Source organism: Periplaneta americana, chromosome 2 (genome assembly GCF_040183065.1).
Source record: "Periplaneta americana isolate PAMFEO1 chromosome 2, P.americana_PAMFEO1_priV1, whole genome shotgun sequence".
Taxonomy (NCBI): domain Eukaryota; kingdom Metazoa; phylum Arthropoda; class Insecta; order Blattodea; family Blattidae; genus Periplaneta; species Periplaneta americana.
The window spans coordinates 68,819,772-68,963,950 of record NC_091118.1 but is presented as its reverse complement, the minus strand read 5'-3'; positions in this window follow the sequence as shown (position 1 = coordinate 68,963,950).

Below are 144,179 nucleotides of genomic sequence, written 5' to 3'. Positions count from 1 at the left end.
AACAAGATTGCAACAACGGAGATTCAGTGATTTTAAAAATGTTGCAAATGATTTCTTACTTTTTGCGAATCCTTTGACCACAGACATAGAAGGTTAAGCCAGAAATGCAGCAAGTAGTAGCTGATTTACAGAGTCATACATACTTACAAACGCGGTGCAAAGACGTGTGTGGTTTAAATTTCTTTAAAATTCTTTCTACGGAAAAATGTGCTTCCTTTAGGTTATTTGCCGCCAATAAGGCGGCTATGTTTGGTTCCACTTATAGTTGCGAACAGTTTATTTTTTCAAAATTGAAACTTGCAAAATCAAAACAAGGATCGCGGCTGAAAGAAGACAGTTTATTCGCTACTTTGAGATTGGCTAATTGTGACATAAACTTAGAATTCTGTGACACCTTGAAAGTTATGGTACAGTAAATATGAAGTTTGTGATGGCTACACGCCACTGATGGCTACACGCCACGCGGGCCCTCAACCCTACCCACAACCATGCGACGTCACGTGTATTGCTGGTTGCATTGCCTGATGTCATCGTGAGTACTATTCTGCCGATGACTGCCATAGCGGTACTTAGCTTTATTCAAAAAACACAAATCCCCCTAAAATCGAAAGCAGTGATAATTTTGCTCAAAAGCAGTGGATATCACCCAACTGTTAATGTTTTGGTACCTACAAGACGAGAAATCGGAATATGTAAAACTATTTTCCAATTCTCTTTGGCTTCTTAGACTGGCTTACCTTGCTGATATATTTTTCGAACACTTAAACACTTTGAATAGTAGTTTGCAAAGCCAAAATGTTAATGAGACAAGGTACTCAGAATCATAAAAAAAAAAAAATTGAAAATTTTTAATGGAAATAAATTCTCTGAATCTTCCTGATCAAAAAGATATATAGTTTCATAATGTTGCTATGTGTCTAACCTACAAAAAAATAGTTTTTAATTTACGCGGGTGTCTCATTAAATCAGTAGTTCCACGCCCCTTTCAATGAAATGTGAAAGTGAAAACGTTGTCCAGGATGTAAATACCAGTAGTGATAGTGTTGTAAATTAACAGCAGTGATGTAGGCCTAAATAGTAGTGATAATATTATTGATTTGTAAGTAAGTCAGAAATTGATGTTAATTTTTAAATGCGGTTTTCTCAAAACAATATTTTGTGTATATATGCACCTATATCTCAGGAACCATTAGTCTTACAGAGCTTAAATTTTCCATGCTCATCAATACTAATATCTAGGTAATTGTCATTGTCTCAATGTAACCCATGCTGTTTATACAAATTGCACTATTCCTTTAGTTGTGTGATTATATTCATATGTATTAATTCTTTTCTTTTAAGATAGTATTTGTATACCAACATATATTTTCCTGTTTGTGGTTATATTCATATGTATTCAGTCTGTCTTTTTTATTTTATTTATCTATTATTATTATTATTATTATTATTATTATTATTATTATTATTATTATTACCCTTCACCAATGTCATTATGGGTTAAAGAGAATCCAATAATTCACCGGGTCACGAAGCCTGTATGACAGAATGATAATATAAACTTTATACGGTCCGGCGGTCATCAGCACAGTGCACTCTCGGGCTAACGTCTCTCACCAGCGGATATGACATTACACTAGCATGCATCCGTGGCTGCTGGCGGGTATGCTGTCTCCCTAACCCTTCTGCACGACGAAGCACATTTCGTTGCACTTCTTGCACTTTACCCATTTCAGCGAGTGCTGAAACCTCGCATGAACTAACTGTAGGCAGTAGAGTTGAATAAACCCGAGGGGCAAATTATAACACATTGTATTACCATATCCACTAGTTAATATCCTACACCAGCGGTTCTCAACCTATGGTATGCGTACCACTGATGGTACGTTATCCACTGATGAGTTGATACTTCAACAAAATATTAAATACAAATATGAATTAACATAAAATATAAAAACATACACCTGTTACACAGTTTCAAACAATGAAAAAGTCAAGTAAAATGATTTCAATAATGTGTGACTTCAGAATTTTTGTATTAGTGACCCGTTTTCTATTGACATCTTGCCAGAATCCTTGACTACTTCTGAGGAAGACAAGCTTTCTTTTGATGCAAGTCCGAGGCAAGTGATCAAGTGAATGGATTTAATAAACTTATGGTTGGCAGGATATTAATACTCTCTCATCACAGAAAAGCCGTAAAACTTTGTAATGTGTTCACAACTACGGTACTTACTTTTGTGAATGTGGATTTTCTTTTCTAATTTATTTTAAAAATAAATTCAGGAATACGTTGAATGTTGAACCTAATTTAAAACTCAAATGAACTCAATTGAAACGTGGCATAAAGAAGTTGTTTTGTTATACAAGCACAATCTTCACACTGAAATTTTATTTATTTGTTTGTTTGTTTGTTTGTTTGTTTGTTTGTTTGTTTATTTCAGTTACACATTCTAGCATTAGCAAGGATACTATGTGTTTGTACTGTAATTTTTTAGTAATTATTTAATCATTTACCGTTATGTAACAAATAGTATTAGGCCTATAAGTGTTTTTCTGTATATATTATAAAACACTTCATTGAATAAATTCAAAGGACTGTTTCTTAATTAAATGCTCCTAAATCAGTCAACCAATTATGGTATTGGAGCATAGAAATGAAAATTATGACACCGTGGACCGACACATGACGGTTTTCAATAATAAATTTAGTTAGTGGTACAGCTAATATCCTAAATTAAAATTAGTGGTACGTTATTAGAAAAAGTTGAGAACCGCTGTCCTAGACTAGGCCTATAGACAAAATCTGTTATTGTATACATGTCAGTTACAAATGTTTAATCACAAAGACTTCATACTCACCAACGTTTTATGGTGATTATTGAGTGTAAAATGTTCAAAAGAAGATGTCTTTTGCATCCCATATTTACTTTGTTCTGGTCCACTACACTGCGGTTACGTACCCCGAGGGCTCTCGGTGTACGGACCATCAGGTTCACCAGCGTAACTGGGCGTGAATGGCACACAGAAAAAGCCTCCAAAACTGTTCCAGTAATTCCATTTACGTTTCTTTGTTACTTATTCACTCAGATCATTAAATAGTGCAAGCAAATATTTTACACACAACCGACAGTTAATATGGTTTTAAATTACAGTAGCACTAAATTCCCCCTGCGGACAAGGAAATAATAAATTTTGTCAAAATAAGCATAAATATTATAGCTACGTATACTCTATCTTACAATGATTTCGAAAAATCAAATGGAGCATTTTTATTTCCACTACTTTTAGTAAAATGTATGAGAATCCGAAGAAAATTGGTGTAGATTAGAAAGTGAGGAGGTTGTTAACTTTTTTTTAAAATTATATGTTTATTTAACGACGCTCGCAACTGCACAGGTTATATCAGCGTCGCCGGTGTCCCGGAATTTTATCCTGCAGAAGTTCTTTCATATGCCAATAATAATAATAATAATTTAGAAATCTTCTCACTATTCGTGAGCTGCCACAAGGGACAAAGAGTACTTAACCATATAAATGTTTATGCTCGACCATGCCGAAATGTAGTAATTATACACGTGGTAGCATTCCTTTAATGCATGTCATTAAAGTACACCTACTCATTAAAATACAGGTGTTTTCAGCCAATGACAACTCAGCTTACAGGTGTTCAGCCAATGACAAGTCATCTTTGTACCGTTATAAAACCGCAAGTATCGATTATTCTCGGATATGCAATCGAAAGAGAATTAGCGAAAAGTCACGGAGGCTGGAAATCCAATACTGTCGCAGACGGTTATGTTCTGTTACTATAATAATTAGCGTTAATTGTAAATAATATTCAAATTATTCAATTTGTCATCTCGTTTTTCAATGTCGAATTCAATAATCAAGGTTATACCAAGTTTAACGGGATTACATCAAGGTCAATGACATTATTGTTCCTCGAAAAAAATCAATACTTTCGCGTCTGCGCACATCTCACAATTCACGACCTAGAACAAGGTCAATTCCGATCTTGTCAGATACAAATAAAATGTATACATCTGAATAATTTCAAGTTAGAAATATGGTCGAGCATAAAAAGTCGTATGAAACTCGCCTATACTGGTAATTAAGAAACTCGTATGAAAATTATGGAACTCGCTTGCGCTCGTTTCATAAACATCCATACTCGCTTCTTGATTACTATCATTATAGGCTCGTTGCATAATGTACTAGTACAAGTTCAGTGAACCATTAATTTTGTTTTGACAATGAAACTCCTACAAGTACATAGCTGCAAATACATTTTGTGATTGGTGGAAATATACCTAGTTTTAGGGAAGTAAGTGTTACAAAAAAGTAAAGAATGCTAATGAACTTGATTTCATTTCGAATATAGGTGATGCTTCAGGAGAGCAATTGATCCTTTCAATGCAGCTAAAGTTACAATCGGAATAATAGATGTAGGTATTCCAAGCCTCTTAAACACATCTTTCATGAAGAGAGTAGCGGTACTCTTGCTCCAACCAGAAGTGCGATTACTTCAAGCTCTTCTAGCTGGTACTGTTATGAGCCTGTCGCATTTAAACACACTTAAATGCCATCGACCTGGGGCGGGATCGAACCCGGAACCTCGAGCATAGAAGGCCAGCGCTATACCTACTACGCTACCCAGGTTGTTAATTAAATTTTATATGAAACAAGTCAAAGTCAAGATAGGAGAAGAAATATCACAGCGAAGTGGCATAGGAAGAAGAGTACAGGGATGTCCTTTATCACCTACTCTCTTCAACACTTACTTGAGGGATTTAGTGAAGAACTAATTTTAGAACATGGGAGGGGTGATAGCAGGAGGAAGAAGAATAAAGTGTACAAGATTTGCTGATGATATGGCGTTGTTAGCAGAAGAGGAAGTGATACTAAGGGATATGTTACTGGAGCTAAATGCTAAACGACAGCTGTGAGCTGTATGGGATGAAGATAAATGCAAACAAGACGAAGACCAAGGTTATTGGAATAAAAATAAAGAAGGTAAACGTGCGAATACGAAATGAGATAGTAGAACAAATCGTCATTGTTCCTGCAATAACTCCTATGTGACATATTTATCGATTTTCAGATTTTTGCTCCATTAAATAACTTAAATAGTGATACAGCAAATAATAAAATCTCCTATATGTAATTATATATCTTTGTTTCGAAAATGTAAGAATTCACAGGTATAATCTGAAATATTATATAAATTATTTTTATTTTATTTTATTTTATTTTTTATGTCAAAATTAATTAATTGTTTTTATATATGTTGTGGATTAAATTTTTTCAATTATAGTTTATTTTACTGAATTCACAGTCTTCTATGTACGGCTTCCATAGAATGAATAAATGTGTTTTTCCTTCCTCCTGAAAGATTTTATATTTTGCATATAGGAATTATTGCAGGAACAACGACGAAATGCACAGCTTTAAGTACTTGGGATTACTATAAACAGTAACATGAGCTGCAACCAGAAGTTAAAAGGAGGATGGCAATGGCAAAAGAAACTTTTAATGTAACAGGGAGCATCTTATGCGGACCTCTGGGAAAAGAATTAAAGAAAAGGCTTGTGAAGTGTTTTGTGTGGAGTGTGGCATTGTATAGAGTAGAAGTATGTACATTACGACGGAGTGAAGAGAAGCGATTAAGATGCATTTGAAATGCGGATATGGAGAAGAATGGGGCATGTGAAATGGATAGACAGTATAAGAAACAAAACTATATTGGAAAGAGTGGGTGAAGAAAGAATAGTGCTGAAACTGATCAGGAAGAGAAAAATAGATTGGCTGGGTCACTGGCTGAGAAGAAACTGTATGCACTGGAAGGAATGGTGAACGGGAAAAAATTCGGAGCATTAGAAGATACCAGATGATAGACAAGTGTAAGATATATGGATCTTATGCGGAGATGAAGAGGAAGGCGAAGAATGAGATTGGAGAATGCTGAGTTTGTAGTGAAATACTTGCTCTTGGGCAGAAAACTATGAATGAATGCTCTTACTATCGCTATTGCTTGCAGGGTGAAGTGGACTCTACTTTTCTCATAATATAGTGAAAATATTCCATTCTTCTAAATTGGTCTTTCATCCCTTGAAGCACACACAATACACTGGTTTACGGCATGTCTGGATCTGAAAGTAAATTTTAATATTTGTAACAACTGATGAATGATGATGATGACACAGTGTATCGTTTCTGCCTGTAGAACAGTGTTTTATTTGATTCTTCTCAGGATGCTTTCCATGTGTAGGCTTACTGTAGAAGACTAGAATTTTTTCCAAGTTCGAATACTGTAAGCCTACATATCGATAAGTTATTATTGGAAATATTTCAGTAACACGTTTCTTCAACTTGAACTCCAACAGTTAACAACGTGTTTTCAATCAATGTTGGAATGGAATGGAAATTCAGGGGTGTGCGGTGTAATTTTTGTGTGGGTAATCTCTGAAGTTTACTTATTGACATTTCTTTTATACATATTAGTCATGACTTATGAAACTGCCAGCTTTTCTCAAAACACACACTCACACACACATATGTATATACATACAGGGTGATTCACGAGGATTTACCGTCCCTTACGGAGCTTATTTTTAGCTTCAGAAAACTAGCCAATTAAAGAAATGGCACTTCTGAATAGTTCATTCTCTATTTCTAATATTTTTATCCGTAAAACTAAAGAAAAAAGGTATTTTACTAATAACTTCAAATTAATGTAACTCGAAAAATATTGCGATTAGAACAAACGTTTATATGACTTTTTTCTCAGAATGTCTTCAGAAATAAGCTCCGTAAGTGACGGTAAGTCCTCGTGAATCACCCTGTACATATATATATATATATATATATATATATATATATATATATATATATATATATATATTTAATTTCGCACTTCCTGCAATCCACTGAGTTTTCTGATATTGGGACGCTTGAAAATGTCGAGTATATTCTTTTCCTTTGTCTTTATGAGCTGCAAAAAGCGTTGGAATTTCAGGATATGGTCGATCACTTTGTATTATGTTTAATTTTTCTTGTAAAGGATGTAGTCGAAATGTATGTTTCAATAATTGTTCGACAGGACATAACGAATCGCCCATTCTTAATCAATACCTTATTTACTGTAGTTTATACACATAAATTGTCACTCACAAAGAAACAAAATCTTCATATAACTGAAAGATCCTGAACACTTTCTCAATTGACAAACAAATCTCATGTTTCACACACACTGCCAAATTCAACACCAGTGTTGCCAACTCAGAATTCCAGTTACCGCTGCACAAGTTAAAAAAAACCGCTAAACTGTAGTTAATGCAGAACATTTATATATGAAGTGCAGAATACACTTCATTAAAAATTTTCATCTATAGGCTGAATGAAATAAAATTGATACATTAATTTGAAGTGTGTCTGCTAGAGTATGCTGCGCTTACCCCGCTTACCCTAAATGCACGCCCCTGAATGGAATGGAATTTACGAGCGGGAAGAACTAGGGCCCAGCACTGATCTATTGCACTAATCCTCAAGCTAGGCGCATTCCCAAACCCACACCGGCTGACTACGCTAAGGTTCGCTGTGTACCCAGGTTTCGAGCAGACAACCCAGCCCCCTCCGTGTGTCGCCTGTCGACGATCGGAGAATGCTATGGAGTGATGACGAAATGAGAAATGTTGACGGAATAATGTAGATGTCTAACATGGGGAAAAGGGAAGAACCCCGAGAAAAACCACAACTGCGACCTTGTCCGCCACAAATACCACTATGGATTTTTCAATGACCTGACCGGGAATCGAACCCGGGCCGCCTGGAAGTCTGAAGCCACCGCTTGGACTATGGTATGTAACTATCATCAGACCTTTTTCTTGTGACGTGCAATAATTCATCACTGTGCAGCAAAATACAACAAGAAATGGGTTGGCGTCAGACCTAGAGAATTTGAAGGCTGCATAATTGATTCACCATGAGTTTTCAGGCTCTGGTCTAGATCGTGTGCAGATCGGCAGAGCATGGTCGTCCGATGAGTCTTTATGCCAGTGTAAAAAATCTGTCAAATACTTACGTAGTCTGCCACTACCTAAAGCATTACTGTCCGTCACAGCAGAGCAAACAACAGCTTCCGTATCAAGGACATCCTGTCTTTCAATATGTGACATTTTAACATGGCCACTTTCTTTAAACGTGTTGTACCGTAGCTTTATCGACTTCTAACTCGGAGCTCTCCGACTACCATAATTAAGGCGAAAACGACGTTGAACTGATATTAGACTTTCAAATTCTCTAATTTACCTCCTTGGCTTGCAGTAAACTATCTTTGGATCAACGATTAAGAACCGGAAACACCGTTTGCTACCCCCTTCCACGACTGGAGTTCGATAATACTGGCGTAATATACAAACAAATCACTTCAGTAGGTATAAGAGAGAAGAAAAGTAGTTCATTTACGTAAACTAGGAAATATCACGCTTTTGAGTTTGATAATTTTCATTAGGTTTTTGTTTAATCAAAATACAGTACAGTATTAACAATGAGTGTTTTTACTCACGAACTGAGCTATCCATGCGGACGTATTTAATTATGAAGTGTATATTATATTGTCTACAGCACATTAGCGTACACTATAGAGAATGAAATTAAATTGAAAAATAACCGTAATATGGATATTTAAACACATTTTTCAAAATGGTGGCCGTTCATTTCGATACAGGCTTCAGTTCCAATGTGTGTAATTTCAATTACCAGTTTCGTCCTTCGTACTAGTAACTCATGTAGAAATAATTCTGTACCTACTCTATAAAAGAGTGCCTTACGTATTGTAAATTCAATCTTCACTTCTGCCCGATCCGAAAAGATAAAATTACTCAGTCATGCTATCTACTGTCCGTCCAAGTGGTGTAATTCCGGGTTAGATGGCCATAATTTTTTTAATCACTTAGAACAGGGTAACCGATTGGTAAAGAAATACGAAACAAATCAAATACGTTCCTTCTAGGTTATATTTCTCCACTACAGTGCCTCAGGGCGCATAGAATTCACTGATGTAATAAAAAGATACGTTTGAAATATAATAGGCCACTGGCCATCTCACCCAACATATGTGGGTGAGATGGCCATAGGATAAGGGATAGATGGCCATCATAATTTTTAAGTAAATTCATAACAATTTTTTGTAAAAGAATGAGGTTTTATGCACTGGACACATAAATATAGTGTCTAAGTGCATAATTATGATTGTATGAAACTTTTCAACAACTTAATTTTTTGTTTTTTCCTCTTTTAGTGAATTTTCCTTAAAACAACACAGAAATAAATTGAAACGCTTATGAACACATTATAATAATAATCCGAGGCACGACAGCCCATGAAGGACCATGATCGACCAGCCGGCTGCTGGCCTCACGTCCACATGTCGAAGCAGAGGTGGACGATCATCCAACCAAATGGCGATGATCCCCCCAGCCGTTACAGCAGGCTTTCTTAACCGGATTTCGCTACCTATTGTAGTTACCCAAGTGCATCACGATGCTGGGTGGGCACCGGTCCCATACACTGGCTCAAATTTCATGAGATAATTTCTTCCCCCATGAGGACTCGAACCAGCGCGAATTCCGTAACGCGAGTCCTAGGCAGGATGCCTTAGGCCACGACGCGGGACCTTATGAACATGTTAATGAAACAAAATCCTGAAAGGTCAAAGTAACAGTATCTTTTCCAGTTGGTTTCCGGGATAGGAAGCGTTGTCTCACAAGCAAACATTCTGATGGGAGCAAATAAAAAGTTATTTTTTTTTCTTCCGCCATATTAATAATGCCAAAAGAAGTGCTTATACAGATTTTGGCCACTCGACCGTAATTACGAGTCCATCCAGAAAGTGACTTTACCTGGGGCCGTTTACAGAAAAAAACACAATTACATGGAAAGATTTATTGAAACAGATACAGCAATTGTTGCTCTAATTGTCAACGTATCTCCCACTGGAATTGAGACATTTGTCATACCATGGATCAATTTTTGTACCATTGTGTCGTAGAAGACAGCTTCCTGGGATCGAAACCAGCGTTGGACAGCCGCCTGAACCTCTCTACCGATCCCATGATATGACAAATGTCTCATTCCGGTGTGGAATGTGTTGAAAAAATAGCTCAACAATTGCTGTGTCTGTTCAATAATTTTTTTAAATTAAATTGTGTTTTCTTTCTGTTAACGACCCCTGGCGAACTTTTTTTACGGCCCTCGTAATTGCGGTGGAGTGGCCAAAATTTGTATAAGCACTTCTTTTGACGTTATTAACATGGTGAAAAAAAAAAATAACTTTTTTATCTGCTCCCACCAGAATTCTTACTTGTCAGCCAGTCAGAGAATAGTGACAAGTTCTTCAGCAAAAATGTAAGCGAGACTATAGACATCGGTCCCTGTAAGGGAAAATCCAAGTTCCTGCATATTTAATATGGCGAACAAACCTACATCCATTGTCATTGCCTATGTGTCACTTGGTCCCATTGCACCCTTTGTAGAATTGTCTGTTTTAACTCTACTTTCCAGGGCTTTTCTTGGAATATAAAATGTAATGAAGGCTTGACGTACAGAAGTGCCATATTTAATGGCTTCAAAAGCACGGTATAAGTCATCTTCATTCCAAAGACACGTTTGCTGCCGGGCTTTGCTTTATATTTTATCGGAATCCAGAAATAACGATACTTTTAACATAATAATATTCCTCAATTGTAGGCCTATCCCGGAAAAATGCTGGCTATCTCTCCTTTTTTACGGGAGAGATGGCCATACCGCGTAATAAAAACTGGCAGCAGTGAAGAGAACAAATACAGTTAAGATAGAATGTTTAAAGATGCCTTACCTCTTTAATAATGTTTCCAGCAAATTTCCTCACAAAATGCAGTATTTCTCTATTGTTATTTCAGAAGGTGAAAAATTATTGCTTGCTCACAGACTCACGAACGGCTACAAAACGCGGAATTAATAACCTTCCGTTTTCGCAGGTGCAACAATCACTTCGTTTAATTAACATCTGGCGGCAAACCGATTTTCATTCGAAACAGATGATTAGAATAAAAATAAGAGCGGTTGGTCGTCTCACCCGCATGGCTATCTCCCCCGGAATTACCCTATGTCGTAGGATCGTAGAAAGGGGGGGGGGAAATCGCGTGACCGTTAGTTACGTAACTTGGCCCTTTTATTTAAATTATTTTAAACAGTTGTATGGGTATAATATTACGTAGACGTCCAATTCCTAACAGAAATTAATATTCTCAGAAAAGAGTTAAGACAGCCCAGCCACTAGCCTTTACAGAGGCGAATAGAAGCCGGTGGGGGAAACGGGGATGCGACGTAGGCAAATGGACGACAGTACCTGTGCGAAAATGATGCAATATTGAAAGCTCCTTCGTCACTGGAAGATGAGAACATATTTTTGGTACGTACTGTTTACTATGACCGTAATGCTGCTATGACAGTATATACGGTCTTGGATCTGTGTGGAGGACGGTTGAACTTCATTAGTAGAAGGGGTGGGAGTGAAGTACATTCAAAAACTCAGGTACAATAAAAATTGAAGTAAAAATAAAATGATGTCCCTGTATTATTTATTCGTTCAGTGCTAAGTAGTAACCTCATTTCTTTTTTTCGTAAAAAACGAATGATACAAAACTTCCGTTTTACCATCTACGTGGCCTGAAAATCAGCCTGCTAGCTTCAAGATCTAGAAGTCCTGGTTCGAAATAAATATATGGTTTATTTAACGAAGCTCGCAACTGCAGAGGTTATATCAGCGTCGCCGGTGTGCCGGAATTTTGTCCCGCAGGAGTCTTTTATATGCCAGTAAATCTACTGGCATGAGTCTGTCGCATTTAAACCCGCAACCTCGAGCATAGAAGGCCAGCGCTATAACAACTGCGCTACCGAGGACGACTTCCTGGTTCAATTTCAGGACCCAGCTCCCGGGAAATTTTCCTTGAAGAAGAAAAACTTCCTTAGTATCTAAATTCTGGAAATTTGCGTCAATGCGAGTGTGCTGGGTTATTAATTAAGCAGTCTCTAAATAATATGTATGTATGTATGTATGTATGTATGTATGTATGTATGTATGTATGTATGTATGTATGTATGTATGTATGTATGTATGTATATTTAGTAGGTTATTTTACGACGCTTTATCAACGTCTCAGGTTATTTAGCGTCTGAATCAAATGAAGGTGATAATGCCGGTGAAATGAGTCCGGGGTCCAACATCGAAAGTTACCGAGCATTTGCGCATATTGCGTTGAGGGAAAACCCCGGAAAAAACCTCAACCAGGTAACTTGTCCCGACCGAGAATGGAACCCGGGCCACCTGATTTCACGGCTAGGCGCGCTAACCGTTATTCCACAGGTGTGGACTATATATATATATATATATATATATATATATATATATATATATATACAGCTTTTACTTGGTTATTTAGCGTCGATGGAATGGGTGATAGCGTGATGCTATTTCTCGAGATGAGGCTGAGTATTCGCCTTAGATTACCTAACATTCACCTTACGTTCGAAGAAAACCTCGAAAAAAACCCAAACTGAAATCGAACCCACGCAGAGTGCAACTGGGATGAGGAGGCAAACGCGCTACCGCCTGAGCTACGCCAGTGCCTAATATCCTATATACAGAATGAACCTAAGTAGTTGTTATTCTTTCGTCAGCTGTCCGAAGACAGGTTTGAACCTCATAAGTAACACCAATAAGGCATCACTCATAAGGCAACTAGGCCAGGAGATAATGAGGTAGAGTGGCCAGTTCCTTTCCCCCTCCAATGCATACACCGCTGATTAGCTACATATTCCACTAATCAGACTTCAGATGCATATAAACAATTGTTCTTCCCCTGACATATATTGTGAAGTGAGATGTACTGCCTGATAATAGATATACATATCAACCCGTACCTCAATCAGAGATAGAACCGTAAGTAATGTTATTTATTTCAGAGGGTTATTCTTCGAGATATTTCAAACAAAAAAGTTTAGTACAATAAAATTGTGGTCTGTTTTGTTTCATTTACGAGATAAAAATTGTTTTATATGAAATATTGCATAGTGTGTTTTAGAAAGAAATTGCTTTTAATTCTCAATATGCTCTGTCAATATATTATGATAAATTATTGAAAAGATTTTAGTTTTGTCCTTTTAATGTGCAGAAATCTGTTCGCAACTAATGTAACATTGTAAAATTCCTTTGCAGAACGAAAAGTTACGTTTGTTCGGATCAAATTTCTGTATACTTAAAGGGCAAAACTGAAATTCTTTCAATCACTAATTATCATAATACACTGCTCTCTTAAAATTACTTAGCATATTATTGGGAATTTAATCAATGGCTTTCCCAAAACACGCTATGAAATGTTTCATATAAAACAATTAACTAAAGAAAACTGTATTGAGATTTTTTCTTTGAAATATCTCAAAGAATCACCCCCTGAAATTAATTACATTACTTACGGTCCAGTATGTATATCATATAGCAGGATTGTCGCTGGGCAGAAACCTGATCAGGCGTTTCGATATCACAATGTTGACAAGTAATCCATCTACGAGCTCAACCGGAAAGCACTAAGAGATGCTAGACAACAATGAAACAGCCACTGAAGCAGACTATGATATCGGTAACTGTCAACTATATGAGTCACTAAATATAATGTTATGTTTTGCGACCGTAACTTAGGTCGCATTACTTGCCACTTGCTAACCGGATGGCTACTGCTTTCAACTTCTGCTCATACTTATCAGGATTTCTGACACCACCATTTTATTCAACAATGGAAACGATTTTACTGGAAGAGCTGGAGCTCTCAGGATACTGTAGGAAAACTACATGGTTACTGAACTTAGGTCTAGACTGTATTGCACACGAATAAATGTTACCAGATTTATTAACTACTTACACAAAGTACATATAAGTTGAATTACTTACAAGGTATCTCGTTGAGTGACGCCATGCCGCTACCAAGTCTCTCGATTAACATTCCCTGAAAATCTTCACTGCCTCAACTAACCTGCAGAACCTCCTCACCAACACTTTTTATGTTTCGTTATCGGTTTCCCGCCCGGGGTACCGACCACGCCATCCACCAGGCGAGATGGGCTTAAAACCCGTTTTGATTTTACGTGCTTACAGATGTCGTTTTAATCAAACATCTCTTACATTTAATGTGATTCAATGCAATATAGCGATAAGTCGCTTTGATGAAACTACGCGTAAGAAAAGAATTCGAACAATGCGTGTTATAATTTAACCAATTAAAATTCATGCTTTGTTCTACTGGACCAATGCGATTAGTCCAGCAATGATCTGTGGCGTAAGAATACTTTTATCGTAGCCTAGATCATATATGTAACAGATAACTCCTCGCTACGTTAAAATCGGCAGCACTTTGAAGAGAACAACCGCCAGGATCGCCACCCTTCCGCCGTAAACGAACACGAGATGGCAGCACAGTCGCTAATGCAATTCAAATGGGAATTATGACGTGACTCCTTATATAACAACTAGATGGCAGCGTAGTAAACCTGACAAAAGTTGTTAACCTCAAAGCCTATAAGCCCGACATGTCTGTTACATATATGATCTAGGATCGTAGGCAGTGATTTACCACACGCGCGACAAACTCTATAACGCTGGCTAAGCATCTATTTCTTCGCAAGCTGGGTTTGCATTACGTGTCTTAACCATGTATTCCGCTGACATTGTTCCTGTTTCAAATTTAATACTCCATAGGAAATCATGCTACAGGGCGCTCTTTAGCCCTGGGGCATAACAGTTATATTCAAAATGTCAAAAACAAATTTATAAAATCTGTAAGAACACAGCCAAATCCACTGCTCAATAGCTTAGTTATTTCTCGTGTTTAAATGTCAAAATGAATTCATGATTTCTTGTAAAACACTTCACATTTGGTTTGAATGTAAATTGTATTTTTTATACTGAATCATGTACTATATTACATATACATCTTGTAAAAGGCATCGGCCCATTTTGCGTCGTGGTATTTAAATAAATTTACATTTCTATAAAAAACACGAATTTAAAAAGAACTCCTTTGTTTTTAACATCATATAAAAACTAGAGTAGACATACTTCTTGTATTACACCTGATGTATAACTTTTACAGTGATTTTATTATAACTTATGCCTTCTCATCTTATACAAGAAATGAGCCGTTGAGAGCAGAAGTGGTGTAAATAAAAAATGGTTAATGAGGGTTAAAGTAAACATTCTGTAAAATACAGCGCAAAGTAGCAATTAATATTCAATGTATTTAAACTATTAGTAGTCAGTGGATAACACGAAGGACATATTAATTGCTACTTTGCGCTGTATTTTACAGAATTTTTACTTTAAACTTCATTACCCAATTTTGACTTACACCACTTCTGCTCTGAACGGTTCAAATATTGCTAATATAAATATAAATATTAATCTAACATTTTAAGTAAATATTAAAATGAGTTCTCCCTTCTTGAATGCATTTTGCTGTGCGTTGAAAGTTAATACAGTAGCGTTAAGACTCGCCTTGGGGAATAACAAACACTCTTTGAGACAGTTTCTCAACGGTGCGAAAATACGAATAACAACACAATGTTTTCAAATAAAATAATGAATATAAGAAAACACCCACGGGAGATGAAATCCCTCTGTGAAAGTAATTTCAGATTTGCATGCTTACGAACACTGAACAGCTAAACCGAATGGACTAGATAGGCCTGCAGCTACTGTAGTTGCAAATTATGTTTCGAGATATTGCAGAGAAGTATTGCTGACTGAACCATCGATGAGGTGGATATTCATTCGTGAGTCTACAAGTATAAGGTGTTCAGATTCGAAAAAAAAAAAAAAAAAGATTAATGGGGACGTGCTACGAGATATGACGACAAGAAGAAGATATGGCAGCATTATGATGATATAGCAGTGATGAAATGATGATGTAGCTACATAGTGATGATTGCGACAAGCTGATAAAATGGCGGGGAGATAGTGATGTGGTGGCGAGATTATGTTATGGCAATAAAATAATATGGCGCGAGATGATATGATGACGAAATGATAGCGACGATATACGTGACGAAATTATATGGTGACGAGGTGATGTATAGCGAAGATAGTGACGAGGTGATGATATAGCGAAGATATATAGTGACGAGATGGTGAAATGGCAACAATATTATATGGTGACGAGGTGATGGTATGTCTACAGTATTATGTGGTGGCGAGTTATTTTGCGATGATATACAGTGACGCGGTGATGATATGGCGACGATTTAATATATGGCGACAAGTTGATGATATGACAATGATATATGGTAAAAAGGTGATAATATTGGGACAATATTATAAGGTGACGAGGTAATAATATTGTGATGGTATCATGATGAGATGATGATATGAGCCGTTCAGAGCAGAAGTGGTGTAAGTCAAAAATGGGTAATGAAGGTTAAAGTAAACATTCTGTAAAATACAGCGCAAAGTAGCAATTAATTTATTGAAACTATTAGTAGTCAGTGGATAGCACGAGGGACATATTAATTGCTACTTTGCGCTATATTTTACAGAATTTTTACTTTAAACCTCATTATCCAATTTTGACTTATACCACTTCTGCTCTGAACGGCTCATATGACGACGATATTATACAGCGATAAATTGATTATATAGTAGTGATATTATATAGTGACGAGATGATTATATGGCGACGATATTATAAGCTAACGAGGTGATGACATAGCGACGACATTATACGGTGACGAGATGATGATGTGGCGACAATGTCATAAAACATGGTGACGAGGTGTTCATGTGTCGATATTATATGGTGGCGTGGTGATGATATGGCGACTAAATTACATGGTGACTAGGTGATGATATGACGACGATATTATGTTGTTTATTGTTAGTAAAAAAACATGTACAAAAATAGTCTTAATTTTTCCCTGAAGGAGTAATGACGAGATGATGATATGGGAACTACATTATGTGTTGATGAGATGATTATATGGCAACAATATTATAAGCTAACAAGGTGATGACATAGCGACGACATTATACAGTGACGAGATGATGATGTGGCGACAATGTTATAAAACATGGTGACGAGGTGTTCATGTGTCGATATTATATGGTGGCGTGGTGATGATATGGCGACTAAATTACATGGTGACTAGGTGATGATATGACGACGATATTATGTTGTTTATTTTAGTAAAAAAACGTGTACAAAAATAGTCTTAATTCTTCCCTGAAGGAGTAATGACGAGATGATGATATGGGAACTACATTATGTGTTGATGAGATGATGATATGGCGGCGATATTATAATGTGACGAGTCTACATTCTTCAAAGGATTGGTGATGCTGGTAGTAATTATTTACAATCAATGTGGATTCCTTTATCACATTTTTAAGTGTTTTTCCTGTTCTCGTAGATTAGTTGTCTGTACATTCATGAGTTACTTTATTTTTAAGTTCAGTTGCGATTATTTAGAATTGGAATTTTTGTTTTAATCACATACAAAATCTTTTATTCGACACTCATGTAGGCACAGGTGCTCAGAAAATATATTCAAGAAAAAGGAATTAAGACAGTTTTCAGAATGAAATAGCCAATTTGATGTTAGGTATTTTAACAAGTTAATATTCTTTAAAGAAATTGAAATGATAAATTAAATATCTTTACATCATAATAGCAACATAAATAATTTGAAATTAAATTCCGCCCATTTACAAAAATACACCGGTAATCGGCGTAGCTCAGTCGGCTGAGACGTTTGCCTACTGATCCAGAGTTACGCTCGGAGGTGGGTTCGATTCCCGTTTGGGCTGATTACCTGGTTTGGTTTTCCGAGGTTTTCGCCAACTGTAAGACGAATGTCAGGTAATTTATGGCGAATCCTGTGCCTCATATCACCAAATACCATTTCGCTACCACCAATCCCATCAACGCTAAGTAACCTAATAGTTGATAGAGTTTTGTTAACAATAACCAAGTAAAAAAAAAATTCGTAACAGATTTAATCCATTATTTAAACATTGATCTTAAAACTCTTTTTAAATTGAATAGCCGCCCAGAACAAGACTGTAACCCTCGTAAGTTCACTTTTTCGTGAATAATGGTTGTTAATGATGCACTCTGTGTACTGCTTGTACTCGTCAGCACAAATGTCTGATTTGTCAACCTTGCTCTAAAAATTAAAAGTATATACAGACATGTGAAAATTATTAGACTCAAACGATAGGTTCTTGTTCTTGACCGTACTATCCGTTTCGGAAGGAACATAAATCAGGCCACCGAAGTTGATATTGAGAAGTCTATATACGAACCATGAACCTTGTTTTTGTTATCTTTCTCAAAAGTACAACGTCTCTATTAAACAATGATCTGTCACTGGTTTGCTGTTTGACAGTTGAGGTTCAATTACAAAATTCACATGGAATTATCTTAAGGAACTTCACATTCCTTTTAATTATGTAATGTCTATTCTTATAAATATTATCAAGGATTCTCTTCAAATACCACATCATCATATCTAATTCAATTAATCCACTTATATATTTGTCTTCAACAATTAACTTTCTTTTTTCTTTAATGTTTCAAATCACATTGTACTGTACATGTTTATTGTATGAATACCCTTGTGGTCACTCAAATTCTTTGAGCTGATGTCTTTAGTGAATAAAAAAAAAATATATATATGATTCAAGTAACATTTATTATACAAAACTCATTTATTACACACTGTTTGCAACAATTAATATTTAGTATGAAATCCTTCATTCTTTATTATCAATTTTATGCAGTTTGACATGCTGTTCAGATTTTAACATTGTTTCTTGATGTCTTCATCCCTGTGCCATATTTGGATAAGTCAGTGGCGGCTATTGCATATTTCTTAAGAGGAGGAAAGAAGTTAACAGCGCAAAATGACATCTTCTTAAGAAGAACATGCTACGAATTAGCCTACATGCATACATGTAAGACCAAGTAGTGTTGGGGTTGCCCTTCCCTTTTGTATAGCAATAATCTGTTCTTGTAAACTGAATTTCCTAAATTGTCCAAAATACGTGCTTTCACTTCCATTCATTGTTGAATAATTGCACAAATTAACAATTACAAGGAAATTCACAACCTCGCAGCATTTTTCACGCACACTACAGCATCATACGTGTTGGAAGAGACCAGCTACTAACTCGTAACCGGAACCGTTTTACTGAAGTGGGAATGGGAAATAATCTGTTAGGAAAGCGAGAACACTGCACCCACCCACGTGGTCCGTGTTGTCACATGTACATTTTATAAGTTCAGTATCACATGCTTTTGAAAAATGTCAGTTCTTGTAAAGTCATACTACCTTATTGTTCAAAGCTGCCGGTGGCCGATTAATTTTTTTATGTTAAAAATAATGTAGTTTGGAGTACCTACTTTCAATTTCAAATATATTTGTACAAAACTGACAACTTGGCTGTTGTTTTGTCTAATAGACAATGTATGGAAGTAAATTTCAGGGGCCAAAAGGCTCTGCTATACTAACGTAGAACTACTTCCTCTTTGTTTTATATAAATCCAACTTCAACTTTCAGATATCTTCGAAAGTTTCAAACCATGAATAGTAGCTTATATAAAGTGCAATGAATAATATATTTTGATTTATAATTTAAAAAAAAAGTTTATATGGTGTATTTCATAGCTTTGCGTTAAAACTATTTTTATTGTGCCTCCTCCTAGATGTGTTATAGTCTGGTTAAATGCAGCATCGTTAGATGGCAGCGGTAGCGAGCTTTGCTGCACGACCAGGCGGTTCCTATTTTCCGCCCATGCGCTGATTCAGAGGAGGATCTCCTCCCTATCCGTTCATTTACTTGCTTTAAAACTCTGCTTCTTTCTCTGGCCGCTACTGCGCTGTTGTTTATGTGTGTTAACTGCAGTAAAGGAGGAATGGATTGACTTTCCTCCACACAATCAATCTCGCATCTTTCTCACATTTTTCTAGCAGCATATGAGTGCGCGTCGTTTAAAATTGGATCAACCGGGGTTTTCTTATAGCTGTGAACTTAAAAATGATCGAATCTTCGTCGAATTTCAAGGCACATATTTCATTTGGTATTTACTTTCAAAAGAAGAAAAATGTGAGGAGGACGTTCCTCCCTTCCCTCCCCCGAGAAACCGCCACTGGGATAAGTGCTTCTATGAGGTCCACCTTGGTGGTAATCGTCGGTTTTTTTTTCCGATAGATCAAAGATTTTCAATTGGATTTGCGTCTGGGCTGTTACCTGGCCAGGGAAGGACGTGTACATTATTTTCAACCAGAAAATTAGTTACTTCTCTGGCTTTGTGACAGGATGCTCCATCCTGCATGAAGACACATTCACCATCAGAGAACCAGTCCCTCATTTGTGGAAAAATTCGGGCTTCTAGGACGTTTTTGTACTGATCCTGTCGCATAGAATCCTACAGAATTATTTTGTGGCCAGTAGGCCTAATTCACAATAATTATGAAAATGTAAAAAATGTGGTGCTGAGTCTAATAATTTGCACACGTCTGTAGAGTACAATGTGTTTTTCTCCATTTTTGAAGAATTTCGTATTTTCTAGTTACACCTTGTTCTGGGTGGCTATTCAATGGATGCAAGTATGAATGCATGAGAAGTTAGATATTCAAATTTGAGGATGTTTTAAAGTTAAATTATTGTGTTTGTGAATCACAGGTTACAATTTTTACAATGCTGAAGATGAAAACTTGGAAAATTAGGCATTTATAGAGGTACTGTTGTTCTCACGTAGCCACGTGTCGTAATAATGATGTCATCAAGATTGTAAAAGCAATAGTCCTTAATTTATATTTCACATTTATCGGTCTGCTTCGGTAAAGTGTAGGCGTGTTCATTATCATCACCCTCACAATTAATTTTTTCGTGTATTATTGGAAGTAATTTGCTAGTTTAAGTTATTTGTATTTGCCTTACATTACTGTTATAGTTGTGATCATATAAAAATATTTATTTCTGGAATTTGAGTTAACAAAGATGTTAAAATTCAGACTCATTACTGAATAAGACGTCTATAAATAAAGCGAGAAGAAGAAGAAGAAGAAAAAGAAGAAGAAGAATAAGAAGAAGAAAAAGAAGAAGAAGACGAAGACGAAGAAGCAGAAGAACTTATATTTCAGGCTACCACTTTACTTTTCTTCACTTTATCTTGTTTTATTTCGTTTTATCTCATTTTTCTTCCTTGATGAGTTATTCACTTTTTTATTTCTTCAATTATTTTATAGGCCTAAATTACACTTACATTTTGAAAGCATCTTACCTTAAGTGGTAAGTTCAGACGTCCTTTCTCTTTTCTTTGTTCCTCACTCTTCCATTTGAGCGGTTAGAACAACTTGAAAAATTGAGCAGACGACGAAAACAGATGACATCTTCCTTGATGTTACTGTTAATATTCCGGCTTCATGAAAAGCCGTGACAATTCATCATCCACACCTATGGAGTAACGGTTAGCGTGTCGGGCCGCGAAACCAGGTAACCTGGGTTCGAATCCCGGTCGAGGCAAGTTACCTGGTTGAGGTTTTTTTCCGGGGTTTCCCTCAATCTTTCTTTAATAATGATAAGATCAATTACGAGTCAATGGTTAACTCAAAAATAAGTTACCACCTATTAATTCAGTAGAATGTGTTTTGGGGTTTCATTCTTGGTATATTTAGCAACATAACAGTTTCCAATATTTGTAATTATGTAATACGTTTTCATTTTCTATTGTCTATGTGTAAAATTCTTGGCAATAACTCGGATGTATCAGAAACTATAGGCATTTTAAGATCGTCTTGCATCTGTATAGCTTCATATTTCTTTTTTAGTTGGTATTTAACGACGCTGTATCAACTACTAGGTTATTAGCGTCGATGAGATTGGTGATACAGAGATGAGGCCGAGGATTCGCCATAGATTACCTGTCATTCACCTTACGGCTGGAGAAAACCTCGGAAAAAGCCCAATGAGGTAATCAGCCCAAGCGGGGATCGAACCAGCGCCCGAGCGCAACTTCAGACCGGCAGGCAAGCGCAAGAAAAGTTGAATCGTGTAGATGCAGTCTTGTGTGGAAGTCATAACCTCTTTTAGTATCATAATTATTCGAACGTAAATCATGAAGTATGTGACAGATGGCGGTAGGCTATCTATGTTATAGTAGTTTCACTTTTAAGCAATAGGAAGCGTTGGTGATTTCACTATTTTTTTTCTCTGTTCTGACCGTTGCTTACGATCTCGTAAGCAACGGTTCTGACTAAGCAGATTTCAAATAAGGAATAACTGGAAAGAGTAGTTACGGTATCGCTACCGGGGTGAGGGCGAAAATGGTAGTGGGACAGTGAGTTATCTTGCTTCGAACTGGAGTTAATTTTGTCTTAGAGAGAATATGTTACTGGTATTTAGTTTTTACAAGATCATTGATTCATCGGTCTGTTTCGGTAAAGTGTAGGCGGATTTATTTATCATCCATCTTATTATTCATCTCGTGTGTTTTATCAATAATTTACTAGATATAAAGCTATTTGTAAATGCCTTAATTTACCGTTATAGTTGTGATTATGTAAATAAGTTATACTGATTTTCTGGAATATGACTTGACGAAGACATTAAAATTCGGACATTGAATGTGACTCTATAAACAAAGTGAGAAGAAGACGTACACAAGATCATGGATTAATTCCCACCGAAAGTAGTAAGTTTTCTAACCTAATCTTTAATATTTTAGTAAAATTTTAAAGTGAAGTGCTTTCCATTGATGTAAATTATGTATAATGAAATGTTTGTAGACTTCAAAATATCGTTCTGAATAATAGGAAAACTTCTTTTATAACAAAATACTCGAACATTTTCGTAGAATTCCCTAAATGCTTGTCTAGTAAAGGCGTAACATATCTTATCATGTCGTTCATGTTGGCTATAGTGAGCAATGTAAAATAGGTAATCAACGAATATTAATGTGATTTCCGAATCTGATTGTTGTTTGCAAAATATTCTCTGCAAAGACTGAACTTCCAACGTCTTGCTGTGGATTTAGTGCTGGATTTGACTTTAGTTTTTGCTCATTGCTTTCATTTCTGTTATAAACAAAGATTTCTGTTAGTCTTATGAAAATGGTCGGTTGATATTTAGGCCGTGTCTCAAAGCTACATTTCCGGCTGAAGTGAACTAGATTGTTGAATAAATAGCCGGATGTGACATCAGAACTTACAATCCAAAGCTGCGTAGTGAATAGCAATCAAGTCCGTAGCAGCTAGTAAACCAAAATGCTTGCTTGATTGTTGACTTGTGTGCTAAACAAAAATGGATACCTCATTAACAGTTGGGGGTTATGAAATCTGAGGATGCTTTGAAAATAAAATGTGAGTTCAATGTAGAATAACACGTTAAACTTGGAACATTGGCATTGTTGGTACCTGCGTTAAATTTTTTTAATATTGTAATATTTTAGGCCCTTACCTTTTCCACATTTATTTCGATTGTTGATAGCCAAACGTAATTTTCATAGATATCTTTTGAACATCTTTTTATGTTTCTTTTCTAGTGTCTCAGAAAATTACCATTCAGTTCATAAACCTGAGAATTAAGTTTCTTAAACTGTTTACTGGAAAACTGTTTATAAACAAAGAATTCGAATTTCCAAAAAATAACAGCTGATAACTCGTAATTAAACTGCATTTAGGACACTGCCTTCTTAATTTAGTGCTATACCGTAATTTCATGGCTTTGAGAAAAATAGTCTATGAAGAAGGCCATGATTCCAACATACATGTCGAAAGCTCCCTAGTGTGTAGTTTACAAGTCATCTAGTTGCTAGTCACTAGTGTGTAGTATGGACTTGAGCTTTGAGACACGGCCTTAATGTCCAATTAGTTGGCAATGAAATAAGAATTTCGTAAGCAACGTAACTAACATCGATCGAGATCAGGTGAGCATAGATAGACCAATGTATCCACAAGCGTTGTATGTAACTGCCGGGAAGTGCGTGCAGTAACGACTCACGTCGCATTGCAACTCTTGTTTCGTTTATGTAGTTTAATCTAGACTTAGCTCAATTTTTTCTTTCACGCATATATAGTCACTGATATATACATGAAACAGACTAACATGTTTAGTCTGTTCATGGTCTTGTGGATCAGCGTGAGGTTAGCAACAGTTTTTGCTACATTCTCAGAATATGTCGTTTATTGCAATATCTGCCATGGTGCTAGGAGCTAGGAGATGTCGTTACAGACTAGTGTCGTTTTTGCTCTGTTCAGATGATTAACAGATGATTAACTAACTTCCCCATTATCTGATCAAGGGCGCATTCATTCTTGAGAATCAGTGACGGTTCTGTTTATAATATTTACGACACAGATTCAAGAAATAACGTATCTAGCTTGCAAAATAAAGATAGCTTTGGAGTAATGTTCGCCGAGTATGCTTTATTAAGTTTTTTTTTTTTTTAAATTTTACTTGGTTATTTAACGAAGCTGTATTAACTACGAGGTTATTTAGCGTCTATGAGATTGGTGATGGTGAGATGATATTTAAGCGAGATGAGGCCGAGGATTCGCCATAGATTACCTGACATTTGTCTTACGGATGGGGAAAACCTCGGAAAAAACCAACCAAGTAATCAGCCCAAGCGGGAATCGAACTCGCGCCCGAGCGTAACTCCGGATCGGTAGGCAATTACCTTAGCCGACAGAGCTACACGGTGGCTGCTTTACTAATGTTTATAGGTAGCAAACTACATTGCACGATGCATTGACCTACTTTTTGTGTGAGAAATAAGGAAAATGATAATTTTCAAGGAATTAATAACAAACAAATTTGATCGATCACAACGTTTTCCTTTTTAATTTTGGAACCTACTCATGTTTTTAGAACTTAATAAAAATGTACAAATTTTTGCATTTTGTAGCATGTTAAATTTTGAGGAACCACTATCTGTTTCTTAGGCTGAATAATTAGGATTTTGATACTATTTTGAGTAACTAGTGCTGAGTTACTTATACTTGGCTTATACACCTTAAAGTGTTTAAGAGCTCTTTCTTTAGTCATACCAACATAACTTCGGTAACATTACGAAAACTAAAATTTTCACGTAGTATACACTCACGCTATACCTTTCATATACGAATCTGTGACAAGTTAGGTTAGGTTAGTCCTTTATTATGCCTTGCATATACGAATCGGTGACAGGTTAGGTTAGGTTATTTTAGTTCAGACGTTTATTACCTATACTTTGCATGTATGCTGGACAAAAGCTGAGGTTGTCAGTAATAAGGTAATGTAATGGCGGATTTCCACTTCCGAAGCCACGAGAAGTAACTCAGAGCTAGTTTCACCCAAATTTGAATACTGTCAAGGAATCGGTGTACAAGCTTGACTATATTACGACGACATAAAATATGTACATTTGACATTTAAATTGCCTAGAGTGTAGACGATCGACGTTAGTTTCTGTAAAAATTGCAATATTGTCAATATTAACACTAAGTAGTTGCGTGGGGGTCATATTGAACTCCAGTGCTATATGTACTAATGGCACAAAATAGTACGAGACTATTTAAGTGCTAAAATATATTGATGCATTGTCAATACTGAAAATATTGGTGGGATATAGGCTATTTTTGATATTGACAATATGAATTTAATTGATCTCTGTGCATCATTATTGACAATGCTGAAACTCTACGTCATCACTACCTGACGCTAGAGGCAAGTGTTGTAATCCATATGATCTGTGGAAACTTAGAATTGCCTGCCAACTGTAAACAGTGACTCACTAAACCAGTGATGTCAAAGCAAGCGCATTTTTCTAACCTTGACGTCGTGCGCGGGCATCAAGCGCTAAGTATGGGAAGAGAAAGGGTTGTGTGTATGAATAAGCAGCCTGTTGGATTAAGAAAACAGTGGTGCACAAACTTCAAACGGAACGTGAAATTTTATGTCGTTATATTTATATGGCTTCTTTCTGTTTGATATTATCTATATTGTCTGTAAAACAAATGTACTACGATAATACCAATTTCTTAATGTTGCAGTTGTGTTTTAAATGTTAGTAACATAATAAAGAGTTAAGAAGGAATATTCACATAAATTCCATAGTAGGCCTAGTACAACTATACTGTACCAAGTGAATGAAACACATCATTCATAAAGAAAGCGATATCCCAAAGAAAGAGATTGAGTATGACATGATAAGTTGGAATTGATATTGATGGTACTTTAGCCTTATAAAAGTAATCAATAAACTAATCAAAACAATATTAAGAGTAGAAAGCAAAGTTACCTAGGTGCTATATATGTTTTAAATGTAACTAATATTCCATAACAAAACTCTTATCGCATTATGCTTTTAAGGTGATATTGGTGAGCAACTTCCTATCATCAGAATATTAAATTATTTTCTCGAAATGTGCTGAAGCTATAGAGCTGACATTTTTAAACACATGGGCACGTATCTTTTGCTTGTGATGTAACAGTATTTGCTTTGTTAATTCATTTCCTTACAAACAATTTCGATGCGAATATTTTCAAAATTTTCAATACACTATCTTCAGTAATACATATTTACGGTATATTAGATTTACGAAAACATTCTGTAAGGCTACTAAATAAATAGGTCTAAGTATATCTGAAAATTTCACTTTTCTATGAAAAAAAAGTTGAGAATATATTTCTTTTGAATAAAAAAATCGAACTTGTGTAAAATGAGCATTAAAATTAAAACTTAAATTCTTATAATGCACTTATACTTTTCAGACAAATCTAAAAATTAACATGGATACAGTGTTAATAAGTTCTGTTCCCTTTATTTATTGAATCAGTGGTGGCCATCCTTGAATATAGCTCGACCAAGCGGCATAATTTTATTATACTACCTCTTTCGTCTATCTCTTTCCTTTCCGCTGTAAAGCGTTCAGGCTCTCCTGAGCTCTAAAGCGCGCGCTTGCTCTTATGGGCATCAATTGACATGACACACTAAACTAAAATCTGAACTACAGAGGGCTTAGTGTTTTAGGGGATGTCTTCAAAAGGCCGCACACTCTGCTTTTCATTGGCAAATTTTATTGCTAATACTAAAATAATAGTTACGCAAGCTTTATTTGTATCTAATATTGTTAAATTTCAGTCAGAAACAATATATCGAAGGCTAGGAAATGGTACCTTGTACGCTATCTGTAAAATTTCATATAAATAAAATAATTGTTTTAAAAATATTTTTTTTCTCAAAATAGACAAACTTTTTATAGGCCTATGTTATGCTTCTGCTTCGCAAGATATTCTACTCAAGGACAAAATATTAGATAACACTAGTCAACAAGGTTTTTGTCACAAGGGTGAAAATGGTCATTTTAGATCAATTTTTGTGTACTGATAGTAGATCTAAACTTGAAAATTTTCCATCACGCACCATTTAAGAGGAAAATTGGAAATTGTAAAAAAAAAAAAAAAAAAGAAGAAGAATGAATTTACTAAAGAACTCTGGTATCGAACTATAGACTTTATTTAAACGGTTACACAGTATATTCAAATGTTTTATAACTTATTGTCGCTCAGAATATACTAGAAGTGTATTTTAAGGAATAGGTTCTTTGAAATACATGAGTCTGCATTAATAAGGCACGTAGTGGGCGATATATATCTGTATTCTTTATGGCGCTAGACCAAGAGAAAGCACTGAGAGGGTGAGCTTTTAGAGTGAAATAGGATTAGTTGAAAATTGTTTGAGCTTGTGACAAGTTGTATCGCTTGTTTTAAGTGTTTATCTTCGCGTTCATTTACTCTTTCTCAGAATGAAAAAATCTCGTCGTGCGTGTGTAACTTCGCCGGACAGATTTTGTTACGTATGTGGAGAATTTACGGCAAAATCGCAGCCTCGGCCTTTATCAGATAAGTTGAAACAAGCATATTATTGCTATTTTGAATGTAATGTGTGTGATGAAGACAAATCATGGGCTCCCCATGTGTGCTGCATAACATGTTACTCAAAACTGATAAAATGGATGAATGGAGAAAAAAATCGAAGTATGCCGTTTGCAGTTCCAATGATCTGGCGTGAACCGACAAGCCATGCAGAAGACTGTTATTTCTGTTTAACAAAGATTAAGGGATTTTCAAAGAAAACAAGGTCTAAAATTGATTATCCTAATGTTCAATCTGCAATAAGACCTGTACCACATGTACCAAAACTCCCTATTCCTAATCCATCTTCGCAATTGGAGGAATTGGCTCTTCCAATAGAGCAAACAGAGGACTTGGCTCAACCATCAACATCCTCTGATCCGTCCTATAGTCCAGAACATTATAAAGAACCCCATTTAATTCAACAATGTGAACTGAACGACGTAATAAGAGATCTTAATCTCACTAAACAACAAGCTGAGATTTTAGGGCCTAGACTGCAACAATGGTACCTGCTAGCACCAGATACTAGAATTTCATTGTTCAGGAAGAGACATGAACAGTTTTCGAAGTATTTTATAATGAAAAATTCTATGTGAGCGTATGTAAATATAGACGGCTTAATGGAAGAACTAGGATTTCAATACATCCCAGAGGAATGGAGGTTGTTCATAGATTCTTCCAAAGCAAGTTAAAAGCAGTGTTAATGCACAATGGAAACACTAAACCATCAATTCCAGTGGCGTATTCAGTGGATATGAAGGAAACTTATACAAATTTGTCAGTGTTACCAGATGCAATCCAATATAAAACATACTGCTGCAAACTCTGCGGAGATTTGAAAATTGTCGCCTTATTGCTCGGATGAAGGGGTGCATTAACAAAATACTGTTGCTTTCTCTGTTAATGGGATAGGGGCTGAAAAACGCTATATAGTGAAAGACTGGCCTCCCAGAGAAACCTATGCCCCAGGAGAACATAACATCAAGTATGTCTCTTTAGTAAAACCGGAAAAAGTACTGCTTCCTCCTTTACATATTATCAAGCTTGGTTTAATGAAGAATTTCGTTAAAGCTATGGATAAAAATGGAGAAGCTTTTGCATATGTAAGGAATATGTTTCCGAAACTCAGTGAAGCTAAAGTGAAAGAGGGCATTTTTGTTGGCCCTAAAATTAGGAAACTCTTGAAAGATAAGAGCTTCGAAAAAAATTAAGTGTTGAGGAACTAGAAGCTTGGAATGCCTTTGGAAGTGTTTTAGTGGGTTTTTAGGTAATAATAAAGCTGACAATTACCAACAGCTTATGCAAGAACTCCTGCATAGTTACCAGAAGCTTGGTTGTCAAATGTCTTTGAAAATACATTTCCTACATTCCCATCTCGACTTTTTCCCCAAAGAACTTAGGAGCTGTAAGCGATGAAAAGGGTAAAGATTCCATCAAGATACACAGGATGGAACAACGACATCAAGGAAGGTGGGATTCTAGTATGATTGGGGACTACTGTTGGTTTTTGTTCAGAGAGGGTGACTCAAACTAAAAGAGGAAAAAATAACTCTTAAGTAACTAAATATATTTAAAAAAAATCTAGCTTGAAATCTGTATAAGGTTGTTTACTTCAGTCTAGGGCTCCTAAGTTATTTGATTTGATATTTTAATCAATTTAATTTATAAATCTTAAAAAATTATAGTTCATCTGATCCAGTATTAAATTAATAACATAAAAGCTTATTTTGAAGGAAAAAAAAAAGGAATATAATGCTATTTTTTCTTATTGTAATTATTATTTATGCAGCGTTATTATTTTTCTGTGAAATATCAGTGTATTTTGTATATAAATTTTGTATCTTAGGAATTTATTTATTATCACTGTTGTAATTACGAATTTTGAAATTCACGAAAACGTTTTTTTTAAATCAAAATACTTCCCCTTCTGTCACACAAAAATGTTACGTGTTACAGATTTTTCACTGCGATTTTCGTAATCAGCAGGGTCGATTTAGTAAAACTCAGCTGATTTCATTTCTGTGACAGACAAAAAGTTAAAATTTGTTAACTAGTGTAACTATCCAATTGTGTGATGATAATAACACTGTCGCTAATCTAAACAGTAATGTAGTTAAACTAAATTACTATTACGAACTATCACTTCTTAGCCATCGATATTATGAAAATTTTCCATTTTTTTTCTCAATCCATTAAGAGCAAATGCTGGGTAACTTTCGGCTCTGAACTTTGGACTAATTTCGCCGGCAATATCACTTCAATTTCACTCAAACACTAGACAACCATTTCAGTAGATAAAGCGTCGTAAAATAAATTTAAAAGTTGACCGAAGAACGGAATACTTTTCCGCGTGGAGCAGCATAATGGTGGCCCAAAGAGTTACGTAATGATTTCATTTGAAACTATCAGAGATCGGGTATACGTATAAGGGTACGTACACGTTGGAGCGACGATAAACGATAAAAGAAGCAGCGATGCTATATCAGGGAGAATTGAAGCATGCATTGTCACTGAGGTGTGCATATTAGAGTAACGATAAAAGCGAAGATACACGATAAAAGCGACGAAAAAGAAAAGTATCATTTTCTTCGCTTTTGTCGTTTATATGATCTTTGATTAAGATAATATTAATCTGTATAATTACCGGTGGTTGTCAATATATCCGAATATTAATCGATTTATTATTATTTCGGCATATTAAATTAATTATTGTAGATATTGGCAAATTGATCAGTTGTGTATTTATTGGTCATATGTTATGTGATCACAAGAACCAATCACAACACAACGAACTTATATTATCTTTGGGATGAGAAACTGGTTTAATTTTGTACGTATTTAACTTATATTAACCTTGAACTTAGCAGCTGATATTTCCTATATATCTTCTTTCATTAAGTGAATGCATAGAATATCTTCTACTGATAAATCAAAATGTTCGCTTCCCGCGTCCTCGTTGCTCCGATATGAACACTTGATTCTTTGATAATACTAAAGCGTCGCTAGATCGTTTCTTTTATCGTTTATCGTTGCTCCAACGTGTACGTACCCTAAGGGAGCAACGATATAGGCTACGATAAAAGAAACTATCTAGCGACGCTTTAGTCAAAGAATCAAGTGTTCATATCGGAACAACGAGGACGCAGGAAGCGAACATTTTGATTTATCAGTAGAAGATATTCTATACATCCACTGACTTAATGAAATAAGATAGGAAAATATCGGCTACTAGGTTCAAGGTTAATATAACTTAAATACGAACAAAATTTGAACCTGTTTCTCATCCCAAAGCTAGTATAAATTCATTGTGATGTGATTGGTTCTTGTGATCACATAACGTATCACGAATAAATACACAACTGATCAAATTGTCAATATCCATTGTAATTAATTTAACATGCCGAAATAATAATAAATCGATTAATATTCGGATATATTGATAACCATCGGTAATTATACAGATTAATATGATCTTAATCAGAGATCATATGAACGACAAGAGCGAAGATAATGGAATTTTTCTTTTTTGTCGCATTTATCATGTATCTTCGCTTCTATCGTTACTCCGATATGCACACCTCACTGACAATGCTTTATTACTTAATTACGTATTTGAGTGAGCTGTGGTAATATATATTTAATACGTAACAGTTCTATGTAGTGCATAATACTCCATATTGAACAATTAACAAATCAACATCTTTAGCATGACTTGTGGTTTGTAGGCCATCTCAAACCCCGAACTCCACCCCTCTGAGCGCGAGATCTTGTATACTCGGTCAGTTATTGCCGAATGTTACCAATGAAAACAATTAACAACATAGGTAATTCAGTCATAACGTCATACAATAGCAGATGAAACTATGAAGTAATGACATAATTGAAATACGACTATATGGTCTAAGGGAGTATTCGTTTTCGTTGCAAGAATAATTCGTTTAACATGTTTGTAAATTAGTCTTGAATATGTTGCACTGTTGGAAAATGTTTCTTCCTGAGATTCAAGATCCCCCACAACCAATTAGAAACTTAGGTAGGTACTTATAGTAGTGCATCCGTTATCAACACACGTTTTAAATAATATAGGGCAGTACAACACATTATTTCAAATGGCATCGTTTGGTGACAAAGCCTTCTTCCAGCTGAGAGTTTCAATCTTCAATTCTTACAAATGTATTTTATTTCAGATCCTGTTGAATCTAACATAATCTTCTTCTTCTTCTTCTTCTTCTTCCCTTCAAGTATTAGGCCAAATGGTCTGTTACGATCTCACAGTTGAATTTTCCATCCAGCGCTTCTTTGGACGACCGAGAGATTTCTTCCCGTTTGGACGATAGTGGAGCATGACTTTTGGGATTCTATCTCTATGCATGCGATGCAGATGATTTATCCAGTTGTTCTGATAATGTTTTGCGTGATTAATTACAGGTTCTAGTTGTAATTCTTCCATTACATCTTCATTGCGTTTGTGATCCCATTTCGTATATCCCGCTGTATATCTCATAAATTTCATTTCATTAGCCGTTATTCTGCTTCGTCTTTCTTCCTCAATGTCCATGCCTCACTGCCGTAACAAAGTACAGGTCTCGCCAAGGTCTTGTATAGGCGAATTCTAGTAATGCCTTTGTACTAGGGAAGGTTTCATAATGTTGTTAATTATTCCCATTGTGTTGGTGTATTTAGAAATTTTCTGTGAAATGTCTACTTCATCGAAAAAAGATAATGTGTATCCGAGATATGTGAAATAATTTACTCTTTCCAATGTTTTTGAATCTAAACATATTTTGCTAGGCACATAATACCAAGCTTAATTAATCCAACAACTCCAGAACTATTACAGTCCATGAGGATTTACTTGTCTAGTCCCTTTTAGAAAGAGAGAGAATGCTCGCCATCTCTCTCTACCCTCATTTATGATGGTCGAGACTCCTTCTAACGACCACAAGTTACTAGTGGCGGCATTCTCTTTCTCTTCAAATTCTGACTCCACTCCGCCAGAAAGTTCGTCCGTGTCCGTGTCGTCCAAATTGATTACGAACCAATAATAAATTTCCACCTACAAGTCCATTCTTCTCCCAATAAAATTTTTCAACTTTTTGTACGTGTTCATAGGCCTTCCTGCAATTTCCTTCCGTCACTTTTGCAAGAGCGCTCATTTTGAACGTGTTCCCATATTAATTCAATCGCGCTTAAGTCACAATAGTATGGTGGCTGTCTCACTATAGTAGGGGGTTTGGCCGATTTTATATATATATTTTTTTTAAAGTTCATAGAATACAGGTTTCGTGGATCGTAAATCAAATTCAACGTTATTCTTACAGAGGCAGGACTGCATTTCAGATTTCGGTGTTGATGAAATCGGTGCCTTATTGAGTTATGTTGAATGATACGGGGCATTGTCCATAATAATGCTATTGGGAGGAATGTTTGGTAATAATTGATTAATGAATCAGTTCTTAAATACAGTACTGCCCATCTCTTCGTGACAGTCTTTAGCTGACTTAGATTTGAAAGTTAGAAGCGCGTTGGGAACGAAACATATTGAACATCTGGCGTGTAAAATAATAAACCATTGCCCTTTTCCTATTGGGGTTTGAAGTGGGAAGTCAATTTCGTGGTCATCGCTTTTCCAAACTTTGCTTTTCGTATGGTTCACATTAACCCAAATTTCGTCTAGACAAATAACGGTGCGTCCAATGGCGCGTAATTTCTTCATTTTTCTTAAGAATTTAAATCTTTTTAAAATAACATCTGATTTTTCCATTAAAAATTTTCTGGTTTGAGTATTTCTGACATAACTAAATTAAATTTTCTTTTAGAATATCTTTCATACTCTATATGCTCCCAGTGAATAAGATTTCCTTAATTAACGCGCCATTTAAATTTTTCAAACTAGGCAAAAAAAAAATAAGTCTGATATAAAGAATAAATTACTCTTCTTACAGCGAAAATTGCAGTTTTTTTAGGAGTCCTTTTCGGCGTTTCTTTCCTGGAGTTCGCAGCACACTTCCACTTCCGCTTTCTATCGCTTCCTTTTGTTTTGTTTTTTTTTTTAATCCTGTTAACACCACGAGATGATATACCTGTCGCTGCAGCAGTTCTTTCGATAAAACTCGGCACAGATATTGTTTGTTTTCCGCATTTCAGTGCCTCATATTCTTCAGTAAAGAATTTATGTGCATTAATAACCATGTTCATACCGTCCGACTTCAAGGCTTTCCCGCGTTTTCCCATAGGCTATTGCCTACCATTATTATTAAATACAAGAGTACAGCACTCATTACAATATTTAAGGTAACTGTGAAACCATGCATCTCCGAAAACATTTTAATTTGTGAATTATATTATATTATATTGGCACAACAAGATACAAACTCACTTCACTATTCACAAAATACTACTAACTAATGAACTCGAACAACCCTGAGACGCCACTGAGAGATCCACTAATTGGGTTTGCAGAAGTGTGAAGGGAAAAGGGAGGAAAGGGAATTCCAAGAATTGTACAAAAGGAAACCTTTTGCCCGTCACATCTGGTGACAGTCGGTAAACAAGAACCTCAGACAATGACAGTAGAAATCACGCCAACTTAATCCTCATGCACTGTACATGGTAATAAATTGCATTCATAGTTCTAAATACAACTTTGGAAGTAATTCAGGAGCAAACGGTTTAGGACAATAAATTAATTAAGTCAATGATATTTATTTATAACAAGTGCAGCAAGCGCGCGGGTACGGCTAGTTATTAAATAAATCTAAATATCAAATCTAAATCTAAATATTAAACAATCTCTGATACGTGACTTTCCATAATCTCGTACAGCAGAAGCTATAACATAACCTAAATAATATAAACAAGATAATTGATATAAAATTTTTAATTAGGGATCATGAAATAAACACGAATGATTTTAAAAGGTACAATAATTTAAAGTACAATATTGGCAAACAAAAAAACAAATTCTAGGAAGGTTATAAAAAAAAATAAATTAATTCTAAGGAGGTGATAAAAACAAATTCTAGGGAGGTGATAAAAACAATTGCTAAGAAGGTGATAACAATTGTAAGATAAGGAGCCATGATTGGTTGAAACACATCGCTCCTTACCGTTTTATTGGTCAAAAGTAGTACGACACAGTGAAAGTAAAATAGTCACGAATAATATATTTTATTGACATCTAAATATGAATACAATTATAGAATACATATTGAAAAAAACAGTTTAGCTACTTCGCTTTACAGTTCACAAGATATACAGGGACATCATTTTATTTTTACTAACATTTCTAATATTAACCTGGCTATACCTTTGGATTAAAGATTCAAAACCGGAAACACCGTTTTCTACCCCCTTCCACTGGAGTTCGATGATACTGGCGTAAAATACAAACAAATCACTTTACTAGGTATAGGAGGGAAGAAAAGTAGTTCATCCATTTACGTAAAGTAGGAAATATCACAATTTTGAGTTTGATAATTTTCATTAGGTTTTTCTTTAATCAAAATACAGTACTGTATTAACAATAAGTGTTTTTACTCCATTCGGACGTATTCATTATGCAGTGTAGCCTACATTATACTGTCTACAGCACATTATCGTTCAATATAGAGAATGAAGTTAAATTGAAAAATAATCATAATATGGATATTTAAACACATTTTTGAAAAGTTGCCGTTAATTTCGATACAGGCTTCAGGCCTTTTTTTTTTTTTTTTTTTTTTTTTTTTTTTTTTTTTGCATATTATCGCACTATAGACTATTGTACCTAATTCCAATTACCAGTTTCGTCCTTCGTACTAGTAACTTGTGTTAAAATAATTCTGTACCTACTCTATAAAAGAGTACCTTACGTACTGTAAATTCAATCTTCACTTCTGCCCGATCCTAAAAGATAAAATTACTTAGACATGCTATCTACTGTTCGTCCAAGTGGTTTTGTCGCAGGGTCGTAGAAAGGATGGAAATCACGTGACAGTTAATTAACGAGGCCCTTTTATTTATTTTAAACAGTTGTTTAATATTACGTAGACGTCCAATTCCTAACAGAAATGAATGTTTTCAGAAAAGAGCTAAGACAGCCCAACTACTACCCTTTACAGAGGGACGAGCAGAAGCCTTTGGGGGAAACCGGGATGCGACGTAGGCAAACGGGCGACAGGGCCTGTATGAGAATATGATTCAATATATTGAAAGCGAACATATTTCTGGAACGTACTATACTCACTAACTCAGTACTGTTTGTGTTTACTATGACCATAAGGCGACTTTGACTGTATACGCTTGGTTCTGTGTGGAGAACGGTTGGAAGTTTACTAGTAGAGAGGGTTGGGAGTGAAGTACATTAAAAAACTCAGGTACAATAAAAATTGAAGTAAAAATAAAATGATGTCCCTGTATTTATTTATTTATTTATTTTTATTGCTAGTAAGTTTGAAATGAATACAAGTTAATAAATACAATGAAAGATAAACTAGCCCACTCCTGAATGAGTAAGACTCGTGGTCAGGAGGGGATTCCAATACAGACAAGAATAAAATTAAAATTGAGAGTGAATACAGATTAAATAGTGTTTAATATGTTTAAACCCAAACTATAAATCCAATGCAATTTTTTTTTAATTTTTTTTATTAATTTGGAGAGGATTCATGGTTGAAATATTATTGGAATAAAATTTAATAATCTGGGACCTTGACTCATGCTATGATAAAAAGCTGCATTGGTTTTACATTTTGGTTCAGACAAACTCAGAGAATTCATATTTTTAGTTCTATATTTATGTATGTATCTTTCAAAGTTAATAAAATTTCTATGAAAATATTTTAATAAAATAAAATAATACATTTGTTTAATGTTGAAAACTTTGAAATGTTTAAACAACAATTCAGTTGGGTAATCTTTCTGCTTTTTTAAACAAATTTTTAATACTTTTTTCTGTAGTAAAATTAACGGATAAAGGTTGGATTTATAAGTTCCACCCCAACCTATAATACCATACATAAATATAGACTGAAATAATGCTAAATAAATTGCACGTAAACAGTTAATTGACAAAATATTTCTTAGAGTAGCAAAGTAACATAATGTTTTCCGTAATTTATTACAAGTATAATGAATATGATATTCCATTTTAAACGATTATCAATAATTATACCTAAGTATTTAACCTCATTAACTTCATTAATAACTGAACAATTGCAATTTATATCGGAACAATCAGAATTATGCATTTTAATTTGTAGTATAGATGAAATTGGTTTATTACCTTTATTATTTAAAGAAAATAGGTTAACTATTGTTTTATCTTTATTAATTACAAGTGAATTTAAATCGAACCACTTTTTATTAATTTTAAGCTGAAATTTGCATTATAATAAGCATCAGTCCAAGTTTTTCCACTAAAAAGTAAAACCGTATCATTAGCATATAATTGAAGATCCACAATTTGGTGATTCCGCTGCGTGATGCAATCAGATATGCCATTTCTTCAGCCCTAATAAGTGGACATTCTCGATCAAAATTCTAAGTAGTTTCATCTCGATCTTCCGGCGACTAAGTACTTGTTAGCTGCGTAGAGAAAGGAAGTAATTCCAATCTAAAAGTGTACTTATCAACACAATATTACAGAAATATTAAAGATCAGCATGTTTAATTAATGTAAATTAACTTCCGTTTGGCGCAATGTGTCTGAGAGATTCGCTTCCCTAGTCTTTAAACATAACATCATTATTATGGCAACGAAACAGCTGTACTAATAGTAGCTTCTGAAAATCCAGGATCTTATTCGCTTGGTTCATTACGCTTATATGCATTTTAAAACTGTTTTTCTGCTTCAGGAGCAAAAATGGTTGTCGTTCGTTAATTGAAGTGCCTGAAACCGAGTCTGTACTTGGATTTTCTGTAAAACGATATGTTTTTTATTTTTTTAGAATAAACATGAAAAAAACTTCAAAACTAGCAGTTATAATTTTCTAAAAATTATTTAACGCGATAATGCAACTTATGTGACAGTATTTAATTGAAGTGCTCGGAATCCGAATGTGTTCAGAATTCTAACTTTAAAGGCCTAACAACAACGGCAATAAACAAGATTGTGCAAAAATCTATTTTATATACATCTAGTCAGACTTTGAACCACAGTGCAACACCACCATGCACAAACTGAGAACGACTGTAAAAGCTAGGTAAGTTAAAATTGTCAAAAACTTAAAAAAATAAGTAGCCTACTGTTCGGAAATTTTACCAAAGAACTGTTCACACATAATTTCTGGAAAATCATCTACTAATAAATTCTTAATATCATTCACTGTGGCGTCTGGATGTAATCTGTAGGCCTATATATGCAAATCCACTGATTTCGGCACAGTTTCAATATTTTTATTTTATTGGGTTATTTTACGACGCTGTATCAACACCTCAGGTTATTTAGCGTCTGAATGAAATAAAGGTGATAATGCCGGTGAAATGAGTCCAGGGCCCAGCACCGAAAGTTACCCAGCATTTGCTCGTATTGGGTTGAGGGAAAACCCCAGAAAAACCTCAACAACGTAACTTTCCCCGACCGGGATTCGAACCTGGGCCACCTGGTTTCGCGGCCAGACGCGCTGACCGTTACTCCACAGGTGTGGACTCAGTTTTAATATTACTTTCTTCATTATTCTCTAGAAGTCGTGGCTTTCGACGAACATGTATCCATTCACTATTTAACTGATGCCCATTTAAAAGGGTTGGATAAAAATTTATGACAACACTGCAGTCACATGGCGATGGTGCATTCGAGAGCTGCCAGCTGTGTGGACATGAACAAGGACTGTTAGATGAGTTAGTGCATCCAGCGGCGACAGTACTCTGTCAATCTACTGCAATGTGTAGAATGTTGACTTTCATAGGATAGTGCAAGCGCCCTAAGACTATATTTATGAAACCAGAGAACGTTCCCGGATCAAAATTGAAGTGGCACAGGTCGTAGTGCACAAGAATGTTTTCAGGGACTGCGTGTAGCATGTAGCGATCCAGCATTGTCATATCGCACAGTGGCACGAAGGGTTAAAGGATTCCGGGAAGGCAGGGACGCCGTTCAGGACAATCTCCGTACAGGACGACCCCACTTGGAGGACAACACAGTTAAACTCCTTGCTTCCCTGTTGGATGCTGATCGCCGATGGATTGCGCGTGAGATAGCAGCGGAAGTCGGAGTATTTCACAAAACTGTGCTTCATATTCTGCACGACATTCTGGGTTACCGGAAAATTGCAGCGCGTTGGATTCCCTATGAAATTTCCGAGGTGCAACAATGGCACCGCTATGCAGTCGCACAGATCTTGTTGGACCGGTACCAAAGGGGAGGTGACGACTTTCTGGGACAAATCGTCGCTATGGACGAAACCTGGGCTGGCTCGTACGAACCAAACTTGAAACGCCAATCAAATGAATGGAAGCATCTCGGTTCTCCTCGTCCAAAAAAAGTGCGCCCTACACAAAGTGCTGTGAAGGTGATGTTCATTGTGGCGTATGACACTGATAGGATAATACTGCAGCACGCTGTACCTCCAAGGCAGACGGCAAACGCGGACTACTACTGCAGGTTCCTGCGTCCAGCGCTCAGAAGAAAACACCAGCGAATAGGGATTATAAAAAATGGACACTGAGCGAATTTTCCTGTGTTTTGTTTCTCTGTGCGCCACCGGCTAGTTCCACTTTCAAGCGCTAGAGGTAGTGTAATCGAGCATACGCTAAGATAATAATTGAAAATAGAGTTAAGGCACAGGATCCAAAAATCGCCTACTTTTATTGCATAATCCAGTAACGCTTTGCTTCAAATAAATTCAAGTTAACAGCTTTTCCTTATTTCTTAGTGACAAACTAGTTGTAATAATAATATTTTATATTTCAGATATAATACATTATGTTATAAAATAATATAATACATTATAAAATTAAGTACCAGTATCGAATTCGTTTAATATTTGTATATAATATAATATAGGTATATGGTTTTACTTCTCGTAAGAGTTTTGTTTTTCCATTTTCAGCGCTATCAAATCATTACATATTTTAATTGTTGTTGGGCCCAACGTCTCAACTCTCATTATAAAGGAACTCTAGAGTCTAGACATTACAGTTAATGAAGGATTTATTATTCTATGGATCCAATTTATTTTATTTGAGTACATAATGTACCTAGATGTATTAATTATGTGTGTTATATTTCCGCTGTGTCGACTGCTAGCTGGTGTGATGTCAGCGCCAACTCTAGGGAGAAAGCAGAATCTGACGCTTAGCTGGCTTGAAGGTCATTGAAATCAGTCCGGCTACATCAAAGGTACCGACGACGCGAAGTGTCCATTCTTTATAATCCCTATTCGCTGACGACACTAGGTTGTACAAAACCCAATCATTCTTCATGACAATGCAGGGAGTCACACCCCTGCTGCTGTCAAGGACCTCTTGCGCCACTGGCAATGGAAGATTCTGGAACATCCACCGTACTCACTCGATATGAGTCCATGCCAAAGTGAAAGAACCACTGCGAGGGACCCGGTACAATACCAAAAATGAACTTATCCATAATATAGGGCGGTCATTACGAAACATCAACAAAGATGGACACGCTGATGGTGTACGACACCCTCCAAACATTTGACAAAAGGGTGGTAAATAAGGGGGCCACTATATTGAAGTACGTAAATGTTGTACCCCTGTGAATAAAGCCATGTCAGAAATATCTAACTGTTGCCATTACTTTTTATCCAACCTTTTGTATGTCACCTTCACATCCAGAAATACTATCAGTTTTCCTAACGGTTCTACCATTATTACTATTCAAAGATACAGGAAAATTCTTTTTAACTATTTCACTGAACTTTATCGAGATCCGCTGTTCGTTATCATTTTGCTTGTTAACTGAATCCGTTGCTCTTGATGTGCTAGGCAATATATTCTTTGGAACAAACGTGTTTACATTAGGCCAGGCCTATTTGACTTACTATTTGATTCACTGCATACCATATTACCACTAATGGTTAAATTATAGTCATTTAGAAGCACACTGGCTTTTATCACTGTCTAGTATATACAGTCGCGAAGCTCAATACGTAGTAAATATGCAAACATTAGGTAGTTACTTACCAATAGGATCGCTAATATCGCCTCATTACAGGCAATGCAAAATAGTACCGTCACAGTCTATTGTTTCTAGCACCCTCAAAACTCAAGCTTCGTGACTGTATATAGTAGACTGTGCTTTTATACAGTCAGATTTACTAGATTCTTTCAATTTAGCAATATGCTCAAGTAGGGTTATCTTGTCACTAAGAAGGGTTATTTTATCACAAAGTTCTTTGATAACATTATCCTTCTCCAGAATAATATAGTCCTTCTCTTGAATAATATAATTAAAAACATTATAGTCCACTTTTTGATACAATAATTCAAACACATCAGAGAACGATAACTGTTTATCCACTTCACAACACAAGACAGATTCATCACTAATATATTTAATATTCTTGCATGGTTAGCACAGCTATTGTGTAGAACAGATCCACATACAACACACTTGCAACCTATAACTACAGTCCAGTATATACAGTCACGAAGCTTGAGTTGTTTGAGGGTACCAGGAACAATAGACTGTGACGGTACTATTTCGCATTGTCTGTATTGAAGAGATAGTAGCGATCCTAGTGGTTAGCAACTATCTATGGATGCATATTCCCTACGTATTGAGCTTCGTGACTGTATATACTAGACTGTGCTATAACAGTCTTATTTTTACAACGTTTACAAACTTTAATTGCAGCATTATTTATCAGAATCTTCGTTTTCATTCACCATGTTCGCACGGATCAGATCAACTACAGACATGTCTGCACTCCATGCCGAGCCATTAAAAAAACACACACCCTCTAAACTAGAATACAACTATAATTTTACTAAAACCAGTGGATACCAACCAACTTCTAATATACCAGTGGCTGAAAGACGAGAAATAAGAAAAAAATACGCAAATCTATTTTCCAATCAAATTCTCTTTGGCTTTATAGACTGGCCATCCTTGCTGTAAATATTTGGAACATTTAAACACTTTTAATAGTAGTTAGCAAGGTTAAGATGTTAACATAATAACAGTCAGAGATGAAATCGGCAGATTTATAAGGAAATTTAACTTCTGGTTGACGTCACTTGACAAAAAGAAACCTGATTCATTCCAGTAGTGCATTAAAATAATCATGAAAAATGTATGATGACAGATAGCGAAATTGTTTTGCAGGCATTCAATTAAGTTTACTTACTTATTGGCTTTTAAGGAACCCGTAGGTTCATTGCCGCCCTCACATAAGCCCGCCATTGGTCCCCATCCTGAGCAAGATTAATCCAGTCTCTACCATCATATCCCACCTGCCTTAAATCCGTTTTAATATTATCTTCCCATCTACATCTCGGCCTACCCAAAGGTCTTTTTCCCTCCGGCCTCCCAACTAACACTCTATATGCATATCTGGATTCGCCCATACGTGCTACATGCCCTGCCCATCTCAAACGTCTGGATGTAATGTTCCTAATTATGTCAGGTGAAGTATACAATGCGTGCAGCTCTGCGTTGTGTAACTTTCTCCATTCATCCCTCTTATCCCCATATATTTTCCTAAGAACCTAATTCTCAAACACCCTTAATCTCTGTTCCTCTCTCAAAGTGAGAGTCCAAGTTTCACAACCATACAGAACAACCGGTAATATAACTGTTTTATAAATTCTAACTTTCAGATTTTTTGACAGAAGACTAGATGACAAAACTTTTCAACCGAATAATAACAGGCATTTCCCATATTTATTCTGCGTTTAATTTCCTCCCGAGCGTCATTTATATTTGTTACTGTTGCTCCAAGATATCTGAATTTTTCCACCTCTTCTAAGGATAAATCTCCAATTTTTATAGTTCCATTTCGAACAATATTCTGGTCACGAGACATAATCATATACTTAGTCTTTTCGGGATTTACTTCCAACACTATTGCTTTACTTCCTTCAACTAGTCAATTAAGTTTACACTATTTAAAAAACATCTTTTTGAGTATTTTCCAAAAAAACTCGAAATAATTACGGATACTGAATCCGTTTCTAGATAGTTATTTTCAATACGCTGAAATTTAAAAAAAAAAAAAAAAACGTTAAGGAAAGACTCGTCAGAATATGTATTTGATTATGGAATATTGGAACTATACTTTCTAGTAGAGCGTAGATCAGTTTTGGATCAAAAGTATGCAAGAATATCTCGAACTTGCAAAACGAGACTTACAATATTTTTATAACATTTTCAAACTCTTATTATGCAAAATAAGTTTCTCGTCTAATTACCATCAGAAATCTCCTTGGAATGGCATATTATATCGCCGTGTGTATAGAATATATTCAAATTTATGAATCTACTTTCTCACTTTCTCAAAAACAGACACATTCATTGCATTACGTAATTATATCTTACTTCATAAATAGTGAAATGTATTGTTATTCTTGTGATCAACGCCGTTAATGTTATTTTAGTTGGTTAATTAACGACGTTGTATCAACTAGGTTATTTAGCGTCGATGAGATTGGTGATAGCGAGGTGGTATTTGGCGACATGAGGCCGAGGATTCGCCATAGATTACCTGGCATTCACCTTACGGTTGGGAAAAACCTCGGAAAAAACCTAAACAGGTAATCAGCCCAAGCGGGGATAAAACCCGCGCCCGAGCGCAACTTCAGACTTGCAGGCAAGCGCCTTAACCGACTGAGCCACGCAGGTGCCTCCGTTAATGTTTCTACTCGTAAATAGAACATAAATATGTCTTAAGAAGGCATTTTTTGTTTTATTTTGTAAATGATCTCACGACCCCCCCCCCCAGCTCTTTACACGACCTCCAGAGGGTCGCAATTCACAATTTGAGAATCGCTGACTTACAGAGTGCTGCATTGGAGTTAAATCGCTCGCTTGAACTCGGTCGAGTGTCGCACCCTCGAGTGAGATACGATCGGTCGTGATACGCTCGTAATAATTAGAAGCACAGTACAAGGTCTTCTCACCGACATGTTTTATCTTGTATGGAAGGCGACAGATAAGATACACATATGTTTTGCTCACACGGTAAAAATAAGGCTTTATTTTCTGCGTTTATGAAAAACGTTTAATGGAACAGTCAATGGAACGTACCAAAACAGGAACATGAAGTTATAAATAAAATAGTATGAAAAACTGCGATATACAGTTATTATTGCTAATTAATAAATATTCAATATTTGGGTACCACATATATAATATGTTAGATCCATTAGAAACGTTTTACAAAATATTATTGCTATAGCAGCAGATTAATAACAATATTAGTACAGAGATAACGTCACAGAAAATATAATAAAACGAATAATTATGCTGAACAACTGTTACAGACGCAAAGATTGATACACTAATTATTAGAGATTATTATTATTATTATTATTATTATTATTATTATTATTATTATTATTACTACTACTACTACTAGAAAACTTGATACAGTTCTTGCATTATTGTGATAGTGTTCTCTGTTTATAATAATTACATTTACATCCAATAACATCTATCAGATGTGGAAAAAACAAAATCACTCCTGTGTGGGGGGGGGGGAATTTACCTACAACATTTATATTGCATTTTAAAACATGTTTTGTAGTTGTACTATGGAGAGGTTAGTTAAACACTGCAAAGTTTTGAAATGATAAACATCTCTGATGTTACTACACGGTTCAGCACTGTAACAAGAACGAATGTCTAACGCTCGGCTTATACCGTTCGAGGATGCATCGCTCGTGACAATTTTACCCATCATGCATGTGCGCTACCTATCGGATTATGCTATGAACTACTTGGCGCTCGAGGGAAAACGTCCGATGCAGACCTCTGCTGGCTTACATAGTTTGAATTAACACAACAGCGTAAGAACAAATAATGCCAATTGTAGTGAACAAGAAAGGTAAATCTATCGTGAACAAACCACATGCTTGGAATTCTGGTTTGGTATCTTTCAGCTGTAATAGTAAAAGCTTCAATTCTGCCACAACCTCTACTTCAAGATCGCTGAGAAGTAACAACTTTTGTGTATGGCTTACTGACGACATGCATTCAGCAGCGGTCAAGTGACAGGTAGTACACATTTCAATAAAAATGACGAAGATTATTAGAGGTAACATCAAACTGCCAAGTATACGTAAATGTATAGTGTTGTCAGTATGAACATACCTGAAATAATATATATTCAAGTATAGTGTGCATAAAATAATGACAAGTACACAAGATCCGAAAGCAAGGATGAATAATCCGAAGGCTGAATTAATTACAGCAACAATGTCATTCAGTTTGCTCTGAATCACTCTGAAGTTTCGAATATGCTGCAGAATTTCTGTTCTTGATGTCCAAAAATGTATCCTGTCGAAAGCTTTCTCTAAGTCTATTACACAAAGTTTTTTTGCTTTGTTTATCATGTTGTGATTTCCCTGGTATAGTTTCAGCAAAACTACATTGATGTGTTGATATCTCTGTCTGATGTGTAACACCAATATGATATATAATGTAGAAATTACAATCATATTAAAATAGTAAATATCCAGTATAAAGAATTTAACATTTTTGAATGTAGAGAATAACTTTAAGATAAATGGAAATTGCAGTATAGAAACAGAAACAACGAGATGTACAGTCGTGAATTTTGACCACCGTTTATACATTTTCTTTCTCTCATATTTTGTAAATAACTTTTCATCCACTTCTGAAAAGTATGAGAACAGTGTAGGAATAGTATGCCTTTTAGCTGTAGAAAATAATATGTATGTAATGACATTTGTTGAACACATGCTTGAGACGTAAATAGTTGATGAGTAATAGGTGATAGATGAATAATTTGAGTCAGATATTGTGAGAATAAGAAAATACGATAGACATATTAGCATAAAAACTATCCACACTGCAGTCCAACATATGTTAACATAAAGACGAGAACCATTATTTCTACTCCAATGATCTTCGAAAGTATAAGGTGCCAGTCCAACAGCTTTACAAGTATAGTACAAAGGTTTGAACACCTTAAACACTTGGCTTTTTCTGATTGATTCTGCCATCATGGAGGAAAATATTTTATTAACTCACAATAGGTTTGTTCCAGCAAGCATCTCAGTACGTGTTACGAATTAATACCGAATATCTTTAGACGCAAGCGATAGTTGAGTATGTTCTCAGAACTGTTTCGGAGTTTGACGTTGTTGGTGCGTTTCTTGAACTATTCTTTCACACACTCGGAGTTTCTTCCCGTTTTAAAATTATATTCACCTTCTGAACTTAATTCGTCATAAAATATATCACTATCACCTTCCAAAGAACTCATGACAGACTACTTTATTAATTTAACATGCTTAGTCTCGAAGCAGTTAACCGTAACTTCAGATTAAACCATCTGTGCATGTCAGCAGTTCAGAATTCCCTGCTCTTAATCGAGAACCAATTTCACCCGTTCAGAATCGATTCTGAACCGTGCTGAAACAAACCTTATACTTCATGTTATAAACCTCTCTTGGCGCTAATAAACAGCTATTTTAACATTATCTTTGATGGAGGTCTGGAATTTATAAACAACGTAATTATGAAATTAATTACTTGATGGGTGTATCCTCTCAATAATAATTTACCTTAATTGAAATATTGGGTATATAAACGATGCCTACTTAATGAAATATTTATCCGATATTCATTGTAATTTATGTATGGACTGTCATATTAACTAATTTAACTAATGTTTTCTCAAGAAATGTATGAAATGTATTAAACGTGTTGGAAATAGCAAGTTCGTTGCTGGTACCTAGTTTTTTTCCTGATATGCTCTCTGATGTTTGGGAAAAATATGCCCTAAGTATGGCTCATAATATTATTACATAATTTGAAGTGTCTATTTTATGTGAAGGTAGTAGTCAGTAATATGACATGTTGTGAACTGCCTTGAAACAATGTAATTTCTCTCTTCAGTTTATTGATTAAAGCTTAAACACAAAAATATTTTAAGCACATGTTTGTAGTTAGTAGGCAGCTATAATAATATTGAAATGTCGGAAATATTATTGAAGATGCCATCTATACAAAATAAGAACACATACATCCTTGACCTTTAATCAATAATGACTTGAAAATACACGAATCGCCGTAGTTTTTTAATGGTTGTGAACTTTTCATTTTTATAATAATAATAATAATAATAATAATAATAATAATAATAATAATTGCTTCATTTCAGAGTTAAGGCCGTAGGGCCTTCTCTTACACTCAACCAGGATTAAAACTTGCTTACTTAGTTCAACATACACTGAATCGGACTTAAGTAATTACATAAAGATACAATTTACATAATGATAGCTAAAGAGACAGTTAAATGAAAATTTACCTAATAAAATAAAAATAAATACAGTGGAATACATATTAATGTTGTTAGAGTCAAATGCATGAAATCAGAAGCCGATAATTCAATAATAATATGTACTCGATAAACAATAATAAACACATTGGAATACATATTGGTATTAAATTACAAGCAAGTAGAACGCACATAATTAAACCGGAAACTGACAATTGAATAAAATATACACAATAATAATAATAATAATAATAATAATAATAATGATGATGATGATGATAGTAATAATGTTGTGAAATTGTGAAATTTTAAAGGAACTAAAAACTCAACCAGTTTTATATTACATTCTTCAATATCAGCCTAATTGGAAACATAATTTGGAAAGATTGAGTAATAGTAGACTTCCAAAGGCAATTTATAATTATGTACCACATGACCAAAGATCTGTGGGTATTCCTGCTAAGAGATGGCGTGAAAATTTTATGTGAGCCTGCTAGAGTGTAAGAGAAGGCACTATGGCCTTAACTCTGCCAGTATAAATAAAGAATTATTATTATTATTATTATTATTATTATTATTATTATTATTAACGGACCTTGTGACCTAACACTTATCAGGCAGAAGAAGAAGAAGATAATGTTATGTATTTATTTACACAGCAAATGAATAAACATCCGATGACAGTGGTAAAAATTACTTCTATAATGATGATGATATTGATGATGATAATAATAATAATCATGATGATAATGGTATCCATTAATTCATAGTTTATTATGGTCTTCGTCAGTTTCTTAAGAATGAAACTAATAACCTAACCTTACAAGTTCCATAAAATCCCCACTAGTAGTTAATTTGCAATTTTAACTTGAAAACTGTTTTTAATTGTTACATAGCAACTTTTGTAACTGAGCAACTTATTAAATAGAAAAAAAAAATTGTTGCTAGGTGACAGCTCCTAACGGTCAGTGAGTCGCTTGTGGACATAGACATAATAATAGCACAGTCTAGTATATACAGTCACGAAACTCAATACGTATGGAATATGCATCCAAAGATAGTTGCTAACCACTAGGATCGCTACTATCATCTCATCACACATAATGCGAAATAGTACCGGCACAGTCTATTGTTCCTAGTACCCTCACAACTCAAGCTTCGTGATTATATACTAGACTGTGATAATAGGTTATGTTACATGTTTGACCATTGAATGAGCAAGCAGTATAAGCAGCTATTGTATGCATGGATGCGTTCGAGCAGGCGATAGTTATATCTAACAAATTCCTTTAGACAGAATTTTATATAATTTAGTTTTTCATATTTATAAACTTTTAAATAGGAATGCATAAAGTACTGACGGACAAAAATTGGGGCACCTGAATTTTACTTTGTAAAGTGTGTTTAATAGGTCACGAATATGTTTAAAATAGTGATTAATAACATTATAGTCTTACTATACAAGAAAAAAAATGAACATGACTTCATAACACCAACAATTACCAACAAGCAAAATTTTGTTCAAATCTAGATTGTGATTGTGTTGGTAATAAATTGGTGGTATGAAGTCGTAATCATTTTCGTTTTTAGTCTGTGTTACATTTATAATCTTTTCGCCGAGTTAGCCTGTCTGTGGTAGCGTGTCTGCCTCTAGGCTAGCCGGCCAGGGTTCGATTCCCAGCAGGATTTTGTAAAATTTCTACCTTGAGACTAGGAGAGATGGCGGTGCACAACTTCTAATCACTAAAATGTGCAGCAATATGCCTGAGTTAAATCCTAAATCTCTCCGCAGTGCATATGAAGAGAAGGCATATGCCACTGTTGAAAGTGATTCGTCCGTCGGATGGGGACGTTAAGCCTGTCGGCTCCCTTGGTGCTATTCGACAGAGTAGGTTATGTGCCGACACCGGGTTTCACCTTCTCCCTTCCTTACCTTCATCATCATTTCACCCATTCCCTACACTACACTTAAATGAATATTGAACATACACTCACCCTAGTACACGACGTAAGTCTTTACGGATACACATCATGCATAACTCGGCTCGTCGAAGTAGTGTGCAATTTGAAAATGGCAGAGCCATCTATCCGCAGTATGCGGAACCCGAATCAGGCCGAATCAGGCAAAGTGAAGTAGGTAGGCATTAGACACACATTTATAATCGCATAATTAAATTAATCACCATTTAAAACATAAAATTGGTGATATATTGAATACGAAGTAAAATTCAAGTGTCCCAAATTTTTTGTCCGCCAGTGTATTAAAAGTTTATCTAAATAAAATATTTTAAATTGATACATAAAGCAACCTGTGAACAGGAAAATTTGCATTACGCGGCGTTAAAGAGGTGTGCAAAATTTCATTAATTCATCTTGCGTAGTTTTTTTTAGAAAATGTTCCTTAATACTAGAAAATTGTAACTTTCTGAAAATGAAACCTAAAGTTTATGATTTTAGAGATGATTTGCGTGACACCATGGAGCTTAATAATTATTTTGGGACAATTCATAATAGAATTTCGAATTAAAATGTGTACAACCTAGTCCTTGAAGATCAGAGAATAAAATAAAATAATATATATATTTTTTTTTACAATTTTCGTTGACATCTCTCGTTAAATACTCAGTATAATAATTAAATTGAATTTCACTCCTAATATAATTGTTCACATAGTTTGAATCAACACTACAACATAGGAACAAGTCATATTAATTACAGTGAACAGAAAAGGTAAATTTAACGTAAATAAACCAAATGCTGTGAATTCCGGTTTAGTATTGTTCAGCTGAGACAGTAAAAGTTTCAGTTCTGCTATAACCTCTACTTCAAGATCGCCGAGAAGTAACAATTTCTGTGTGCGACTGACGGATTCCAAGCATTCTTCAGTCACCAAGTGACTGGAAGTACACATTTCAATGAAAATCAAGACCATAACTGCAGGATATATCACACTGCTGACCCTACGGTAATTTATCTCACCGGTGTCAATATGGACGTACTTTAAATAATATATGTTATAGTAGAGTGTACATAAAATAGACACAAATGCACACGATCCGAAAACAAGAATGAATAATCCGAAGGTTGCGTTAATTACTCCAACAATGTCGTGCAGCTTACTCTGAACTACTCTCAAGTCTCGAATATTCTGCAGATATTCTCTTCTTCGTATGCAAAATTGCATTCTATCGAAAACTTTCTCTAAATCAATTTTAGACGAATTTTTCCTTGCTCTTATATTGTTATGGTTTCCGTCGTACATTTTCAGCAGAACGAAATTTATATGTTGATATCTCCGTCTGATATGTAAAACCAACATAATAAATAATACACACGTTACAATGATAGTGATAAAATACATGTCGAGTATAAACAATCTTTCAATGACGTTAGTAAAGACTTGTAAAATAAGTGGAGATTGCAATACACAAAGTGGGACACAGAGATGCACAACTGTGAGTTTCATCCAATGTGTATACATTTTCTCTCTCTCATCTCTAGTAAATAACTTTTCGTCCACTTCTGAAAGGAGTGAAATAATTTTAGAAACCTCATGTCTTTTTGTAATAGAAGATATGTACGAAACTAAGTTCGTCACATAAACGCCTGACGCATAGGTAATTGTTAAGTAATAGTTAATAGATAAATTTATAAGGTCAGATTTTGTGAGAATAACGAAATATGACAGACATATTAGCATGGCAGCGATCCACACTGCAGTCCAGCACATGTTGACATATCTACGAAAACAATTGTTTCTATTCCATTGATCTTCTTCGAAAGTATGTACCAGTCCAACAGCTTTACAAGTGTAATACAAAGGTTTAAACACTTTGAATATATTACTTCTCCTTACAGATTTTGCCATTACGGAATAAAATGTTTTCTTGTTCCGCCACACAGCACTTCGTGAATTATTCTCTCATAAAACTGGTATACAAAGTATTCAATGCTGAATTTGACGCGAATATAGAGAATAACAACGAGATCACTATGATATTAAATGATGTACGTATCTTTTGTAATATCTGAGAACAGTTTTGTTCGTAATAATTAATTGGTGTATTGTAGGTACATAATTAATGAATGTAGTTTCATAATTCATTTAGGTGATAGTATGTCGACAATGGAAGGCGAATCTATTGTCTTTAATAGCGATGAAAATGATTGCGGATTAAGTGGGCTTGATGTTCGTAAGGAATACACATCAACACAGAGAAATTAAGTTTTCTAATTGTACACAGTGGGCAAAAAAAAGGCAAACATTTAAATGGTTATATTCCAGTAGCTAATGATTTCACTTGAAAGTTTATTTCACAGGCAAATTTCACAGTCCTTGTAGACCGGGAAAGTACTAGCTGTAATATTTATTTTTTTTTACTATTTATTAAAAAATATTATTTATTTTCTGTAAGGCAGTGCAAAATCGATCGTTTATGCCGAACTAAGCATTATGGTCTTAAGAGTTCAACAGGCCAAGCAATTTGTTGTGCTATCGTCATTCGTTTTCTTCAGTTTTGAGTTCTCATTTTGTGAATAATGGGTCGCTTAATGAACGAAGACAAGATTTTCGTTAAACATTTGCACCAATATGATAATTTATCTGCCCTTCAAATTGTAAGGAACTACGCTCAGCGAGAATGATCTGTTTCAAGTGTACAACGATTGATTAGCAAGATACGGATATGATATCCCTCCTGAGAGATTATTGCGTGAAAGATCGCATTTCTCAGATTCTCTGATGGTTTCCGCTGGAGTTTCAAACGAGATCTTAATCCTATGGACTACTTTGCATTGAGTAAACTACAAAGAGCAGTTTGCTACAAAACAAGAATTCGTAATATTGAACATTTTAGACAACGCCTTCTTGAATGTTGGGACCGGCTTGATCAAAGACAGATATCCAGTGCTATTGGACAATGGAGAAGACGCCTACATATGGTTGTGCGGGCAAATGGCGGTCACATAGACTATCATTTTTAATTTTGTTTATTTGAAAGATCATTGATTATTATTAATTTTACCAACATTCAGTTTCTGCATTTTGAAGTAATAAATTTTCTTCAAAAACCACATTTTTCGCATCATTGTGTATTGACCTCCATAAGATTTTAATTGAGCATCAAAAAACATAATAAAAAGTCCTGCTCATCTCTAAATTCTACTCTTTCCAACAGTGTATTCATTGTAAATTAATGTTATGTATTTCCGAAAATAGATTACTTCTAATTTTGTGCCCTTTTTTGGACCACTGAGTATATATTTTTTCTTTTGATATTTTTCCTTTACCATTATCACTTAAAGCCCTGTTACACACGATAGCTTTACCTCATTCTTGGCATACTCCACGCTTTATCCTGGTAAAGCGGCCCAGTATAATAGCAAAAATACTCGGAAGTAATACGCTAGTAAAATATCATACTCGTTTAATTCCCTGCGCCATAGCTGGAGAAAGAAATTGAGCACCTCCGTGGAAAAAGATTGGATGTAATATGTTGTTTAAGTGTTACATCCAACCTTATTCATTCCACGGAGGTACTCAATGAAGAAAGCGACGTCGTCTCGACGATTAAGCAATGGAGAAGATGAAATATAGAAAACACATCTTTGATATTTTGATTTATTTTTATAAGATCAAGAAAAACCCAGACAACAAAGAATATACAATAAGGACAACAGCTCTTGTCGGCATCTTTGATGCTGTTGATACTAAAATTCAGCTCAAGAAAGTCTAGTTCTCAATGAATCCAACTATGTTTCTAGTATGGGCAGAGCTAACAGTTAATTTTAGCGAGCAGCTGTTCAGTCAATCAATCAATCTATCAATTAGTTTATTTTACAGAATTACAATTGCATAATTATAGGCAATGGTCAATAAAAACAAACATTAAAATTCCAAGTTCATATGACTGTCAAAAAATTCATTAACATGATAAAAAGGATTATCTAAAAGCCATTTTCTTAACTTTAAATCTAAATAAGCCAACTGAGTGGGCATTCTTAGGCAGTCTGTCAGACATATCTAAAGAAGAGGTCGATGGCATTTAAGTGTGTTTAAATGCGACAGGCTCATGTCAGTAGATTTACTGGCATGTAAAAGAACTCCTGCGGGACAAAAATTCCGGCACAACGGCTACGCTGATATAACCTCTGCAGTTGCGAGCTTCGTTAAATAAACCATAATTAATTGTCTAAAGAAATAACATTGAACCATGTGCAGACATGTTAAACTTTCAGATGAAACTTTATGTATTAACTGTTTTACTCCTCTGTTCTACAGGGATGTGTGTCTTATTATATAGGTCTAATGAAAATTCACTTTTTCTTTTCAAAATACTTATAAAATTCCAGTGTTCATGATTTAAATGAAATATAATATTGGCGAAGAGCTTACTCTTTTATTCTGTATCTTTACATCAATTGCGTTTCGTCTTGACTCACAATATGTTGAAAAATACATAATATACCAGGGGAACATTTAATAAATAAACAATAATTCGGGGCAACCTCTTATAGTTAAAAAAAGTGTATTCACTGTATATCTGATGTACTAATTTATTGTAGATCTAACTACCTAGGTGTACAAAGTGGACCTAATAATTGAGGGGTTTCCCGGAAAAAGGGCGTATACGTCAATGTGGCGAATTGAGATATATGCAATCTAAGATTTTAAAACGCACCTGAATAAAGTGTTATACACACACGCAGCCCTGTCCTGCAGGTATGTACAGTACAATCAAAACAAAATTTCGCTACTATAATTAGCGAATTATTCACTACATTTTAAACAGTTTTCCCGAAGAAAGGCGTACAGGTCTATCCGCCTTCCTTCCGGCAAAGCCCTCAATTATCTACCTCAAGTTTTATCACATAACTTCATAATCCTTAAATCATTATGGAGTGCTGCACTTAGAGAGCAATACTTAACTGGCAACAGTTAAATTAATCCTGGTAACTTCTTTCACTTTACCGTTGGTGTAATAGGGTACGTTTGAATTGCAATATTCTTACCTCCTTCCATTGATCCCCTGATAGAGGGGAAGCGAAGGCCTGATGGCCTTATCTCTACCAGGTAAAATAAATATATACTATACTACTATTGACGTAAAAGATATATTACAGTAACACATTTGAATTAACAAATTATCTTCCATCTTTGTAAACGACTTTTTTCATTCAGTAATACAAATTTCTAACTCCTTCATAGCACAAGAGCCCTAAACCAAACCCTAATTACGTCTTATAATTTTATAAGAGTCGAACTCGGGAAATAATTCCATTACAAGGTTGAAACAATAGCATTTTTCTACGTGAAAGAGTCATTATTTGTGAAAATGTAGACATTTTTAACTCATACGCATACTAATTAATAGGGCTAGGATTTTGATGACCTATAAATCATGAAAAAATGTCCTAAAACAATGCATTTATGACCTAAAAATCTGTCAAAAAGGTCCTAAAAATTGATCTTACATAATTTGCCTTAGTAGGAAGAAAGGTTTCGTACTACTTAATATTTAGACTAGTAATTAAATTAAATTTTACATAATTTTTTCTAAGTAGTACACTTTAATTAATTATTTTATCTGATGTAGTTTCCATGTATGATCTTTCACCTCTGAGTCGGCATGTGGACGTGAGGTCAGCAGTCGGCTGGTCGGTCTTGGCCTTCATGGATTGTAGCACCAAGGATTTACTTTACTTTTAGTTTCCGTGCAGTCTACCACAAGGCCACTCTTATCTGGAATTAGCAGGTATAGAGGAGTCTATATTGAAGGGATGGTTGGACTGATCCATTACGTGGGGATGTACTACGTTAAAATGGCAATATTTGTGTAGAAAAACGATTAAAATATTATACAAAATAATGAGTATTAATGGACAAAATATGTAAAGAAAATATCAAAGGAAACAGACTTTATTTTACATTAATAACGGGGATTTATGGCCAAAATTAAATCAAAATGCCTAAAAAAATGACCGAATAAAACAAAAGATGCTCTTATGAGTTGAAACAGGCAAAAAATGCAAAAAAAAAATGCCCTAACAAATATGTCTTAAAACACTCAGTTTATCATGTAACACATAAATACTAAAGCAGCTATGTTTCTGGTTTACTAGAAAAAAAACGCAATTTCATCAAAATCCTAGCCCTACTAATTAATTATATCAGATACAAGGCTCGAACCTAGGAAATAATGCACTCACTGAGTTCAAACTATGGCATGTTAATACATGGGCAAGGGTCATTGCTCGTATAATTTTTTGTATCTTTTGAATCACTGTTTCAAAACTAGGCCCAAGAGCTAGCTCTACACCAAAGTAGCCGGGTAATTAAGTAGCAGAGGTTAGAGACATTCTGTTCAACCGATACAGTCCGAAATTTTAACATGTATATTAATTTATTCCAAAATCAATATCATTAGCCTACACAAAATATTACTGTCAATAATACTAGGTTTAAGTATAACGTTACTGACATGAAATAATATCCATCACTAATACAATGTTATTAGCAAATCAATAAAATTTTATTATATCCATTGTTGACATTCTAAATTAACAATTCTCATAATTTAGTATAGTATAGTAATAAAACTAGCATGTAACATTTAGGAAAAATCGGGTAACTAGTGTAAATAAAATTTTACAGGAGATCTAAATGAAGTTCAAAGCCAAGCCTAAAATCAGGATATTGATACACAAAAATAAAGTTTAGGGAAAATGATTATCTTGTTGCCTTTTTTCAGTGTGATACAATTACAATACAATATTCTGTACCATTACGCCGCAAACTGATTTCTCAGATTTTCCCAATTCCTTATTGGCATGAATGAGACTTACTCTGCTTTTTCGGTGTGAATATTTTTTAGTTTATCATTCAGTAATTTATTTTAAAAAATTAAATGTACAAAATAATAATTTTACAGTAAACATTCTGTATTACGTGTGAAAAAATATCTAATTGAAATTGAGGGATCCAGTAAGAGAGTGATCTATGCCAGACTTGAGTGGAACAGAGATATCTTTAGTCTTGTACGTATTTATGACAATAACATTAAAAAATTCAGGTCAGCATACATTGTTCTATTTTCCACCTTGAAGTACACATTTTAAAGTATCTTAGAAATTCAATTTTAATATTAAACTTCGGTATTTCTCCACTGCCTTAGACCAGTTTCTCCTGTAATGAAATAGAATAATGTATCATAATACACTGCTCAAAATAACTAGAGGAACACTTGTAATAAATTGAATAAGTTGGTGTTTTTTGAAGCTGTGATGGTGAAAATTGGACAACATGTAAATTGAAACATTAATTTAATCCATGGATACAAATTTTAAAGATTCATGGCCTAAATACAGAATAATTACCTGGAATAACAAATATGGAGAAATCTTTGATTACGGAAGGCACTGACAACTTCTAATTGGTAAGCTTTCTGACGTTGCTATAGTAACGAATGCTGATTATTGCCTTTTTTATTAAAGTCTCTGACAAAATGAGGCACTTAAATGAGTTTGAAGTGTACCATGCTCTACTTCTTTTACGACAAGGTCAATCACTGAGACAAGTGGCTAGAGAGCTTGAGGTTTCTCCTTCCGTGGTGTCCAGGTTAAGCAACAGGCAGGCACAGAGAGACAGGTCAGTATTGTAGAAGACCTGGCCAGGGCCGTAAATGTACAACAAGCCCCCAGGATGACAGATACTTTGTCCTATCTCCTCTTCGACAGGGTACAAAAACTGCAAGAGAACCTGCAGAATGACCTCTATCATGGCTTCCGGAATACGAGTTTCAGACCAAACGGTAAGGAACAGATTAAGGAAAGGGAATATTCGTCCAAAAAGGCCTGTTAAAAAAAACAGCGTTTGACAAATGAGAATAAGGCAGCAATACTTAAGTTTGCTGAAAACCACGCGAATTGGAACCTGAACCAGTGGCAGTCTGTGTTCTTCTCGGACAAATCCAGGTATCATCTTAAAAATTGTGATGGTCTTTTAAAGGTGTGGGAACGTCCAGGGGAAAGGTTTTCTGTAAGAGCTGTACAGGAAATTGATAGATTCGGTGGAAGTTCCATAATGGTGTGGGCTGGAATTTGTACAATAATCGTACGGACCTCGTAATTGTTCCCCAGCGACTAAATGCTGTCCGGTACATCGAGGACGTTCTAGAAGAGCATCTAGTACCTGCTGCCATTGGAGTGGGCCTTGGATATCTGTTTGTTCAGGATAATGCCAGGGCACATTCTGCGGCTGTCACCAGGGATTTCTTAAGGGAGAATGAAATTGAGCTAATGGAGTGGCCAGCAATCAGCCCAGATCTCAACTCCATTGAACACTTGTGGGTTATTCTGGATAGGAAAGTCAGGAACCGACATCAAGCTCCACAAACCCTGCAGGAACTTGGAGATGTTCTAAAGGAGGAATGGGAGAATATCCCTCAAGAGGAAATACAGAATCTCGTAGGGAGATGCCACAAAGATGCCAAGCTGTCATCGAATGTCGTGGAAGCCATACACGGTACTAGACCTTTATAACGGGTGTTTAAGTTCGATAAGTAAGGACAAGATTCAATTTCTTATATAGTGCAATGTTTTAAAAAGTTGTTGACATTATTTTTGTGTTTTTATTGACATGGAGATAAATGTGGCCATAAATAATATACTATATTAATTTCATGTCTGTACCTTTATCTAATGGCGGCCGGGTATCTCAGTTGGTAGAGCAGCTGGCTACGGACTGGAAGGTCCGGGGTTCGATCCCAGGTGGTGACAGAATTTTTTCTCGTTGCCAAACTTTCAGAACGGCCCCGAGGTTCACTCAGCCTCCTATAAAATTGAGTACCGGGTCTTTCCCGGGGGTAAAAAGCGGTCAGAGCGTGGTGCCGACCACACCACCTCATTCTAGTGCCGAGGTCATGGAAAGCATGGGGCTCTACCTCCATGCCCCCCAAGTGCCTTCATGGCATGTTACGGGGATACCTTTACCTTTTACCTTTATCTAATAAAAATATTTCAGTAATTCATAGTGTTTCTAAAATTTCTTTGAGCAATGTATTACAATGTGCATATAATGTAAGCTGTTTTACGCCATTAATATTTTTCTACGCATAGAATTCAGTAGGCTATTTACAAAACTTCATTCATTCATTCATTCATTCATTCATTCATTCATTCATTCATTCATTCATTCAGTTTTTAATGAAAGCATGTTCTTGACAATCAATAGATAAACATAATGTCTTCAATCTGTTTCATAAATAGCCCTATGATGAATTAAATTAAATACTGAACGCAGTAATTAATTCGAACTTCACTCCTAATAGATTTATAACTGATTACATGGTTTGAATGAACACTATAGCATAGGAACAAGTCATGTTAATTGTGACGAACAATAGAGGCAAATTTATAGTAAACAAACCACACGCAGTGAACTCAGGTTTGGTATCTTTTAGTTGCGATAGGAAAAGTTTCAGTTCTGCCACAACCTCTACTTCAAGATCGCTGAGAAGTAATAATCTTTGTATGCGACTTACTGATTCCAAGCACTCTTCAGTCACCAAGTGACTGGAAATACACATTTCAGTAAAAATCAAGACCATAACTGTAGGAACGACCATACTGCTAATTTTATGATAATATAATTCAGTAATGTCAATAAGAGTGTACTTGTAATAATATATATTATAGTAGAGTGTACATAAAATAGTGATAAATACACAACATCCGAAAACAAGGATGAATAATCCGAAGGTTGAATTAATTACTCCAACAATGTCGTGTAGTTTGCTCTGAACCACTCTCAAGCCTCGAATAGTCGTCAGATATTCTCTTCTTTCTGTGCAAAATTGCATTTTATCGAAAACTTTCTGTGAATCAATTCTAGAGGCATTTTTTCTTGCTCTTATATTGTTTTGGTTTCCATCGTACATTTTAAGCAGCATAAAATTGATATGTTGATATCTCCGTCTGACGTGTAAAACCAACATAATAAATAATACACACGTTATAGTGATAGTAACATAATATATGTCAAGTATAACAACTTTTTCGCGAAACGCACCAAGTAAGACTTGTAAGATATATGGAAATTGGAGTATAGAAAGTGGAATACAGAGATGTACAATGGTAAGTTTTATCCAACTTTTATACATTTTCTTTCTCTCGTCTCTTGTAAATAACTTTTCATCCACTTCAGAAAGGTATGAAATAATTTTAGGAACCTGATGTCTTTTTGTAATGGATGCTATTATGTATGAAACTATGTTCGTCGTATAAATGCTTGATATATAGGTAATTGTTAGGTAATGGTTAATAGACGAATACATTGGTTCAGACTTTGTGAGAATAACAAAATATAACAGACATATTAGCATGAAAGTGAACCACACTGCAGTCCAACACATGTTGACATATCGACGAAAACAGTTATTTCTGTTCCACTGATCTTCTTCGAAAGTGAAATAAGACAATCCAACAGTTTTGGAAATGTAGTACAAAGGTTTGAACATATCAAACACGCTATTTTTTCTTGCAGATTTTGCCATGTTGAAAAAAAAAATTGATAATTCTGTCTCAACACTTCGTGACCAAACCTCTTATGATACTAGTAAAGAGTCTTCATTGACCAGATAGTTTGTGTGTGTGTGTGTATCAACGAAATAATTATGGAATTAAAGGAATTAACGATCGCAAGCACTCAATTATGTTAAAACGTGCCTTAGTTGTAATATGTAATGTAAATTTCTGTTTGTAATAAGTAATAAAATTAATTCGTTTATTATCCAAAGCTTACATTATTAATAGCTGGAGTTTCATAATTCAATTAGCTGATAACTTGCTAAAAATGGAAGGAGAATCGATTTTATTTAACGATGATTTAAAACTAGAAGAAGGATTGGGAAAAATTTCATATACGTATAGAAGAATATAAATATCTTCGGATGAAAATTACAAGTAAAGGAATACAAGAAAGGAAATTAGAACCAAAATTAATGGTGGAAAGTTAATATCCATATTTAATGGTATTCGTTGGGACAAACAAATTACATATGAAACACACATTTAAGCCTATAACACACTATAGCGAGTGCTATGAACTATGTAATGTGTGGACACAGCTTAGCCTAATGTCTTCACACTATAGTGAGAAATACAATCTGCCCGGCTTAAACGTATAACATTTCATTATTTTATTACTTTATGTTCGTGTTTCCTGTTTTTTCATGTGGGAGTGTACGTCGTTCGCGCAAATACCCAATTAGCGTCAATAACTATGTGGACTCCACAGCAAAAGGCATTCTGTGTGCTCTCTCTCTCTCTCTGTCTCTGTTTCTGTCTCTGTCTCTCTCTCTCTCTCTCTGTTGAAATCTATTACGCACGTACAACGTCGATTTCGGACGACTTTTTTTTTTCAATCCGGTGTACTTCGTTTTCAATACTGAACCAACCTGTATTTAAAACAAAATGGGACTATTATGTTATATTTTTCTGGAGGTCTACAGTCAATAATATATCAATTGTTAAATATTTAAAATTCTTAACAAAGATTTTGATGTGGGTAATTGTAGTACTCACCATGGTACGAGTATTAGTAAGTTGTAATAAAACTTGGTAGCTGGGAAGGTTAAGAACACAAAATTGTAATCATGGGCTCCGGAAAATAATATATACGAGTATAGGCTATATGCAGTTTAATTCTCATGCACATCACCGCGGAGGAATTAAGTTTCCTACGTTTGCTCTAGAGTATGCCATTAGGAAGGTCCAGGATAACAGAGAGGGTCTTGAATTGAACAGGTTACATCAGCTGCTTGTCTATGTGGATGACGTGAATATGTTAGGCGAAAATGCACAACGATTAGGGAAAACACGGGAATTTTACTTGATACAAGTAAAGAGATAGGTTTGGAAGTAAATCCCGAAAAGACAAAGTATATTATGTCTCGTGACGAGAATATTGTACGAAATGGAAATATAAAAAATGGAAATTTATTTTTTGAAGATGTGGAAAAATTCAAATATCTTGGAGCAGCAGTAAGAATTAATATAAATGACACTTGGGAGGAAATTAAACACAGAATAAATATGGGAAATGCCTGTTCTTATTCGGTTAAGAAGCTTTTGTCATCTAGTCTGCTGTAAAAAAACTGAAAGTTAGAATTTATAAAACTGTTATATTTCCAGTTGTTCTGTATGGTTGTGAAACTTGAACTCTCACTTTGAGAGAGGAACAGAGGTTAAGGGTGTTCGAGAATAAAGAGCTTAGGAAAATATTTGGGCTAAGATAAATACAGCATTATTGTTGAAAGATAAGGGTGTATATATATATATATATATATATGATTTATGTTAATATAAATCTAAATTATTAGAATATATTAGGGGGTGTAATTGCTTTAGCAATATCAATCGCAATCTTGTTTATTATACCTATATATAATTCAAACTTCCGAGGTATACAATTTTATCCTATTAATCAGATTATATTCTGATTAATAACAAATATTGTAATCTTATTAACATGAATTGGAGCACGACCAGTAGAATATATATTACTTATATAAAATATATTTGAGGCACTCAGAAGCAAAGTACTAATACAAGTGACATTTAGTAAGTTTTGAGATAATTGACTTTGAAGTTGAAACGGAAATTAAAAATCTGTTACAGGACTATGTTGCTGTAAATTTACAGTTGTATATGTTGGTACCTATACTTTTTAACTTCTAAATATAAATGATCTATTCTAAAACAGTTTAGGTAAAATAGGGTCCTAAAGTCACTAGTATTATTTTGCCACGAAAATATTTTTGTGGAAAAGTAATATAAGTGCAAGGGTTTTCAGTATTTTTATATTATTTAAAACAAGAACAAGGACATTGCTTACAACATTGAAACATTTCTGTCTTAACAGCACTTCAGCTTTCTTATTATCATATTATAACAAAAAATGTGTCTGTATAACCGAAAGAATCAATCAATCAATCAATCTTCTTAATGTATCCAGTTGTTTGCAGACAACATAAAGTCAACTATAGTCCATTGTAGTATTTTCAGTTCTTTTTTCATAGTAAATTAGGGGTATTTTGATCAGTGTTCATTATAGACGCCTGTTGCTAGTAGCCAGAGTTGGGGTGTAGTCAATATATACTGCAGAGATGTGTCTTCTGCAACTGGTACTGATGATTTTAATTTACTTCTTTTGTGGTTTATGGATGGACAGTATATATGAATGTGTTCCAGATCTTCATCATGATTATTACACCACATATAAGTAGGAGTATCAGAAATGTGAAATCGATGTTGGTACAATTGAGTGACAATGTGACCTGTTCTGACTCTTGTTAAAAATATTTGAACATGTCTGGGCAAGTTTTTGTAAATTTCCAGGTCATTCGGTTTCTTTTTTAACGGACTGTAAAATTTTTCCTTTGCCAGAAGAGAGCCAGTTGTTGATCCATAAGTTTATAAAATAAAACTTTACTGAAGTAAAGGCATTGGATAGAGATATCACTTGAAGAGGTCTTGGTTGCAAATATGTTGCCTGTTTCGCAACGTTATCGACTTTCTCTTATCCAGGTAGACCACAATGACTGGGTATCCATTGAAATTTTATTTTCTTTTGGAGTTTTTTTAGTTCACTTGGTTGTTTCTGAATTGGAATAATTCTATGTGCGTATAGGTGTGGTACATATTTGATTATATTAAATATAGCCCCCTTGGATTCGGTAAGTATTCAAATAGATCTTTCAGAAATTTGAGTAACACACTAAAGAGCAGCATCAATAGCTAGCAATTCAGTGTCAAGACTGGAGGAGGCTGAACATGATATGAAGTAATTTTCTTGATATTTTGGAATATAATACCCTGCTCCTGATGTTCCATCATCAGGGTTTAGAGATTCATCTGTATAAATTTGAAGGTAATCCTTATATGTGCTGCAGAGTAGTTCCATGGCATCTAACTTAAGAATGTATGGAGGATCATTTTTGAAATGAGTTCGTGGAATTTGTAGACTATGTTCTGGAATTATCCATTTTCATGGAGGAATTTCATTTACAACTGGAGTTTTAGCAATGAGTGTGTCTGCGATTTAGACTGGTATTTCTTCTTTGTTTATTTTGCATAAATTACATAGGATATTATCTGACAGTTTGAAGAACATCTGAGATCTGGATGAGGCTTGCAATTTTAAATGTATTTTTAGATCCTTTTTTAATACGTAGTGTATGATTGGTTGAATATTCTATTCAATTTCTAGGGCAACAGTTGATGTGGTTTTTTGTACTCCGAAAGAAGAGGGCTAAGAAAATTTCAAATTTTAAATGAAATTCAGCCTTAGTCGCTGTTCATTACGTCACTAGCCACATATAATGAAGTCACATCTCTCTCTGCTGAAACATCTATATTTCTGTCATGAAGTGCATCTGTAGTGTTCCTACCGCGAATATTCCTTCAACTTCTTCTTCCACGCACTTTTCCACGTCCTACAGTCCTTATTATAGACCAATCCTAATGCTTCAGGTCATCAAGGAAAGAGTGGGATGAATTTAATTAGCTATTGCAAGTTGCTCCACTTAGCAAAAGTTATCCTTATTAGATCACGGTATAGTTGGTCCAGTTCAATGTGTGCAGGCCTTCTATGAAGATGTTTCGAACATGTAATCTATTACCTCTCTCCATTATGGCAAATGAATTAGTCATACACAGAAGAAACGCAACAACAATATGTAAACAATGCTCTTGTATTAGTTTGCCTCTCAGTCAAAACTCTGAATGCATTGTAATACAAGTGTAAGGCCAACATGGAGCAGCACTGACTGCAACTGCACTGCATATAAGTGAGGACTTCAGTGAGCGGGTTAGGCGAGAGAGAGAATTTCTCAAACGCCATATGTTCGAGGCCCGGCGTCAGGGATGTCATGCTGTCATCCAGTACGACAAGCTCATTATTAACGGCAGGCTGTGGTCCAGAGTCGAACTGGAGGCAGTGGACAGCTTGGAGGAAGATGGGGCGAAGTCAGTAGACAGGAATATAGAGGTCAGCCCAGAGGATACCGTGGTGGCGTCAGAAGAGAGAAGTCGGGGTTCGGAGAACAATGGGAAGGAAAATAGACCAACTGTTAGTGCCGGAAACGCCTCAAAAGCGACCACCGCAGACCGGAAGAGGGAAGAAAAGCAGCCCAGTGGCAGTCCGAGGAATGGGGCGACAAAGACGACCACCTTGGAGCGCGCCAGAGGAGAGAAGAAGCCGCAGGCGGGCCTACAGACGAGGGTGGACAAGCTGCCTAGCACCAGCCCGAGGGTCGTGGCTTCGATGGCAACTGCGTCGGAGCGTTGGAGAGGGGAGCGTGGACAGCAGCCAGCCGAGGAGAGGGCGGATATCACACCCCTACGGAGGAACTTGAGGAGCTCCACGGTTCCGCAAGTAGGTCAGGGGAAAAAGTAGAGGTACCTCACCCCCCTCAGCATTGCAGCCTTCAATATTGAAGGTTTTAAAAAGAAAGTATCATGTGACCGATTTATGAACTTTGTACAGTCCCTAGATATAGTGTGTTTCACAGAAACCTGGCTTAGCTGTAAGGATAATCTAGAACTGAACAATTTCATTAGTTTTAGTAAGGGCAGAGATAAACGTGGCAGGAGGGGTAGGTGGGCGGGAGGTGTTTCCATTTCTATTAAAAAGGACATAGGAGATAATATTAAGAATTTGAACACGGGCCTGGAAGGGGTTGTCGGAGTATCATTAAGAGTGGGTGAATTAGATTTAGTGATTTTGGGTGCTTATAGGCCGCCTTCCGGTTCGCGGTATGCTAATCCGCATTTCTTTGAGGACCTGGCAGAGATCGTTTCCAGTTTAACAACCAAATTTCCAGGGGCGGAGCTCATTGTTCTCGGTGACTTAAATTCAAGGACGGGCCGCGAGAACATTTCATTAGTAGGCGGGAATACGGAAGAGGACGACAAAAGGGGGCCAAATAGAAATAGTAAAGATAAGATTCTGAATGGGGAGGGAAGGGATTTATTGGCATTTTGTGACGTCTTCAATCTAGAAATTATGAACGGGAAATATGGGAGGGATCTAGAGGGACAGCTGACTTTCATAGGGGCGAACGGAGGTAGTGTGATAGATTACATACTGTGTAGCATGAACTTAATCGACAGGATTGCGGATTTCTGGGTGGGGGACAGGATTGAATCACAGCACTCACCTGTGGTTTTGCAGATTCATGTTCAGTCAAATAATACAAAGAAGGAAGAGATAAGACTTTGGACGGAAAACCGGGGCAGAACTGTTAACAGATATAAATGGAACAGCGAGCTACAGGACACATTTCTCACTAACTTAAATGAACAGCTTCAGGGGGAGCGGGGGGAATCGGCGGAGACGCTGACAAATATTTTAAGAACGGCAGCGGGTAGTATGGTGGAACGAAGAAAGAATAAGGGGAGCAAACGGGATGACTGGTATGACGACGAATGTAGGGTGGCTAAGAAGATGGCTGAAGAAGCCCTAAGGGTATTTAGACGCGTGGGGAATGATGAAAGTAGGATAAGGTATGTTCAATTGAGGAGAAATTACAAAGATATCATTCAGCTCAAAAAGATTAACTGGGAACTCAGGAAAGCAGGTGAGCTGAGCAGAGTGGTAGAGAACGGGGATATATCTGAAATGTGGCACACTATTAAAAGAATAAGAGGTGGGGGATGGGTAAGGAACGAAATTACACCAGAAGTATGGCGGGAATATTTTAGGGGCGTTTATGGGGAAGGAGAGATGTGGGGGGGATTAGTGATAGGACTGGAAGAATTATTGGGGTTTCCGGAGGTTCCGGAGATGGACGCAGATATTTCACGGGCAGAAATTAGAAAAGCGGTTTCCTCTTTGAAGAATAATAAAGCCCCAGGCTGGGATGGTCTGCCATCAGAAATATTTAAGGCTGCTCTTGTCAATGATAAATTTGTACAAAGGGTGCAAATTGTGTTTAATGATTTATTTAAGTATGGGAAGTACCCGGAAATTTGGGCTACATCCATCATTCATCCTATCTATAAAAGTAAGGGTTCGATTGGATCTCCAGACTCATATAGAGGCGTGGCCTTACTGCCTACTATGGGTAAAATCTATTGTAAAATCTTGTATGAAAGAATGAAGGGGTGGGTGTCTCGGCATGGCAAAATTTCAAAATTTCAGATGGGTTTTATGGAAGATCGTAGCACAGTTGACAACATATTTATTTTGGATTCACTGAAACAGAAACAAATGTCTAGAAAAGGGGGGAAATTGCACTGCGCTTTCGTGGATTTTCGAAAGGCTTTCGACACTGTGGAGAGAGAAGCGCTTTGGTATAAATTATGGATGAAAGGGATGTCGGGCAAGATGATTAGGGCGCTTCAGGGGATATATAATAAAGTGGAATTTTGTGTTAAGTACGACATGAACAGAGTGTCTGAAAGCTTTTGCAGTCGCAGAGGTGTGAAACAAGGTTGCATACTGTCCCCCTTGCTTTTTAACCTGTTTATTGACGATATAGCAGAGATTATGTTACGAGAGGACATCGACGCTCCCGTCATAGAGGACGTGAATATTCCAGTACTATTATACGCTGACGATTTGACATTATGTTCTAAAAGTGTTAAGGGATTGCAGAAAGGACTTGACAAGCTTCAAATATACTCTAGGGACTGGGGATTAAAAGTAAATACTGAAAAGACGAAGACTATGACCTTTAAGAACGGATGTGTTTACAGTAAAACGGAGACTTGGACATACGAAGGCCGAGCACTGAACAACGTGAAAAGTTTTGTTTACTTAGGGGTAACAATGACGATGAACGGAAAATGGAATAAACATATAGACACTACAAAACATAGGGCATTGATTAAAGCGATAGAAACGCTGAAGATACGTAACAAAATCCCGGAAGTCTCTCTAAATTTATTAGATAAAGTATATAACGCGGTAGTTAGATCTACAATTACGTATGGGGCAGAAATTTGGGGTTGGGGAAGAACGGAAAAGCTTAACCAGGTACAAAGCGACTTTTTAAAACGGATAGCGGGAGTGGGGAGGGGAACGGCTAACAGCGGAATCCTAAGAGAATTCGGACGCCATAGAGACTCAATAGAATGCAAGATAAAAGTTTTAAAGTACTACTTGAGGATTGTGCATGGAGATCAGTCTCTTATTAGAGCGATCTGTTATAGGGAGCAACTCGAGAGGAGAGACCAAGTAACCTGGGCAGGTAGATTACGCAGAGGGTTGGAAGAAATAGGCATGGGATTTATAATCGCGGAAGATTGCAGGAACAAGCGAAATGTCTGGCGGAAAGTCAAGAAACGCCTGAAGGATATAGACAGGCAAATAACAGAAGGGGAATGTAGGGATAAGGTTGCTCTGGAGATCCAATCGATGATCAAAACAAATTGGGGGGCCGAACTGTATCTCTATGGAGGTAGCAAAGATGGTAGACTGGGTTTAATCTGGTTCCGTCTAGGAGCCTGGAGGGCACTTAAAATCGTCAACGAAGAGGGGGCGAGAATATGTCCTCTTTGCGGTAGAGGCGAGACATCACACCACATTTTGTCGGAGTGTGAAGCCACAGAAGCTCTGAGGAAACGATTCCTGCCAGAGTCCTTCATTACATCTAGCAGGGGGCACTTGGCGACATACGCTGTATTAAATAACGTTAAATCCTATGACAGTGTGGGAAAATTTTTGGCAAAAGTTCGACAGTTGAGGGTGGAATTGGCCGAGGGGGAGGGAGCCGATGGATAAGAGAAAGATTTATTAGTGTTGCAATGAGTAATATTAACATTGAGCGAATGATAGAATTAGGAGATAATGTTTTTTTTGTGTATTTTGTATTTTATTGCGTGTGTATGTTTTTATTTATATACTGTATTACCTTTATAATTATTATTTGGATTATTTGGTGCAGCTTCAACAAGAAATTGAATTGTTTATACTGTATATATATATATATATATATATATATATATATATATATATGTGTGTGTGTGTGTGTGTGTGTGTGTGTGTGTGTGTGTGTGTGTGTGACACTGTGCGTGTCTGTTTTTCATATCTCCCTTTTATTTTATTTGTATTATTTTTGTGAAGTTTGGTATAAAGTTAGATTAGTTATAATAGTGGTAATCAATGATAACGGTAGTAATAATAATAACTGTTGTTTCACTATTTTATTATTAGTAGGCATTATTTTCGTTTTGAAGATTCAAACTGTGCATAGTTACAGCACGAATGGCCGTATGAGCTCGTGCGAAGGATCTTGTGTACATGAGTTTGTATAATTTATTATGCATCAATAAATGCACTTATCTATCTATCTATCTATCTATATTACTTTTTCTCTGAAGAGAAGTGACGTTAAAGATTTAGAATATATACTTATCTCACTTTAAAAAAAATGTCACTTATGTTATTTTGCTTCTGAGTGCCTCATTTATGTTAAATCTATTTATCAATAATTGGTTATTTAAAATTTGTTATTTCTATCAAAAATAGATCCTCCTTCAGGAAAATGAAGTTACAGGAGAATGGAGAAAGTTACACAGCGCAGAACTGCACGCATTGTATTCTTCACCTGACATAATTAGGAACCTTAAATCCAGACGTTTGAGATGGGCAGGGCCTGTAGCATGTATGGACGAATCCGGAAATGCATATAGTATGTTAGTTGGGAGTACAGAGGAAAAAAGACCTTTGGGGAGGCCGAGATGTAGATGGGAAGATTATATCAAAATGGGTATGAGGAAGGTGGGATATGATTGTGGAGACTGGATTAATCTTGCTCAGGATAGGGACCGATGGCGGGCTTATATGAGGGCGGCAGTGAACCCTCCGTGTTCCTTAAAAGCCATACGTGAGTAAGCATATTCAATTCTTGCTTTGATATTCTCGTTTTACCACAATAATTTGAGATTTACGCGCCCAAGATGAAATTTAAATTGCATGGAAATTGTAGTTCTTATTTATACATATGCCAGTAATAGTGCCCTTTATCATTAACAACCATAATAAATGTACTAAGGGCAGTACTACGGGCAAACCGACGGCGCAGTCATGTCGCCACACACAGAGAATTTGTACACGAAGACTTCGAGCACAGAGCTCTGGAGAACGCGCCCCTGAAACCAGCACGCTTCTACCGCTATTTTAGGTAGGCGCTCACTTACTGGAGCGGATCCGTACGGCGCGTTCGGATTTTTGTTCTTTGTATAATTTTAAATGGAACATCGCCTACTTGGCCGTATCGTCTCTGTCCACATGATCAGATTCAGTCCAGAATTCTGGGCAGAGAATTGTAAATGAATTACCGTACGTTCCAAGATCGAAATAAATAATACCATGATGAATATATCGATTGCAAGGCCTCCAATCACGGTAGTATAATGAAATCGATGACGCGAAGCTTATTTTATTAAGCGGTTAGGTACAGCTTACAGCAGTAAAATTTTGAAAATATTCAACACTTTTTTCCTCCATTACTGTGTCTTGTACAATAATGAAAATTAGTATGAGTAAAACACTGTCCTTCTGGTATGTGAAAAAAATATTTTTAAGATTTAAATAAATATATTTACATTTTCTTTTTTTAAAATTCAGTTGACTGTGCAGTGATGAAGCGTTTCCCACATAACTAAAAAACTATCCAACATTCTGTGATGAAATATTTTGTGTGTATTTATGCATGTCATATTTACAATATGATGCAAGGCCACTTCTCTATCTTTGATAGATTGTCTGATAAAAAATAAATTCATTGCAAAAATGGTCAAATATCAGTATTTTCTTCTAACACGTAATAAAGAAATATATATAGTAGAACCCAAATTATCCAACACCTTATTAACCGATTAACGGATTATCAGAGTGTCTTTCGCTCACTCTTTCCTCCTCCCCCTTTTTTGCTACAGAAACATATGAAGTACTACTGTACGTTATATTAGTACGTATTTTTTTTTTCGAGAAAGTGTTATTACAAGCATTTACACTTCCAGTTTGGTCTACTGTTCAAGTTGCCGTACTGTACAACTTCTACATGAAATGTATTCCATGAATGTCAAAAAAAAAACTTTTGTAATACATATCGAAAAATGCATATAATTGAGTGATTTGGGGAAAGAGAAACTGTGGCTCATTTCGCATTAGAATACGGGACTGATGTTACAACTGTGCGCGATTTAATAAAAATTAATGGTAAAGTGTATAGAGTATGTAAATCTACAACATGAGACCTTTACTATTCCTATTTTTCCACTTGCAGCCATTACCAGGAGTTTCCTTGCCCCTTAAAAACACGTCCTTGACAACCGAACTTAAATTACTGAACTTCTGATCCACTGCCTAGCGTCTTAAACACAAGACTACGGAGGAAATTACGAAACTTCAAGAATTATTCACTTCATTTACGAAAATATTTTATGGTACGGATTATCCGACTTTTTCGATTAATCGTTCAGTCCACCCTCTTCATTACCACGGATAATAGAGGTTCCACTGTATTATTTATTAAGGAATGTAGTTAAAAGAGCATGATATTTTAAACTTGAGTTTCAGCAATAAAATAAAGAGAGAGAACATGAAAAAGTTAAAAGGTTTACGAGTTATGAGGGAAACGCTTCATCACTGTACAGTGAACTACCACCATTATGAATTTTGAAAAAAAAAAAAAATATATATATAGGCCTATATATATAATCTTTCTTTAAATCGTAAGAAATATTTTTTTCATATAGCAGAAGGGCAGTGTTTTACACATACCAATTTTCATTATTGTACAAGATAGAGTAATGGAGGAAAAAAATGTTGAATATTTCCAAATATTTTACTGCGTTAGCTGGGGCAGGGCATAGTTGCGCCCCATGGTCAGATAAGATGCACCAGATAAAAAAGAGTCCCTATTTTGTGGGCATAGTTGCAACTCGTTCCTATCAGGTAGAGAAAAGGGGCATGGCATAGTTGCGCCCCGATGAAATAGGTAGAGAAAAAGACACTACGGAAACTCGAGTCTCGTAATCAACCAACCTTATTGATTTCATATTCGATTTAATATTCATTATCGATACCGTTAAAATGAACATCACGAAGTTGGCAGTACTTTATTAACTATTTTTCTACTGCTTATGCAGTGAAATTACCAATAGCATACCGTAAAAATGAACACCATGAAGTTGGCACTACTTTATTAATTGGCATATTCAAATGAGTGAGCCGTTGGAATATGGGGCGTTAGCAGTCTTGACAATTTATTAGTGATTTTCACACCGTCTGTGGCATATAGTGAGGTTAATTTAAAATGAATGTAAAGTTTAGTGAAAAGGGTAAATAGTTAATAATTCACAATGGTTCTAAGTTTCAATTTTCGAAACCCTGTACCGTAGGGTTAAGATATCGATGTACAAACAAAAAATCCAGTTCATTTATTGTGTGTGATCTATAAAAAAGTGTTATTTTAAATAGCAAAATTGATCATATGCTAGGCCTACCTGATTTCAATGCAGCTATAACTTTAATATTTTTAAGTAATTTATTTATTTTATGACATTCACTTTCGTGTGTACCATGCCCAAAGGGGTACAACTGTGCCATGTCCATTCTGCTACCTGATTTCTTCGGGGCGCAACTATGCCATGTCCCTTTTTCTATCTGATTTTTTCGGGGCGCAATTATGCCATGCCTAGGTCTCCCAATTGACAGCGGGGCACAACTGTGCCATACCGGTAAGCTGTACCTAACTCCTTAAATCCATCAGTATGAAGAGTTTTATAAATTATGAAATTAGAATTATAGTAATGTAATATGGAGAAAGAACATATGGGATTAGATTGGGAAAGTACTAAATTGACCAGATATATCCTTCATAGTTTAAGTTACAGACCTATTCATTTTATTTCCAGGCTCAGTTCAGAGTGAAATATTGCGCTCTAACGATAAATTACAACACTAAATTATGATTAATCCGGAAATTCAGACAAATGAGCGATACCATAATAAAAATCCGAACCAACGAACGAATTTTTTCCTCTAAGTGAGCTTCTTACCTTTAGATGACACATTGGTCGTCTGGTCACATGGAGAAACAGAATTTGACTTATAAATTTGTTTTAGAGAAATAAAATAATTTTATTCTTACCAGTCATGAATTGCAGAAAGCCCACATTATCAGGAACATCCCATTTTTTTTCTAGCAAACGCTAAAGAAAAATATTGAAGTTCATGTGTGTCAAAAACTACTTCTTAATATTATGCTTTAATGAAAACAATAGTAATTTCAAGATAACAAACGCTTTTGAAGATACAGTAGAGCGTCTCGTTCAGGCACAGTGAAAACTTGAAGTGTAGGTAACGTGTGGCGGGAGGACGAACCGTACGATAAAGACGAGGGATGCACAAGGTTTTAGTTACAACATATATGGCAGAGCATTAATTGAAATTATATTTTCCGAAAATACACAAAACAAAAGAACACAAAATGCATAACCTTATCATATACGCATTTTAACAAACAAGCAATTGTAACGTTGAAATAATTCAATATAATAAATAACATTTTGTTACTTATATGATGTTGCTTTCAAGCAGCATTTTTGCGGTCATGAATTTCATTCTCTCTATGACTAACATAGTATTACTGTCTTCTGAGGCCGAATTAATAAAACACAATATATTGGTCTGAAGTGATAACACTATTTCCTAAACATAATTATCCCTTCTCAAAGTTCAGTTTATTAAGGTACACTACCCGTTATGTTGGTCATACAGGGAATGAAATTCACGACCGTAAAAAATTCTGCTCGAAAGCAACTTCATATAATTAGCAAAATTTGATTTATTATATTGAATTATTTCAACGTTCAAATTGCTTATTTGTTCAAATCTGTTATAATATGATAACGTTATGCGATTTGTGTCCTTTTGTTTTGTGTGTTTTTGGAAAATATAATTTCAATTAATGCTCCACCATAAATGTTGTAACTAAAACCTTGTGCATCCCTCGTGTTTATCGTACGGCTCGTCCTCCCCCCCCCCAAACGTTATCTGCACTTTGTTTACGTTTTCACTGTGCCTAAACTAGACGCTATACTGTAACCAGGTTTTTGTCTATCCTGAAAAATTTGCTCATATGGACAATTGAAGATGTGGTGTTTCCGCAATTCACGATTCTTTTGCTGTCACTGGCCTGTTTTGTTTATATTTCCATCCCGCATTTCTTTAGTTTTAGTCAGTGTATCTAGCTTTGTATGTATGTAGATGATAGGTAGATAGATAGGTAGATAGATAGATAGATAGATAGATAGATAGATTTATTGAGTAATATTATACATAAAAATTTTATATTATTATAATTTTGTCTAAAATCCAATGCACGGGTCTTCTGACTACGTGCTTTGTACCCGAAACAAGTCCTCCTTTGTAGGTTACCCCCCCACCTATGATTACATCCAACTACTCTCTAAAAGAACACACATATTAAAAATGGAAATGGCACAATAAAACACATTGTGTATAATATATCCTAACCTAAAAGTGTACAGTTGGGTGGATACTATTATCCCTTCCTCAGTTCGCGTCGCAAACTTCGACAGCTGCAGCTCTAATCTTTCTCGCCTTCAAGAGGAACAATCCAGTCTTTTGTTCCCATTCTCTATTCCCCATGAGGTCAAGACATGCAAGCGAACTCCTTCTCTGACTTAGCATCGAGGGTGGTAAATATTTTCTCCGTACGTGTTCCAATTCGACACACAGTAATAAAATATGCTTACAGGAATCCTTTTCTTTGCAAAGCGGACAAAGACGCTCACCTTCTTCGTTGACAATTTTATTACCCTTCTATGCTCCCAATCTTAGCCACGCTAAACCTGCTCAGCTGTCTTTGTTACAAGAATTTATGTAGTCACACCTCCGCCAGTTAAGCATGAGATCTGATTGTAAATGTAGTGAGGACTTTTCCGAACATTGAAGCTCAATCTCTTGCCTCTCGATATCAATTAAACGCATCTTCACATTACGCCATACATTCCTCCTGTTATTCTCTCCTTTCCCCCCCACACCCATCCCATTCCTATATGATACGGCCCTCTCTGCAGTTTATAATCCCACCCCTTTTTCCAGCCCCCTCTTTGTTGAACTTCGTAGCAAATCGACCGTAGAAGCGACTGATCCCAAATATAATTTTTAACCAGTATTTTATCACCCTAACTTTCATATGAATTACTTCGTTTTGAAGCCCAAACTCCTTTAGCACCCCGCTGTTATGTATTGTTTTGCTATGTATGTATGTATGTATGTACTATATTTTTCTTTTTCCTGCAACAAGAAAGGGTAAAAACTCATTTATAGTTAATAAATATTTCATTCATTCATTCATTTGTAGATCTACAGGAGAGCTACGTTGAAGAGAGTGGGGACTAATGCATTATGCAGAGCGTACCCATCCTCGTTATTAGGGAAGTAAATTACGATTCAGTGGTCACGCACCAAAAGTTGTTTTATTCCATTTAATGATACACATCCTAGTCGTACGTATTATTTGAAAGGAAAGGTATGTTATTTTTTATTTTTGTCCAGACTTACTGGAGCCAGAATTATAGTTCAGTACTACTAGGACTTTGTTACCATAAACTGTTTTTCACGATGGCAAGAGCAAGAGAAGGTGATCAAATGTTGAACGTCTTCAAACCTATTTATTACATTTGCAAAGCTGTTGGTCTGGCACCTCATCCTATTCACACAGATCAGAATTCTGTAAGAGGGTGTTCTCGTAGGCGACGGTGTCTTAACTTGTGTTGGACTCTTCTGTGGATGATATTTCTTGCTGTATCGTCTTCGTATTTGGTCATTAAGTCGACAAAAAAAGTGAAGCATTCATCCAGTTACCACTACATAAATATAATGAGTATCCTAATGTTATCTGTGACAGTGTTTATCTCATATATATTGTTTGCCACAAGTAAAGGACAACATATCGCTAATATAATTCAATTATTTTCTGAAGTGGACAAAATATTGATTTCAATTGACAAAAGGAACAAAACATACACACGAAATGCGAAATTCACGATTGCTCTTCTCGGTGTTCATCTTCTTGTATTAGAAATTAGACATGTTTTTATAGTTTTGCACTTAAAAGACTATATATCAGTTCTCATACTCCACATTCAATATATCGTTACATTACTCACAAGTCTTCTTTTCGTAATGTTAGTTCTACATGTAAGAGAGAGATATCGGAATATGAATTCCATTTTGGAAGAAATATATTACAAAAATAGCGATAAACTACATCAAGTGGACAATATTTCTGTGATCGATTTAGAGAAAGCTTTCGAAAAAATAATTAATACTCTGCTACCAACAAAACATATTTTAAACAAGATTCGTGCATTGAGAATGACTCAAAGTAAACTTCATGACGTCGTTCGTTTAATTAATTCAGTTTTTGGATTATTCATTCTTGCAATGAGTTGTTGTGTATTTGTGATTATGGTAAAAGCATTGTACAGATGTGTATACATCTCGAATTTTGTGGTTGTTTCCAATGGTGGTACTTTGGCATATTTTCATACAGCTGGAAATATAATGCTTCCAATTATAGTGTTTTGCATCCTTATTGAAATATGTACTTCCTGCCACTTAGCAATGACAGAATCGTTAGAGACAATAAGTCATACACATAAGGTGTTACTTTGTACTGATCTTGAAGAAGAAGTGGTGACAGAAGTGAAACTTTTACTTTCACAGCTCAGAGACACTAAAGCAGAATTTACTGCGTGTGGTTTATTCACAATAAATTTGTCTTTTCTTCATGCTACAGTGGGTGTTATTTGTTCGTATCTTGTGGTATTGATTCAAACCACGTAAAGATTTCTTTTTATTTCTGAAATTTTTATACTTTTTATTGTGATCTTTCGTTGTGTTCGTTTTAAACATCACAAACCACAGAAGAATCTGCACTTACTTCTTGTTGCATATATATTCAGGTTTGATAATGCTGTAATCTAAGAAATAATGTATGATATATATTTGATGTCAACATTTACGTCCATGTAATTTGGACCTCACAATTTTGTATCCGGTGCCACAATTACATTCATTACAGCTATACCTTTTTGTAGACGCTCTTTTAATTTAAATTTATACCTCTTGCTTACATTCCTTCATTATTGTATCGTCCTCATTCCTTTACACTAATTCATTATTTACTATAATCTCTTACTTTTGTCCCCATCTAAATTGATCAGTATTCCCACCTTTAAAACCTAACGACATAATTTAGATCATTCAAAATTGACACTTTTACAGCTCCTTTCTTGATTTCCAGTTCACTTATATCGAACACACTCTGTTTCCAATTATACTTGTTCCTAATCCTTACCACGCCATTATCCAATCAGATGGTTATTATGTTTATTTCTAAGAAGTAATATGCATGAGTGCATTTGATTTCAACGTGAAACCGCTAGTCTCGACCTACAAGGATAGAGAAAATCGTATTGGATCCACACACAGTTCTCAGTAGACACCGGCAAATCAGACAAGACTCACGCCCGTAACTGCCTGCAGTCAGGCTTGGGTTCCGGTGAAGCTACAAAGCAAGTTAACTTTTAAGACTGAACCCATTCAGCCCGGATTTTATAAGTTCAGTCCAGGCGGGACCCAAGAAAGCCTCCTGTTTGCTGGTATTATAAGGTAGAGTGACTTGCATTCACGGAAGCCAGTCTGCTCTGGTTAAGATGAAACAGTGCTAGTTTGAAATCTAAGTTCGTTGGGTATTTAGTCACTTCAAAAAATCTTTATTTTACGGTCCAACACGGCAGAAAATTCTTGATTAAATAAATACAGTTTTACAATTTATTGCACTGCAGAATTTCATAAAATAATAAGATAAATATTATACATTTCATTTTTCTGCAAAGTGTATCTGACTCAAGAAATAACGGCAGATAGGTCCTAATTCTTGATTAAAGGAACATAGTTTCACAATTTATTACGCTACAGAATTTCATAAAATAATAAGATAAATATTATACATTTCATTTTTCTACAAAGTGTATGTCACTTAAGAAATAACGGCAGATAATTCTTGATTAAAGAAACACAGTTTTACGATTTATTGCGCTACAGAATTCATAAAATAATAAGACAATATTATACATTTTATATTCCTGCAAAGTGTGTCTGACTCAACAAAATATTAACATTTCGTAACTTGTGACTAGTTGGGAAGGGAGGGGAAGGGAATATGTTGAAAAGATATTGGTAACAATTATTATGAATATTAACAACTATTATAGAAAAATATTTCATTTTAACTTTTTCCTTATCAACAATTAAAAGCCTCATGAAGACCCGTAAAATGTATAAAAGTTTTTCGTTCTTCAGAATATTGATTTGCTATTTAACTTCTGAGGACGGATTTCTTTTTATTTATGAAGCTGAAAGTTTGAAGGGTTTGCATTAAATTTATATTACTACGATGAAAAGGAAAGTGCAAGTAATTTATAATGGATATTATGTTGACGAGAAATAGTTTTTTGTCTTTATTAACTGTACGTTTCAGAAGACAACAAAGTAAGTTTTCAGGAGTTTGTCTATATCTGTAGGCTTCTTGTCAGGTTTGAATGACTTGGTTGATATTTATCATGCATCTGAAAGCAGCACAGTCTGGCGGAGGTCGGCGGAACACAACAGTCCTTTCGGGTCACTATAGGACTGTTTGACGTCACGTGCAACGAACTTCCTGTCTGCTTGTGAGGGAAGGGTTGAAGGCACGCTAGCGATTCCACGAAGGAAAACGGGTATGGGCAGGCCTGAAAGAGATTTTTCCAGCCTCTGGTTCTCGGCCGTCCAGTATTCGGTGGGCTAGTTCTCAGCCGTCCAGTATTCGGTGGGCTTGACCAGGAATCTTATGCTATATCTCGAAGGAATTTTCCACTTCACTTGAACGGCAAAAATTATGGAATTAGAATAACTTCAGATTAGTAACACTCTTTAGCTTGGGTGTTGTGGACAAAAGCTTGGATCAAGTGCAGGTACTTCTAACTGCTGGCTCTGTGACGTCACACGTATCTGTTCTCGAGCTCTTTGAGAGGGGAAGCTTAGCTATCAGAGCAAAGTAGGGTAAGTGGCAGTGGAAGAGGTGTAGATGTTTAAATAGCGGAGACATAACATTACCCTCCCTCACGCGCTCTATCAGCTCTGCTCCGAGAAGGGGAAACTCGTTCCGACGTCATAGGTTGGCCAGTTGGAAATGACTGCTCAAGTGCATCTCTTCTATTTGACAAAGCTTTATAATGTCACTAAAATTGGTGTGATTTTGAATAAATTGTCAGTATTCATTCTTTTAATGTCTGTTTAGTCTTTGAAATCTCTCTCCACATGGTGTGACCTAGGTATTTTGGTTAATGGTCTTCAACTCAGTATTCACATAGATAAGTTGTATAAAGATTTTTGCATTATTATATTTTCCCTAGACACTCTCAAAGAAGATGATGTAGGAATAAAATTATTTTTAAATTAAAAAAGCTGCAAAATATAAGGAAGCTTAAAAATGATTTTTGTTTTATCAGTACGTGTTTTCAATGTTTAGGCAAAATGTGACAGGATTTTTAGTTTTAGTCCACAGATACCATAGACAGGCTAAGTGATAATAATAATAATAATAATAATAATAATAATCAGTTGAAAGCAGAAATCCGGGTGAAACTAAATTTCATAATGTTGTATAGTGAGTTCTATGACTATGTTCAGGGTTGGACAGATCTGATAGAGACAAATATTTGTTTCAAAATTCAACTGTGAGGTCTGCCAGCACTAGTGCCAGTGTTGTGTAAAAGTTATGAAAACAGAATGTTGATGTTCATGTATGTTAGTACATTAATTCTTAATTTTCTGTTTATTAATAAAATTGTGACAGTAAAATAATTGTATAAATTACTTTCATGCCATCCTAGAATTATAAACAGGTTGTTACTACATCCAATATCGTGCGTAATCGGCTTATTATGGCACGCGTGCCAATAATAGCAATGACGTATTCGTTATGACGTAATACCGGAACGCTTGGTTGGGGAGTGCATGTAACTCGTCTATCTGCTTACCGCTTCTACGCGCCACGTTACAAGAAATGAAATGCAGACAGAAGGTAACGTATCATTTATTTCCAATCTGTAACAATTTTGTATCAATATCACATAAAACAGTTCCATATTTGTACCTCCATTTTTATGAAGGAAATGAGTTATATTTTGAGGAAATTATTATTCTTTAAACATTTTGTAACTTCTTACAAACTTCTAAGGCCGCTGTACCATTCACAGGGACATTCAGCAATAAACAGGAAGATACTTTACGTTCAATATTCAAAACATGTAGGTTTCAAACGGGGGGGGGGAAACGAAGTCTTATTCCATATTTGTAACACACTCTCTCTCTCTCCCCCTCTCCCCCTTTCCCCTCTCCCCTCCCTCCCCCCACCCTCCCTCCCTCTCTCATATATATATATATTTTTTTTTTGTATATATACGGCCTGGGTGGCGTAGTCGGTATAGCGCTGGCCTTCTGTGCTCGAGATTGCGGGTTCGATCCTAGCCCAGGTCGATAGCATTTAAGTGTGTTTAAATGCGACAGGCTCATGTCAGTAGATTTACTGGCTTGTAAAAGAACTCCTGCGGGACAGAATTCCGGCACACCGGCGACGCTGATATAACCTCGGCAGTTGCGAGCGTCTTTAAATAAACCATATTATTATTATTATTATTATTATTATATGTCGTACAATGAAAATAGAAGACAATACTTATCACTTTGTTACATACTACGAGTCCATCGAAATAAAAGTGTTAAAATATATTTTAAAAGGATAATACAATACGTTACCAATGATTGTTCTTGGAACATAATAATTGGACACGTGCAGAATATCAGTAGGCCTACATTCTTACGTATCCAAATCGCGAAAAGGGAATACAAAGCAATGAAAATAACGAACCTGTAAAGAAACGAGGAGAAACAAGTATAAAGTAAATTTTTAATTAAGTTGTGCAAGCAGTAGTTTCAGAAATGTTGGATTTACAGGCTATGTATACAGATAAATTAATTGCAAATCAGAGGTCTGCATCGGACGTTTTCTTTCATAGCATAATCCGATAGGTAGCGCACATGCATGATGGGTAAAATTGTCACGAGCGATAAATCCTCGAACGGTATAAGCCGAGCGTTAGACAATCGTTCTTGTTACAGTGATGAACATCATAGATGTTTATTATTTCAAAACTTTGCAGTGTTTAACTAACCTCTCCATAGCATAACTACAAAACTTGCTTTAAAATATAAATGTTGTAGGTAAATGTTTTTTTTTTCTCCACACAGGAGTGATTTTGTTTTTGCCACATCTGATAAATATTATTGGATGTAAATTTAATTATTATAAACGTAGAACACAATCACGATAATGGAAGAACTGCATCAAGTTTTCTAGTAATAATAATAATAATAATAATAATAATAATAATAATAATAATAATAATAATCTTGCAGTGTAGGCTTTCACGGCGCTTCTTCAGACGGCCTTCACCTGCTTTGTCATCGAACAACAGATGACGGCGTCTTGCCATCCTAACGGCACACACCAGCCAACTCCTCCTCGCCCCGTTCCGTGATCTATTGATCAGTCTCAGCCCCCCTCGCGTATGTGGTACCTAAGAGGTTACGTCCAATTTCGGCTTCCCTTTCAAAATTTTCTAGAGCTCCTTCAGGGGAGCAGCGTAACCCGGAGTGAGACTAGTGGCCAACAGGCTTGGAGCTCACATATTTATTTTTGTACAGCCCCCAACCCCTTGCAAGGACGCGTTTTGCGTACCTTTTAAATTTTCCTCCCAATTCTCCTTCGATTTTTCGATTTTTTTTCGAGACACAGGATCAGTTGCCTCAGGTACGCCGAGAAGAGTCTTGCGACCTCGGATACCACTCCACTGAAGATGTCTGCCGCAGTTGCAGACGAAACGTCTGGTAAAAAACCAACTAATAGACCACGGCCTCTCAGCCCGGAAAATGAATCTACATCTATAGACTCCGGCCGTGAAAGCCTACACTGCAAGATTAACCGCCTCTACGGGGAGGATAAATACAAACTGATCCGAAGACTGGAGGTGCTCCGAAAGAAAAAGCACAGCTTTTGTGCTCTTTGACCTATCTTCTACGTTGCCGCGATACTGGGGTCATCCCGAGGTTTCTACGGTTAAAACGTCTGTTCCGGACGGCATCATCCCACCGCATATACAACCGGACGGAGAAGGCCCTGCTGAGGGACAGAATCCATCAAACCCGCCGTGAACTGGCCCGGAACGACAAGAATTTATATTCACTACACCTACAACTGAGCTACATCCTGACTACAGAAGATTGGACAGATGTAGATAGGATGACACATGCCACCATGACATCCACATCACTACACATCACCGATCGTCTTAAGAAGAAATATGAGAACAGCGTGACAACCAAGGCCCCCGTGACCTTGGACCCCGCTCGGACAGTAGTGAATCTATCCGACACGATACTAACACCAGAAGAAATGGCGGTACTGGCCAAGGGCGGGAACTTCGCAGTAACACCACGTGTGTTACCGTTCGAAGACATCATTGCCAACGTGGAATCCGGGATAAGAGGAGTGAGCATGGATAAGGCTGAAGAAATTCGAAGAGAGACAGCTCGAATTCTGCAACGTGCGCAGCCTTCGAAGAGCAATTTAACCAGAGATGAGTCAAGGGCGATTAAATCCCTTAACGAGAAAGAAGACATTCTAATCCTGGCAGCAGACAAAGGGAACGCGACAGTAATCTTAAACACCAAAGATTACGAACGAAAAATTGGTGACCTCCTGGACCCCAACACATATAAGAAGCTGACACGGGATCCGACGGCAGCAATCCTGAAGAAAACTAACCAGCTGATAAATACCTCGTCAATGCCAGCGGCCGTACAACGCTCCATTAAGAAATCGGAGGCATTACCGCCTAGACTATACGGCCTACCAAAAATACATAAAAAGGAGGTTCCACTCAGACCGATCGTCAATGCTATCGGCTCTCCTACCTATGAGCTGGCGAAATACCTCAGCAACCAATTGAAACAACACGTAGGAAAGAAGAGTTCTTACATCAGAGACTCGACCCACTTCATAGAAAAAATCAAGATGTTGAGAACGCGGCCTGAAGATTTACTTGTAAGCTTTGACGTGGTGTCATTGTTTACTAAAGTACCGGTCAAGGACACACTGGAGCTGCTACACAAGTTCTACCCGCAAGATGTAGTGGACCTGTTTCACCAGGTTCTGACCACAACTTATTTCCAATGGAATTATGAATTCTATGAACAGCTGGATGGTGTAGCGATGGGGAGCCCGCTAAGTCCGATGATAGCCAACTTTTATATGGAGTTTCTTGAAGAGTCGATCCTCGAAGCCGCGACACTTAAGCCTTCATGCTGGTTTAGATACGTCGATGATACGTTCGTAATCTGGCCCCATGGTGAACGATCATTGATGGATTTCCTGAGTCAGTTGAATAGCTTCCATACGCAAGTACAATTTACTATGGAAACGGAAAAGGACGGCAGGTTACCCTTCCTGGACGTTATGGTACAAAGGAGGACAGATGGCACCCTAGGTCATGACGTCTACAGGAAGCCGACCCACACAGACAGATATCTGCATAAGACCTCGAATCATCATCCCGGCCAGAAACGGGCCATGATGAAAACCCTGATCAACAGGGCCAGGCGGGTAGCCGAGCCACGACACATCCAACGGGAGCTGAGCCATGTATCGACAGCACTCATGGCCAATGGCTACTCAAGGCCGGAGATAAAGAGAGCCATGCGCCCCAGGGTAACACCGTCGATGCGGTCACAGGAACGAGCGACTAAGAAGGGCACGGTCTTCCTACCCTACTTAAGGAATGTGACGGACCGTATCAGCAGGGTGCTGAAGCGTCATGATGTGGAAACGACCTTCCTGCCGACCAAGCAAATCCGGAACATGCTGAGGTCATCCAAGGACAAACGAGACAAGCTGCTGTCCGCCGGAGTTTACAGGATTCCGTGTTCGTGCGGGAAGGTCTACATCGGTACTACACAGCGAAGCGTCAGGACGAGACTGACAGAACATAATAGGAATTGCCGCCTAGGACAGATCGATAAATCAGCAGTGGCAGCACATGCCTATCAAGAGGGCGATCACAACATAAGATTCAAGGACACGGACATCTTGAGCACGACGACGCACTTCTTCCCCCGTCTACATAGAGAAGCGATCGAAATACATAAACATAACAACAACTTTAATCGCAAGAAAGAAGGCGTAAAGCTAAACAAGTGTTGGTACCCGGTCCTAAACAGAACAGATAAGAAGCCACTACAACAAAAGGACGGAACCCAGAACGGGAGCAGCGAACAAAGCGGCGCGGACCGCAGCGACAACAGGCCTCGGCCCGCGAGCCGCACTATAAATACGCCCGCACAACCAGACACAGGATCCATTTTCGGCTTACCCACTAGAAATTTCTAGCGCTCCTTCACTGGGGCGGCGAAACCCGAAGTGAGACAAGTGGCCAAGAGGCTTGGAGCTCACATATTCAGTTTTTCACAGCCCCAACTCCCCCCTTGCAAAAAGGACGTGTTTTCACGTACCTTTAAAGTTTCTCCTCCCACTTCCCCCCACTCATTCATTCATTCATTCATTCATTCAGACACAGGATCAGTTGCCTCAGGTACGCCGAGAAGAGTCTTGCGACCTCGGATACCACTCCACTGAAGATGTCTGCCGCAGTTGCAGACGAAACGTCTGGTATAAAACCAACTAATAGACCACGGCCTCTCAGCCCGGAAAATGAATCTACATCTATAATAATAATAATAATGATGATGATGATGATGATGATGATTATTATTATTATTACTATTATTATACTTACTTACTTTTAAGGAACCCGGAGGTTCATTGCCGCCCTCACATAAGCCCGCCATTGGTATCTATCCTGAGCAAGATTAATCCAGTCTCTACCATCATATTCTATCTCCCTCAAATCCATTTTAATATTATCTTCCCATCTACGTCTCGGCCTCCCCAAAGGTCTTTTGCCCTCCGGCCTCCCAACTAACACTCTATATGCATTTCTGGATTCGCCCATACGTGCTACATGTCCTGCCCATCTCAAACGTCTGGATTTTATGGTCCTAATTATGTCAAGTGAAGAATACAATGCGTGCAGCTCTGTGTTGTGTAACTTTCTCCATTCTCCTGTAACTTCATCCCTCTTAGCCCCAAATATTTTCCTAAGAACCTTATTCTCAAACAACAACAAGAATAATAATAATAATAATAATAATAATAATAATAATAATAATAATAATAATAATAATAATAATCTCTAATAATTAGTGTATCAATCTTTGCGTCTGTAACAGTTGTGCAGCATGATTATTAGTTTTATTATAGTTTCTGTGACGTTATCTCTGTACCAATATTGTTATTAATCTACTGCTATATCAATAATATTTTATAAAACGTTTCTACATTGTCGCAGTATACGTATAGGCGGAACACTATGTATGGACCTATTCATATTATATATGTGGTAAATCAAATATTGAATAATTATTAATTAGCAATAATAACTGCATATAAAAGTTTTTCATACTACTTTATTTGTAACTTCATGTTCCTCTTTTGGTACATTCCATTGACTGTTCCATTAAACGTTTGTCATAAACGCAGAAAGTAAAGCCTTATTTTTACCGTGTGAGCAAAACATACGTGTATCTTATCTGTCGCCTTCCATACAAGATAAGACATGGTGAGATGACCTTGTACTGCTTCTATTTATTACGAGCGTATGACGACCGATCGTATCTCACTCGAGGGTGCGACACTCGACCGAGTTCAAGCGAGGAATTTAACTCCAATGCAGCACTCTGTTGCAAATAAAATGCACTACAGTGATAAATAAAGTTATTGTATTATATCACTTTAATTCTAATGAAAATATTTCAAGTAATCATCAGAATTTTCTCACAGGCCCTGAGATTTCATTTTTATATTTGAGAAAGAAAAGGTGGCCTTATTTCAGCTCTTAATACAGTAGAAACACATATGTGTAAAAAGGATTATTATTTTTTGGTTGAGACTGTATTTGGTAAGCGAATGTGCACTGTATTTCAAAATGGCGTTTTTAAATGAATTTTTTTGTTAAATTTTTCTTAGTAATAAGAATGTTTTAACGTTTAATTAAAAGAAATTGTTATTCAAAGTACAACTTAATTTTTAAGGAACCTAAATTGGTTTTGTTTCTCCCATCATTGCAGAACTTCTCATACCTTGACGAAATCGGAATTACTACTCACAGACAGATTTCTATATTGAAAGTGTTTGGAAAGGTTTGGAATTCAACGGTTTACATCACCTGCTTGTCTATGCGGATGACGTGAATATGTTAGGACAAAATCCACAAACTATTAGGTAAAACACGGGAATTTTACTTGAAGCTATTAAGAGATAGATAGGTTTGGAAGTAAACCCGGAAAAAACGAAGTATATGATTATGTCTCGTGACCAGAAAGTAGTACGAAATGGGAATATACAAATTGTAAATTTATGCTTTGAAAATGTGAAAAAATTAAAGTACTTTGGAGCAACAATAAACAATATAAATGACACTCGAAAGGAAATTAAACGCAGTCTAAATATGGAAATTGTGCGTTATTATTCGGTTTTGGAGCTTCTGTCATCCAGCCTACTTTTAAAAAGCTGAAAGTTAGAATTTATAAAACAGTTATATTTCCGGTTGCTCTGTATGGTTGTGAAACTTGGACTCTCAGTTTGAGAGAGGGACAAAATTCTGGCACACCGACGACGCTGGTATAACCTCTGCAGTTGCGAGCGTCGTTGAATAAACCATAATTTAAAAAAATAATATTTTTCATGGCAGATTTTTAACCATACATACTATGGGAAGGGGTGTGCTGCTTTCTTAATTTTTTAAGATAGTCCAAACGGGTTCTAAAAGAATACTGAAGTGCGGTCCAAACGGGTTGCGATTTCTGGTCCAAACAGGTCGTTGTTTGGAATTTTTGGTGCAAATAGTATGCGCCATCTTGAACAATGTCCAAACGTAATACCTGGGCATTTTGGTCAGAATTCTAGGGAGAATAGTAAGTCTGTTGTGAATCGTCGTCTGCAGAACATCAATGATGTAACTGCAGTGTTTCACCAAATAAACATGATTAAATAGGTATTAAGCTTAAAAAAGATTAATTAATTTATTACTTTATTTGCTGATACATTATCTACAACCAGATTTATTTATCAACATTGTTACAAGTAATGGACTTTGAACATTCGATAGTTCTTTCTTTAAGGTAGACTAACAGTGAGTTTATGAGATTAGTTTAAAAAAAACTTTACTGTGAGAAGTTGTTCTTCCTAAAAGCGAAACGAATTTTGTTGCTTTTATTTTTTTAGAATAAATATGAAGTTTTACATAACACTTATCGGTATTTCATTTTCACCTGAAATGTATGGAACTTATGAATAAACTAATATTTGCAAAATAAAAAAAAAAACTTTTGTCCCTTTTTAAATAACAACTTGAAGTGTGAGTTTGTATCTGATATTAATTTTACAATGTTCATATCGATGGCTTTGAGCACAGAATATTATTGTATGCCCATTTCTGGTCAACATTGATATATTGTGATATACTATGAGGCTAAATCTTAATTCTGCACAAGTATTGTATTGTATTGTGTTCAGTTCATTCGAGGTTTCCCAAAAGTTAGAAAAAGTGGACATACAACATTTGTGTATTGTATTATTTTAACTTCTTTCAAGATTTCCCAAAAGTTAGGAAAAGTGGACATACAATATTTGCTCTCTAAGCCATCGATATATTGTTTCAGAAATGACAGAGATCTTAGAAACGGAAGTAATAATTTCTTAAGTCTCACATGTTTATAGAGTTTGTATTAATACAACAGTGTAGGAACAAATAATGCTTATTGTAGTGAACAGGAAAGGTAAATTTATGGTATATAAACCACACGCACTGAATTCCAGTTTGGTATTTTTCAGCTGTGATAGTAAAAGTTTCACTTCCGCTACAACTTGTACTTCAAGATTAGCGAGAAGTAACAACTTCTGTGTGCAACTTACTGACTCCACAGATTCTCCCGTCGCTAAGTGACAGGCAGTGCACATTTCAATAAAAATTACGAATATTAGTATAGGTAATATCACACTGCTGATCATATGGATATATACTTCATTATCTTCATTAGAAGCATATTTTAAATAATGTATATTGAAGTGCAGTGTGCATAATACCGTAACAAATACACAACATCCAAAAGCAAGGATGAATAATCCGAAAGTTGAATTAATTACAGAAACAATGTCATGTAATTTGCTCTGAAGCACTCTCAATTTTCGTATTTGCTGCAGAAGTTGTCTTCTAGATATACAGAAATGCATTCCATCGAATGCTTTCTCTATGTCTACTATATAATCATTTTTCACTTGTATTGTAGTACTGTGGTTTCCATCGTAAATTTGGTACAAAATGAAGTTGATGTATTGATACTTCTGCCTGATGTTTAGTACCAACGTGAGAAATAATATACACATTACAGTGATATTGAAATAGTAGATATCAAGTATGAAATATCTTTTAGTTCTAAGTGTAGTGAAGAGATTTAAGATGAATGGAATTTGCAGTATAGAAAGAGGAATATATAAATGCAGAACCGTGAATTTCATCCAACTTTTGTATATCTTTTTACTGTCATCGTTTGTAAATAACTCTCTATCCACTTCTGAAAGGTATGAACTAATTTTAGGTATTTGCTGTCTCTTTGTAACAGAAAATAATATGCATGCAATTAAATTTGTTACGTACATGATTGAAACATAGGTAATCGATAAGTAATAGGTAGAAGATGAAAATGATAACTCAGATTTTGTTAGAATTAGAAAATACAACATAGATATTAGAATAACAAAAATCCACACTGCAGTCCAACAAATGTTAACATATCTAAGAAAACAACTCTTTTCAATCCATTGATCTATTTCGTAAGGATAAGTTGCCAGTCCAACAGCTTTGCAAGTGTAATAAAACAATTTGAATACATGGCTTAGTTGATTTTGTCTTTCTGATTCTGCCATCATGGAACAAAATATACAGTTGAATCAGATTTTTTGAAAAGAGCATCAGTCACTCTTTTTCAGAAAATGACATATTATTCTTTTTGTATTCTATAAGTCTAGATCTATAAGATGCAAAAGGCACCAGTCCAAGTTTCACTATGGTTTCAGTATGTTGTTGAATATTGCATTTGTTTTGAAATATGCATCAATCCCGGACTCATACCCTCTTCAAAATAAATGGCTGGCGCTACATGGCGGTCATATAGTGAATCACTGCCAGTTCCACAGTTCCACACTTCCACATGGCAAATTTACTAGTGTATTACACGAAGAAAGCTTTACTGTCGAATATTAAGCTTGGTGGGAAAAAGTTCATAGAAGAAAGTTTTATCCACAGAATCCTTAGGAAAGAAAATTTCAAAAAAGGATAAAGTAGAGTTTCAGATTTCGAAGTACTCTATGTTTGAGTGCGAGAAAGGTAATGAAGGTCTATTGAAGACCTATGAATTTATTGGCGGACTGACGTTCCATCACTTTAAAGTAGCTAAACACGACGTCATATCTTCACCAACTGAAAAAAAAAAAAAACATACAATGATAATTATCCGTAAACAAAAAGAAAATTAAGGACATTGTTCAACTGAAAAGGTATATCCCAAATGAGCACTTACCCTTATACATTGAATGAACTTTTTGTTAAAATAAAATTAAGTAAGTTTTCATTTTCTTGTATTACATTTTGCAAATACTTATAAGATGCTACATGTTCTGTTCGTTCAGTATTCAATATTATTTTATGAAAAAATAAACACAGTATTTATGCTTTCATTTTGAAAGTTTTGAAAAACGCATCAGTCCAGACATTTCAAACTTTTTTACGTTCTTACCATATGAGTTAAAAAGCTAAAACTTTAGAATAAAATGCAGCTTTATAATAGGCAATAGCGACAAAATTGTCCTTACACTAAAGCTAAAACCTCGTTCGTATGATAGTTTTCTTTTTAGTTTACCAAAACTTTGATCTTGGGGACTTCTGCCCTTTTCAAAACCACTGATTCCGTTGTTCAGTGTCTCAGCACTTCATCAATTCAGCCTCTCAAGTCACTAGTAAACTTATATTTCCAACGCTTCTTTGACGGGGATGAAGACGATATTAATTAACGTAAATGTGAAATGAAATGATTTGATGGCCGTAAGCATTCAATTATAATTTGCTTCCATTATAACATTAAAAGAATAGAATCTGTTTGTAATGAATAATTAATTCGCTTACAATAGGCCTATGTAAATTCTGTTGGAAGCTTAGACGTTAGTTTCTCAATAAATGACCAGCGAAACAATTACCGTTAAAAGCAAAGAAATTATGGCGGAGAAATTAGTTTTTTTTTATCTTTTCCATAATGTTTCCTCTATACTCTAGAAATCAATTACAGAATTATTCAGCAAGTAAATTCCCTTGATTTCTTATAATCCAAATATTTTCCTGTTGTGATCTACAAGAACTGCAAAACATTGAAAATATCAGTTCCCTTAAGTGGGTTCTGTACACCGAATTTTGACAAAAAATGAAATTTCGTTTTTTATCATTTTTCGACTGTTGAGTGACTTCTTTTTCTATTGCGGATATGCATCTTCAGCAGTCTTACGTGTCGTACCAACATAACTTACGAGACATTACGAACGCTTCACGCTAATTTGCAATGTTCCAGCGGGATAGAAATTCGACCATTTTCATACCTCAGGGAAGTGTGTAGAGCAGTGGTTGCCAAACACCACGAAATTGTGACGTAATAGAAATGCAACCCGCACACCACTATCGCAGGGAGAGGGGTGGAGTGGGTATCTCCTCAGATAATGCAGTGAATAACAGTGCAGACACGGACTGTGACCAAAAAACGAAAGCAATATAATATTCTTCTACTTATTAACTATACATACTTTTTCCATGTTAATTTTTATCCTCCTATTAATTATTTTTCTATTATTAACAAAATAATATAAATTTATTTTCTTATTTAACATAGAAAGAGCGTGTACTTTACATTAGCAGTAATTTGAAATTAGAAAAAGGTACCACGAAGTTGTAAATTACACTACATACTTCAAAAAAACGTTGGAGTATTTTACACCGATTAAAACATAGAACCCAATATTTTTTATTGCTTATTTATTAATTAAATATACAAATTACACTACATACGTCGAAAAAACGTGGAAGTATTTTACCGCGATTAAGACACAGAAGCCGTTACTTTTTATTGTTCTTTTATTATTCGGAAGTTGCAGGTAAAGGCGTGTAGTCTTCATAACAAGAAAAATAATGACAACGTGCATTGTTCTTTTATACTTCATTTAAAATTTTACAACAAATTAAGTATCTCATATTTTTGCCATCTGCACAAAATAAATACTTTTCCTCCCATGCTCCTTAAAATTAAGTTTTTACTTACTATCTGTTTTCGTAAAGACATCGAAACATATTATCCTACACACTTGTAACGTTACATGCGTACGTCCGCTACTAATAAATGTCTTTACTTATATCGAAGTGATGGCTGTAAACAGAGGGTGGGGATATGATGTCATGGTTACGCTCGAGTGGAGGCAGGGGCATGTGACGCGACACAGCTTTTGGCAATCACTGGTGTAGAGGTAAGAAAATGGAATGTTATGACAGGTTAAGTTAGTTTAGACTTTTATTATGTCTTGCATACTTATCTGTGACAGGTTAGGTTACGGTAGTTTAGGGTTTTGTTATGCCTTGTATAGGCAAATCTGTGACAGGTTAGGTTAGGTTAGCTTAGGATCTTAGTGACAGGTTAGGTTAGGCTTTTATTATGCCTTGCATATACGAAACTGTGACAGGTTAGGTTAGGGTAGTTCAGGTTTTTGTTATGCCTTGTACAGGCGAATCTGTGATAAGTTAGGTTAGTTTAGGATTCTAGTGATAGGTTAGGTTAGTTTAGGCTTTTATTATCTTCAAGATGAAAGTGAAAGCGATTGAGTGTGGTGCTCTTGAACAGGTAGTGATTTTTTGTTTTTTATGTTGGCAGTTCAAGTGCGTCGGTCTCTACCATAATGACGGGCTTGGAAAGAAAGTGACACTGAGATATTTAGTGTTTATTCTGGTATTATGTTCTGTAGTATAGTGTTTTAGTAACTATTGAATTAATAACGGTTCTGCGATCTTCACATTACATTGCTTCGTGTGTTTCATATGACTACAATCGTTTCATTGACTATAAAACAAAACGTTTGCACTCTCATTACGTTGGACGTGGCATTTCACAGATAATTTTCCACATTTGTACACAATTAGTTTAGTTGAAATAATTACCAATAGAATCCTTAAGTTTTAAAATGCATCTCCACAAAAAATCGGTTAGAAATTCGGCAATTTTCTATTCGTAAATCGGCGTAGGTCACTCAAAGCTCGTTTCTCCATATTTTATAATTGTCAGCTTTTAGCCCTATTTTCAACAAAAATATTGTAGTAAATTTTAATGTAAACAATGTTATGAATGAAACATTTTTTATGGCTAACCGCTCAGTGGAATGTAAAATTTATTTAGCCGGTTGTATAGGCCTACATAAAAGTATGTTACATATGCCCTATTTATTCTATATTTGTATCTTTTATCATTTCTGAGAAAAGTATACTCAAAATTGAGGAATTTAACATTGCAAAATATGGAAACTTCGACACCATTTTTCTGTAAGTTCTTATTTTTTGTGACATTGGTACACTTATCTCAGAAAATATTGTATCCCGCAGACTGAAATTAATATAAAATATCAATGTGATGCCAATGTGTCGATTTTCAACTTTATTTGTTGGCATATTGACACATACCCTCATTTCACATCAATCGTGAAAAAACTCTGTGTGATACACATTGAAGTGATACTTACATGCGTTTCTTGTCCTTCTTTCTCAGTTGAAACTGTCATCTGTATTAAGTTTTCTCGTATTACAATATTTGTTACGAATTTATGTTTCGTACCTTTAATTTTTGTGCTTCATAATTTACACATGATATTTACCCCACTTGATGCGAAATGTCGTATGCCTAATTCCTCTATCAACTTTTATAGCTCGATATATTTGATTCGGCCACTATAAACATTATACGTTATGTAAGGTTAACTCAACAGATCGTTCACTACTCAACACAAATGTGTACTGTTGCCGGAGTCGCATGCCTCCCCCACCCCTTCATATTATTTACCATCGACAAACATCGTAATAGAGTTAACTTGATTTCGTCCTGCTTCCTAGATGGCCCAGTTTTAGTCATAATAGACGTCATTACGTTTTAGTTGGCATGGTAATATTTTACGGTACTGGTATAGGTCTCGCAAGCAGGGAACACCGACGGCAGAAATGCGATAACGAAGAGCGGGCGATAGGAAAGGTCACGAGAAAGCTTTAAAGATATTCAAAATTACATTCGGAAGAGAAACGACATCGATAGAATCAGTCTTGCGTTGTAATAGTTACATTACTGTTTTATTCAGTTCCACTCCATGTGGATACATGTGTTGTTCTAAGTGCGTTTATTTTATTATAATATGTAGTGATAGAGCGTTCCCCTTGTAGGTTATCATTATTTTATTCGCAAATGTATGTTGCGCGTTTAATTTGCTTTGGATCTGTTCATCTTCTTGGAAGAGACAATACTTCTATCGCCCCGCATCTCTCGCTCCCTCGGCGTGCCTACGGTACATAAACACGTGAAAACAAAGAGTAACGCGGCCATTGCTTTTCGGTAATCGTTCCATGCGCGAGCTATACAATAATGTGGCATATTATACACGATTTTCACTAACGATAAAGGTTGTTTACAATGCTGGAGTAAAAAAACTTATATTATTTCTCTTTAAGAATATATATCATTAGGAACTGGCCATCCTACCCCATTATCTCCTGGCCTAGTTGCCTGATAAGTGGTGCCTTATTGGTTTTTTATTTTTTTATTGGGTTATTTTATGACGCTGTATCAACATCTAGGTTATTTAGCGTCTGAATAAAATGAAGGTGATGATGCCGGTGAAATGAGTCCGGGGTCCAGCACCGAAAGTTACCCAGCATTTGCTCGTATTGGGTTGAGGGAAAACCCCGGAAAAAACCTCAACCAGGTAACTTGCCCCGACCGGGATTCGAACCCGGGCCACCTGGTTTCGTGGCCAGACGCGCTAACCGGCCTTATTGGTATCACTTGTGTGGTTCAGACCTTTTTTTCGAACAGTTGACTAAACAACAATATTTCTAACACTGAGGAACAACAATTGTTATTCAAGAAAAGAACTTACCGTCAAAATTTTCACTTTCCCCCAAAACGCAATAATGATAAACAGTTCAATTTCTAGCTGCAAACTAACACATTCCCGCGAAAGAAAGTATCAGTGCGTAGTAATTTGTAAGGATTCCGTTAGAATACAACACGTCTCAGGTCGTATATCACACTATTTCATATTTGTACCCCTGTTTCATATTTGGAACACTTCCTTTAATAATAATTTTGATAGCAATTTCGAGAAGTTGGATTAATTAATGTTCAACTGGAAGCCAAGATCCGGCATTTTAATATCTGTAACAAACTCAACCGACTTAATGACATTTATTTACAGTGTTAGTAATCTAGCCTACGAACAACAGCTGGGCTCTTCAACAACTACAGATCTCAAAAAATTTTCTTTCACTAAATTCAAAAGCAAGACACTGACGAGACATTTTTCGACGAAGAAATTTTGAGGAATGACTACAGCTGTCACATAAGGGACGAGAAATCTCGCTATATGAACAATTCCCCAAAGTTAACTCCTACGTACTCAAAAAAAAAAAAAAAAAAAAAAAAAAAAAAAAAATTTCTCTCTTTCCCGGAATTTATAAACGCCATCAACGCTCTGTTCCAGGCAGTTCCTACAGTACCACCCGTAGCTGCTTTGAGACGGAAATTCTCTCTCATGTGTTGGGGTTATGTCCGAAAGCCACTAGAGATTGAAAATATCAATCTTTTTTTGAAATGTATCTTAAAACCTATGCTATTTATCGTGCTATTGAAGCCATGAATTTTGAAAATGTCGAAAAATTCAATTTAAAAACACCAATTTTCGATTTGAAAATCTCATTTTCTCTACTTGGAACTCAATGAAAAACTTCAATATCTGCTTACACAAATACAATCACTTACATTAAGTATTCTAAATATTACTACAAACTTACGAAAAGAAACATAATGTTTAAATGAAAACTGTTATTTCTTCATAGTAATAGTGAGAATTCACTTCAGGTACGTAGTAATAAATCTTCTTTCCTCGGAACATTGATGAATTCACAGGGTGTGGTGCGGGGGGGATTTCCCCTCCCTCCTCCCATTCCAGGATGTCTCTCACGGAGATTTCAGACTAAATATACCAAAAAAATATAATTTACACAATATCATATTTCAATTTGATTTGACTTTTCAGTAACCAAAATAGGTATGTATATTATATATATATATATATATATATAATTATATGAAGTAAGACAGTGTTGTTGTTTAATCAACTGTCCGTATAATATTTATAAAGGCTGAATCATCAAATATATCGAGGTAAACAAGATGATAGAGAAATTAGGACACGACAACATTTCGCATCAAGTGGGGTAAATATCATGTGTAAATTATGTAGCACAGAAATTGAAGGTACAAAACATAAATTCGTAACAAAGCATTGTAATACGAGAAAATTTATGGAATACCGCCACTGGTTTCTGTGGTAGAAAACATACCGTTAGTAAAAAATGACATACCGTTATTGAAAAAATGTGATCCGCAAAAATTTGTTTATACATTCCTTCACAGCAAAGAGTACTATCTGTTTGCTTCGTAAATCTGAACTACAGCCTTCTGGAACAGCTGTATTCAACGTATATTTAGACACGTTTATTTGATAAGTCAACCCATGGGCTTACGAAGATAGTATTTCAAGTATAGAAGGCTGTGGTCTGTAGCTTGTGGTGGTCATTGTTGCCAATTTAGTGACTGTAATTTTTGTTGTTGTACTTTTTATTAATAATTAAGTAAGGCACTTTGAAGCTTTAACATTATTTTAAATATTAAATCTTAATGGACATTGCAAAATAATTTAGTAAATAACTGAAGTAACTTGAAATTATGTTATAAGAGGGTGAGAATCAAGATTTCTGATGAGGGAGGGATAGAATCCTAGATAGAGAATACCATACATAAAATTATTTATTTACTAGCCGTACCCGTGCGCTCCGCTGCACCTGTTAGAAATAAATATAAAGTAATTACATAATTAAAATAGGACGTTTGATCCAGGGAACAACTTTTACAACAGCGCAAGATAATCTGCTTCGCTCATTACCCATTTTTTTTTTGCATTGCATTTATTGCATATATATTTTATGTATTTTAACACGATTCAATAGTTAAAATTTGAATTATAAAATAATGGATTGCTAAGCTAACATACTATTACTGCATACTAAATCAATACACTCTCGTTGTTCGTTAATTCTCTGAGATTAAAATGAGTGTACATAAATATTATTTTAAGAAATACAGAAAACGAATGTACAAAATAGCCTATCAAATTTTCTGTGCATAAGAAGCTATTTTAATCTTACCTGTCCTCGATTTACTCAGACGTTACTGTAATAACATTATAGCATTATGTCCATCTAGGGAAACTACACTTTCCAATGGTGAAATAATAATTAATTATACAAATCGGTTAATTTAGCTTCTGATATTACTTCATATAAACACAGAAACATTCTCTGTAGGCTATGTTTAATAGCTTTCGATTGTTGTTGTCCAAGGCCCCTGTTTCGATTGTTGTTGTCCAAGGCCCCTTATAGACGAAGTCATTTGTTCTTAATTCATTGCACCGTCTTAGATGGCGTTATTTTAATTTTAAAACTCATTTATCTCATTAAATATCAGTCCTATCAAAATTTTGTAAAGAATAAAACGTATCGAAAATCATTTTTAAAGAAACTTTTGTTATGTAACATTTTTCACAAAAATCAATAATAAGTGAGATATTTCGATTTATTTAATTCAGGCCCCCTTATAACTCCCCTTTTAAATAAAGTATTTTGAATGCCATATAGCCTAAAATCTAAGTTACAACGAACTTAATTTATATTCCAATTTGTATATAAATTGGTTCAGCCATTATCGCGTGAAAAGGTAACAAACATACAGACAGACATAGAAACAAAAATTTCATAAATGCGATTTTCGGTTTCAGGGTGGTCAATTATATATGTTAGGACCAATTATTTTTGGAAAATCGAAAATTACCAGAAAAATTTCGGCTACAGATTTATTATTAGTATAGATTTATTTATTCGAATGACAGGTACATAGATAACTTATCTTTTACCTAAACACAACCTCAAGATTAAAACAATTAACTTAATACAACTTAAAATTAAATCTAATGAAGAAACTAAACAAAAACCTTAAAGAACTAAATATTAAGAACTAAACAGAGGCATGAGGCTTCTCGCTTCCCAGTATCTGACACATTCAGTCAGTGATTTTAGAGCTGAACAGCGTTGGAGATGATCCCTATTCATCGCTTCTTGAAGGTCACAAAGGGTACAGGTTGGATGTTGATAAATACCGAAACGGTGGAGATGCTGCGCCAAGCAGTCATGACCAGTTGCAAGGCGGAAATGCGCGACTGCCAATCTTCTTGGTTCGTTGGGTATTGATAGAAGGCCCCTTCTTCAGTGCTTGCCATATGTTCTTTCTGTAATCTCATGGGAGTGGATGTTGTGGGCAACTTCTTTGATGTATAATTTTATTGTCTGGAAGGGTCTTGGTTTAGGAGATGTTTGTAAAATTTTAGCACCTTTTTTTGCCAAGGCATCGGCCTGCTCATTGCCAAATAAGTTGCAGTGACCGGAGACCCACTGTAGAATTATCCTCATTCTATACGACTCAGCGCTTGGTCGCACTGAGTTCCTTGTCTTGCATCTTGAAAGCTCAAGGGCCAGACAACATTAGCATATTACTCATACAGAAAATACAAGACATAGTAATACCTACAATTGCACACATATTCAATAGTTCCTTAATCACTTCAACTTTCCCTAAAATATGGAAGCAAGCTTTCGTTCTTCCTCTTCCAAAAGTCAAAGTTCCCACCGACCCGAACGACTATAGACCAATCAGTATCCTGCCAGCCATATCAAAAGCACTGGAAAGAATCGTACACAGACAAATTACTAACTACATGAACGAACACAAACTATTCGACGAGTATCAGTCAGGTTTCAGAGCTGGACACAACACAAGCACTGCTCTACTTAAAGTGACAGAAGACATTCGTGAAGCAATCGACTCTAATAAAGTAACAATACTAACACTTCTTGACCTTAGCAAAGCTTTCAACTCTGTAAATTTCGACCTGCTCACCCATAAATTGAGAAATCTGCATTTGTCAGAGACTGCTGTGAGTTGGTTCGAATCCTACTTACGGGAAAGACAACAATGTGTTGTATCCGGGAATCGAAGCTCTTCCTGGCTTAACATAACATCAGGTATACCACAGGGTTCGGTACTCGGACAATTTTGTTCACAATATATGTCAGTGATATTACATCTCATGTAAGGCATTGTAACTATCACTTGTATGCTGACGACCTTCAATGCTACATCTCTTCCCGCTTAGATAGAATAAATTACGCTATAGATAAATTGAACAAAGACATTGACTCGATTGTGACATGGACAAAGAAATTCCATCTTAATATCAATCCTGGAAAGACACAAGCAATCATATTAGGACACAAACGGCAAACCGACGCTGTAAAGCACCTCGACATTTCCCCCGTTAAAGTAAGTACAGTGCATATCCCTTTCAGTTCTTCGGTAAAAAATCTTGGCATTCACATGGATAATAATCTCAACTGGGACATGCAAATCACAGAAACCTGCAGAAAAGTATATTCTATTATTCATGTGCTAAAAAGGATAAATGTTCATCTTCCCTCTTGCTTAAAAAAGTCCCTTGTGCAGACCCTTGTATTTCCCTATTTTGACTATGCTGACATTTTACTGACTGACCTTTCCAGCGACAACAAAATGAAACTTCAACGTGCTCATAATTTGTGTGTACGTTTTGTAAGCAATGTTCGTAAATATGATCATATTACCCCATCCATGGAAGCAATAGGTTGGCTTAAACTAGAAAAGAAATTTACATTCACTTCTCTTTCTCTTCGAAATCTTGAACTCTTCTATTCCTTCGTACCTGTCGTCTCGCTTCACTTACCTTTCTTCCCACCACAATCTGAACACACGCTCTCGCCATGAAACAATACTAACAATACCATCCCATCGCACCTCCTCATACTCATCCTCTTTCACAATAGCCCTGCCAAGACTCTGGAATTCGTTACCTGCTAGCATCAGGGACTGTCGAAATAAAATTCAATTCAAACGCAAACTTACTAGGCACTTGGTCAGTAATTGAGACTCGTTCAGACATGGTTTCTTGTAAATAGTTCTTTTAATCTACCACAAAATATCTCAATATCCGGTAATTTCATCACTATAGAATTTTGTTATTGTAGGTTTAATTTGTAATTTAGTAAATACAAAAATATTCTTTGTTCTTAACTTCTATGATAAAATGTCTAGCTTTCATTAATCAGGTATTCTTGTCGTACTTTAATTTTTATTGTAATTGTAATTGTAAATTTAATATTAATTGTAATCTTATTGTTCATGTTATAGTTGTAATCCCCTGGTAGAGGGGCAGAGAAGGCCTGACGGCCTTATCTCTACCAGGTTAAATAAATAAATCTAATCTAATCTAATCTAATCTAATCTAATAATAAATAATTATAGCCTTGAGCAGACTTAAGATAAAATGTGTAATTCTAAATTATTGGTCGTTTTCAGCTTGCCGGTGATGATAATACATCAATATTATTTTTTTTATTACTTTATACTTTATAAAGTATATTCGTATAAAAACAATACAATTATATTTTGTGAGGGGGGGATAGAAGTTATCCCTGACAGGAATGTTAATATGGATTTAAGAATGAGGGATAACTTTCCAACAGGGGGCAAATCCCCCATCCTCCCCCGTTAATTCGCACCCTGGTTATTAAGAAATTTAATGTGTTCCATAAGCTTAAAAAATTCGCGTTATTGACTGCACGAAACAATTTATTGTATACCTACATCATGTATGTAAATTGTAAGGGAGGGGTTATGCCTTTTTAAATCGACGTATGCAAGGGGAAAATCTTGGGGTAAGATACCACCCCTGGTTTTTTCCCCAATACCCTCACTGATGTGCAGACCTTCTTATGAAATGGATGGCAGATGAATATCTTAATGAATTGAAAGTTCCCAGTTGACTTCGTCTCTATACACTTCGCTGACTTGGTCTGGTGAAAAAATGCCGATGGTTATCGTTAATATATTGTTCCCAACATTATGATAGTACCTTAAATTTCAATAATAAGCACTTATTCTAATTGCATTCCATTTCATAATGCGTATGTATAATGAGTCGTATATTTGCAGGCTAAAATATATTTTAGAATGTTATACACATCAGTGTAGGCACATCACTTTCAAAGTTCGTGGTGCTGCAAAATGTTGTATAAGTAAATAAACAAGAATTGTATTCACGATGCCAAGTATGGAACCAGAAAATCAGGTGTTGAAAGTCATCAGACCCATCTACTATACTTGCAAAGCACTTGGTCTGGCACCTTACTCCATTGTCACCGATCAGAGCTGTGCAAAAACTTGCACTAATAGTCGATGTGTTAACTTATTTTGGACTGTCATGTGGATGGCGTTCGCTGTATTATCAATAGCGTATTTGTTCAATCTTACGCGTGAAGAATTTCAAAATGTGTCCTATTTTTTCTACTTAAAAAATCTTCATATCTTAATTTTATTTGTGACAGTCATTGCTGCATATATATTGTTTTCTACAAAAAAAGGACAACATATTGCTCATGTAATAAAAAAATTCTCTGAAGTTGATGAAGTTTTCATTACAATTTACGAAAACGAATACCAATATAAACGGAAGACGACACTAACAGTTATACGTCTCTTCCTTCGTATTTGCATAGTGGAAATTCCGTATATTTTAATAATTTCATCCGAATATATCTCAAAAACATTTATATATAGTATGCACTATTCCCTTATCATGCTCGTGTGTTTTCTATTTGTGACACTGGTTTTACAAGTAAGAGAGAGATATCAGCATATAAACTTTATTCTAAAAAAAATGTATTCAGTAAATCGCGGTAAATTTTGTCACTTGCAAAATAATTATGTAAATGATTTAGAGAAAGCTTTCGTCAGAATAAACTCTTTGTCAACAACAACAACAAATCTCGTTCATCACATTCGTGGTTTAAGAGTGATTCAAAGCAAACTTAATGACATCGTTCGCTTGATTAATTCAATTTTTGGAATATTAATCCTTCTTGTGAGTTTTTGGGTGTTTGTAAATGTGTTAAGCATATTGTACTTATCTATATGTCTCTCGAAGTTTATTGATGTTCCCAGTGTTGGTACGCTCTCATTATCGTTCATTGTTGGCTTAATTATGTTACCTGTTGTAGTATTCTGCTTACTGACTGAAATATGTACATCATGTTACTTGACAGCAGAGGAATCTTTGGAGTCAATAACTCATTCCCAGAAGCTACTACTTCGTGCTGATCTTGAAGCAGAAGTGATTGTAGAAGTGAACTATTTACTAACACAATTGACAAATACGAAAACTGAATTTTCAGCGTGTGGTTTATTTAAGATAAATTTATCTTTCCTTTACACTACAATGGGAGTTATTTGTTCCTACTTTGTGGTGCTGATTCAAACCATGTAATCAGGGAACCACTCTATATCTTACACAGAGCGATCCATATTTTAACGAGTTATAATAAAATTACCCTCTAGAAACTAGTATAAATTTGAAATTAAGTTTAATGATCTCAGCAGCTCTGCGAGATTCTACAGGAAATATCTTTTAACTGTCCCGAAGAGTTGCCGTTTCCCGCTCCCAGGAGACCTTATGACTAACACACTGATGACGCAGTTCCCGGTCGGTAGTCTCGGTGCTAGACTGGCTGCCGTACGGGGTGGATGCATATTTCAATGCTCTTTAGTTTGTGAGTTCTGCTTAATTGTGTGAAGTTAGTGATTAGTGCCTGAAATGTTTAGTTCCAATTCCATTTTCATTACTTGACCGTGTGTATATTTATAATACTTATATAAAATACAGAAAATCTTGTGCGAAGACGCGACGCAAGTTTCGACAGAAATTTCCAAACAGAATCGTACCTTGTGTAAAAACAATAAGAAAGTCTTGCTAAAAAATTCAAAGAAACAGTTTCAATGAGTTACCATAAAGGACTACATAAGAGCTGATATGGATGAAGACAGATTCCATGATTCAAACACAATGAGCATTTAGGAGAGAATTCGGTATGCACTATGTTCCAACCAGGCCAACAATTTTATCCATAGCAAGAAAGATGGAGACGAATGACTTGCTTCTCAGTGATAGTGGAAAACAGGCCTGCTATTAGTCAAGATTGTGTTGATGTTCGAGGACGTTTAGTGAACTCACTAAAGAAGTCATTGATCCGATTGAACCAGGAGCAGGATACTCATATGGCACATGTCAGAGAGCTGCAAAGAAATCGGGCATACGAGCCAGCTTCTTCGGTGATCCCTAATGTAAAAAATCTGTGATCCCCCAGATCACCTAACCTCTCCGAACTTCTTCTTATGGGGCTTACTTAAGGACAGAGTATATAAGAATAGACCGCGGTCACTTGCTGAACTCCGTGAGGCCATTAGGAACGAAATCACAACATTGATAAGGATACACTTCGGAGAACGTCACGGTATATGGTGCGACGTGTAAGTTGCGTATGGATGCAGGTGGAAGACATTTTTAACATTCACTCTGAGGAATCTCCCACAGTTACTCTGTAATTCAGAATAGATCGCACACGTTTGCTATTATTGGTTCAGAAGTTATAAGTGATTAAAATTGTAAAGGGTTATATGGATCGCTCTGTATTTTCAACATCCATCAAACAAAAAATGAAGAATGTGACTGTAATTTTAATAATGCTTTAAATATTGCATGGTGTCTTATATATGTGGCTGTGTAATAAGGCAAAAGAAAATGGGATTTGGTATATAGTCAATATAGAAATAAAGGAAAATAATCATTAATAATACAACACATTAACAGCCTTAAATTTATTTCACTATTATATTCACAATTCTTATAAATAAGAACCAGTTTCTTACAAATTTAAATTCAGAGTTGAGCAGGATATATTTGGTGCTGCCCCTATGGTTGCAATTTGGAAATACGCTATTTCAGTCAAAGTATTGTTAAAATGGTCTTACGAGCAGGCAGTATAAGCAGTTACCGGATGCGTTTCGAGCAGGCTGTGATAAAATCAGGCTGCCGTCATTAGAGATAACACAGATCGGTACGAAGAAATGCCATAGGGCTAATATGTCTCCCGTTGACTGCTACACATTGCTGACACCCTTTTATGAAATTATTATTATTATTATTATTATTATTATTTTATGACGATTGAAACTTATGTAGGGCCTATACATAATTATGTAGGTTGTATTGTAAAATTAGGTATTTTACTTATGTTTTATTATTATTGTGTTAAATTGTATTGTGTATGCTTATTGTATTGTGTATAAAATTGTATATGTATTGTAAAATAGTATTGTGTATTGTAAATTTTATTGTTATTGCTTATCATTTTATTGTTATTGTTTATATTGTATATACCACTGCCACCAGGTGCTTGCCCACTTGCAGTGTAAATAAATACATACATACATGATTAACTTTCACAATTTAAGCACTAATTGACTCCACATCAGCTCTTATGTAGTATGTCGCGTATGTCCTTAAGTAAGACCCATAAGAAGAAGAAGTTCGGAGAGGTTAGGTGATCTGGGGGCTACAGATTTTTTAAAAATTAGGGATCACCGAAGACGCTGGCTGTATGCTCGTAAGCCCGATTTCTTTTCAGCTCTCTGACATGTGCCATCATGTAGTCTAAGTACATAGACTTCATGATAGTCTATGTAGTTATTTAGTAGTGAACATGAATGTTAATAGTTCCTGTTATATTCAGTTTATTTCCAGTATTTTTCACTTATCGCGTAATTTCCCCTCATCGATTTTTCGCGTCCGTATTTTGAAAAAGATTGCGCAGTTAAATTGGGTAATACAGTTCTGTTCATAAAAGAACGGGTTTTATTCAGCTATAAGCCAGTTTTTTATTATTCCGGTATGGTCGCCATTTTCTCCTAATTCACATAATTTGTAATCTATCTTCCAGTGTATGACCAGCATTTAAAAGAAAATCTGACGAATTATATTCACTTTTCTTTACATGCTTCCACAAAGATTATAAACTTCAGGATTCTTATTTCAATTAAGAGCTGTGAATCTTCTCAGTACGCTTGAATAATCTTTATTACTTCGATGGTAAGAATCAATAAAATCTATTTGTATAATGTCACAAAACCACTATTTGCAATGAATGCATGCATGCATACATACATACATATATCGTGGCTCACTCGGTTAAGGCGCTAAGGTCTGAAGTTGCGCTCGGGCGCGGGTTTGATCCCCGTTTGGGCTGATTACATGGTTAGGTTTTTTCCGAGGTTTTCCCCAACCGTCAGGTGAATGCCAGGTAATATATGGCGAATCCTCGGCCTCATCTCTCCAAATACCATCTCGCTATGACCAATCTCAACGACGCTAAATAACGTCGTAGTTGATACAGCGTCTTTAAAAACAAACTAAAAAAATGTATGACTTGAGGCTTTCCCGGCGTTTGATGTAGAATAACTCTTCTCGGGTTCTCAGCCAGGTGAGTTGGAGATTAGCTTCCATGCTTTCGACGGCTAGCTCTGCCATCTTCTTCAGGGAATAATCGCTATTACTTCGATGGTAAGATGGCAGATGGCAGAGCTAGCCATCGAAAACTTGGAAGCTAATCTCCAACTCACCTGGCTGAGAACCCGAGAAGAGTTATTCTAAACTAAAAAAAGTACGTACGTACGTACATACATACATACATACATAAAAATAAGTAAGGAAAAAAGTAATCAAACATGTACGATTAAATAAATAAATGAATACATACATTGACCTTAAAGCTCAATTTTATTCAGAGATAAAACTCATAAATTACTTACCGTTCCCAATTTATGGCCAGAACTTTCGTTTTGTTGGTAAATATTTGACGAAAACTGAATATTTGTAAGCTCTTATGCAAAGATTAATACCAAATTCTGTTTGAGGTTTTAATGTATGGACACTTAGATAGAGGTTGGATCGAAATGACCCAGTGGGGAAATCAGGTTGAGTAATGCCGTATAATACTCAGTCTGCTCATTTATCTTCAGAACCTCATAGCGGTCATTACAATTCATGAAATATAACGAATAATGCAATATAGCATGTATGTTATAGCTAGAAAGAAAAGAGCGTGTAACTCATTTCTTAACTACGTGGAATTCAGAAAAACACTATCATGTAGGGGTATTTCGCATCAAGCGCATGCCTTGGTTGTTTTATTGCTACATCCTGCACGTCGGCGACGAAGTTGCCATGTCAATCATACGATCATCTCTCACAGATATGGTAATATGTTACTTCATTTGGTCTGTGCACCGTTGGTCCTACTTGAAGGGAGCTGTGTCGTAATTATGTTGTGGTGCTGGAACAACGCTTTTCCAAAATATTGGCTAGGTCAGTATTTGCTGCCCCAGATTTCAATTATTCTATAATTCTATCCCAACATTTCGGTTGTTGTTGCAAATAATATTAGACTGAGATATTTCTATCTTTTTTATCTTTGAAGAAAAGTCTATTTGCCTCCTCAATAGATAAAACTTCACTTTGATTGTACAGGGATATCATTTTATTTTCACTAACATTTTTAATATTAACTTGCCTATACCTCTGGATCAACGCCGTTTGATACCCCCTCCCACGACTGGAGTTCGATGATACTGGCGTATTATACAAACAAATCACATTAATAGGTATAGGAGGGAAGAAAAGTAGTTCATCCATTTACGTAAACTAGAAAATATTGCGCTTTTGAGTTTGATAATTTTCATTAGGTTTTTGTTTAATCAAAATACAGTACAGTATTAACAATAAGTGTTTTTACTCACGAAGTGAGCTATCCATGCGGACGTATTCATTATGTAGTATGTATTATACTGTCTACAGCACATTAGCGTACAATATAGAGAATGAAGTTAAATTGAAAAATAATCATAATATGGATATTTAAACACATTTTTAAAAATGGTGGACGTTTATTTCGATACACTCTTCAGTTCTTTTGTGCATATTATCGCACTATACACTATTGTACCTAATTTCAAGTACCAGTTTCGTCCTTCGTACTAGTAACTCATGTTGAAATAATTCTGTACCTACTTTATAAAAGAGTATCTTACGTACTGTAAATTCGATCTTCACTTCTGCCCGACCCGAAAAGATAAAATTACTCAGACATACTATCTACTGTCCGTCCAAGGGGTTTTGTTGTAGGGTCGTAGATAGGGGGAAATCACGTGACAGTTAATTACATAACGAGGCCCTTTCATTGAAATTATTTTAAATAGTTGTATAATATTACGTAGACGTCCAATTCCTAACAGAAATTAATGTTTTCAGAAAAGAGCTAAGACAGCCCAGCCACTAGCTGACGAATAAAAGCTGGTGGGGGAAACCGGGATGCGACGTGGGCCAATGGACGACAGTACCTGTGCGAAAATGATTCAATATTGAAAGCTCTTTCGTCACTGGAAAACGCGAACATATTTTTGGAACGTACTGTTTACTGTGACCGTAAGGCTACTATGACTGTACAGTATATGCGGTCTTGAATCTGTGTGGAGGACGGTTAACCTTCATTAGTAGAAGGGGTGGGAGTGAAGTACATTCAAAAACTCAGGTACAATAAAAATTGAAGTAAAAATAAAATGATGTCCCTATATAATACTATGACCACAGCATTGTTCTTCCACTTGACTGCAGTTATTCTCTTTGCATACGAGACATATTCTTCTTCATCTGTTGGCATGCCATCAATGGGAAATTATCAGTTCTGTTTTCCCTTATAGTACCGAGAGCACTGAAGTAATTCCCTAGGGCACAGACGAATATAGCACACGTAAAAAAATGTCGAAGTATCGGTGCAAAGAGAAGAGTTGATTGCGGAATTTCTGTTTGTTGGCTCGCAAATTATAATAAATGACAGATTCTTCGAGCCCAAGCTTATTAGTATTTTCAGTACGGCCTTGATGAATGTCAAAAGACATACAAAACCCTAGCTGTTGAGCCACAATCCAAGTTTTATAGCCAAACCAAAGATATGCTATCTTCCTTACCCTGGATGTCAAACTCTAAACTTGTATTTAGGAAAGAATTCATAGTCAAAACTTACTGGTATCGTAAGGAAACCTTTAAGCAGTTGCTTATAATAATTTCCAATTTATAAATCTTACTGAAGTGAACACTTATTCAAATAAGGTAGCTTGTCAGCTTACTCAAGTGCTTCCTCATATGCATTGTAATCAGTTGAGCCAGTTTACAGTGGAATATGATTATATTGAATTTGTTCCGTTCTATAATTAAAATGAAAAGTGTTTCGGCTACTCCCTGCTGGATCATAACCTACAGCTGCTTACACTGCCTGTCCAATCAACGGTTATACGCGAGTAGCCGCAAGGTGGCAGGTAGTGACTTTACAAAGCCTTGGGCACTGCCTGCTACCTAGCGGCAAAATAAATTTGATTGAGCAGGCAGTTTACGCAGCTATAGGATGCGACTAAGCAGGCAGTGGTTTCGGCAAAACAAAAGATATATCAGAGATATGGAAAACTCTTTACTGTTGCTTAAGAGATTATACAAGCTGGAGCATAGCGCTTGAAATACGGGTCTGAAGTGGTTCCCTCGTAATGCCAATTCCGCCGCTCGGAGCGCTGTTCTATACTAAATATTCATAGCAAAACACTTAAATGACATTGACATTTGGGACATTTAAAGGACTCACCATTGCTTATTAAATGCTTCGTACAATATTTTATGGACAATAGACGTAATTTCCAAACTTCTACGTCTCAATTATATTACAGTAAAAGGCAGTCATTCTTGATATTAAAAGATATTACATATTATGGCAAACTCCCGCCATATCCAGTGCATATTCAACCAGAACGTTTCCAGTTCTCCTATGCAATTTCACTGTCAATCCCTTATAAATTAGGTGGAGTAATTGCATTAGATATCAATTTCTTTTCTAAACAGGCCTATAAACAAAATTTAACCTTCTGAGGACTGGATACATTTTGTAACATAGACGACTGTGTGGGGTGTTTCTTAACCCCAACTGATTATTTGAGATAATAAGTATTTTTGTTCCTTATTTTTATGTATATTTAATCACAAAAGAATAATAGGGTAGTAAATAAGCCTCAATAATGAAGATTGTTGTAAAACGAGACCACTAACAATGGTAACTAGCCTCTTTGTTTCCTCATATGATCCATATATCTTATGTCACCTATCATCTGATAGCTTCTTTTACCCCGAACTCTTCTCCCGTTCACCATTCGTTCCATTGCATCCATCTGTAGGCAGTTCCTTCTCAGTCAGTGACCCAACCAATTCCTTTTCCTCTTTCTGACCAGTTTCAGCATCATTCTTTCTTCACTCACTCTTTCCAACACAGCTTCATATCTTATTCTATCTGTCCACTTCACACATTCCATTCTTCACCATATCCACATTTCAAATTCTTCTATTCGCTTGCCTTCAGTTCGACGTAATGTCCATGTTTCTGCCCCATACAAGCCACACTCCATACAAATCACTTCACAAGTAACTTCCTTAATTCTTAGTTTACGTCCGGAATCTTTTACCATGGAAAGACTCATCATGCCACGTTTGCAGTTTTTCTTGGGAAAGATAAATGCGGTAGCTTCCCGTTGCTTTCCACACACCACTCTCTCTTTCGCATCTTAAAAAGGTCCTAGGACTCCAGCATGGAGATGAGGAGAGTGGATTTGACTAATTAGGCCCTCCGGACGTCATCAAAATTTACCACAAGAGTCAAATGTCAGTTCTACCAGGGTTTTTGACTCGATCAGAGACCGGAAAATCCCAATTGAATCGACCCATGCAGAAGGGGCTTCAGTCCATTAGACCTAGTTTTCAGAAAACTAAAGAAAACATTCTGTATACTGTATTCCTTTCTGCATAGAACTCTGAGCCTGACGCTTCAGTTTCTATCATTCCAAGCATTGGACTGAATACCGTTCTGCACAGGACGATGGAGCCACCCATAAAATTATGATTTCCACCGAAATCTCGATTTTTCAAAATTTGTGAATAAAGCCCTTTCTGCATGGGGCGATTCATTAGCCTTTGCCCCAATGTCGACTTAAGAATAACATTATAATTATCTTGATTTCATACTTTGCCGGCTTTGACTTCATAAACCCTAAAGGGACATACTCCCATAGATGGAAACACCTGTTCATCAATGTCAAGTGTGAACACGGATTTTAGTTTTCTTGGCAGTGCCGAACAAAGATAGTGAAAATTTCTCGGAAAGCAGCCATTTTGTCTGTGGATTTCCCTTCTGTCCCAGTATTATAATCGTCAAATCTTAAGTCTTAGAGATCTATCCCTGACCATAGATCCTCAGAAAGACCTTTGAAAGAGGGTGTCAGTGGTTTAGAGCATGCTTACTGGTTCCTGGTTAGCAATCAGTGCACCAGCTAAAAGCACAATTCAGAAGAATGCATGTATTTCCTCATGAACTGTAGGAACCCAATGTCTTTTTTCCTTATTCGTATTTTCAAGGTTCCATTTTCCGAACTCTAATTCTCCTTTTTTATTTGAATATAAGACTATTATGTCCACTATTTCATTATCAAGGAATAGTTTGAAATTAGTTTCAATATCCTCTGTGCATTTGCAGTTGGGCCACTTTTCACACTCACAATATTTGGCGCGGTTTCTTCGTGTTGGTGTGCAGGAAAATGTTTTCCACTTTTCTCCATTTCTACTAAAACATACGAAGAATCGTCTTCTCCAGAATCTCTGTAGATGGATCCACTTCATCATGAGGTACAGGTTCACATGTGATTACAACGTCAAATTCCTCTATAATTTCAAAATTATCATCTACTTCTGACTCTGAAGAAGAAGAAGAAAAAGAAGAAGAAGATCATTTACCAACCTCCCTAGGTCTACATTATCAGTTATAATCTTCTACGTTTAGTACTTTTCGACATATTGCAGAAAAAAACCATACTTCAAGACAGTAAGAGAGTAAGTGATCCTCAGCAATGAACAAATAAGTTAAAATGTGGAACATATTTAACTTACATGTTGTAAGACCGGTAGGCTACTATCAACATAAATAATCTACAAAACATTTCAAAATAAAAAAATAACAAAATTAAAAAGTGACAGTAAAGACTATGTGGGGTATTTCAACACCCCAACTACTAGTTATGTGTTTTCTAAGAAAATTAATAAACTGTCTTACTTTTAACAGTTGGCATATTAAAACATAAAGCAACTTTGACACAATAAAAAAATATCACTACATAAGACGAGCTCTTAATGTGTTTCTAATTAAAAAAACTGCGACTGGGGTGTCAAAACACCCCACCCAGTCCTTAGAAGGTTAAAGGAATACTATTCTACCCTATTAACAAATTAATATATTTGAAAAACAAACCACAGATTATATTCGTAATTAATGATTGGACAACTTGATACCACTTAAAATGCAATGTTTTCAGTCTATTCTTAGATGTAGGCCTATACACTTCAAATTTCAAATTTATTTACAATTTACATTTGAATTGAATACATATGAATAGATACCCGAAATGAGCATATGCTCGTGCTCGGGTACAGACCAGTAGTCTACATAAATTTTACAGGGTTCAAATAATAATGCTGATATAAATAATAGTAATAATAATAATAATAATAATAATAATGTGATAAAACAAAAATATTTACAATAATAAAATAAATACTGAGACGGATAAAATAAAATATAAAACCACTAGCGAGAGTTAACACAACTTAAATAAGCATATAATAACAGGAAAAAATGCCAAACTCGAAAATCAACAGAAAAGTTCGTTGTATCGCAGACGACAGTAACCGCCGTATTGACATTGTGTTGTGCATTAATGGTAGTAGTGGGGAGCTGAAAGTCTACGTAACTGCCGTTCTCTTCTAATCTTCTCGTGAAATCTTGGGAAGTTAATGCTGAAAAAACAAGATGTCTACGAGTCAAACTGTTCATTATTACCAGGATAAATACAAATATTACTGAAATATATTAATCGAGTTTCAGTTATAGATCTCTCCTTTTGTGCAAGAGGTATCATATCAAAATATTTTATGAATGGCGGGGAATATATAAATTTCAAAAACTTTCTAGTGACAAGATATAGTGACAAGTACAATCAAGTGTATCTGTGTCGATGCTAAGAAAATCATTTATTGGAGATATACACTGTTATTAATTAAGAAAATGATCTATTTACAGTATATTTATTACAATGTTTTATCTTATAGGGTACACGCATCAGATAAATACAATAAAAATTAGTGCCATATAATGCTAGTAACACTTAAAAAAATTATAATAAAATTTTTCAAATATCATACAAACATTTTCACTTTATTTTTAAACTTAAGAATGTGTAAATTGCTTAGGTCTGGATTATTTTTCAATACTGAAGTGTATAGTCTTGGTCCATAATTCCTACTGTGTCTTAATCCAGCTGTAGTATGGCATTTAGGTTCTGCCAAAAGAGTTGGGACATTTCTTCTGGTGTTATGTATATGTTTTTCAGTTATAAAATTCATTCGATTTTTGTGAAAATAAGTTAGTAATGTATGTTTATACATTTGCCCAATTTTTAGTACTTGGAATTCAGAATAAAGAAATTGTGTCGGATAATTAAGTGGTTTATGCAGACAAATTTTGATGATACGTTTTTGTAGTAATATTAATGGAGTTAAGCTAGTCTTTGTCATTCCACCCCATCCTATTATTCCGTATTGAATGACTGATTGAAACAAGGCTAGATAAACTACACGGAGAACATAGATAGGCATATATGCACGAAGGGTTACAAAGTTGTGAATTGTTTTCCGTAACCTATTACATAAATATGTTACATGTTTATTCCATCTTAAATGTTGATCAATGACAACACCTAAGTATTTTACTTGCGTGGATTCTGTCAAGGAAGAGCAATTACAATCAATCAAGTTTATGTTACTGCAATTGTGTATTTTTAAATTTGTATCCTTATCGAGTTTGATTTTTCTCAGACTAGAAGCCGTTAATGTAAAAGGAACTGCAGTTGTTTTTGAAATGTTCAATGAGAGCAAATTTTCATCTAACAATTTCTTAATTATATGTATACCTCTATTAGCATTTAGGTAGGCATCATTCCAATTCGATCCACTAAAAATTACGGCTGTATCAACGGAATATGCAAATATATCTCCAGATGTGTTTCCTATATCAATATTTAGCAAGTAATTGATGTATATTAAAAATAGTAGTGGGCCTAAAACTGTACCTTGTGGCACACCTATATTTATATTACGAATTTCACTGTGTTGGTCGTTAAATTTCGTTAATTGGGATCTGTTGCTTAAGTATGACTTAAATAAATTTAAAGCGATTCCTTTAATACCGTAGGCATGAAGTTTAGAAGTGAGTATATTATGGTCTACAGTATCAAAGGCTTTTTGAATATCTAGGAAAACTCCCAAACATTTTTTACCCGAGTCCAATTCTTAATAACATCCCTTACTGCACGAGCCAATGTTCCATGGTTCGTAGCCTTATGGGGTTAGGTACAGCTTACAGCAGTAAATTCTTTGGAAATATTCAACATTTTCCCCTCCATTACTATGTCTTGTACAGTAATGAAAATTGGTATCTGTAAAACCTTCTCATATCTGAAAAAAAATTATTTATATATATATTTTTTTCAAAATTAAAAAAAGGTGGCAGTTCACTGTGCAGTGATGAAGCGTTCCCTCATAACTCATAAACTTGTTAACTTTTTCATGTACTCTCGTTTTTATTTTATTGCTGAAAATCATGTTTACAATATCATGCTCTTACAAGTAGCGTACATTCCTTAATAAATAATATATTTTTTATTTTGTGTTAAGAGAAAATACTGATATTTGACTTTTTTTTAAATGAATTTATTTTTTATCAGACAATCTATCAAAGGTAGAGAAGTGATCTTGCATCATATTGTAGATATTATATGCATAAATACACACAAAAAATTTTCATCGCAGAATGTTGGATAGTTATTGAGTTATTGGGAAACACTTCATCACTGCACACTGAACTGAATTTTGAAAAAAAAAAAAATATATATATATATATATATATATATATATATATATATATATATTTTTTTTTTCAAATCGCAAAAATATTTTTTTCATATAGCAGAAGGATACTGTTTTACACACACTAATTTTAATTATTGTACAAGATACAGTAATGGAGGAAAAAATGTCGAATATTTCCAAAATTTTACTGCTGTAGGCTGTACCTAACCTCTTAAGTGGTTTAAAAAATAACCGTGTTAGGTCTTCCAGGATCCTCTACATCCAATTTTGCAATCACTATATTAGCAACGTGCCGACCACAAGTGTCTGTTTTTTAATCTACAGACAGCCAGAAACATGCATCCCCTGTCTAAATATTTCCTTATTTCCTTCAGAACCTATAAACATTAATCTCAAAGTTAGGATAAAATTATTCCACGATACAAATAATATTAATGCTCTTCCCAGGCTTGAAAATTCTGATTTGTTAAAAATATCGATGTGAAAATTAAAAATAGGCTATTACTTGGTGATATTGGGAATCAAGATAACTCATCCTCAATGTAGTTTAATTAGGGACGCTTTTGCTTGTATATTTATGCAAAAAGTTTCGAAAGTAGCATTTCCGAGCTTATCAAAAGGGATATTTGCTGCTACAAGCGCCACACACATCCTCGCAAAATGTATTGTTATTGTCGACGACATGAACGAATGGCTGAATGCTAAGGATATTGTTTCTCTTTCTTTCTCTCTCTCTCTTACAATTTTCTATGTGCATCGATGTCTTCGAATGCTGGTCCAAATGATATTTATTTTCATATTTTACCTTAAAGGTGCAATTCTAAATTCACTTTGAATTTTGAAGAATTTTACTTCTAAATTTATTCGTTAAAACTTCTTAGCAATGTAGGCTGTCAGAAATGACTAAGTATAATTTACAGACTAAAGTGTTAGATTTTATCCTCCTAGTGAAACATTCAACTAATTTGTTACATATAAAAATTGTAACTTGTTTACAACAATATTGATATAGATTATTTTACCATTTACTGTGAACGTTGGATCATTATTTATCCTCTGTTTGTATAGTGAACTCTATGAAAATGGTGATTTCGGCAAGACAGATTTTTATACTTTATACTCCAGTAGCAAGAAAGCCAGTAAAACACTGTCGTATGTCGAAAATCGCATATTGCTTTTGTAAATAATTTTCAACACTGTTTTACTGATTAGAGGTATGGAATTCTAATAATAAAATAGTAAATTATGAAAGGTTTTGGGAAATATGTATTTAAATATTTTTCAGCAGTATTTTACTAGGAAATAGCACATCTTAAAAAATCACAATTTTCGAGTTACGACATATTTTCCCGGGAGTGCGATCTGTTTTGTGTTGCATTTTTGGAAATTAATAGCAGTAGGCCTATTACAAACTTCCTCAGATGTGTTGTCAATAATGACTCTAGTATGATTAAGTCAGAGCGCGAAACATTAATTATTGCATTAACAAAAATAAAGGAAATGTATTAGTGTTATGGTGGGAGAAAACCCTCGGTATTGGGAAAAGTACTCATTTAATAAAAGAGGCATAATATGGCCTTCAGCTAGACGAAGGCAGAAAAACATTAAAATAGACATTTATAGGCACTATAAAATGAGTGTGTTTTGCTCCAGTAAGCATGAAACGTATTTAGATATGCAAAGCCTACGATTCTACCTAAAGGAACAAAATGGGAAAATACGAAAATACCGAGTGTACTCACTAAAGTAGGACGCGTTACAGAAATATACTCGTAAATATGGTACGGTTTGACGTAGACTTGAATATTGTTCGGGGGTAGAGCGATTGGACTTGCTAATATGTCACATGGCTGTCCACTCACCTGATATTACCCCTAGGATTAATTTTTATTAGGATACGTGAAGGAACAAGACGACCACAGCACTTACCATGAAAAAGAATATGAAGAAACGAATATACTCGTATGAAGCGTGTGCAATGTCACTCCCTTTATGTTGGCAATTGTTAGGAAAAAAGTCTCGCTAAAATTAATGAATGCTTACAGTAGCGTGCAAATTAATCCGAACACGACATATTTTTACATTTTCTGCCATTGTTGGCCTCACAGCTTTAATTGACATCTGTAGTACGTGTAATTCCATTGTTGAAGGTCTGTCGTTATTATTTTTTTTATAATATGTGACATTTTGCCTGTCGTTTTGTACTTATAAGCATTTCAGTTGTGTTGAAGACTACTGCAATTCTGTGTACATTCTGTCGTCTTCACAAATGGATACAACTCCACGAAAACTGTTTAAAATTATAACATTAGCAGAGCATTCTTCTATGACACAGAGGAAAATTGCTGCAGAATGTCACATCGGTTTGGCTACTGTTAATTCGATCATAAAACGATACAGGGAGACTGGATCCATCACACCCCAGAAAAAGGAAACCGTGGCCGGAAAAGGAAGACTTCACCTGCAGATGATCGTTTAATTGTCAGGAAAAGTAAATTAAATCCTAGACTAACTGCTGTCGACTTAACCCGCGAGTTAATGGCTACCACTGGGTCGAATATTCACGTCACAACAGTGAGGCGTAGGCTTTTGGAAGCTGGACGAAGGGCTCGTAAGCCTATTAAGAAGCAACTGCTAGCATCTGTCATGTACAAAAAACGCTTAATGTGGGCAAAATTACATCAATACTGACAGTGAATGACTGGAAGAATGTACTTTTTTCCGATGAGTCTCATTTCGAGGTCCACGGCCACCGTGCTTCTTACGTACGGAAAGGATCCGAAAAAGTAACAGCAGCTCATCTCCAACAAGCACCCAAATACCCCCCTAAAGTAATGTTTTGGGGTTGTTTTACACATGAAGGGCCTGGAGCATTAATACCTATCCAGGGAATGATGAATTCTGACAAATATGTATATTCACTTATTGGAAACCAGAATCGTACCCCAGCTGCAAAAATCATTTCCGGATGGCAGAGGTGTGTTCCAACAAGACCTGGCACCATTCCATACGTCTCGAAAAACTACAGAATTCTTCAACAAGAAGAATATTCAGGTACTCCCCTGGCCAGGAAACTCACCCGACATCAACCCCATTGAGAACTTGAGGCCAATTTGCAAAAGAAGAATGCAAAAACTGGATTGTTCTACACAGGAGAAGATGATTTCTGCCCTCATTTATGTATGGTTTCGCGATGAAGAAATGAAGAATATTTGTGGGACATTAGTGGAATCCATGCCAAATCGTCTCAGAGCTGTTATTAGGAACAAGGGAGGCCACATAGATTACTGAGGTATGTCTTAGATCTTTTTTTTATCCCGTTTGGTGTTTTTGGATAAGTAATTACGTTGTTCGGATTAATTTGCACGCTACTGTAGATCTTAATGGAGGCCATTTCAAACACCTAAAACACTAAGCAAGAGAATATCTTAGAGCAAAAAACGACACAGGTAAATTCCCAGTGACCATCCCAGCCTGTAAGCAACATACACTATAATCTATGTACATTTAAGAGTTGCCTACCTCTTTACCCATCGACATCAATGACTTCTTGTCACTATAAAAAGAAAATAAACTAGTAATATTTTTTTCTTGAAGGATATGACTCGGCTAAATATTCCTGCTTTTTAGTAGTCTTCTTAGCATATTAATCTTTATGGCCTAGTTGCCTGTTAGTATAATGATTGAGTGGTGTTATGTCTAAATTCTTTGCTCACAGTGGCTGCTTTTTAGTTTATTTCTTAATTTGGTCATCACTTCATAAGTTCCAGATATAGTCAAATTAGTTTTTTCTAAAACCAAAATATGTTCTTTGTAAAGTTATTATTGAAAAAAAAAAAATAAATTTTCAACAACTCTTCCTTGAAAACTGCTTCAAGAACGCAGGGCATTTGTGTTTAACACACTTTTCAAATACTGTAGCTTGATAAAGATCCAAAATTCATTAATAACCGATCTACTAGCCTTCCTAAAGATAACCACCTTGTTGGAACATAGCCCATTATTGCTGCAAATTCACTATCTACAAACTGTGCAAATGATATGTTTTCTCTTCTCTTTGTTGACGAGGAAAAATGACTAAAACATTTTAATACCACAGTCTCAACATCAGTGTCTATCACATTGCTTGGCATGTTTACAGCGATTATGTAAAATATAGACATTGCTTGAATAACAAAATTATTATAAGTTTGAAAACGTTCATAGACATTCCTTTTAACACTACAATTCACATTTGCATTGTCTGCAGAATATGAGGACATCTTCTCTAATGAGAGTCCAGATCTTTTATCACAGCTATTCAGTAATTGATTAATTCCTTCTGACGACTCATTGCTCTGCTCTAAAACATCCAAAACCTGCAGAAATATAACCAGAATATTTTAACATGCATGATATTGAAGAGAACTGGATTCACAAATTAATGTGGTTACACATCACAAGAAAGTGTTACGTTTAAATACATGCCTTCCATTGAACACCAGCAAAGGAGTCAAAATACCGAAGGCACAAAGGGAAGAATTTTCTGTGTCCTTTGTTGGATGCATCTCTGGAGATTTAAAAATTTAAAGACATTCGCTTATACCTTTCACTATCAACACATTCTTTACTAAAGCTTCTACTTTGCCTCTGCCACAGGCCAGTTTACTTATTCTGCTGGAACCGTCATCAAGCACGTGCCGAACGAGTATCGCATAACGATCGAAACTACGAGTATTATAACTCGGATTGTGTGTTACATTGCGGTATTACTTGACCGAGGCGAGTGGAGCCGCGGGCGTAATGTGAACTACAGCAATAACGCTATACGAACGCAGGAGCAGTACAAGTGGCGCTCCGGACTGCAGGACTCCACTGACCTCGGTCGAATAATAACCAGGAAGAGCATTTTCGTTCCCGAAAAGTTAGGAAAGTTATCGGTTAGTATATCTTGAAGTTTCAGGGTTCAAATTCTAACCTTAAATGCTTTTGTCAGGATACTACGGGAGGTAAAATCTAGTTCTGTAAATAAAAATAATAATAATAATAATAATAATAATAATAATAATAATAATGGAGCATGACATCTGTAAGTGGAATTGCTACTAAATTGAAATGGCCTGTCCAGCTACTTTTTAACCCTAGAGAGCTCGCGCCTCCTGTAAACTTTACGTCATGGTTCGCGCACGGTCGATTCGACCGTGCGTGGAAATGAAGCGGAATCTATATTTTTTGCTAATATCTGTTAGCACAAAAGTTACAAAAACATTATTTAACTGTATTTTATTCATTAACATCACTGTTATTATGTATTAAAAAGAAGATGAACATGCCAATATCCAAGTAACCTTGAGTGTTCTTTATACTGTGAAAAATATATAAATCACATATGTTAAATATTTTCATCAACGTCATGGCCTGGTATAGGAGTAACACAAAAATATGACGGTATTTCCACTTGTCCTATTCATTATAGTCATTATCGGTGTGAAATAGGCCTAAATTCAACAAACATGGAAGAAAATAATATTAGAAGATGAACTCACTTAGTCACATGACCTCACACGTATTACATATCTTCATCACTATCACCATCGGCACTTTCTTCAGGATTAGCACAAAAAGTGCAAGTTGACTGTGTATGTTCTTTGCAGATGAAGTGGCGGTATACATTACACCTCGTCTTAGACTTTCGATTTTTCTTCCAATCGAAGAGATGGCACCTTTCTGGACCCTCATCTTCTCCAGATGGAGGTGGATTTCTTTCTTCGGCAGTTCCTGTAATTTCTCTGATGTTTCTCTTCAGTTGACGCGGCAGATTTTCTAGTTGCAGTCTTTCAAGTAGATAATTTCTAGACAACTCCTTGCTGAGTGTTTGTTGGAATTTTCTTCGAAACATGTCAAATTGGCGAATATTGTGTTTCAGTATAATGAAACTATTGATGCTTGCTTTGTTCAGTAGTGTAAAGAACAGAGTTAGAGGCCAGCGGTTACTGGTTCTTGCAACTGAATTCCTAGCCTTGTACTCGTCCACCATGTCCACCCCTCCTTTCGTTGAATTATAAAACGTCAACATGTAAGGTTTTCTAGATTCTTCAGAGTCTGGATCAATTTCATCGGTATGATGCATGGTGGATAACAGCAACACCACCTTCTTTTTTTTAGGACAGTAGGACAGAAGGGTCTTGTCCTTGGTGAACCCGAAAACACTGCTATTTTCCATTGAACGCCTTTGCAAAAATAAAGGGGGCACCTCCCTCTTATTTTTTCTCAGCGTTCCAACAATGTTAACTTGTGAGTTGTTAGAAGTTCATCAGCAAGCGGCACTGAAGTGAACCAGTTGTCAGTGGTGACGTTTCTCCTGGATCCACTGATTGGCTGCACCATCCTCTTCACAACACATTTAGCAGAGTTATCAACTTGGTAGGGCCCTTCAGGCTGCTTACCAGCGTAGACTTCCATATTCAGTGTATAAAAGGTTTTTGCACATGCCAAAGAGAATACCTTTATTCCATATCTTGCCGGTTTTGTTTTTATGAATTGTTTGAAACTGCACCTTCCCCTAAAAGATTCCAACATCTCGTCGATAGTGACGTATTCGCTAACAGTAAAATTCTCGGAGCATTTTTGAACAATTTGCTCAAAGAGAGATCGAATAGGAGCAAGCTTATCAACACTTCTGCGCTCTTGTCGAGTATTTGAATCATCAAATCTTAAAACTGTCACCAGGAACTTGAATCGTATCCGGTTCATACAAGTTCTGAAATAAGGAACACCTGTCCCATCAGCAGACCAAAGGTCGATCAGGTTCAGATGAGATACTCTCAAAACTCCAGCCATATAAAGAAGTCCTATAAAAGCTTCCATTTCAGTTCTCGTATTGTGTGCATCTCTTGGGCGGCTGTAATTTGGACGCACTTTTTCAATTTTTTCATTTGTATGTCTAACAACTTCATCAAAGATAGTGTCAGTAAAAAATAACTTCCAACACTGGAATGGAGTCGATGCGCTCCTTGCTACCTGTTTTACACCAGGTATAAACCTTACTATATTACGTTCGCCAACACGTCTGTTACGTGGTGGACAGTGCATTTCCCATGTTGTTACTCCATCTTTCCCTGTATAAATTGGACCTGGAACAAGGTCTACTTCCTCATCTGCTGATTGAGCAGAGTCTGTGTTATGATCGATTTCTTCAACCATATCTTCTTCTTCAACGTCTGATTCAATGCTATCAATTGGTCTGATAATTTCTTCTTCACGGAACAATTGTCTTCTGACTGCACCAGCTTCCCTTCTTGTTTCTTCTTCCCGGACCATTTCCTTTTCTACACTATCAATAAGGTTCCTTATCCTTTCTCCCTCTTCATCCATATTTCTACACGGCAATGTACGGGGATCAGTAGTGAAAATAAAGTATTACACTGACAAAAACGTACGTATATGTGAAAAGTTATAAATACAAGAAAAACTACATTATACGTATACACCAAGTGAAACAATACGAAGTTGCGTAATGACTCGCACACGGTTGAAACGACCAGGTCTGTATAACAACAGATTCAAATCAAATTGACCAATAGCAAAGTGCATGACAACAATCACATCTTATTCTGGAAGAGTCGAATGAAAGGTACTGAAGGGGTGAGCGGCAGAACTCAAGTGACCTTGAAGCAGAAGCTAAACGTTTATCACACACGGTCGAAAAGACCGTGCGCGAGAGCTCTCAAGGGTTAATCACATTAACGCACTAGCATTGCGAAACCAGCGCTCTACAAAGTACTTGTATTAGTGCTACATATGACAGGAAATGTAATTATATTGATGATAATACTGAATTAGTGTGTGTGTGTATATACCATAATACATGATACGTGTTAACTGTATATACTCTATAAATACAATATATACAATTAATACAAAATCAGCTCCGCTACGGTAAACAAAAATATATATTCTGAGATTATGAAATTCATATCTTTTACCATAACTGTTATTAAATATTTGTTTAACCTAAGAAAATGTTCTTCCTACGTCACAAGATGTTACAGTGACACAATTATAATAACAAAAGTCAATTTACAAATTAACAGTATTTACATTTTACACGATATATACAAAATACAAATCAAAATGAAATAGAATATAACATAGATTGATAAATTTAAATAATATTAACACAAACGTATGAATGAAAGTTGCTCGGTATTACAATCAGATCACAATGTAGTAGTAACTTCGTGTTTTACATATACAACATTGACGATGGAGCGCTTGTATTGTACTAACTATCCATGGCTAACGAGCCACGTTATGCATCGACGCGACGTGACGTAATAGATGTACCAGAAGAATCTACTCGATCCGCTGTACGTTTTGGAACAAAAATGCGCTGCCTGGTAATAACATATTTCAATTTCACTCCTGTAAGTAACTGACTGTTCTTCATTACTATTCTTCCTCACAAAGAAAGTTGTTATTTTCTGCTTAGAAGAAGGCTATATTGTACTTTCATGATAGGCTGTAGAGGCATGTTGTTTCAAATCGGATTCACCACCATGAACAATAGAAAACTCAAGATTACAAGTGTTAAAACGTGTTTTGAAAGTGTTATTTTTCACCGACGATAATCACAAATACGTTTCTTCATTTTCTCATTTTGATAAAAGAATTCAAAGTCGCTTATTTCTTCGGCGGAGAATTACCCTTATTCTTTCAGTAATCTGCAAATAAAAAAAAAACAACCATCACAAGTCCATAAACGACACACAACTCTGCTGATAGGCTGCTGCCGTAAGAAGTAAAATGGCTGCGATCTGACGTTTCACGTCTCCCGGCAAAATGCTTGCATGCAAGCAGCTACCGCGTCCCCTCAGCGTGACCATGTGACCAGTAGTTACCGATACCGATATACCGAATGAGCATGCGCGCATTTTAAAATGAAAGCTTCAAGCATAGCATAAAATACGGGATTTTCGACATCCCGTACGGCGTTAGTACGGGACACAATTCTTCCTCCTCGAATACGGAAAATCCCGTATAATACGAGACGTCTGGCAAGTGTGTCTGTGTTCTAAAATTAAATCTATTTTCGAAAGAAAAGAACTTGTTTTTAATAAACACTTCTCATATGGAGACCCAATGGTATTACTATTAAGGAAGAATATCTAAGTAACATATAATACTATTATGCTATCCTAGCATTATAAACAGGTTGTTACTGCATCCAATATCGTGCGTAATCGGCTTATTATAGCACGCGTGTTAATACAAGCAATGACGTATTCGGTATGACGTAATACCGGAACACTTGCTATCTTGCTTACCGCTTCTACGCGCCACGTAACAAAAGATGAAATGCAGGATAGAAGGTAACGTATCATTTATTTCCAACCTTTAACAATTTTGTATCACTTTTGTAATATCACATAAAACAGTTCTGTGCTTCAGAGAAACTACCAGTACAGTATAATATCAACAAAATAAAGGAATATTTGTAACAACCTGCAAGGTCATCCATTCCTCTTCATTTAGCGTCAATGCCTGGCGCAACTAATCGATACGAACATAAATGAAGACTCTGTCAGCAATGGATCCCGAATTTCTTTCATAATTTATATCCTACAATTTATAATGCTAAGATGCCATAAAGTGTTGTATCCAACTAGTGGATAATCTTATTATGAACTCACTATCGTTCGTGCGACAAACATTCACTAATGCCATAATCATCAAGATTATGCATTTGTTGCATAAATAACTATTATCTATGTCCACTCATGAGTTACTTAAGACTATTCCGTTATAGAGAATTAACGCCCCCTCATGGAGTATGGCCTCCTATAAAGAAAAAATGAAATAGTCTAGTGTAAATTATGCTGAAAATATAACAGTACGTCAGTCATTGCCGGTATAATACGGGACGTCTGGCAATAGTGTCTCTGTTCTAAAATTAAATCTATTTTCCAAAAAAACATTTTTAATAAACACTTCTGATACGGAGGCCCAGTCATATTACTATTAAGAAGAGTCTCTAAGCAACATACTGTATTATCTATGTCCAGTCATGAGTTATTTACCACTATACCGTGGTCTAAAATCAGAGGCCCGGGAGGTATGGCTATCAGGCTGATTCTTCGGGGACCCTATAAAAATAATATAAAATAAACCAATAATAATTTATGCCCCTTAAAGTAAGATATGTAGTCCGAAACTAGTGTCAATATCTCTGTTCTAAAATTAAATCTATTTTCGAAAAAACGTTTCCGTTTACCAGCCAATATTCCCATAGCCTATGGGAACAGTATTTTAAAATGATTTAAATGTAATTTTAGGTTTAAAATAACATTGCATTATGTTAACAAACAACTTAATTCTTGTTTCCTACTTCACTTACCTCATATGCCGATAAAAATATTTTAAATTTAGTTTTTTTTGCAGAAAATTACATTTCTCAATAAATTATTAAATAAATCAAACTCGAGCGGTATGGAATTCTTGCGTTTGGACCATTTCCTAAATCTTGGGAATAGGAAGAAACTTAATGTTCCCAATTGGGAACATTGGCAAGTAATAGTTTGCAAGTATATTGTTTAGCTCTGATTTTATTTTTGAATTTCTTTGACGTTATTCAGAATACTGCAACGAATTCTGATCAACAACAGAAAATAACGGTAATATATTCATACAAATTTCAGACTGTATTGTAAGTGCAAGTGCAGCAAGTGGTCAGTCCGTCAGTGTGTGACTAGCATTCACGTTTACCTGTACGAGACATGACTTCTAAACTCTTGAAGAAGCCATTGATTATATTCATCAGCTTGATAATGAAAATCTTGTAAGTCAGGGGTAGCGGGGGTAGCCTCTCTTACCCGCTGAAAACGCAGTGCACTATAGTGCTCTCGTAGCTGCTAGCGGGTATGCTCTCTATCTCTCCCTGTTGCACGACAGTGCACACGGTACGGCACCACGTACCCATTGCACATTTCAGCGAGTGCTGACGACCACTGTTGTAAGCGATAATGAAGAACTTGAAATTAATCTGTTGGCTCCTAAAGAGGATGATAACATCACAGACGAGGAAAATATTCAAGATAATGTTTTGGAGAAAGTAGTTTCTGCAGATGTTTGCGGCAAGACGTGGTAAGTGCTAATCTAAAGGAAAAGGACGAAACTAGTTGTCCCAGCACTTCCAAAGAAGCCATGATAAGTAACCCCATCTGGAAGAAAGCTGCCATTTTTAGCGAGAAGATTCTCGAGGACCAGAATCCATTAGAACCCGTAGACCTATTCTGTAAGATGCTTCCAGAACTTGTCTTGATCATCTTGCTACAATGATTCAGATTTATGCAGCTCAGAAGGGAGCACAATTCATGACCATCAAGGAAGACATCGCTCAATTTTTCGGTTTACTTCTCCTAAGTGGATACCATTCCGATCCTGAGGAAGACCTATACTGGAGCACAGCAGAAGACGTTTCAGTTCAAATTGTGAAAACTGTTATGAGCAGACAGAAGTTCAGAGATATGAAAAAGTTTTTTCATCTAATGAACAATACTCAACTGAAGGCAGGAGATAAGCTCGGTAAAGTTACCCCAATATATGATGAATTAGGAAAGAATCTCCAGCAGTTCGGGATATTCCGCAATAAACTGAGTATCGATGAATCCATGGTTCCATATTATGGGCATCATTCTTGCAAAATGTTTATAAAAGGTAAACTCACACGTTTTGGGTTATAAATTTGGATGTTGTGTTACAGTAGCGGGTATCCTTACGCTATGGAAATCTACTCAGGCAAGGATTCTGAAAATCAAGGACCATTAGGAACCTGTGTGGTCACTGGATTACTCTCAGTTGTACGTGATCCGATTCAGGTAGAAATATACTTCGACAACTTTTTCACATCATATAATTTGCTGAAAGAATTGAAGGATATGAAAATCAAAGCTATAAGAACTGTACGTGAAGGGAGGACTGACTACTGCTCGCTTACACCATCTCAGACGCTGAAGAAGTCGGAGAGGGGAACTTTTGATTACCGACGTGATGGCGAAGTGTACATATGTAGATGGAATGACAATGCCGTTGTCACTCTAGCAAATGCAGTGAATATAGCTGTTGTAGAAGCTTGGCAACTTCATCGGGAGCTTCATGGGAAAATTCCGAAAGAACACCCTAGAGTTCCGGAGAGAAGTGGCTCTTGCCTTGCTTTGTTATTTTACGACGCTTTATCAACATCTTAGGTCATTTAGCATCTGAATGAAATGAACGTGATAATGCCGGTGAAATGACTGCGGGGTCCAACACCGAAAGTTACCCAGCATTTGCTCATATTGGGTTGAGGGAAAACCCCGGAAAGAACCTCAACCAGGTAACTTGCCCCAACCGGGAATCGAACCCGGGCCACCTGGTTTCACGGCCAGATGGGCTAACCATTACTCCACAAGTGTGGACATGTGACAGACATTATCTGGTAGAATCCAAACAGGGAAGCTGTGTGCAATGCAAAAGTAATGCACGTCATCAGTGTCGGGAATGTTCGAGAAATATGCATTTGCATTGTTTTCCAGTGTTTCATGGATTTTTGTAAATAATGTAATTTACAAGTTCATTCTGTTCTTTTCAGCTTGGTGTGTGTTTTTAAAAAAATAAACTAATTGTATGTACTTGTACTATTCTAGAGATAGAATAAAGTTTTGTTAAAAAAAGACAAAAAAAGACAATGTTACTTGTCAATGTCCCCATTTGGGAACAACAAAATAAAGTGCGAATTTATAAAAAATAAAACAAAACACCACTATACCTTCTTCAACTGACTGGTGTTTAGCCATATGAAATGAGAAAAATAAATAAAACTCATCTGCAAATGAATTCGGCAGATAAACGGAATAAACACTTCTCATACGTAGATCCTGTCATATTACTATTAAGAAGAGTCTCTAAGCAACATATTATCAATGTCCAGTCATGAGTTACTTACCACGACCCCGCGATTCAAAATCAGGGGCCCTGGATGCAGAGCCGGATATAGCCGCTTAAGGCTCATAGGACGTAGAAGCTATAAAAATAAAATAAACAAATAATAATTTATGGCCCTTAAAGTATATAGTCCGAAACTAGTGTCAATATCTCTGTTCTAAAATTAAATCTATTTTCGAAAAAAAAACTTTTAATAAACACTTCTCATACGGAGATCCTGTCATATTACTATTAAGAAGAGTCTCTAAGCAATTTATTATCTATGTCCAGTCATGAGTTACTTACCACGACGCCGTTATTTAATATTAGGGGGCCTGGATGAAGAACTGGATAAAGAGCCGTTAGGGCTCATAGGGCGTAGGGTCTATAAAAATAAAATAAACCAATAATAATTTATGCCCCTTAAAGTAAGGTATATAGTCCGAAACTAGTGTCAATATCTCCGTTCTAAAATTAAATATATTTTCGAAAAAACTTTTTTAATAAACACTTCTCATATGGAGACCCTGTCATATTACTATTAAGAAGAGTGTGTAAGTAACATACGTTATTATCTATGTCCAGTCATGAGTTATTTACCACGATACCGTGATTCAAAATCAGTGGCCCTGGATGCAGAGCCGGATATAGCCGCTTAAGGCTCGTAGGACGTAGAAGCTATAAAAATAAAATAAACCGATAATAATTTATGCCCCTTAAAGTAAAGTATATAGTCCGAAACTAGTGTCAATATCTCTGTTCTAAAATTATATCTATTTTCGAAAAAAAAAACTTTTTTAATAAACAGTTCTCATTCGGAGACCCTGCCATATTACTATTAAGAAGAGTCTGTAAGCAACATACGTTATTATCTATGTCCAGTCATGAGTTACTTACCACGACGCCGCGATTTAATATTAGGGGGCCTGGATAAAGAGCCGTTAGGCTCATAGGGCGTAGGGCCTATAAAAATAAAATAAACCAATAATAATTTATGCCCCTTAAAGTAAGGTATATAGTCCGAAACTAGTGTCAATATCTCTGTTCTAAAATTAAATCTATTTTCGATAAATTTTTTTTAATAAACACTTCTGATACGGAGACCCTGTTATATTACTATTAAGAAGAGTCTCTAAGCAACTTATTATCTATGTCCAGTCATGAGTTACTTACCACGACGCCGCGATTTAATATTAGGGGTTTGGGTGAAGAACTGGATAAAGAGCCATTAGGCTCATAGGGCGTAGGGCCTATAAAAATAAAATAAACCAATAATAATTTATGCCCCTTAAAGTAAGGTATATAGTCCGAAACTATTGTCAATATCTCTGTTCTAAAATTAAATATATTTTCGAAAAAAAACTTTTTTAATATACACTTCTCATACGGAGACCCTGTCATATTACTATTAAGAAGAGTCTGTAAGGAACATATTATCTATATCCAGTCATGAGTTACTTATCACTAGACCGTGGTTTAAAATCAGAGGCCCGGGATGTAAAGTCGTCAGGCTAATACGGCGAGAAGGCTATAAAAATAAAATAAAGCAATAATAATTTATGCCCCTTAAAGTAAGGTATATAGTCCGAAACTAGTGTCAATATCTCTGTTCTAAAATTAAATCCATTTTCGAAAAAACTTTTTAAATAAAGACTTCTGTTACGGAGGCCCAGTCATATTACTATTAAGAAGAGTCTCTATGTCCAGTCATGAGTTACCACTAGATCGTTGTTTAATATGAGGTAACCGTGATGTAAGGCTGCCTATAAAGAGAAAATGAACTAGTATAAATTATGCTGAAAACATAGCACTGCGTCAGTCATAGCCAGTACTTGCTCCTTTAGCGTGTTGAAAGATATGACCCTATAATCGAATTCTTCGTGTGTGTAGCTTCTTTAGTTATTCTATGAATAGTAGGCGAAGATAATAGTCAGTGTTGCGAATAATACATAAATATAACTTACCCGCATTACAGAATTCAATATTTCATACCACTCTACTTATTGTAAAATAACATTGGCCGGATGTATCAAGATCTGTTATTTTCAGCCATTACGTAACGATCGTAAACTTTTACTGTCGTTATATTTGCAAATGAGGTGCACCAACATTAATCAGTATTACTTAACAGGCGTTTGCTGGCAGTCTGTAATGAGAGCATTACACAAGTGAGCCGCCAATAGTGTTGCCAACTCGATTCTTAAAAATCCGCTGTGAAGCCCTGCAGAAACCGCTAAATTGCTATATTGTCAATGTAAAATTATATTATTTTGCCGTTGTGAGTGTTAAAAATACCCGCTAAATCCCTATATCAGCTATACAATTTTCATAAATTTTACCCCGCTAAACTAACGCCGAAAAACGCTAGATCTAGCGGGAAAACCGCTGAATTGGCAACACTGGACCCGTCAACTGTTATGCGCTAGGCATGAAACTGAACGCGCCCCTTGTTTACTGACAGTCTTCTGTTATCGATTCCTATAGTTGTTATATTCGTTGAGCGGGAACTTCAAACATTTTACTCGTAAGCAACGATTTTACTTTAATGCTCAAAGCAGTGTTGCCAATTCAGCGGTTTTCCCGCTAGATCTAGCGTTTTTGAGCGTTAGTTTAGCGGGTAAAATTTATGAAATTTGTATTGCTGATATAGGGATTTAGCGGGTATTTTTAGCACTCACAGCGGCAAAATAATATAATTTTACATTGACAATATAGCAATTTAGTGGTTTCTGCACGGCTTCTCAGCGGATTTTTAAGAATCGAGTTGGCAACACTGGCTCACAGTGCGGAAAGGACGAAACATGGAGCCGATGAAGAAGCATGAGCTGACATCAAATTTCTCTGCGTTTGAAATAGGTCTTCTGGTAGATATAATAGAGCTATTGTTGATATTGTTGAAAAAAAAACCTGATGGTGTTAGCGTAAGAAGGAAATCTTGGGCATGGCAAAGGATTAAAGAGGAATTTAATTCGAACTTCTGAGACAGATTTTAAGATATGCGCGGTTATATAAATCTATTTCATAGGAGACACTGTTGTTGCGCAGCTGACATAAGAAAGAGAAGCATTCAGAACACGACCGAGGGACAGTAAATATAATCGCCACAATGAGAGTAGATATGTGCGGGCCTAGGACAAGCGAGAAAACATGTTAATAATTTACTCATTGTTGAAATGATATTATTATTATTATTATTACAGTGCTCAAATTTATTCAGGCGTACAGGGTTTGACAATAAACCTTATTTTTTAAATGACACCTTATTTAATATTTACATATTCCGAATCTCTATAAAATTTTACGTGTGAATTCGTAGAAATGTTACGCATTCATCCGTTTCGTATCTTTTAACTCTTTATTAAACTTGGTTCATGGACTGTAAACCTGAGACAAATAAGTACGTAAAATCATGTTGAATATTTACTTACTGTACAAATGGCTTTTAAGGAACCCGAGGGTTCATTGCCGCCCACACATAAGCCCGCCGTCTCTATCCTGAACAAGATAAATCCAGTCTCTACAGTCATATCCCACCTCCCTCAAATCCATTTTAATATTATCCTCCATCTACGTCTCAGCCCCCCAAAGGTCTTTTCCCTCCCGCCTTCCAAATAAACTACGGTATATACATTTCTGGATTCGTCCATACGTGCTACATTCCCAGCCCAACTCAAACGTCTGGCTTTAATATTCCCAAATATGTCATGTGAAAAATAGAATGCATGCAGTTTTACGTTGTGCAACTTTCTCCATTCTTCTGTAACTTCATCGCTCTTAGCCCCAAATATTTTCCTAAGCACCTTATTCTCGAACACCCTTAGCCTCTGGTCCTCTCTCAAAGTTAGAGTCCAAGTTTCACAACCATACAGAACAACCGGTTAATGAACTGTTTTATAAATTCTAACTTTCAGGTTTTTTTTTTTAGAGTAGACTAGATGACGAAAGCTTTTGAACCAAATAATAACAGGCATTTCCCATATTTATTCAGTGTTTAATTTCCTCCCGAATGTCATCTATAAAGTAGGTCCTAATAATGTACTATCTGAATTAAATTAAATTTAAGCAAAAAAGTGTCCATTTTTTTACTCCTTCAGGGAAGAACTAAGCTTGTATTTTTGTCAATGTTATTTTATTAACAATAAACAATATAGCTACCAGTGTTAATTGCATTTTAGTTTTAACTATCTCGACTGCCACCCATTCTTTGAAATTTCAAATGACAACACTGGTTTTAAACTTCCCCCTCAATATCTAAATTGAAGGGCTTTTTGTTTAACTCAAATTTAATTTAAATAAATAGTTATTCATACTGGGAAATTTTGAAATGAAAGCATTGCATATAAGTTACTGTTATCTACAGTATATATAACGAAGAGTTACGGGTTGGCGGATCCACATTTGTAGTGCGAACTCTCGCCGCACAGTGTGCCCAAATTGCACGACGTAAATCTGTGAAAAGGAAATAAACTTGCAACTATTATGTTGAAAAAACTCACTGGACTATAATATTATATTATACTGCATTTTATTAATCAATTTAATATATATTAAGATTTAGTAACATATTCGGTATTCTAAGCGGGGTTACATCCAATACTTATGAGTAGGCCGATTAAGAATGGTCTGTGGGTCATCCGTCCAAATTGGACCCCGAAGATCTGTGAAAAGAAAAATAAACTTGTAATTATAATGTTCAAAAAACCCACTGGACTATATATTCTACTGCATTTTGTTAATCAAATATATATTACGATTTAATAACTTATTCGACATACTGAGAGCGGTTACATCCAATACTTATAATGTTTTCGCAGTTAAAATAATTCTAGTGTAAACACAAGCACATGACTGTCATACCCGTTATTGGGTTCTAGTCGAAACAAACGACACAGGAAAATATAGATCCGTATTCGAGGACCAAAACCGTGTATTTATTTTAGAAGCAAATTTGAGTTTGCAAATCTAGTCTTTCAGGTGAAGCTCCCTGTAAAGCAGATTTGAATAATTTCAAGGGAAAAATTGTTCCGGGGCCGGGTATCGATCCCGGGACCTCTGGTTGAACGTACCAGCGCTCTACCACTGAGCTACCCGGGAACTCCACCCGACATCGTCTCAACTTTTCCCTTTATATCCACACAACTCACGTGGGCTGACGAAACCGGCCCCGGAACAATTTTTCCCTTGAAATTATTCAAATCTGCTTTACAGGGAGTTTCACCTGAAAGACTAGATTTGCATAATATATACGTTACTGTGTACGTTAACAGAAAACCACAATTCCAAGTCACATAGAGATTGTGTGCACTCGTTGTGGGTCTCTGGCGTTTCGTCAGCCCACGCGAGTTGTGTGGATATAAAGGGAAAAGTTGAGACGGTGTCGGGTGGAGTTCCCGGGTAGCTCAGTGGTAGAGCGCTGGTACGTTCAACCAGAGGTCCCGGGATCGATACCCGGCCCCGGAACAATTTTTCCCTTGAAATTATTCAAATTTGAGTTTTATTTGGTAGATCGAGTGGCAGTGCTGGGTTGTAGCTCTACCTAATAGTGAACCATTCCTGAAAGATATGCCTATGTATTGAATATATTATTGATCTCTTTTGTCCTCGTCTCAGCAAAACGCCGATTGATACTTTTTTCAAGCTATACGTAGCGGCTCTGGCTGTACCCACATCACACGCTGGTATAGGTATCCTACAAGGAAAACTCAGCGCGGACTCCTCGCGGCGCATATGCTGTACCCCTCTTACCCCACTGCAGTAAGAGTGAGAGCATGCTGGGAACGGGACCATAACGTCATCTGCGTGAGACAGTCACGCCTGCTGGTTTCTGCGCACTGAGTATTCCTTCTTGGATGCCTATAGGCTGTCTGCTATTTGAGAGAGATGGGGGTGGGAAAACTATACTTCGTTCCATAATGTCTGACAGGAGAAGTAAACATCGCAGGCAGAGAAGGATAGAAGTATAATTGCTATTCAACCAATGACAGAGGTCTCATTCAAAGCTTGACTTGAAGTTGGGCGGTCTGAAGCGTTCTAACCTTGCCCAACTTCAGGTCAAGCGTAGAATGAGACCTCTGCTAGTGGTTGAATATCAATTACACTTCTCTCCTCCTTTGCCGGCAATGTTTACATCTTCTGCCAGACATTATGGAACAAAATACAGTATAGTGTTCTGTTTACCAATAGCTTCGGACAGCAGTGGATGCAGAAGGCGAAGCAGAAGCAGATAGCGATTTCGCATTTTTTTTTCGTGGTGTTGTGTTCTTTTTATTGTGCCAAAAGCTTTATTTTCCAGAGAATGTGCTGCCATATTATTATGTTTGATATTAATATTTTATACTGTACCAGACTTCGTAATTGTTATTCATACTCCTGTTATCCAAGTCAAACGTTATTTTCATATCGATTGTCCGGTTCAAGAGGGAAGTAATTCAAAATTTAAAGTTTTGAGAAACCTGAATTTGAAGATTTCATATCAAGACGTTTTTTTAATAGAATGTGTCAGTGAATTATTATGAACTAAAGGAGGTGGATAAGAAAGAAACAATAACTCGTAGCAACTTTGTGTGGGTGGAATAAAATAAAAGTTCTTAAAGTAAGGTATATATTCCGAAACTGATATCAACATCTCTGTTCTAAAAGTAAATCTGTTTTCAAAAATATATTTCAATGATTGCTTTTCATATGAAAATTCAGTCATATAACTATTATGGACAGCCTGCAAGGAATACAAACTATGGTCTATGTAGGCTATATTTAAGAATTACTTACTGTCCTGTGCTTTATGATGTCTGTGGTGAAGTAGGTCCTCGCAATCTGTAAAGAAAATAAACCGATAATAACTATGTAGAAAATATATCATGGGACTAAATATCTCACTAATATTATTAATGTTCTTGAACGAAGGCATGTAATCCGAAACTGACGTCAGAATCTCTAATATAGAATTCAATCTATTATCTAAAATATTCTTTCCAGTTAACACTTTTCATATGGACATCCAGTGACACAACTATTAAAGAAGAGACTACAAGTAACATACTACGATCTGTGTAGTGTACACTGAGGAGTTACTTACGTGTTGGTTGTACACGACGTTAAATAGCGCATCGCTATAGGACATCTATGAGAAAAAATAAACAATCAATAATTATGTTGAAAATATGTCAGCGAGTTAGAAAACTGGCAGTAGTAGTTACTAATTTAACAGCAATCCTAATAAAAAAAAGCCAAGAAAAGAATCTACAGCTATCTTACATGGCTAATGAATTTAATATTCCACTGCTTTTATTAATCTCCACAGTATATATTAAGTTTCAGTGGCCTGATTGGTACAATTGGGTGCTACTTACTCTAAATTGAGTGCCATTTTATTAAATATATTATATCTAATTTTTATGCTCAATAAATTTATCTGGCTATAGAGGGGTTGTAGATCCTGGGTCTCAGACGAAAAGTATCTGAGTTCTCAGTTGCTAAGATTGTTTGCATTTGAAACTTATAATCCAGTATTAAAATGAAATAGGAGTATGAAATGGTACCTGCAATTTTTAAGCAGCAGACTCCTAGTTCCTTATTTAAAAATACTAGGGAATCCCTCCCCGTAAATCTCTTTGCTTGTATTCTGAAGCTCATGGTAATATATATATATATATATATATATATATATATATATATATATATATATACACACACACACACAGGGTGTATCTATACAGGATGTCCCATTTATCTTGTGCACCTATTATAACTTTTTTGTTTGGATAGGTATTGGAATTTTTGTTTTTGGGAGTTATGTTAGAACGAAGGGCTAACATGAGTGTGGAGATTTGGTGTATGTAACTACATTATGGTACAAGATACACGCTTCGTCATCAATTATTCAAATAGCACTACATACTTTAATCATGTTACATTGATTACAAATATTAAGAGGAGTTCAAAATGTATCACAATATCACCTTCCTAATCAATACAACAAAACGAAACAACAACGTACTTCCAGTGTGATAACGTTATGATTTGAGAGTTCCAAATGGTGACCATTCACATTAATGCACATTCGAAGCCGTTCCCCGAAAGACCGTATGACTGCCCGGCATGTTGCTAGCTGAATGAATACACAAGCCTGTTCGAATGTGTTGCTGCATGTCGTCTGGTGTTGTCAGAATGTTCTGGTACACACTGTCCTTTACAGTTCCTCACACTGTCCTTCGAGTGGCGACAGGTCCGGAGAACGTGCAGGCTACTGTATGTGGATTGTGGTGTCGATTGTTGTTGTGGTTTGTTTACATGTTAGACAGCAAACACACAACACACGACGTGTACGGGCGTCAGTCGTCTTTCGTTTTGTTTAGTTAATGCACAAGTTGAATGGGGCACCACAACAAATGACACATTCTGATGGCATTCACTTTGTATTTTGTTGGTGTTATTGATTGGGAAGGTGACATTGTGATACATTTTTGAATTCGTCTTAATGTGTGAATCAATGTAACATGATTAAAGTATGTAGTACTACTTGAAAAATTGATGACGTCACGTGTATCTTGTACCATAATGTAGTACCACATGCACTAAATCTCTACACTCACGTTAGCCCCTCGTTCTAACATAACTCTCAAAAACAAAAATTCCAATACCTATCCAAACAAAAAAATTTTAATAGGTGCACAAGATAAATAGGACACTCTATGTGTGTCCATAAATGTGGGGGCGTATTCTTGACATCAAACCATAACCATATTCATATGAACTTTTTGTTATGGTGTCGAGAATACGCCCCCACATTTATGGACACATATAAAGATACACCCTATGTGTATATATATATATTATATATACATATACATATATATATATATATATATATATATATACATATATAACACGCACACACAGTGTTAATGAGCTACATCGAAATACGAAAACGCTGTTGATGAGGTATTAGCAATCCGATTTCTCAAGATCACTAAGAAGGCATAAAATCATTCCAATACAAAGTGTAACCTTATTTCGTAATATCGTTTATTATTACTTGTCGAGTAGGCTACAGACTTTAACTTTTTAATTATTTTAACATGTCGTTCATTTACGTTACGAACACTCGTCTGTTAGACTACATTGAATTGATATCTTATTAAAAATTCAGTCATTTTCAACAATCATCACAGCGACATCCTTTTAATGTAGATTGCTGAAGGTACTAAAACTGGCGTACGTCTCCCACAACCAGAAATACCTTAAATTAGCAATGTTGGAAACCTGAGTAGTGTGTCAGGCGAATGATTAGTAATCGAGGGTTAATAAAACAGTACTCAAAGGACAAATTTCAGATGAAGGAAATACCTATGTCAATGAACGATTATTTATTAAGAAAGGTGACTAAGAGAGGTAATTACACATGGCAACTAGTGTAAAAGTGGAGCAAAGTTAAAGCGCTTAGAGAAGGCATTCAATTGCGAAACTAATGTCAACATCCCCATAAAATATACATAGTATGTAGCTTATTGTATATTATATGTAGCCTAAAAAAATTATTTTAGTGAATGTTTACATTTGATTCAGTATTACAAGGATTACAGAAAGCCTATAAGTAACACGCTCGGTCATTTACGTAACAAAATACTCAGTACTCACCGGGCGGGAGAAAATCCTGAGGCCCAGCAGTCTGGCTGCGGGCCTCTCTGGTACCAGCCCCGTGTCAATAATGTCCCGATCGTCGTTGGCAGGGTTGAGGAATGTAAGGATCTGTTAAAGAAAAGGAACTAGTTAAAATGATGTCGAAAATACATGGCTGAATTATATAGTTTGTTTATTAAGTATAGCTATTTAGCTTCTCGTTTTCAACATTTGTCCTCATATCACAAAATTGATACTCGCTCACAACACCATATCACACTCTCCATTCCTAAACACAGAACATCCTTCTACTCTTCATCTTTCAGCGTCTCTGCAGCTCATCTCTGGAACTCTCTACCACAACATGTCAGAGACTGTCGGACATTGTCTAGTTTCAAAATTAATTAAAATTGCACTTTTTCAATTCAGATTCCTTGCAGTTATAAGCACTTTTCTCTGCGATAGTTTTGTAAAAATATAGGCTATATATTTCTTTCCTTCCTTTCCCCTTTTTGTTCTCTTTATCAGCCGAGGAATTTATTATCATAGCCTTTTTATTGTGAATTTTATTTAATATTCGTATTTCTTTTCTTTTTTATTATTACTTTTATTACATTCCAGTTTGTTATATTCTACCTTACGTTTTCCATATTAACCATTTGTACTAAATGAGTTGCTTTTACTATATTCCAATGTATTTTACTTTCTTTTTTCTATTATGGTATTATTTTCATGTTGTTTAGTGTCGATTTTATTATACTATTATTATTATTATTATTATTATTATTATTATTATTATTATTATTATTATTATTATTATTATTATTTTTGTAATATGTTAATATCCTGTTCTTTAACTTTTTGTTAAATTTTAACTGCCTGTATACTTTGTGACCTGGTAGAGTGTAAGAGAAGGCCCTATGGCCTTAACTCTGCCAGTATAAATAAAGAATTATTATTATTATTATTATTATTATTATTATTATTATTATTATTATTATTATTATTATAGAATATCACTTTTAACATCTTAAATTTTAATTTCGGAGGGAAAAGTTTTTTACAAAAGCTTTGGAGATGAACCATACAATATGATACCTGTGTTCGAAGAAATTTATCCAGGCATACAGGTTTTGACAGTAAACTTAATTTTTTTTTATGGCACCCTACTTAAGATTAACATATTCCGAATCTCCTTTAAATTTTACGCCTTCATCCGTTTCGTCTCTTTACACTCTTTGTTAAAATTGGTTCATTATTATATATTATATGTATATTATTTGTATTGTATATTATATGTAGCTTAAAAATTGATTTCAGTGAATGTTTACATTTGATTCAGTATTACAAGGATTACAGAAAGCCTATAAGTAACAACACTCCGGTTATCTACGTAACAAAATACTCAGTAAGTCCTTACTCACCGGGCGGGGGAAAATCCTGAGGCCCAACATGTTGGAGGTGGCCTCTGTGGTACCAGCCCCGTGTCTATTATATCCCGGACCTCACTTATCAGATTGAGGAATGTAAGAATCTGTTAAAGAAAAGGAACTAGTTAAAATTATGTCGAAAATACATAGCTCAATTATATAGTTCGTTCATTAAGTATAGAATATCACTTTTAACATCTTAAATTTTAATTTCGCAAAAAAGAGTTTTATACAAAAGCTTTCGAGATAAACCATACAATATGATACCGGCGTTCGAAGAAATTTATCCAGGCATACAGGAGTCATTCCGCGTTGCACAGCAATAAAACACGATCTTCTCGGAAATGATCGAATTTTTTTCCATGAATTCCAGACTTCCAATAAGAAGACCCGTGTTGTTTTATTTTCACAATTATTAATTATTTGTGTAGTTATTTCTATCTAAAATTATGCAAATTATGCGCGCACTGTTACATAAACTCACTTGGAACTCTGTGCCTACAAATAATTGAGATTTGCGGTTTGGCGCATTTGAAAGACTAAATATAACACTTTTTATTACTTTAGGCCTATCACAAATAAATTTAAAATTTAGCCTATTTTTTTAATCATTTCTTTTTCAAAGCAAAATTACTATATTAAATAGCCAAGTTAAAAACTGAAAAAATTATAGACTTGTTCCCTGATGTATTGTCTGTAAACTACTGCATTTAGATATGTGGGATCTGTACACATACATTTGTAACAATTTATTTTCCGGAGGCATGCACGTGCTCGCGATTCCCAGCTAATGAACTGCTAGCAGCCATAGGCTAGAAGGCTGCCCGCGGAAAGTGTTACGAAATCCCCCATTGTATATAATAACTGATCTCGCCACACTACAAAAGAACATCAAATGATTAATACCTTAAGGGACAGTAAATATCTAAAGTTATTTTATTATTGTCAGCACAGCTAAGAGGGGAACCCTGCACAATACTGTATATTTATATTGTAATATATCCAAGTGTTTAACGATAGCAAGGCTGGGTAAGGCTGTAAACAGATGGCAGGGGACAAAATATAGAAGAGAAAAATAACCAGTCAGGGTTTGAATTTCACGGAGTGACGTGACTTCTATACAACATGAGTGAAGATAAAGATCGCGTAATATATGACAAATGTTTAAATCCATTTGACCTTCCTAATCACGCTCTTAAGAAGAAAAGAACGCTAAGACGCATAAGTCGTGATTTATTGATAAAGCTCAATTTAAAGGAGTCTATGAATGTGCAATTTTGCAAGATTAGAGTCAGATAGGCTAAATGTAAATAATATAACATATAACATATTTCGTGTGATACATGCCCTTGAGTAATCCATAGAAATACCATTTCACATTTTAATTAATTTCTTTCGTCTTTAGACTTTTATTACAATAATGGAGTAAATATTCTAAAGCATACATTTAAAAGTGGCATTTGTTTTCGGAATTCATACTAGTCATTTCACCTGGTCAAACAAAATACATTTTTAGGTTAGGTCTCGTGATTCGTAAACTGTTTAATCAGAGCAATGAACTTCATGTTGCCAGACAAAATACATTTCAATAATAGATCATTCACTAATCTACTAACTACTCGTACTAACATAATGCGCGAGAGGTCCAGAGAAAAATATACTTTTTCACAAATTATTGAACCTTTTAGAAAAAAACACCTCCCCAACATAAATATGAGATGTGGTAAATAAGCAAGACATCGTTATTGTTAATAAGGAATTACTCTTACGTGATCCTCAGTATAAATAGTAATAATAGCGTGTTTTAGTGTACATAGTGTAAATAACTTAAATTGTAAATATTAGTGTAATAATTGAACCCTTGCCCGGAAAAACAATGTATCTAACAATTTGTTATTTTTGAGAAAAATGAGAATGTGTTGGTGGTAAACTTTTCACTTTATTATTGTATTTATATAAACATATGTGAATACTGTGGAAGATACATTCATTAAGTACCCCTAAGACATCATATTCATTGTTCTAAGAGATTGTTTGTGTCCACACCAATGGAAAAACAATGTATGTGCATAATGATGATACATTGTTTTTCCATAAAACGCTTTTCTTCTTGTATTATGGATGCGAATTAATTTTTTTATGTGAAATTAGGTGCCACTGAATATAAAAATAATACTAAAATAAATTTCTCTCCAAAAATTGGTCACATTTTATTCATGGCGTGGAAGATATGCAGTACAAGGTATGAAAAAAGGAGGAAACAATGCCAATACAATATTACAATGCAGGCACAATATCAATAGTAAAATGATCTACCGCTTGGAGTAACAGCATGCCTGACTGTGGAACGAGAGGGACCCGGGTTCAAATCCTGGTTGGTCAAATTGCCTGGTTGAGATTTTTCCAGGGTTTTCTCTGAACCCTTTAAGAGCAAATGCTGCGTAACATTCGACACTGGGCTCTGGACTAATTTCGCTGGAATTATCACCTTCATATCATTCAGATGCTAAATAATCATAGCATTTGATAAAACGTCATAAAATAAACCATTAAAAACAATAAAATGTTCAGTGTTTTAGACGTCATTGTTGATCCTGTGTGCCATCACCATTAGTGGCAACTAAGGCTCTGTAAAAGTCAGCCAGGTCTCAGATACCGACACATGTCCAGAAGATCACGTAATTTTTATAGTTTGATTGGAAGAGTACTGAAGTACAATGACTGCAAGTCCAGGTTACGTAGGGCATGAAATTTCGCCATGACGTTGGATTTTCTTCCAAGTTTGAGACTGTCAGGAAGAATAGAACAGGTTCTCCACGGCGCCAGCTCATTATGATAGGAACGCATTGAAATATGTCCAGGATCATCAGATATCAATTTTATTCACAATAAATCTGTGACTTTATCCTGTGATGGTCTGATGTGTGCCTCGACTTTTGAAAAATCTCTGAAAAACTGCTGCTTCATAACCAGGACTTGGAGTGGCTGACTTGGGCGACTTTCTTCTACGATTTGTTTCCACTTATTGTAGATCATAGCACAGAATAATGGTGTTTGTATTCTTCTTGGCTCTTTCTTAATCAAGTGATAGTATGTTTTAACCTTTTTCGGCCTTTCAGTGGTGTACTGCAGTTTGCTCTGTGGACCTGTTTCAGCGCACATGTGTATGTAATATCTTTCACGAGTTTTGCAAGTGTCTGTTCGCTGTTGTCAAAATTTCAATTTAAAATCCGTCATGAAGATTTGGCGATACTGCTAATATTGAGCTGTAGTGGATTCTTGTTTTTCTGCAGATGGAATTTCTAATCCGTTTACCTTCACTGCGTAAGTATAAGTCGCGTGTGTAAGGCTAGGGCTCCACTAGCTGTATTTGACAGCTGCTTGAGCTGCAGTCTACTGCCTGAGAATGGAATACACGCAAAACAAGTGTAGGAGGCTATATGGGCAGTATTTCACTGCGCCTAACAGAATTTCGGCGGCAGTACCAAGGTCTACTGCCAGGGGAATAGAACATGTTCCATTTTTGTCCCGTCATCTGTCGCCGAAGCCTGGCTCCACTGGCCGTGGTAGTCCTCCTGTTTCCAATTATCCATGAGGCGAAGCATCCCTTATGTATGAGCATTATTACTTGGTATGCTCACTTACTTACTTACAAATGCCTTTTAAGGAACCCGCAGGTTCATTGCCACCCTCACATAAGTCCACCATCGGTCCCTATCCTGTGCAAGATTAATCCATTCTCTATCATCATATCCCACCTCCCTCAAATACATTTTAATATTATCTTCCCATCTATGTCTTGGCCTCCACAAAGGTATTTTTCCTTCCGGTCTCCCAACTAACACTCTATATGCATTTCTGGATTCGCCCATACGTGCTACATGCCCTGCCCATCTCAAACGTCTGGATTTAATGTTCCTAATTATGTCAGGTGAAGAATACAATGCCTGCAGTTCTGCGTTGTGTAACTTTCTCCGTTCTCCTGTAATTTCATCCTTCTTAGCCCCAAATATTTTCCTAAGAACCTTATTCTCAAACACCCTTAATCTCCGTTCTTCTCTCAAAGTGAGAGTCGAAGGTTCACAACCATACAGAACAATTACTTCGTATGCCTAGAACAAAATTCCGACATCCGGAAGAACTAAACAGATTTAGCTGGATATTCCCTAAGTTTGTGATGCATTGCAGCAAACATGCCTTCGTGTTTTTCTGTTGCTTAATATTGGATGTATCTACCATTTTCTTTGATGCAATCGTCGACGACAGCGAACCAATAGCAAACATACAATCACCTTGATAAATACCTGTAGTGTGCTCATTTTCACTGCAATTTTTGCTTGATCTTGTAGTACACAAAGAACATTACAACGCTGTTTTCAGCTGAACAATAGGAGTGGAGCCGGGCCAGAGCACAGCGGAGCAGTGAACTACAGCTTTCTCATGTAGAAAATTTACAGCAAGTGGAGCCACCTTCTTGCAGAAAAATCTAGGCAGTAGAATGCAGCTCACAGCAGCCGTCAAATACAGTTAGTGGAGCCCTAGCCTAAGGGACACTTTTTAGGGTATGTTGTTAGATGGGACTCGCACTATGCATCCAGACAAATACACGGTGCGTCAAAAACATCTGACGGTTTTTGCAATGCAATACAAATCATATCCGCTGAATATCGCTGCTGTAGTGGTATCCTTGTGTTGTGTACGTTTTGGAGTTCAGTTGAGATGGTACGTTGGTCTACTGAACACCGCATTGCTGCGGTAGAGTTGTTTATCAGAACAGAGTCCGTTACAGCTTCGCAGCGTCGGTTTCGACTGCAGTTTTTTACACGTCATGCACCTAGTCGCAATACATTGGTATTTTGGATACTTTAATCATGTCCTTTGAAGCACAGTTCCACTTCTGTGGATATGTCAACAAGCAGAATTACCGATACTGAGCTCCCAACAATCCTCAGGAACTGCATGAACGTCCGCTGCACAGTGAAAAGATGACAGTCTGGTGCGGAATTTGTTAGGATGGCATCATTGTGCCTTGTTTCTTCGAGGATGAGGAAGGAGGAACAGTTACTAAACTCCGAGCGTTACATGAACATGCTGGAAACGCTTCTTCCGAATTTCGTCCGTGGGCATCGTGAATGGTGGCTCCAGCTCACACAGCTAGGATCTCCAAGGCCATTTTAGAAGATTGTCATGCATGTCGCCGAGTTGACCGCCTGGAACTACGACGCACTACTTCCCGAATCCGTTCCACATTTGCAGCTGTACGAGCCGAACGAGGACGTTCAAGTGGCTTGGTATCCTTTATTGACCCCTCTGTAAGCCATTTTGTACCCAAAATACCAAGGTATTGCGACTAGGTGCATGAAGTGTATGAAACTGCAGTCGAAACCCACGCTGCATAGCAGTGACGGAATCTGTTTTGATAAACAACTCTACTACAGTAGACCAACGTTGCACCTCAACCGAACTCCAAAACGTACACAAAATAAGGACACCCACTACAGCAGCGACATTCAGCGAGTATGATTTGTATTGCATTGCAAATACCGTCAGGTGTTTTTGACGAACCCTGTATAATGTCTGTTCATTTTATTAATTCTGATGAAAGCTCTTGAACAACACCAGTTTCACGTCAAAAGACAGGAGGCATCCCTATAATACAGGTAACAGAAAAGTAAACTAAAAAAATGGTATTCCTAAAAATTGTCGAATTTTGGCCACCCCTAATAAATCGAAACTTTTAGGATATTTTGGATACCCTGAAAATATGCAGTAACTTGGATATCCCTGATTAGACGTACGCATTCGGTCTGTCGTACTTAACAAAAAATATCAGTTTTGACTTCCATAAAGGAAAAAAAACGTCCAGAAGCAATATAAAGCACATATGCATCTCGGCTAGTATATTAAGTAAAAAATAGTGAAATTTATCAATATTAATACTTTCTACACATTACATGTTTAGCTTTTAACAGATTTACTCTAGAACAAATATATCTATATAAAAGTAACATTATATTATAAAGCTGTTAAAAAGACTAGGACTAGGAATATTCTTGCAGATACAATGTTCTTTGCCTAATCTGTTCTGGTGGATTGACTGCAGTTCTATGCGCTCCTCTTCTTAATGTATATGCTTCCACGGCATCCCGTAATCTTTTTGCTTTATTGTCTCTCTCTTCAGATAGATTACATTCACGTTTTCGACACCTATTCCACTTCTTTGCGTCGGACAGTGAGATTTGCGTTCTTCCAAGACCTGCCATCTTGCTTACAGATACACTGTTGTTCCAGGAAGTCGATTATTTGCCAGCGTCACAATATTACACGAGTGGAAAAAATTTTAGGTAAATGGCAGGAGTAGACACCTTGAATCATATATAATGTTTTTCCATCAAAATATCAGTATCTCATTTTTTGTCAGATACATTGTTTTTCCGGGCAAGGATTCAATTGTTTAAGTGATTCATGTTTTGTTTTGCCTCACTTGACGAAACAAGGGATGCGTGAGCCGTCAGTCAAGTACTTCGCTTGCTAGATGGACGTGCTTCGTCTACTTAAAAACTCTGGTAATAGTCAATCTTGTAGCCTTCTGGGACAAAGTACGGTCCCTACTGATTACAGGTTCATATTATTAGGTTTACAGAACGCTGCCCGAGAATATTTATGAATTCAGAAGGGATATATATTGGAGAAAAATTCGTTCTGACACCGGGAATCGAACCCAGGTTCTCTCAGCTTTGTATGCTGAGCGCTCTTTCCATCTGAGCTATGCCGGGATCCGATTCATATAGTCTTGATTATTCAATGAGGATGGCGAGGCTTCATATATATATATATATATATATATATATATATATATATATATATATATATATATATATACACACACATCTCAAAAAGGATATCCCGAGAACTGTCATGAGAGATGTGACTTGGATGTGTAATTGAATAGAATGGACAATGGCAGCAATGATATTAATGCGAAATGGGAGAACCCCAAGAAAATCCCAACTGCAACAATATTTGCCAC